Below are 144179 nucleotides of genomic sequence, written 5' to 3'. Positions count from 1 at the left end.
TGCCAACTCCCACCAACCATAGAGAATACAGTACAGAAAGTTATTCTAACCCTCTGCCTGCCCACACTGACCCATTTCATTCTCCCCACTTTCCCATCAATTGCCCTCATTCCCAGATTCTACCATTAATCTATACCTTGGGGCTGGGGGCAATTTACAGTGGTCCACATTTTAAAACTGGAGAGTTAAAACTGGAGCACAGTCACAGGGAGAACATTCAAATTCTACACAATGGAGGTCACATCAAGCTCCAAGTCCAGTTTATTGTTAAATGCACAAGTAAAAGTTTCAAAGGTATATTTAATGTCAGAGAAATGTATACAATATACATCCTGAAATTCTTCTCTTCGCAACCATCAACAAAAACAGAGGAGTGCACCCAAAGAATGAATGACAGTTAAATGTTAGAACTCCAAAGCCCCCTCAGCCCTCCCCTCCCACCTGCCTGTAAGTGGCCGTGAGCAATGACTCCCCCCCCCCCCACCAGCAACAAAAGCATCAGCACCCACCACCAAGCACTCAAACATGCAGCAACGCATCAGCAAAGCCACAGACTTGCAGTACCCCAAAGACTACTCGTTCACCCAGTAATTCGACATACAACAGGCTCTCGCTCTCCCTAATAAGGGAGAAAGAGATGTCTCCATTTCACAACGAGAGGGGAGACATAACAAACAACTTGCTGATTTATGATGTTAAAAGACCATTGCATCGCTTCTTCCGAGCTCTGTGCCCAAAGAACTCGAGTCTCTGGGCACACAGCCAGTAGCCAGCTCCCTGCTTTCGATCTTCTGTCTCCCACGACACACCAGATTCCTTCAGGACACCGACCTTCGGCCCACCCGTCTCCAGAACCACGAGATCTCGGACCCCCGAAGATGAGTGAAGCTCTTAGGCTGCATCCTTGGCGTGTCGAACGACGGCCAGTCGTGAAACCCCGAGAGCGGGTCCCATTCCCGCAAAGAACCACAGTCAGCCTGTAAATCCAGGGTCTTCAAAAGAACCCTGAAAGGGAAAAATAAAGATATTAAAGATGGAAATAGAGCTGTTTCTGAAGATGCAAGCAAGAGAGTTTCCGTTAGATGCCATTATCTCCTCCTAAACTCCTCCTCAAGTATGTACATGTTAATGAAAAGGTTAGCTGCAGCAACAATGTGGTATTGTTCACCAGAAAGACATAAATTAAGTATCAACTATACACATTTTTTACAAAAGAAATCACAGTTGAATCAGAGTCAGGTTTAAAAATCACCAGCATAGGTTGTTAAACTTGTTGTTATTCAACAGGGGTACATTGCAATACATAATGATAAAAACAGTGAATTACAGTATGAAGAGGAAATATTTTTTAAAGTTTAGCTTTAATAAGTAGTTCAAAAAAAAAGACATGAATTAGTGTTCATGGGTTCAACGTCCTTTCAGGAATCTGACAACAAAAACACAGTGTATTTTCATGTACAGTGATTAGAGTGGCCATAGTGTTCAGAACTGAACTGGAATTGTGAAGCTGTGAGGCAGTAATTCTACCAGCTCTGCCCCTATGGTGCAGAAAGAAAGTTGGGGTTCTAATCCATGGCCCAGAGATTAGAAGTCTCACGTTCTACCAGCTGAGCAAGCAGGGCTGTAACAATTTTGGCAAAAGCTGGAAAAGGGAAAGGAATTATGAACCAACTAATGTGCTGCTGCTCAGGGTAGCTGAAGTGAGGAACCTTTTGCTGTGTCATAACTCTCACTTTGAGGAATTCATTAAAGAAGATATTGAAATACCTTCAAAAAAAATCAAACCATCCTTGGAATTAAAATGGATGGTTACTGTGGGGAACGTGGGTTGATGTAGTTACACACCATTTAAAATGTTGTTTAGTTTCTCCAGTTTGCGCTCATGGTCTGGCTGCAGAAACTGGGCTCGTTGGCTATATGATTTGAAATTTAAAGCTCTGACCACTAGCGGTCTAAATCATAGTGATGTTTGGTAAAACTGCAAGGTTTTGAAAACATTTTGCAGACAAGTTAAAGTACAGGATTTACAACTACAGACAGCTGCCAAGTCAGCTGGAAACAATATGCTAATTCAATAAAAGATCTTTTTAATCAACTTCAAATGTAATGCTGATTAAGAATAAAAGCAGATAATTTAGGGAGTGAAAATTTATTAATTATTAATAAGATGCGACTGTTGCAAGTGAGACTCATGCGAGTATTCTGGATCCAATTCCCAGCACTAAGAATTGTAATAGGTGGCACTCTGTAGTTAAATAGTGAAAAGAGCTTATTTCATTCACAGGTCACCGCAAGATATCATCAGTTTTTTTTGGTTTTGAAAGAATACAACCTTTAACCATACACATATGAATATCCAAAGATGCAAGACTGGAGGAGCTTAATCTGAGTGCTACACTAGGCTGTGTCCTTGTCAGGAACGCGGCCAGATGGACCCAAACGCAGGACACAGACACTGAAGTACAAGGGGGAGGGCAGGATGGGGATGCCATGGCACTTAAGGGTAGAGCTGGGGTTCAGCTAGATAGAGTTCAGGCAGGCAGAGCGGAGCGGGCTCCCTGAGTTCGAGTTCAGGTAGACAGGCTCCCGGGGTTCAGGCAGACAGGTCCCCGGGTTCAGGCAGGCATGCAGGTCTAGGTGGCTAGATAGGCTGGTGGAGAGCCCTCCCGCCTCCCAAATGGAAACACCGGAGGCCTGGGCCCAACGTGAACCCCCAGGCGGGTGCGGGGCACGATCCCAGGGTTTGGGCAGAAGAGGAGGACGGGGCAGAAAAGAGCCCTCCCTGGGCGGGCCACATATGTCCCGGGTAGGGTCGCCTCCCAGGCAGAAACACTGGAGGCCTGGGCACGACGCGGACCCCTAGGCGGGTGCGGGGCACAATCCCAGGGTTCGGGCGGAAGAGGAGGAGGGGGCAGAACCCCCGCCAGGCCGCAGCGGTTCGGTCGGATCCGCCCGACGGAGGCAAGGGATAGGAGCGGACGGAACCACCACCGGGCAGCGGCAGGTCGACTGGACCCGATGGAGGTAAGGGGTAGGAACGGGCAGAACCACAGCCGGACCTGCCCGATGGAGACAAGGGGTAGGTACGGGCAGAACCACCGCTGGGACGCGGTGGGTCGGCCGGGCCTGCCTGACAGAGGCAAGGGGTAGGAACGGGCATAGGTCCAGGGTGACCAACACAACAGTCATGATAATGGGAAAATCGGGAACGGCCAGCAGACAGCGCAACCACGCGAACAAAACAAACGAGCGGAGAAGCGGGACCAGCGCATGGGAAGAAAGGTGGGGGAGCAGACCAACCTGGCAGTACTGGTACGGAGCAGAGAAGCATGATGAGGAGTCGATCTGAGCCCAGGCGGGATCACAGAATGCAGAGAAGATTTCGGAGCCGGTGGAGAAACAGAACAAAATGCCCACCCGCCTGGTCCCAGTCCCAAGGCCCCTTATAAACACCTGCAGTTCAATGAGTTACAGATGTGTCTCCTTGAACCAGGAGGGTCCTAACTATATCACGGGTGACGGGAGGGACAACTGCAGGACCCAGAGTCTGGAGCCTTCGGACTTGATCAAAACCCAGAACACGGATTCCAGACCAGACCCTGACAGTCCTCTGCTCCCGATACACCAGTCACGATGTGGCCAGACTCTCACTCCCATCTGCGGATTTGTAGATATTCCCACTATAATTTTTTTAATTCATTTACAGGATGTGGGCATCACCAGCTAAGCCAGTGTTTATTGCCCATCCCCAGTTGCCCTTGAGAAGCTGGTGATGAGCTGCCTTCTTGAACCGCTGCAGTCCCTGAGGTGTAGGTACACCCACAGTGCTGTTCGGGAGGGAATTGCGTGATTTTGACCCAGTGACAATGAAGGAATGGTGATTTGTTTCCAAGTCAGGATGGTGAGTGACTTGGAGGGGGATTTCCAAGTGCCGGTGTTCCCAGGTATCTGCTGTTCTCATCCTTCGAGATGGTAGTGATCATGGGTCTGGAAGGTGCTGCCTTAGGAACTTTGGTGTGGTGTTGCTGTGCATCTTGTAGATCGTACACACTGCTGCAACTGTTCGTCGATGGTGGAGGGAATGGATGCCTGTAGAAGAGGTACCAATTAATTGAGTGTTGATAGAGCCGTACTCGTCCAGGTGAGTGGTGAGTATTCCATTACACTCCTGACCTGAGCCTTGTGTACAGACTTCGGAGTCAGGAGGTCAGTTACACGCCATAGGATTCCTAGTCTTTGACCTGCTCTGGTAGCCACAGTGTTTATAATGGCTAGGCCAGTTCAGTTTCCCGTCAGTGGTAACCCCCCAGGATGTTGATAGTGGGGGATTCAGTGATTGTGATGCCACTGAATCAAGGGATGATGGTTAGAGCCTCTCTTGGTGGAAATGGTCATTGCCTGGCACTTGCGTGGCTCAAATGTTACTTGCCATTTGTCGGCCGAAGCCTGGATATTGTCCAAGTCCTGCTGCATTTGGGTATGAACTGCTTCACTATCTGAGGAGTCACGAATGGAGCAGAACATTGTGCAGACATCTGCAAATATCCCTACTTTTGGCCTTGTGACGGAAGGAAGGTCATTGATGAAGCAGAGGAAGATGGTTGTTCCTAGGACATTTCCCTGAGGAACTCCTGCAGTGATGTCCTGAGGATGAGATGATTGACCTCCAACCACCACAACCATCTTCCCTTGTGTCAGGTTTGAATCCAACTACCCCCTAATTCCCATTAGCTCCATTTTAGCTAGGGCACCTTGATGCCATACTCAGTCAGATGTTGCCTGGATGTCGACATTGGGCCATATTTCAGATGAGTCAGAGTACAGAAAGGAGACAGAGAGCCAAGTGTCATGGTGACATGACAACAACTGTTCCCTCAATGTCAGTGAAACTAAAGAGCTGATCATTGACTTCAGTAAGAGGGGAGTGGTGGGTACATGCTCCTGTTTACATCAATGGAGCTGAGTTTGAGAGGGTTGAGAGCTTTAATTTACGAGGAGTAAATATTACCAGTAGCCTGTCCTGGTCCAACTACGTAGACACAACAGCTAAGAAAGCTTAACAGTGCCTCAACTTTCTCAGGAGGTTAAAAATTTAGCATGTTACTATTGCCAGTGGAAGCAGATGGGTGAGGACCATGTACAGATCCTTGGCATAGAATGCATAGAACCTTTCAGATTAAGGCACTGTGTTTTGAAGGGAGCTTGTCACTGGACAATGAAGCCCACTTGAGCAAAGCAGAACGGTTAAACACTGGAAAATATGTTGGCCAAGGCATTGTAAATGTTGTGCATTAAGAAAAGGTGAGGTGATTCAGAGTCGCTGGTTATGGCGTAATTTGTGTGATCGTAGATTCAGAGTCGCCGGTTATGGTGTAATTTGTGGGATTGTAGATATGAGTAGATAGTGCAATATCACTTGCGGTTAAGGATCCGGCCTGAACACTGGGTCAAAGGGGCTCTGCTGATAGCTCTGGACCACGACAGCCCTTAAATTCTACCTTCTTTCACCTGGCCATGTGGGTTTTGAACCAGCCCCTTCCCTAATTGGACTCTCGCCAATTACCCACTTATCTCCTCAATAGCGCTCACCTGTTTCTGTTCTCACTCATTACCCGGTCCATTTAAACCCTGCCTCGACTCACACTCTCTGCCTGTTTGTCCCAGTCCTGAACTGAGTTGTTCCAGCCTGCGATAGTGACTACTGCCAATGGAAATTGTTCTTTCTTTTTCAATCTTTTTATTGAATTTCATATATTAAAAAAAATTGTTGAATTCTGTGTTTCTGGATTCTGCCTGTTTGGAACCTGATTCTTGCCTGAAGCACCCGTAATTGTCTGCCCTCGCCGGACAGCCTTTCCCGGTTAAGACCTCCACCTACCATTCTGGCTTCGTGCCTGCCTCCTGGTGTTGAAAGACTGTTGCCCCTGTGGCCGCTAATAAAATCCTGGTAAAAGAGCATTCATTGATCTGCACTTGAGTCCTACCGCAACTGGCCCCTCCTGACAATTGCACGAGGATCTCGGTGAGAGTGAATAATATTGACAAAGAATGTAAGTGTATTGACATAAAGAGAAAGTTAAATGCATTGTTCAAGAGCTGCATTAGTGGCTGCCCAGTTGTAAAATAATAGTATTTTCATCTCCCTAGTTGAATCTAAAGTAATGGCTTAAATTACAATGAGATTACTTTGAACTCTGAGATTTGACACCATGATTTATTCTATGTATTAGAACTCAATCAGATAGTTAGAATTAAAGAACTTTATAATACTGATTAATCAACAAAAGTGTACTGTCCATTTAAATCTGTGTGCTGCATATGCATACTTGGGCATTAAATATATATGTAATAACATAAAATAGATACAAAATTAATAAAAATGTTGTACATTTTGCATTGAATTTGTATAAACAACAATCACAGTCAGTGAATAACTGTAGAGGGATTAAATTTGGAATTAGCCTAAAGACCTGGACTTTTCAGTTAACAGCAAACCCATCATCAAACTTCATATTTCTTCATATTGCATTGGTTGTGAATGCACACAATTTTGTTGTAATACAACTCTAATGAAATAAACAAATGAGTCTCAATATTAATGCAGATATACAATAAACAGATTGGATATTTTTATTGGATGAATTATCTAGTTTTTACACTGCACTGTTTTCCAAGTATTGAATAGCATGCAGACTCTAAACAATATCAAAAATACTCTATGAAATAAGCTTAGTATTTTTTTGCTATACACTTTAAGTAAAACCATCTGGAACAGATGGTTCCCACAATGAAAAGTCCTGGATAATAAAATATGAGGAACTGGTGTGAAGATTTGCAAGAAAAAGTCAGCTTATACATTCAAGCACAAAAAAGGGAGAATATTAAGTACCTTCAGCTCCAGGTTTTCTCTCCCGTGTTTCAACTTTTGATTTTTACCCACTCCTGAGGATGAGGGGCATGTACAGTATATCTTTCAGAGTGTTCACAATGCAGCTGGCATTGAGAATTCAGGCATTAAGAAAATCTTGCCACACTGCCATGTTGTTTGGCTGCGTAGGCCTTAAGTATCTCCCTCTGAAAAACAACAGTGAAACACACTGTCATAGTTCCTCCTCTTGGCTTTTCCTTCATTCCCAACTTTCTTATTCCAGTCCTGATAGCTTGGCATTCCAAGAGTACATTGGAAATAAAATAGTTAAATTCCTCTTTTTTTTTTAAGATCCATGAAAGTTGGGTTATGCCTGTTCTGAAGAAGTGGTGGATGGAGAAATGCCTATGAATGCTATTTGCATAGGCTTCCAAAAGCCAACTGATAAAATACATCAAATGAAGCAAATAGCAAGAATTGAAGCAATTGGTAGAAGAACAGAGGAAAGAAACTAGAAATAAGGTCAAGTATTTATATTGACAGAATCTAAACAATCTCTGTTTCGGCATCTTTTATATAAGAAACTTAGTTGTAAAGAGTAATATCCAATTTTCCCAAAAACACAAAGGCGGGCTGCAACATAGACATTGCAGGGGGGAGCATAAAATTCCACAGGGATAATAAATTATGGGAATGGTTAATGTTCTGGCAGATAACTTATTAACAAAAACAAAAAGAAATTCTCCAATTTGATACTAAAAAAACGATAGAATAGATTGAAGCAGTGGAGGTCAAAGAAATCTAGGGCTTATCTAAATGGACCATTAAAAACATTGTCACGGGGTGAAAATATTCAGTATTTGCACTGACATGAAAGCCTTTAGCAGACTGGAGTACAAGGGGTGGAAATTAAACTTCTGCTATATGAAGGCCTGATGGAGTTCCATGAACAGTTCTGAGCATGGCATTGTAAAAAGCATATCTTGGCATTGGTGGAAATAATAGAATGATACCTCAATTCAGGAGAAGGTACATAAGTAATTTGTCCTGAAATATTGACGATTGAGGAGTGAGTTGCTAAAAGGTCCTGAATCTGAAATGATAAGTTTCTCTTTTCACAAATACTGAGGGGTTCTAACATTTTCCGTTTTGCTTCAGATCTCCAACATTTACCTGTTTTATTTTTCAGCAACTTAACTAAAGTTTCTGGATCTTAAGCATATTTGACATAGAGATGCTAATTGTTAATCTTAAATCTGGGGCTGATACATTTTTAATAACAAAAGATATTAAAGGATATGAAACATAAAAACATAGAAGACCTACAGCATAATACAGGCCCTTCAGCCAACAATGCTGTGCTAAACATGTAATTACTTTAGAAATTACCGAGAATAGAATGCCATAGCCTTCTATTTTTCTAAGCTCCATGTACCTATCCAGGAGTCTCTCAAAAGACCCTATCGTATTCACATATGAATAATTACAAATCAGTCATAATCTCAATGAAAGGTGGAAATGACACAAGCAGCAGAATGCCCTATTGCAAAACTAAATCTTATTTAATTTGGATTTTTTCCTACTTATTTCCAATATTCTAAATATTATGTGAACCTTTGACTTGTATCACGTCAGTCAGCATCTCCTCACTGTTTCCATTTGCCAGTTATCTTGCAGCCTGTGTTTCATTCCAATTGAAGTAAGCTTTTTTAAAGGCTGATTTTTTTCCATTAAAATAACTTCTATTTGCGCTTATTTCCTCTCTTTATTTAATATTTAACTCTTATTTATACTACTATGACGGTAAGTATTTGAAATAGCTGCCTCTATAGTGGTACTTGTAAAATTATTTCTCCTCTGATTTCCCAAGACAACTCTAAATGTGAGCCAAAAGTAGGTAAAGCATATGTGGAAAATCAAGGGTGTGACCAGATTTCCATTTTGCATTAAAATCAGAATCTAATTTGGAAACAATAATGTGTATCTAATTCCACTGCACTGATTAAAGTGTAGAAATGGAATAGAAAGTGCCACAAAATTAGCCTTGTCCTAATCACTAATACAGAATTTCTGGCAGATTCTGAACTTTGATGTCAGCAGTGCAAGTGTGATTGAATGTGGAAATTTCTAACTTGTGAACAGAACCTGCCAGCAAATGTGTTACTCCATTCAGCCGTTAGATTTCATAGCAGCCCCAGTAGTGAATACAAAAATGCCCTAGCTTCCCTTTGTTTAAATATTTAACATCAAGACCATTCAACAACATTGGGAAACCTCGTCAACTTTGACAGTTGTCAAAGCTGATTTGTAGCTTTAGCCACAGGGGCATAGTCTTACAGCTTAGAAACTGGCCCTTCAGCCAAATTCATCCATACTGACTCTGCTGGCCAGAGAGCTTGTCTCGTCTGCACACATGGCCCACAGCTCTTGAAACCTCTCCCATCGAGGTACTTAACAAGATGGATTTTAAATATTGCTAATGTGCCTGCTTCAACCACTGTATCTGGCAGCTTTGGATGACTTTGTAGTCTGTCAAAGGTTTTCACAGCAGTTCATGGGCTGGCCTTGTTCTGACTCATCCACCGAACCTGATTTATTATGCAAGGTCTTACCTACCACACAGGGCCTTGCTGATAGGGTCAAGGAGGTTACAGATACATGCAGGATAATTATAGTATCATTGGCAAGTGAAACTGGTATGACGGACTCAATCAAGTGCAAGCAATTAATTTAGACATGAACAATATTTGCATTGGAGAAGAATGGTTGAACTATAGGTTGAACTTCAAATCTTTTTTTTAATTTATTAACCCAAGCTGCAATAGAGCACTGAAACAAGTTCTATTAAAGACTCAGACTCTTAAAATGGTCAGAACATTAGGTCTACCCTACCTGTTGCTGACCCTCTGAAAGTACTACTAATTGTTCTCACGTTAATGCTCATTCCAACAGCTTTACCGCTGGTCTCCTTTCAAAAGTAATTTTAGCTTCCGATATCATTTATTGTGGACAATATATTTTATATAATTTCCTGCAATAAAATAAGTTCTCTTGACTTTCTTTTGTTTCCTTTTCCATTATGGAATTATCCTTATAACAAAGTGTAACTCATTGATGAAGCAGCTGAAGATGATTTCAGCACGGGAATATTTTTCTGTGGAGTTCCTGCAGTGATCCCATGATGCGGCAATAATCAGGCACCAGAAACCTCAGCCAATCAGACTGCAGTCCATATAAGACAAAGTGATCAAAACGATCATCAAACTATCTCTCAATAACTTGTTCACCAATGTGTAGTCAGGATTTCACCAGGTCTATTTTACTCCAAACCTCATCTCACCATCATTCCAAATATGGATCAAGGAACTGAAGTCCAGAAGTGAGATCAAAGTGCCATTGATATCTTGGAGATGTGAGATGTAACCAAAGACTCTAGAAAATTTCTGAAGAGGTACCGTGGAGAGCATTCTGACTGTTTGCATCACTGTCTGGTATGGGGGTGGCTGTGTACAGAATTGCAATGAGGCTGAGAGGTTTGTAGACTCTGCCAGCTCCATCACAGGCACAAGCCTCCCCATGGAGGCCATCTTCAAAAGGCATTGCCTCAGGTAGGCAGCATCCATCATTCAGAATCATCACCATCCAGGACATGTCCACTTCTCATTACCACCATCGGGGAGGAGGTGTAGGAGCCTGAAGACACCTGTTCTTCCTTACAGTCTCACTACTTACAATATATCTACTTATATGTATCAACTGCCCCATCCTCAGCCCTATCACTCTGGTTCCAATCTCCCTGCCAAATTAGTTTAAATCCTCCCCAATAACTGTAGCAAGCCTCCTCTCAAGGATATTGGTGCCCCTTGAAAGCAACCCACCCTTTTTTTTTATACAGGTTATACCTTCTCCAAAACAGATCCTATTAATCCAGAAATCTGAAACCCTGTCCCCTGCACCAAATCCTCAGCCACACATTCATCTGCCAAATCATCCTATTCTCACCCTCACTGAAACATGGCAGAAGCAGCAATCCAAGAATCCCTACCCTTGAGGTCCTGCTTTTCAGCTTTCTACCTAACTCCCTTTCATCTCTCTTCAGGACCTCCTCCTTTTTCCTACCTATGCTGTTTATAGCAATATGTGCCATGAGTTCTAGCTGTTCACCCTCCCCTTTTAGGGTGCTGTAGAGTTGATCCAAGACATCCCTGACCCTGGCACCTGAGAGGCAACACACCATCCAGGTGTCTCTTTCATACCCACAGAATCCCTTGACTATTTCTCTAACTATGGAATTCCCTATCATACTGCACTTCTCTCCTCCCTCCTTCTCCTCTGAGCCACAGAGCCTGATTCAGCGCCAGACAACCAATCATTGCAGTTTCACCTGTTAGGTCATTTCCTCCAACATTATACTTAATATTGAGGGGAACGGCCACAGGGGTACTCTGCACTGGCTGCCTATTCCCTTCTTTCTCCTGACAGTCTCCCACGTACTTTCCTCCTTACAGAGTGGTAACTACCTCCCTGTAGCTCCTCCTCATTCTCCTGAATGTGCCAAAGGTCATCCATCTGCAGTTCCATCTATTGTAATGTACATTGATTATTAATATCTGCACTGCACTGCTGCCATAAAACAACAAATTTCACAATTTATGTCTGTGAAAATAAACCTGACTCTGATTTTGATTCTATGTAGACAATGGACATTACAGCAAAAATGCTCTTGTGGTTAGCTTGCACTAAGTGTAGTATATGGCTGTGATGGTTTCTGTTCAGTCATCCCAGCATTAGGACGTCTTTACAGGAGTTCCTCAAGGACTCAAGGAAGTAAGAGCAGAAGTAGGCCATTTGGCCCATTGAGTCTGCTCCACAATTCAATCATGGGCTGATCCAATTCTTCCAGTCATCCCCACTCCCCTGCCTTCTCTCCATACCCTTTGATGCCCTGGCTAATCAAGAACCTATCTCTGCCTTAAATGCACCCAATGACTTGGCCTCCACAGCCACTTATGGCAACAAATTCCACAGATTTACCACCCTCTGTCTAAAGTAATTTCTCTGCACCTCTGTTCTAAATGGATGTCTTTCAATCCTGAAGACATGCTCTCTTGTCCTAGAGTCCCCTACAATGGGAAATAACTTTGCTATATCTAATCTGTTCAGGCCTTTTAACATTTGGAATGTTTCTATGAGATTCCCCCCTCATTCTCCTGAACTCCAGGGAATACAGCCCAAGAGCTGCCAGACGTTCCTCATACAATAACCCTTTCATTCCTGGAATCATTCTTGAGAATGCTCTATGAACCTTCTCCAATGTCAGTATATCCTTTCTAAAATAGGAGCCCAAAACTGCACACAATACTCCATGTGTTCTCATGAATGTTCTATAGAGCCTCAACATCACATCCCTGCTCTTATATTCTCTACCTCTAGAAATGATTGCCAACATTGTATTCACCTTCTTCACAACCAACTCATCCGGGAGGTTAACCTTTAGGGTATCCTGCACAAGGACTCCCAAGTCCCTTTGCATCTCTGCATTTTGAATTTGCTCACGATCTAAATAATAGTCTGCCTGTTTATTTTTCCCATCAAAGTGCATAACCATACACTTCCCAACATTGTATTTCATTTGCCACTTCATTGCCCATTCCCCTAAACTATCTAAGTCTCTCTGCAGGCTTTCTGTTTCCTCAACACTACCTGCTACTCCACCTATCTTTGTATCATCGGCAAATTTAGCCACAAATCCATTAATCCCATAGTTCAAGTCATTGACATACATCATAAAAAGCAGCAGTCCCAACACTGACCCCTGTGGAACTCTACTGGTAACTGGAATCAGGCCAGAATAGGATTCCTTTATTCCCACTCTCTGTTTACTGCCGATCAGCCAATGCTCCACCCATGCTAGTAATTCCCCTGTAATTCCATGGGCTCTTAGCTTGCTATGCAACCTCATTGCAGCACCTTGTCAAAGACCTTCTGAAAATCCAAGTACACTACATCTACCGTATTTCCTTTGTCTACCCTGCTTGTAATTTCCTCAAAAAATTGCAGTAGGTTAGTCAGGCAGGATTTTTCTTTCAGGAAACCATGCTGACTTTGGCCTACCTTGTCATGTGCCTCCAGGTACTCCATAATCACATTGCTAACAATCAATTCCACCAAATTCTCAACCACTGATGTCAGGCTAACAGGTCTACAGTTTCCTTTCTGCTGCCTCTCCTCCTCAAATAGCGGAGTAACATTTGCAATTTTCCAGTCATCTGGTACAGTGCCAGAATCTATCAATTTTTGAAAGATTATTCTTAATACCTCCGCAATCTCTCCAGCTACTTTCTTCAGAACCCAAGGGTGCATTCCATCAAGTCCAGGAGATTTATCTACCCTCAGACCATTAAGCTTCCTGAGCACCACCTCAGTCATAATTTTCACTGCACATACTCCACCTCTCTGACACTTTTGAATGTCTGGTATACTGTACTGCAGATGTCTTCCACTGCGAAGACTGATGCAGAATACACATTCAGTTCCTCTGCCATCTCTGCATCTCTCATTACAGTATCTCCAGCATCATTTTCTATTGGTCCTGTGTCTACCCTCAACTCTCTTTTACCCTTTACATACTTGAAAAAGCTTTCATTATCTTCTTTGATATTAGTCGCAAGTGTCCTAAGCCCAGCCATATTCAGCTGGTTCATCAAAGACCTGCCTTCTATCATGGCTGAAGATGAGAGTACATGTTGATGATTGCAGAATGTTTAATTATATTTGCAATTCACCAGCAGATGGAAAGTAACCAACACCTACAGAATTAACTGGCAACATTTAGGTGAGGGCTAATAATAAAGGCAAGTAATATTCACAATCAAAAGTGGCATGCAATAATCTTCAGCAAAAGTAGAACGCATAACCACAATACCTCTTGTATTTCTGCACCAAGCAATGACTCATTTCCTGCTCCATATTCCGCTTCTTATGAAGAAAGACAGATTTTAATTTTACGTCCCATTCGCACATCACAACACTAATACCACAGTCTGTGCAGCTGCAACCTCAAGGAAACCATAGCTAAAGCTAAATGCCTTCAACATTTGTTTGAAGCAGCATTCACACAATCATATCTGTTAAGTAAGAAACCATGACAAAAGTCATCAAATCAGTGAACGGTCATGCAGAACCTCAGTGTCATTCCATTAGTAAGAAAGTATGACTCCATGAAATGATTGCATGTAGAGCCTTTGTAGGTGTTAATGTATAATGATAACTCAAAAAATCTTATTATTCCATCAATCCTACTCCAAACTATTTTTCTCCCTTTGAAAAATAATAAGTCTATAATTTTCTTTTACTTTATGTAGGACCATTCATAGCAATATAGAATTCCAAAAATAGTTTCCACCCAATTAAGTGTTATGTTCTGGTAACATAAGAGACAAGTCAACTTTAGAACAGATCATTTTCCCTTAAATCTATAATGAGAAAATTATTTTATTCATGAAGTTATATGAGGCTAAATATTGGCTGGCAACAGATTTCCACTGCTGTTGCTGAAATGCCCGTCATGGATCCTTTACGCCCATCTACGAGGTCGACATCTCATTGGAAAAACAGCACTTCTAATATCGCAGAATTCCCTCAAAACTGTACTGGGGCATCAAATGAGATATCATGTAAAACACTTGAGGTGGACATTGAAAATATCCCCTTCTGTCTCAAAGGCCAGAGAGATGGCCCCTCTACCTTGGTAGAGGAAGGAGGATAATAACTAATCGAGTCAGAACCTGTGATGGACTGTCACAAAGTAAGTCCTTGATAATAACATTTTAGCCATTTAATTTAGTTCATGAGAAATTCTGCAGATGCTGGAAATCCGAAGCAGCGCTCACACAAAATGGTGGAGAGACCTGGCAGGTCAGGCAGCATCTATGGAAATGGCAAGTCGCCATTTCGGACCGAGGGCCTTCTTCAGAGTCCTGCCGGAGGGCTCGGCCCGAAACGTCCATTGTACTTTTTACCACAGAGGCTGCTGGCCTGCAGAGATCCTTCAGCATTTTGTGTGTCTTGCTCGGATTTCCAGCATTCGCCGATCTTCTCTTGTTTCAGAGTCCTCCAACATTTTGTGTATGTTGCACTTACTTTAGCATTGCTTCGCGGATAACCAGTTGAACACCAGTATTGGGAGAGACGTTCAAATATTGAAAAGCGGCGCCAAATGTCTCCAGATTCCGAATAGCATTCAAAAATTAAAATTAAATATTTTAAAAAATTAAAATAAAACTTAAGCGCTTTTACGCTTTGGAACCGCAAAAGGGATGTATGTCTCAGGTGTACAAAAGACCAGTTTCAGTTGTGGGGGAATTGCGTCAGAGGCTTCGCTTTGTTGATATTTACCATTGATTGTGGCCAGATGTTGTCCTCCGCAAAGAATCTGATGCAGCAAAATCCACTGTCTCTTTTATCTGTCGAACCTTGCACCGTTCTTCCTCCCACAGGCACTGGCGCATTGCGTGAGGCGAAGACACTGGTCAAGAAAACGCGATGGCCAAGTGCAATCGACAGACCCATGCCGGAGGCTGAAGTGGCGAGGTCGAGTGATAGAACAAGGCTTGGAAAACTGGATAAACTTTAGTCATGGTAACGGAAGATTTCCTCGTATAAGCAGTGAATTTCACAAAAGAGCTGTACGCATTAAAAGCAAAGCTGATGGATCTTTTTAACTATAATGTTCAATAAATGAAATTTTGTTCCTTCAGGAATGCATTAACTTCTGATTTCTGAGACTGCGGATAAATGTTAATGGAAATGCTAATGTTCTGTGTAGTCAATATTGAAAACAAAATCAGCTAAATACTGCATTTCGGTCGTCTAAAATAGTTTTTTTCAGAAAATTAAATATAAACTTGGTTCTATATGACTACCTCTGATGCATATCGCCATTATGAAAACAGTCTTAAATGGTAAAATCTTCTCTTGCAAAATTACTTTGTATTCTCCCCCAGATTTATTACCGAAGTAGAATTTAAGTATATATGCCGTTGATCTTTTTTTTAAAACGACACTGAAGTTTGTTTAGCGATTGTAAATATCTACTACGGTTCGTGTTCCTGGCTGGAATAATTTGTACTATATCTCCAGTGCCGCTCACTATCTAAATGTTTATCTAAGTATTGAGTGTTCTGTTATTTATGTTTATAGTGCTTTCTGCTTTGAAACGCTGGGACTAAAATCGATGCTACAATGGGGGACCGTTGTAACGACTTGCTCGAAGTTTACCAGACCTACTCCGACCAGCTGGATCTGAGAAATCTGCTTCAGTCTCAGAATCTGAGCTGCGAGGACTCTGACTACGATGTTTTACGGTCGGAGAAGCAGGACTTCACGGCAGACCAGACCTTCAGGGCGGCCAGGACAGTTGTCGGGGTCGCGTTAGTCTGCATCATGCTCATCTGCGGTGTTGGTAACTTCATCTTCATCGCCACCCTCGCTCGCTGTAAGAAGCTCCGAAACCTAACGAACTTGCTCATCGCCAACCTGGCCATCTCGGATTTCGTGGTTGCCATTGTGTGCTGCCCCTTTGAGATGGATTACTACGTAGTGAAGCAGCTGTCGTGGGAGCACGGCCACATTCTCTGTGCCTCCGTCAATTACCTCCGGACCGTTTCTCTGTATGTGTCCACAAATGCACTCCTGGCCATTGCCATAGATCGGTGAGTCTTCACACACAAAAAAACAGTTAAACAAAGAGAAGCCGCTTCATTCGGACTGTTGGGTGTGAGTAAACAGGGATGATTTTTGTGAATGAATCGATGTCATTCATTTTGATGCACGTGGCTTATTTTTGGTAGTGAAACAATTTTACAATTTCTTGCACACGGCACGGCAATTTCTTGCACCGGGTTAAGTAGAACCCAGTTTTAAGAGGAAAATGATTTCCATTTCACGCGTTTTCATCGATCACGCTAAATGCTGTCAGCACCAGATGGTACTTTCCTCTCTGAAATCTTCAACTTTCACAAAGATAATACAGAACATGAGGCGGTTCCGTCAACAACAAAGTATCTGGATGGCACAGAATTATTCCCTGTTTTACTCTTTCTTTCTGCCTATCCTCCCCGTAACCCCCCCCCCCCCCACCCCGCCACCTTCCGTTTGTGGAGGCTGTAGGATGAAGTCCGCATTTTCCACCTCCTCCTTAGCAAAACGTTGGGCTTGCCGTTTCATACCAAAAGAAGGAGTTTGTGCTTTTTTAAAACGGCCCCTTTCACTCCGCCGTGGTAAATGTCACGCACAGTGCTGGAATGTGCAGCAGGCCAGGCAGCGTCTGCAGAGAAAGACGCTTCGGGTGGATGGTTAATCTCGCTACACATGCTGCTGAGTTGCTCAGAACTTTCCGTTGTCTCCTTAGCCACAAAATTTTCAACATAATTTCTTTTAGGCGTTTGCAAACCCTGAGTCTTGGATCCCTTCGCTGGATACCCCTGTCTGTCGTTTCCACTTCAGTAAAAAAAATCATCACTTTGCGCTTTAATTTCTTTCGAGTGGATTCACATTCAATTCCTGTACATTTAATATATATATATAGTAAATCTCGCAAACTGTGATATGGCGATAAATAACTACTTACGGGAGGTGAGGTACACATCTTGGCGTGTAGCTGCGGATAACAGTATCACACGGGGAAAGGTTATGTTAGCGATGGACTGTCGCACATATTGTTAAATTACTGACTCAGAAGCCAAGATTGTTCAATGTCATTTCCAGTACGCCAGTGTAAAGGAGAACGAAATAATTATTACTCTGGTTCCGATGCCACGCAAAGTCACAATAAGATGAAGAACACAATAATTTAAAAAACACATAAGAAATGTAAATAATAAGATAACATATACCTAGATTGATTGTATGCCCATAAAGTGACGCCACATAAGGCGAAACTGACGGGAAATGATAAAGTAGTGGTGGTCGGGGTGTGGAGGGACGGGTTAGTGGGTTGAAGGTATTGATCCAACTTACTTTCTGATAGATTACGATATTAATACAGTAATTGATTTAGTGGTAGATCATCTAATAGTGAGTTGTCATGTCATAACAGTATTGTTAAATTTTTGAGTTTCCTGGAGTTTCAACACCAGTCTTATGGAGTTTGATTACTTTCTGATATAGCGGCAAACTGTGGATTATGTATTAATGGGTTTAGATGCTAAATGATTATAAAGTTGTGAAAATCTGTATTGTTTTGGACGAATTGCGGTGTCACATAGTGGCGCATTACCGTTCGATGGGGTGATTCGGCGGTTCTTCATTACAAAACTGTATTTTGATGGGTTCTCGTGTTCCTTCTCTTTACCCCAGGTATCTGGCGATCGTGCACCCACTGAAGCCTCGAATGAATTATCAGACTGCCTGGGTGCTGATCGGTGTGGTGTGGCTCGGCTCTCTGCTCATGGCCATCCCATCCGCCTACTTCGCCGCCGAGACCATCATTCCTCACACCCATGCTCAGGACAAGGTGTTCTGCGGCCAAATCTGGCCCACCGACCAGCAAATATCCTACAAGTCGTACTTCCTGTTCATTTTTATCTTGCAGTTCGTGGGACCCTCAGTCACCATGGGTCTCTGCTATGCTCAGATCTCCAAAGAGCTCTGGTTTAAGCGCGTGCCGGGCAACGAGACTGAACAGATTAGGAGAAGGCTGAGGTGCAGGAGGAAGACTGTGCTCATGCTCCTGGGCATTCTAACTGTTTTCATATTGTGTTGGGCGCCCTATTACGGATTTACAATTGTTCGGGATTTCTACCCGACCCTCGTTCTGAAAGAGAAACACTACATAGCGGTGTTTTACATGGTTGAGTGCATTGCCATGAGCAACAGTATGATTAATACGGTGTTTTTTGTGACGGTTAAAAACAACACCGTGAAGTACTTTAAGGAGGTGGTGTTGCTGAGGTGGAAGTCTACCCAGGGCGGGAGCAGCAAATCGACGCAGGAACTTGACGTGAGGACAACTGGTGGGCCACTATCATAAGTGGTTGACCAAGTTCAGCTGAAAAATGTTTTCAAAGATAAAGGGGCCTACTGACTTAACACTGGTGCATGCTGAGAGACTGGGCTCTGGGTCACCGACCACAGACGGCTGGATTGTGTTTTGTATGGTTTATTGTCAGGGTATGTGGAAGATGTCACTAGTCAATGGTCCTTGTTGTATTGTAAATGTGGGGGCGGGGTAGTTCATTACCCGTGGTCGCCATTTATTTGTACTTTGTCAAACTCAGAAAGATACGCCTATCCCAGGGTTAGGCATATTGTTTCGAAAACTGTTCTTCGGACTACCAACAAATACTCGGATTGTATAGACACATCAGATAGAATTAAACGTTTATAAAGCTTAAACCAAGTGCAATAAAAGTAATAACACGAAACAGATTCGAATCAGTTTTGTAATTGTATATGATACGCATTTGTTCATTAGCTCTATCTAGAGGGGGAAACGAATTAAGCCAAGTGACTACTTAATATCTTGGAATATTCTTCGTTGAGGGAAAAGCAACTCGAGACATCATTCAAGAATAGTTGAGGCAAATATAATTGAAGTGGTTACCCTCGCTGTCTCAATACTCGGTTGCACGTTCTGAATCTGTAAATTGCACCAGTATGGAAGTCCTTTGGATGATTTCTGACCGATTTAAATCAACGTAAGCAAAATTAAAAATCGGTAGCTTTTATTTTAGCTCAGCGCTATTTTGCAGTTAGCCAGTCCGTAGTGCCGATTATAATTTAAATACAGTAATTGTATTTTTAGGAAAATAGATAAGCTAATACCAAAAGATGCTTCTTAGGCAAGAAGCTCTCATTGTGTCGTAAGTCGCTGGGGGCAGAGAAGTGGTATTTGAAAAGCAATTTCTTGAATTCGGAGCAAGGAAACATAGACGTTTTTGCAGCAGGTTCCATATTTAATCTGTATATGTGAAAGGGGTTCTGGTTAAAATGCAATCCCCTTTTGTTGCCCATTTTCCTGAAGGTTGGTTCCGCGTTTTCTCGTCGTCTGCCTTTCACTGCTCATTCTCAATTAGAGCAAAGGGGTATGCTCTAGTAAAAAAAACTGACATTATTTTGATTAAGAACTATTTCAGAAGTCAAAGAGTTTATATGATCTAAAGCTATATTGTCTTTGAAAAGTGAACTTCTGTTTTTAGTAACATTGCCTATTGTAGCCTTTTATAGTTAAAATAAATTATTTAAACTCTTTGGTCTTAATATCTAGTTAAAAATGACCAAATAAATATTTAAGTGTTTACTAAATGCTGTTTTCATTTGTGTGCTTATTTCACGTATGATAATTCCATGAAAGGTCATCTGTCTGAAACGTTTACCCTATTTTTTTCCTTCATCTTAAGTGCTTCCTCGTCCAGCATCTTTGGATTTTATTTCAGATTTCTAGCTTTTACAGTTCTCTCCTTTATATCGTGTCTAGACAAGGGTGGTGCGCATTCATTAGGATATTTTGCACATCTCTCTGGGAGCCATGTTATATAATGTTTCAAGATACCTCAACTTAACTCTCATCTCATTGAGGCCAAAATGAAAAAAAGAATGGAGAATGTTTTCGGGAAAAATGTTTGCAACCAAAATAAGTCACAAGGCTTTCAGCACTGTCAAATAATACAGGTCTTACTCTGTCAATGCATTCTCAGTCACGTAGAAATAATTGAACAATTTTAGTGGTCTTACGTATTGTCTTTGAGCACTATAGCATGAATTCTGCACAGAATATTGACATAAGTAGTCAGGATGAGATGATTACATTAATCACTGGAGCTGTTTCCACAATGAAACCTCACAGATAAAATATTCACTGACAGGCTAGCAATGAACAGAATGAAAACTTAATGGAATTTTACATCAAGATTGCAGACTCTTATTTTTACACATAAGCATACTAATTTAGTAATTTCGAAAAATTATTAAATTGGTTATATTTGGTCTGGTCTCAAATCTACCATGCATATATTATAATGCTAATTATGAGACTGACTGAGAAACTAATCCACCATCATTTATTTCATTTCAGTTTCAAAGATAAAACCAATTATTCTCATTCTCATCCAGATAATGATTTAATATTCCACATTAGACACCGTGCAATATTGATTAATATTTTAGCTGCAGTTTTAATCAAAAGCAAACAAAGGAAAATATTGACAAAAGAACATAAGAAATATTATTGATTTAAAAAATAGAATAGAGTCGTTCAAACAAGTAATAAAAATAATATTAAGACTATTACTGAGAAGGTACAGTTATAACAAAAAATAAATGCTTTGGATACATAATACCTTGGCAAAACAAAATATATGGCAAGGAAGTGAAAGGCTGAGACTGAAATATATGCTGGAAATAGGTTTATGGACTATCTGAGTTTACATGTTTTTGGGGATTAATAAACTTCTCCCTTCTCATGGAAACTTGTCTTCCCACAATAATAGACACATATCCACAGCAAAAAAAAACTATGTTGGTAATAACTGAACTTAAACAATAGTTCTGAGAAGTATTTTATATGCATTTGATGCCCTGTTTTAACATTTTAATTCAATGAAACACAGCAAATCAAATGAAATTAAAGATTATGCAGCAATCATAACATATGCAAATACTAATCTTCCCATCATTTTGTATGGAACACCCATTTTCACAGTCCTCAAACATATTCACACTTTGCTAACAACGTGGATTCAATGTCTTAGGCCCCTTAAGTCTGTTCTGCTGTTCAATGGCTGACCACAGCTCCACTTTTCCATGACATCCTGTATTTATTCATTATGATTACACCATTCTTGCTATTTAATTTGCTGCATGAAATAGTTATATAAGTTAATAAAACATTCTGAACCCAACCTAAAGGCTTCATTTTGGTCAGCAGTTATTATGTGAAGTCTAATTGAAAAACACTATCAACTAATAGGTCACCTCTGTGTCATCACTTTTGGTGACTCCACAGTAAAAATGAAATCTGTACATATTGCATTAAGGTTGGTTAGCATTACTGAATTTAAATCAGATATTTTTGGCATAAGCAATACTTTATCAAAGTTACCTATACACTAGTCAGGTTGGTTTATTGCATACAGTATTCAGTGTGGAAAAAAACATTAAATATTAGTATTTATTAAATAAATAGTAGTTATTAAATTAGTAGTAATTAAATATTAGTAGTTATAACTATATGCAATAACTTTTACTATTTTTCTGCTTTTCTTGTTTAAATCTCTGCAATGTCCTCCTTTCTTGGAGTCATGATCCAATTTTTAAAATCTAAAAAGATTGGTAAGGCAATGAATTACCAAAATAAAATGAAAGGGATTTTGACATTGTGCCTAAAATCTATTATCTTAAGTTTTTCATCTGCTACATGAACATAGTAAATGCCAATGACATTGCTTTCATGGAAGTAAAGTCACATGACCTATTTCCTTCCTATTTGTAATAGGGTAAAATAAGATACCTTTTTTTGCCTCTTGACTTTGTCAGAATGAAATATATATATATACTTCTACAAATTATATCTTTAAAATTTAAATTAGATCTGGTATAGATGCATTATTATTCTTCAAATAAAGCCCCCACTGTCTGTCAAAGTCCATATTGAAATATTTGAGAGAGAGCAAGTACTTGAAAGTTAATGATGATGGTAAGTTTTCAAACAATCCCCTACACGTTAGACAGCTGCAGTTTTGCCATCTAGACCCTACCTTCTTCCCTTCTGGGACCCTCTTACTTCTGCACTTCCATGAAGAATTTATTAAAATGTGCCTTATTTTCCAAATTCCTGGTTGACCCTCTTGATCCATCCTCTTTCTCAATATTAGTACTTTCTTCTGTATCTCTGAAATATGACAGAACATCTAAAACCCTACCTAATCAGAAATTGTTTTTATTGTTAATGTCATTACTGTACAGAGAAATCAGAATCTTTTGTTTTAGATTTTTGGTCCATGTTCTGAATATGCATCATAGATAATTTTTAACAAGTGAACATAAATATCCCTTCACATTTCACATTTTATGCCTTTATGTTGTCTATTGATCCTCTTCATAGTAATAGACTGGATTCAACTGCCGTAAGATATTTGTGAAAGAATTGAATTAGGTTCTCCACAAAGCATTTTTTATAGTCATCTCTCTAAATATGATGGAGAATGTAGTTTTGCATGTATAACAAATCTTCATTTACAAATCATCTCCCATACCTGATATCGGGACATTCATCAGTATTGTATCCAAGTGTTGTGAGTAGTCGTCATTTGAAGATAGTACAAGACTTGATTGTGATTTATGTCCTGACATTATTGCTGAAAAGTAAGTTCACACTTACTATGAGGTGTCAAAAAAGGTCATGGCCAAATGATGGCATTGTCAATATCTGGTGAACTGCAAAGGGGAGATATAAATGTGAAATGGCAGGTAGTATGTACCAGAAATGAGGTCCATACACAGTCAAAGGAACCCAAGTTGGGTATTTCACATCCAACTTGGAAGGAATGAACAAATAAAACACAGCTCTAATCTTGTCATGATAGCAAGAGGACACAGAACAACAAGCTAAATAGAAAGATTAAAAAAAACAAATTTTAGAAAAGTCAGCAGTACACAGAATATATATACGTTTATCCATAGTTGGTTAATCTGAAACCAAATGAGACGTTCACTGTCTGGAACAGAATCTGAATGCAACTATTTATGTGCTATTTAGATTCCTAAAACTTGAAGTATCATCATTATGGCTATTCTGTTAGTGAAGCCACCAGTATGTGTATGGCAAGCTCCAACAAACAACACACTGATGACGAGGTTTTAGTAATGTTGTCTGAGGGACAACATTTGGCCAGGGCACTGCTTTTCTTCACACGAATGAGATGTAGTTATATTCAATTGAAGCTCATCTGAAAGATAGGATCTCCAAAGCATCAGACACTCTCCCTATTTTATTGGAGCATCAACTTACATTCAACTTCTTGGAATGGGGCCTGAACAAATCCATTATATCCTTCCATAAAGATTACCAACTGGTTCATAAGAACAAATAACATGGAAGTCTTGTTGTGATGTGTAAAAGAAACCCCTGTCCATGGCAGGGATTAGTACCAAGTCACATAGTGAACCAAGCCCTCATGTGCTGTGGTTCAATTCCAGCATGGTGTCAAAGTGAAAAACTAGAAAGGGAAATGTGCTTCAGGTAAAGAAGGGCTAATGCTAAACACGTGTAAAGGAAAAGGGAAAAAAAATAAGAGTAAAGCACAAATAATTTGAAGAAAATGAGGAAAACTGTCACACTAATGAAATGTTGCATATACTGGAGAACATTCAGATTGTCCTGCTGGCTGTTTTTCACACTTAGAATGGTTCTTGAATCATTTGTTTCTAACGTGCCTTGCTTACACGCCTCTTTGAGTCAGGACATAATACAGTACAACACAGGAACAGGCCCTTCAGCCCACAATTTTGTATCAAACTAATTAAATTAATCATCAAATGCCCAGCTAAACTAATCCTTTCCTCCTACACAATGTCCATATCCTTCTTTTTCCTGCACATTCGTGTACCCAGCTAAAAGCCTCTTGAACATTCCCACCATGTCTGCCTCCATCACCATGCCAGGCAGTGTATTCCCACCAATGTCCATGTAAAAGGTTTGCCCCTTACATTTCACCCAAACTCAACTCTTCTCACTTGAAATACATGCCACCTGGTATTAAACATTTCAACCTTGGGAGAAAGATACTTACTCTCAACTCTGTCAATGCCTCTCATAATCTTATAAGCCTCTATGAGATCTCTCCTCAGCCTTCACCACTCCTGAGAAAACAACCCAAGCCTGTTCAACCTCTCTTAGCACGTGACCTCTAAGCCAGCAGGATCCTTTTAAAACTCTTCTGCACCTTCTAAAAGCTTTGACATCCTTCTTATAATCAGAAATGAATGCAATTCTCCAGATGCAGCTTATCAAGAGTTTTATAAAGCTGCAAATTAACTTGCTGCCTCTTGAACTAATAAAGGCATCTTACATGCTTTCTTCACAACCCCGTCAACCTGGGCAGCCACATTCAGGGCAGTATGAACTTGGACCCCATGATCCCCCGGTACATCAACACTGCTAAGGGTCTCTTTGCATTTGATCTCCCAAAGTACAACATTTTACATTTGACTGGGTTAAACTCCATTTGCCATTTCTCCACTCATATCTACAACTGATCTATTGCCTGCTGTATCCTTTGCCAGCCTTGTATGCTATCCACAACACCAGCAAACTTTGGCAAAACCTTATAAACCACCAATCTATATTCTCATCCAGGTCATTTATATACACACACCACAAACCACAGAGGTCCTTGTATGGTTATCTGTAGAGCACATTAGTCACAGACTTCCAGTCAGAATAAGTCCCATCGACCACTATCCTCTGTCTTAGTTTCATTGGGCAATTGATTGCAAATACCCTACTAAAATCCATATAGAGAACATCCACAGATCTACCATTCGCCATTCCATTTTAGGGATTCTTTGGCTATTTGTCATTTCTGATATTCATGCAAAATCTACCATTCTACTATGTAATTGTATTGTTTCTACTCCATAAATCCCTTATGCCATAACTGTTCCTTATCTCCCCCCACTCCACCGCAGCATACATACTCCCCCTCACCTTCTCTATCCTCACACTGTACTACTTTCAGAAATTTGGACAGTAATTCCAATTAGGGACTCATATCATTTGCCTTGACTTGGGTGGCATAATGTCATAACAGTCAGTCTAGCTGCCTTACTCCTCCAGTGATGCAGGTTCAGTTCTGACTATAGGTGCTATCCATGTGGAGTCCTTGTGACCATGTGAACGGTTTTTCCAGGTGCTCTGGTTTCCTCCCACATCGAAATGACACACTAATTTTGGCAAATTCTTTGGTGATGGTAATAGTGCGCAGTGTGTGAATGTATGCGTCTGTGTGTGGGTGGGGGGGTCGTGATAGGAAAATGAGGGTAGAGTTGAGGGGCATGTGAGAGACCATAGGTTAAAGGGGAATAAGCAAGGCAATGGGATTCTCAGACAGTTGGCGCAGAACCGCCTCATTCTACACTTTGAGCGACATAGACAAGCTTTATGTTCACTGACTTATTCTCAGGCTGAGCAAGTTTTAAGGTGAGAAAGCAAATATTCAAAATGGACCTGTGACCAATATTTTCACTCTGAGGGTGATGGATATATATGGAATGCACTACCAGAAGAAGTTGTAGAGAAGGGCACAATTATAATGTTTAAAAGACACTTAGACAGGTATATAGATAGATAAGGTTTAGATTGGTATGGGCCAAATAGGAATAGTTGGTTTAGACATCTTAGTCAGCATGGATGGGTTTGTCTGAAGAGCCTACTTCCATGTTGTATAGCTCTGTGATTCTATATACTCTATTTCCATTGAGTGGACACCCTTGCTTATTTTTTCCATATGATGAATCATTCCAGAACCAAATCATCTCAGAGAATGCTGTTTGTGGGTTTAAGAAAGTTCCTGAATTGTGTTTCATAGCATGGATAGCCTTTCACCATTTTTGCCATTTGTGCTTGTTCCAATCAAGTGATAATGATGGTGTTTATAATTCCGTTTAACTCAAAATATGCATGGGTAATAGTAAAAAAATCCATAAAAAAGGTAAGATTTTCAAGTATGCCATCAGGAGAAGTTTTAAATGTAATTAAGTGCAAGCTCTTTCCATATGAAAATAAAGATGTTTAGTGCTGCAGATTTACAGAAGATGTTTCTTCTGTACATCTACACAAGCTGCAAAGGGTTGTAGATTTAGTTGGCTCCATCATGGGTGTTAGCCAGCCCACCATCAAGGACATCTTCAAAAGGCCATGCCTCAAGAAGGTGACATCCATCATTAAGAACGACCTTCACCCAAGACATGCCCTCTTCCCATTACTACCAATAGGGGGCGACTACAAGAGCCTGAAGACATACTCAACATTTTAGGAACAGCTTCTTTCACGCCGCCATCAGATTTCTGCCACGAATCCCTGAACACTACCTCACTAATTTTCTCTCCTTTTATTTATGTATCTACTTATTTTACTCATTATAACAGTTTTTACTGTATTGCACCGCACTGCTGTCGCAAATGACAAGTTTCATGACATACGTCAGTATTAATAAACCTGATTCTGATTCTTTTTTCTTTCTGAGCTGCAGTCCTGAATCATGGACCATTAATATAAAACATGGCAAAAGGTATCGACAAACATAATAAAAATTTCTGCTAAATTCCAGGGAGTAATGAAATGCCATAGGGGATATTTTACATAAATATCATAGATGTCTTTCAGAAAAAGGTTGATAAATCTGTAACAGAAAGAAAGACATGTTGTTAAATTAAGGTGAGAAAAACTGAAGTAATTCTCATTTTGACCAGTTGGGTGAAGTAATAATTCAGATGATTCTTTGCAATCCCATATCCATCAGACAGGCAAATTAGGAGAAATATTCAGTGGTTCTAAAATAAATCCATGTATTGCAAACTTTAATTTCTGTCAAATCCAAGATTTGGTCTGAAAATGTGTTGACTTAATTTAGAGACAGATGAAAAATGGAATATGATAGAAATCAATTGACCTTTGGATCTTAAGGAAATAGTGGGAAATGTACCGGTAGTTACAGCAGGAAAGCGGTGTTGAAGTGAAAAGTGGGGCTGTGATCTTATCACACTGAGAGAAGGCAGTAAACAATGAATGACTTACTCCTGCCTTTAGTCCTCATGACCTAATAGTTTTGTAACATGTGAGTCATTCTGTATAGGTTAGTATATTACAAGGCTGCATCCATGTTTCAGGCAACAGTGAAAACTTGCACCATTGAGATTCCTCCAGTCGCAAAAGCAAAATTACCCAAGGGACCAAAGATTTTTTGGCAGCAGTGTCCGCAGATGGTTCTTTTTGTCAGCCTTTCAGATCATTCACCTCCTTGACATTGTTCTGTACTACATGTACATGGTGAATTTTCTCTGTAACATTAAACCTTGGGCTGCTAATTTTAAGTTAACTTTCTGAATTAATGGAAATTTTATGTATTTCAAATAGAACTAATAGTTATGTGTAAAACTACAGATTTAATCTTATTTATGAGTTTTGGTGCTCCTATTTTGCTTCCTTGTCACATTCCTAACTTCCTGTATAAGCAATTATGTAGGTGCAAAATAAAACACTGCAGATGGCGATGACAGATTAGACCTACTTTGTAGTCAGCAGAGGTCAAGATAGTTTCCCTCTTGCTTCAGCTGGTGACTCTTTGACCTCCCTCATCAAAATGGGGTTAATGACATTTTTGGACTTGGTCTGGATCAAGAGCATGGGAGCATTTCTGTGCTGTCCAATGCTGAGACTCAATAGCTCTATGACAACAAGGGCTGTTGTTAAGCGCAATGCTAAATTCTTCAGTTAATGCCTCTATTAGTTACATAAATCAGGGGTGTTACCCACAGGGTGATTTGGGTTTTCTGCTGCATCCTGCGCCTTTGCTGTGCAATGCTGTCAACAAGTGGGAGCTTCCATCACCTCATGAGAAAGAAGCTGATGATGCACAAGGAAAAAGCAGTAGAATGATAGTACACTTTGGCAATAGGTAATTGGTGAAGCAATCAGGGCTACACCCAGGGGGTGTTTTTAATCCCATAATTTAAATGAAAAAGTGCCAGAGGCAGGACCACCAATACACTTCTAAAGCAAATTTTCAAACAGTTGAAGAGAACATTTGCAGGGCTAGAGATAGATGAATAGGAGTCATTGAAGCACTTTCATAGTGCTGATGTAGGTGTGAATAGCTTTCTGTTGTGTTCTAAATTTTCTTTTATTCTAAAACCATTCCTTGTACCAAAGCTCTTAAGTAAAAATGCTTCATCTGGCACCGCCCCTCCATTAAAATTCTTTCATTGACCCAGACATCGACACTGAGATAGAACACCACAATCTCTGATGGTGGAACTGCTGTAGTTTGCAAGGACAGAGGGGTTAGAGGTAGGTGTGGAAAGAAGGGATGAGACTGAGAGAAAGGGAGTTAGATAAGATGGGTTCTCAGAGGCAGGAATAGAGATAACAGAACCTGGAGAGTGTTGAAACTGGAGCTGGGTTTAGGGGCAGCAATAAAATTTGGCGTGATAGTACAACCGAAGAAAGGGAAGCAGTAGAAGCAGCTAAGCAATGGTCTTAATCACGCTGGCAAAATATAATATGAGATCCTTGCAACTGTTTTTGGAGGAGTCAGAAGTGACAGTTCTACACAATTAGTTAACACTGGGAAAAGAAACCAGGCAGCTGGGTGGGAAGGGGATAGGTAGTTATCAAAGTTCAAGGAAAGACTGACCAAAGCTCTGAGGTAATGAGGGGGTAGATTTTGATGTTCCAGTTAGGGTTGTCAAAGAAATTATATGCATGCCAGGGGGAAGACAATGGGAGATCAATAGCACTTCTAGGAAATTTTTGGTTACTGCTCATAATTCATACCCTTCAGAACTAACATATATTGTCCTGTTAGCTACGGCTTCATTCTTCAGTTGAACCCTCCATCCATGCTGGTATTGAGGGGACTACATCACAGGAAAGCCCTCCTCACCACTGAGCACATCTACAAGGAGTGCTGTCACAAGAAAGCAGCATCCGTCACCACCCAGGCTATGCCCTCTTCTTGCTGCTGCCATCGGGAAGAACGTCCAGGAGCCTTAGGTCCAACACCACCAGTTTCAGGTACAGTTATTACCCTTCAACCATCAGGCTCCTGAACCAGGATGGACAACTTCACTCCCCTCAACAATGAACTGATTCCACAAAGGACTCTGCTACTCATGTTCTCAGTATTATTTATTTATTGATTATCATTTTTTAGTGTGTGTGCATTTGCACAGTTTAGTCTTCTTTTGCACATTGGTTGTTTGTCACTCGTGTGAAGTTTTCCCAGTCGTTCTACTGTATTTCTTTGTTCTATGATGAACGCCTCCAAGAAAATGGATCTCAGGATAGTATGTGGTGATGTATACGGCACATATTTTGAGAATAAGTTTATTTTGAACAGAAGGGGATAGTTACATTGAACTTGGGTGTCAGCTGTGACTCTTGATAGGATTCCTGTGTTTGAGTCAGAAAGTTGTAGCATCAGAAAATACATGATCATCAACAAAATGAGACTGGCACTGTTGTGAGGGAGTCAGACACTCCATTTTGCCATAGGGAATTAACTCTCCATTTTGCTGTAGGGAGCTAGACACTCCATTTTGTCATATAACCATATAACAATTACAGCATGGAAACAGGCCATCTCGGCCATTCTAGTCCGTGCCGAATGCTTACTCTCACAGGGAGTTAACACTCCATTTTGCTGTAGGGAATTGGACACGCCATGTTGCATTCTGCTGTGCTGAGTGGACATAAAAGAACTCATGAAAATGGGTCAATGTTGGTGACTTGATCAATATTTATCCCTTAAATATCATTACAAAGAGATAATATGGTATTTATTAAATTTCTATTTGTAGAACTTGCTGTTCAGAAATATCCATCGCTTTTCATATATTTTAGTGCTGACTGCACCTGAAATATCCAAGTATATTTATAGCTTTAATACTCCTCAAAAGAAATACTGACTATGAATACTGACTATAAATCCACGGCACTTATTTTTTCTAATACTTTAAATCATGAAGTGTCACCTACTCTTGTCTTTGATATATTTTAGCTGTCTCTGTTAATCCTCCCTCTCCCTTGTTTGAGATATCTGAAAGAGCAAAGCATATGTCTGTCTTTAGAAAGCTAATAAGTTCAATCCCAAAAGAAATACAGATCAGATGCCTACTGCCAAAAAATGTCAAGGCTTCTGGAAATTTCAGTACCATGAGTTTCTTCTATATATTTACAATCTTTCATGGGCAACTGCCTAACTGCGAGTAAAGGTCAAAGCTAACCCTTTAACAGAGTATTGAATTGTGTCCTCTTTGGAAGGCTGCCTGCTTGGCTGGTTATTGAACTCAGACCGTGATTTCTTCAAAGCTAAATGAAAATATGATTTCTGATTCAAGCTAAACAAAGTGACTTCAGGAAACTTGTGATGTTTCAGAAAAGCTGCTGGACGGGCTGACTGAATTTGTTGCTTGCTGACAAGTTACATGATATGGTGAAACTGAGGGGAATGGTCTGTAAATATACAAAGCTATACAATGTGCAAATAAACATTGTTAGAGGAAGTGAAAAATTAACATTTGGGATGCCAAAATCTTAAAATTTGCCTTAACAATACTGAGTGCACAATGTTTTTATATTGGACAGATTTTGTTGTCATTGTTTAAGCCCATCACCTGCACTGGGGTATAGGCCGCCAACAGCACCTTGCCAGAGTCCCTGTCCTGGGCCAGTCTTTCAAGCTGTCCCCAGGTGTAGCTGCCCTTCAAAGGCCCTTCCTCTCCCAGAGTTGGAGCTTCTGTTGGCATTTCTATAGCTCTGGATTTTTATGGGGTGGGGTTGCTGGCCCCATGCCTAGGCCTCTGCATTTTGCAGCCAGGCTTGGGACCGTCCATGGTGGAATATGCTTCAGTTCTATTTTAAATCAGTAATGTAATCCAGGTTACAGCTAGGAGTTACAACTCTCTGTGAATCATTGCAGTCAGGCTGAAACACATTAATATTACCGCATTCTGATCAAGTGACCTGCAGTTCAGTCAGGTTGGAGGAAGTCAATGGCTCAGTGAGTCAAATGTCATCTAGTGGGAAGTGAGGGGAGGAAGTGTCCATATTTCAGATTGTGACAAATAGGCTTAGAGGAGGGAGATTGAAACACCAATACCCAGGAACAGAAAAGGCTACAGAAAGTGAAGGATACAACCCAGTCCATCACAGGCAAAGCCCTCCTCACCATTGAGCATATTTACATGAACTGCTGCCACAAGAAAGCATTCATCATTAAGGAATGCGCCCCCACCTCACAATCCACGTCATGCCCTCTTCGCAATACTAACATCAGGCAAAAGGTACAAAAGCCTTAGGACCTACACCACCGGATTCAGGAACAGTTATTACCCTATAACCGTCAGGCTCCTGAACTGGCATGGATAACTTCAATCGTCACGACTCTAAACTGATTTCTGTCACCTACAGATTTGCTTTCAAGAACTCTTTACAACTCATCTCCCCAGTGTTAGTTTTTATTTGCACAGCTTGTCTTCCTTTGCACATCGATTTCTTGTCAGTCTCTGTCTGTTTTGTATAGTTTTCCATAAATTCTGTTGTATTTCTCTTTTCTTCCTGTAAACGTCTGAATAAAAATGGATCTCAGGATAGGATATGGTAATATTTATCGACTTTGATAATAAATTTACTTTGAATGTTTGAGTTTTCCTCTTTTTATTCCTTCCCCCCCTAGAGGATCTTCTTAGTTTATTTGGTTCAGAGTCCATCATTGTCACTGTCTTGTATTTCCAGTCCAATCAGGTTTTAATACTGCAAGTGCCATGTTCAGGCTGTTATTCAAAGTCTAAAGGATTGAACTGGGACTTGCTGTTCTGAGAGCTGCATTTTTGTAAACCAAATCTTCCTGTAGTTACGAGCAAGTCTGGCTTTCAAACCAATATAAATCAATAAAAAACACCATTGCCTAGAAATCAGACTATATGGTGCCACATTATCTGGTTTCTCTGAAAAATGAGCTGTGAAAAACTAATGGAGGTATGCCACAATTCGCAGAAGTTGCTATTTTTGTTTCAGTTTTAACCTTGCAAATCTTGTCAAGGGTATTTTCCTGCACTGATCCCAGCACTGAGAACCACAGTCCAGCAGGCCCCTTTAAGTAACTTATTTCCTGGCTGTCTTTTTGGCCCCTATCCCTTCCACATGGTACCAACTCCCATTGACCCCACCCTCAACAAACACGACTTCCACTGGTTTGACCAGCTCCCCTAGTGGTCACCTGACTCCCCCAGCTAATCAGTTCTACCAGAACTTCACCAACCTAGCAGCAGCATTGGAGGGAAAAATTAATTGAAGTTTATGATATTATGAATGCTTAGGTAGAGTAAAAAGGAAGGATTATTTTATTTGAATGGGAACTTCCTAGCAGGAGGTTAAGCAAAAAAGGAAAGTTTTTTTCACTTATTTGTAGCTATATTTTACCTAAGTCATACATACTTCATATCACTTTATTTCAAAGGTTTTGACCATTTCTTGATATTTTATTGTTAGTAATTTGATTTTTAATAGTTGGAATGGCTTTTACATTTTTATTTATGCCAATGTTTTAGTTTGAGAATATCACTTGATTTTTGGAATTAAAACTTCATGCAATGCCTCAAAGACCACTTCTGTTCTGAAATCTCATCTTTTGTTTTGTCATTTACCGCTCTTAGTCAATGTACTTTATGAGCTTGCTCTAACTTATATCAGTGTGATCTGGGCAGGCGTGCATTGGCAGTAATTCTTACTGCAGTACCATGGTTATTGATTCTTGTTAATAATTTTGGATGCAATTTACTTTTGCTTGTCACTTGTAGTAAAATATGCTTTAAAGGATTACGCTTACACTTCAAAAGAATTCTTCCCAAGAATATATTTTACAGAAAATCTCAGCCTTCTGCATTAACAAATCTCGGCTAGGTTTGCAAGCTATTCAATCAAGTCTGAGTAGTCTCACTGGTGCAACAGCAGGTTGACCATATCTTCTGTTGCTTTTTAGGTTTGACATTTAGATTTTGGCCAGCCAAATGCAACAAATAGTTTGGCAATTAATTGGAATAATTTATTAACTTCCAAGAAGTTTTTTTTTCAATTTGTAGTATCCATGCTATCAAATTCACTGAAGGGAATAATCTAGCAGAATGGAGACAATTAAAATGGGTTGGCTGATGAATCATACCACTTGTATTCCTAAAATTCACTTTATTTTCATCATGAACAATATAAAGTGGTTTTTAAAGAAAAGTAGATGCTAAATAAGATTAACAACTAATAAATTAATTAATTTGCAAAGACTGCTTCTTAGCAATGAAGTAACAAATGATCATCTCCCTCTTTTAAACACCTCACAAGGAATTCACTTGTAAGTGTTTCAACTCCAAGTTGTGGAAAATAGTGTATGAAGCCTACCTCATATTGTTAGCTTTTTTAAAAGAAAATTGTGTGCATTTTGGGCCAAGGCTGTTCCCAGTCTTAATGTAGGGTTTTGGCCCAACATGTTGACTTTTTATTCCTTTCCATAGATGCTGTCTAGCCTGCTGAGTTCTGCCAGCATTTTGTGTTTTTTATGTTGACTTTTTATTCCTTTTCATAGATGCTGTCTGAGCTGCTGAGATCCCCCAGTGTTTTGTGTTTGTTACTGTGATTCAAAATAAACAAGGTACCAGAGTCGCAAAGGAACCAAAGGATGTCTGAATTGCTCAAACAAAAGGAAACTGAGAAGTTCAATGAACTTATGTTTTATGATTCCAGAATTCAAAGTCACTGAAATGTCCACATAATACAAAATCTATCTCTACACTGAATCTCAAAGGCTGAGGCCGAAACACATTGTTTCTGGAGTGGAGGCAAGGAAGTTTGAACTGTTTTTCATTAGTCCTGCAAATTAGCTTAATTCCCAAGGGAAGCTCACTACAGGTAAGATACAGTGTTATAGTGAGAAAAAATGACAATTGTGAGGCAATAACAGCATTGCTTGATAAGTCTACACTAAGACTGAGTTTATTGTGGATCCTTTGGTTAGAATCATAATTCGCTTGCTATTATGAAGCGGATATGAGATGGACTTGTGCTGGCAGCTAAGTTTAATAAGGATGCTCCACAATCTCCCTCAGTTAATTGAGTTACTAGCATTTTTGAGGTTAAAGAAGAACATGTATATTAGTTGATGATCCTCCTTGCACTTCTCTTGGAGTTAAGGCAAAATGACAGCCCTGTCATTATATCTTTTGATAGATGGATCAAATCATCACTACAATTTGGGGAGGACCTGCTTAATCAATGGTAAAAGTTAATTGAGGAGGAACCTGGCTGTGACTGGATTTGTCCTCTATCTTAAAGGTTTTCAGTACTAATCATAGACAGGTGCTTAAAAACACTAATCAACAATAATTGATATCCTTTTTAGCTTTTGTGACAGGAATAAATTGAAATAACGATATAATGTGTCCAAATTGGGAAATCCTAAGTATTCCTGGTCATCTAGTTGTGCTGATGATTTTGTAGAATGGTATTCCTTGATGCACATCTTAACTAATATGGAATAACTTTGCTGAAATTCTAATATTTTCTGTCAAATAATCAAAACAAATCTAGTAGGTCTGAGTGTAAGAAAGGAAGAGTGAGGCCATTAAATGGGATACCAATAAACTACACATATGCAAAGATGGAGAGCAGCAACTTGAAGAATTTTCAAAATAAATGCCTTGATGATGTATGAAATGGTTGACTTCTTTGGTTGCTGCTTCTGGCAGTGAATTCAAGGTCAATCAAGAGTAACCGGTAATAACTATGCACAATTATAGACTGCTCAACAATGCATGCACTTAACTCCAGTTTAAAGTTGGTAATATCCCCTGTAGCACAGCCAAGAAACAGTTCATAAATCTACATTATCCGGTAGAAAAATAGCTCTGGTGAAGATAAGTAAACAGCAACTTCTATAAAAATTAAACAAACCATAAGGTATGAAAATTTGGGAAAATGATTTTTGGATTGTGGATAGTTTTATTTTTAGTGTTAGCCAATTTAAATATCATTTAGTATTACTATGCCTTGGCCTTTTCCAAGATTGTATTGCTGACTTGATTATAGCAGAAACCCTTGGGCAGAGGACAAATCTGCAAGGTTTTAAGAACTTTCAAACATTCTGCAATTATTAAGGTAGGATGTACAATACCCTGGAACTTTGGCATCATAACTGGAATTATTTTTACTGCAAAATAATTGACAACATTCACACCAATTTTGTGTTCAATGAATTCTGGCGAAGTTTTATGATATTCCATTTAGTGTGTGCTGGAACGGTACATCCACATTTGCTGATGTTATAAAACTGAATTGGCGAGTGGGCTGTGAAGAGGACAAAGAATCCATCCAACGATATAGGCAGACAAAGCAAGTACTCAAAAATTTAGAGCAAAATGTAATTGTTTGTTCAGAAGAAGTGAAAATATAAACTGTAATTGATGTAAAACTATAAAATATTGGAACAGCTATAAAATACAAAGAGTGTGAATTCCTCAAGCAATTAGGATAGTAAATGTCATGTTGTTCTTTATTAAAATGGCTATAAAACAAGAAAAGGAAATGCTACCATTGTATATCTCTAAGATACGCAACTAGGCTACAGTGTATAGTTTAAATCTCATTCCAAAAGAAGATGTACTCTCCTTGGGCTCCTTTAGAAGCTGCAACAAGAGTTCATTAGATTTGTTCCTCCGTTGGGACAATAACCCTGATAGGAGGGATCAAGTGCCCAGTAGCATTGAGAGGAGTAAGAGGTCTCCATGAAATGCATAAGGTTCTGAAAACTGCTCACATAATGCATGCTGAAAGGTTGCCCCTCTGGCAGGAGATATTAAGACAAAGGGCCATCACTCTAAGATATGGAATCAAGCAGATGAAGAGAAACTCCTTCATTTGGGATTGTGATGTTTCGTAACATTTGCCTTGACATCACTGAATAATTAAGCTTTGGGCATATATTGGAGATATTGAGCAAATGTTACCTCCTAAATAAATTAAGAAATATGAAAATTAGGTGGAAAAGTGATGGAGGATTAATATTATTAAACGTTATTTATTTGTTCATTTTGGAGATACAGCACAGAATAGGCTCTTTTGGTTCCAGGAGCCACATTACCCAGCAACCCCTCATTTAACCCTTGCTGAATTACAGAAGAATTTACAATGACCAATTAACTTACTAACTGGTACACCTTTGGATTGTGGGAGGAAAGCAGTGCTCGCGAAGAAAACCCATGCATCCCACAATGGCAGTACAAACCCCTTACAACAAGGTGATAGGTGAATCCTGAAGAGGGAGGGATCAAGTAAAGAGCTAAGAAGTTGATTGGTGAAAGAGACACAGGGCTGCAGAAAGGAGAATCTGATAGAAGAGGACAGAAAGCCATGGAAGAAAGAAAAGGAGGAGGAGCACCAGAGGGAGGCAATGGGTGGGCAAGGAGATAAGATGACAGAGGGTAAAGGGGATGGGGAATGGTGAAGGTGGGGAAGAAGGGCATTACTAAAAGCTTGAGAAAGCGATGTTCATACCATCAGGCGGAAACTACCCAAAAGGAATATAAGGTGTTGTTCATCCAAACTAAGTGTAGCCTCATCATGACATGGAGGAGGCCATGGATAGACATATCGGAATGGGAATGGGAAGAGGAATTAAAATGGGTGGCCTCTGGGTGATCCTGCTTCTGGTAGACAAAGCCGCCTCCGTGGCAGCGGGATCCCACCTGCAAGCACGTAGTTCCTTCCCCTTGCCTTCCCACTTCCTGCTTTTCGCAAGGATTGCTCCCTACGTGACTTCCTTGTCCATTCGTCCCTCCCCATTGATCTCCCTCTGGGTAGCCTCCAACCTGATGGCATGAACATTGATTTCTTGAACTTCTGACAATGCTCCCCCCACCCCCCCCCCGCCCATCCTTACCACCTTCACCATTCCTCATTCCCCATCTCCTTTTCCTTCTCTCATTTTATCTCCTTGCTCACCCATCACCTCCATCTGGTGCTTCCCCCCACCCCCCCGTTCTTTCTTCCATGGTCTTCTGTCCTCCTCTGAGATTCTCTCTTCCCTTATCCAGTCCTGTATCTCTTTCAACAATCAACTTCCAAGATCTTTACTTCATCCCTCCCCCTACTGGTTTCACCTATCACCTTGTGTTGCTCTCCCTTCCCTCCGCCTTTTAAATCTACTCCTCAGCATTTTTTTCTCCAGTTCTGCTGAAGGGTCTCAGCTCGTAACATCGATTATAGTCTTTTCCGTAGATGCTGCCTGGCCTGCTGAGTTCCTTTAGCATTTATTTGGATTTCCAGCATCTGCAGATTTTCTCTTGTTTGTCTCTGCTGCGCTGACCTTTTCATTGAGTATGACATCCCATTTCAATGCAATAAGTCAGATATGCTGGTACGTGATCTCCGGCTAGCCTGACTTCCACGTTTCAATGCTCATGTCATAGAGGAGCTGAAGAGCGAGTCGCAGATGGACAGTTATTGTTCATGGAACCACTAGCTCAACTTCATTGCAATCCAACCTAACAAAATGCAACATATTTCCCAAGCTTGCTTTAGCTTGAATTGCAGTTTCTATATGTGATGCAGCCAGTTTGCCTCTCAAGTGTTTCGTCCCAAGAGGAAATTCAATACCTTGCATATTGCTATGTAATTAGGAGGAGGTGGCTAGAGCTGCTCTTTTCCTTGGACTACTGTGCACACTATGTGTTTTTGAACTATGGGGTTTCCATCAGCCGAAGGTGGTTTTAGGATCAACTTTCATATAGCTCTTAAAGAAGCAAGTAATTAGGCTAAAGAGAACAGATGGGATGCAGACACTGGATCATATTTGTGCTAAAGTGCTTTGGGGAAGTGCTAATCTCAATGAGGCGAAGCTTTCCTAATGATGTTTAAAGCATATTGTAAGAATTGATCTACCTATTCTTAATATAATTTGTGTGGATAAGGGACAACTGAATTGGGTAACCCTGATGCTATTTGCAGATGCAGATTTTTGTTTTTTAACACATGTGCAACACAATCTTTTAAAGTATTATTGCTATTTATCCCAACCTGTAATATGCCAGTCTTGCAGGTTCTTTAGGGGAAAGTAACCTAGTGGAAGTTTCTCACGTATTGGTCAGCTGCTTTCCATTCAGTTTGGTGAGGGAAAGCTGAGGGGGAAGAGGTTAGGATACCTCAGTCAGTCTCAGTTACCCAATGATGTTTGGTGCCAAGTTTAAGCATATCTGAATTGGCCAATTTCTTCCCAAAATAATGCTTTTCAGTTATATATAACTTGAAGCTCTTGAAGGATGTGAGTTATAAAGATGGAGCATCCATTACACAGAACTTGTTCCTTTGTACATGTTGTGCTGCACTCAGCTGACCACATAAACATAGCAGGTGTTGACATTTTCTACAATATCTGCCACAGTATTTAAGGAGGTACTGGAGTCATACAAAATGTAGTCAGCTGAATCCATTGCAACAATAAGGGCCCAGTTTATTCTAATCCTACAATGGTCCCACTTCATTTTCCCATCATTTAGCTGCTCCTGTTTACAGAGCCAGTTTCCCCAGGAAATGACAGATGGATGGGAAGCTCATGTATGTTAACTTAGCCGCTGAAAATTGTTAATGATTTTCACATGAGGGCCAGACCTCTTGTTTAGAGGGGGGAGTGGTAGGTGGGACATAAAGATTCATGAGTTTTAAGCAGTCTGTCTCTCCTGCCCTTCCTGCTGTTTAACCAGTTTGCAGTTGAACTGATAATTTGACTCCATTCCCCACCCATTTCTTTATTCCTTTTTTTTCATATAAAGGTAATTTCTGAATATATTTGTTGACATCCATGGCCTCGTGTGAATCAAGATTTTCAATAATTTGGGCCATCCTTAACTACCCTAAGTTAAATAACTAAGTATCAACTGGAATATTCATTCATGGGCATAGCATTGATGATGCTCCTTAAATTATTTATATTTCCAAAATTCAGGAGGAAAGAAGAATGTGCATCCACTGTCTAATGACCATAAGACATAGGAGAAGAATTAGGCCATTTGGCCCATCGAGTCTACTCCACCATTTAATCATGGCTGAGCCTTTTTTATCTCCTCCTCAACCCCAGTTCATGGCCTTTGCCGTAACCTTTGATGCCATGTCCAATCAAAAACATATCAATCTCTGTCTTAAATACACCCAATGACCTGGCCTACAAAGCTGCATGTGGCAACTTATTCCACAAATTCACCACCCTCTTGCTAAAGAAATTTCTCCACATCGTTGTTTTGAATGGACGCCCCTATATCCTAAGGCTGTCCCCTCTTTTTGGACTCTCCCACCATGGGAAACATCCGTTCCACATCTACGCTGTCTAGGCATTTCAACAATTGAAAGGTTTCAACAAGGTCACCCCCCCCCCCATCCTTCTAAATTCCAGCAAGTACAGACCCAGAGCCATTAAATGTTCCTTGTATGATAAACCTTTCATTCCTGGAATCATCCTTGTGAACCTCAGCTGGACCCACTCCAATGCCAGCACATCTCTTCCAAGATGAGGAGCCCCAAAACTATACACAATTCTCAAGGTGAGGCCTCACCAGTGTCTTATAAAACCTCAGCATCATACACCTGCTCTTGTATTCTAGACCTCTTAAAATGAATGCTAACATTGCATTTGCCTTCCTCACCACCATCTCAGCCTGAAAGCTAACCTTTGGGGCGTTCTACACGAGGGCTCCAAAGTTTGTTTGCAACTCAGATTGTTGGTGGATTTGAATTTGCACGTGGGCTAGACCATATTGGGATGATAGATTTCCTCCCATAGGGGATATCAGTGATCAGATGGTACATTTTTATGATAACCCAGTAGTTCTGTTGCTGCCATTACTGACACTAATTTTTAGTCAATTTAAATTACAAAGTTATCTTGCAATTTCTAATTTCCAAAGAGTCAATTGACCTCAATAATTCCAAAATATGGTCCAGTGATTATTTTTAACCCTCTAATACAATAAATGAAATATGTAAACAATAGACTCACAAAACAAGAACTAATGATGGTTTTGAGTAACTACTGCTATCCACCATTACTATACTAAGGCCACGCACAATTTAAGCTAAAGGATGCCCCTGTTCTTCCAAGACTACACATGCCTCATTACTACTCACTCTTTAGTTTTACAGACTGGAAGTTAAAGTTTAGCATTGCCCAATTACTACAAAATCAGTTGTCTTTTTTGTGTTCAATGATATCCTAAACTTTGACTCTACCCACATTTAAGAAAACAAAGGGCAATTCCATCAGTTGGATGTTACTTGGTGCTTGAAAAGTCTTATCACAGCCTCAACATCTGCCTTTGGCAATGAATTCCACAGATTCACCACTCTCTGGCTAAAGAACTTCCTCTTCATCTCCATTCTAAAAGGATTATGAGGTTGTATCTTAGGAAACATCTTCGTCACCTCCAATCCATCAAACAGTTTCAACATTTGATAGGTTTCAATGAGGTCACCACTCATTTTACTGAATTCCAGTGAGAAGAAGCCCAGAGCCATCAGATGTCATCAATCCCAGAATTATTTTCGTGAGCCTCCTATGAAGCCTTTCCAATGTTAGCGCATCCTTTCTTAGAAAAGTGGCGCAAAACTGCTCACGATGGCCCGAAGTGAGGCCTCCTCAGTGCTTTATAAAGCTTCAACATTACTTTGCTTTCGTATTCTAGTCCTCTTCAAGTGAACGCTAACATCACATTTGTCTTCCTCACCTCTTACTCAATCTACAAATTAACCTTTAAAGAATCCTGCACAGGGACTCCCAAGTCCCTTTGCACTTCATATTCTTGAAGGTTCTCTACATTAAGAAAATAGCCTTTGCTTTTATTTCTTCTACCAAGGTGCGTGACCATACACTTTCCGACATTGTATTCCATCTGCCATTTCTTTGCCATTTCTCCAAAGCTACTTCTGTAATCTATCTACTTCCTCAAAACTACCTGCCCTTCCACCTATCTTCATATCATCCATAAACAGAGCCATGAAGCCATCAATTCTGTCATCTAAATCATTGACATATAATGTTAAAAAAGCAGCCCCAACACAAATCCCTGTGGAACACCACTAGTCACTGGCAGCCAGCCAGAAAAGTCTTCTTGTATTCCCACTGTTTGCCTCCTGCCAATCAGCCACTGCTTTATCCATGCTAGAATCTTTCCTGTAATACCATGGATTCTTACCTTGTTAAGAAACCTCATGTGTGGCACCTTGACAAAGGCCTTCTGAAATTCCAAGTGCACAAAATCAAACAATTCTGCTTTGTCTATCCTGTTTGTTATTTCTTCAAAGACTTTTAACAGATCTGTCAGACAGGATTTTCCCTTGAGGAAACCATGCAGACTCCAGCCTGTTTTATCATGTGCCTCCAAATACCCTGAAACCACATCCTTAATTGACTCATACATTTTCCCAACTACTGGGGTCAGACTAACTGGCCCATAGTTTCCTTTCTTCTGTCTCTCTCCCTCCTTGAAGAGTGGAGTGACATTTGCAGTTTTCCTGTATTCTGGAACCATTCCAGGATCTAGGGATTGTTGAAAGATCATTGCTAATGCCTCCACAATCTCTTCAAACATTTCTTTCAGAATCCTGGGGTCCCAGTGAGTGATCTACCTTCAGATCTCACAGTTTTCTAAGAACTTTCTCCCTAGTAATAGCAACTTCATGCACTTCTGACCACTGACACCTGGAACTTCCACCATACGGCTAGTGTCTTCCACAGTGAAGACTGAAGCAAAATACTTATTCAGTTCATCCCCCATTTCCTTCTCCCCCATTACTACCTCTCCAGCATCATTTTCCAGTGGTCCGATATCCACTCCCACTTCTCTTTTAGTATCCTCTTTGAAATGATTGGCTGGCTTATCTTTGTATCCCATAATTTCCTTCTTTATGACTTTCTAGTTGCTTTCTGTTGGTTTTTAAAAGTCGTCCAATCCTTTAACTTCCCATTAATTTCTCTTCAATTATATGCCCTCCCTTTGGCTTTTATGGTGGCTTTAACCTGTTGTGTCATCTTGCCATTAGTACACATCTTCCTCTTTGGGAAGTATATATCCTGAGCCTTCTTAATTTCTCCCAGAAATTCCAGCCATTGCTGCTCTGCTGTCATCCCTGCCAGTGTTCTTTTCAAATCAATTTTGGCCAGCTCCTCTCTCAAGCCTCTGTAATTCGTTATTACACTGTAAAACTGAAACTTCTGACTTTAATCTCTTATCAAATTGCGGTGAGAATTCTCCCATATTCTGATAAAGGGTTCCTTTACCTTAAGCTTTCTAATCAATTCTGGTTCGTTGCACAACTCTCAATCAAGAATAGCTGATCGCCCCAGTGAGCTCAACCGTGAGCTGCTCTAAAAAGCTATCTCGTAGGCATTCTAGAAATTCCCCCTCTTGGGATTCAGCGCAAACCTGATTTTCCCAATCTACCTGCGTATTGAAATTCTCCATGTCTATCATAACATTGCCCTTTTGACATGAACTTTCTATCTCTTCCCCCTTCCCCCCACCCCCGGTCATTTGTAGACTATGTCTTTACTATCGCTCGGGAGTCTGTATGTAATTGCCATCAGGTCTTTTTTACCCACAATAAATCAATGAATCAACAGCTTCCAATCCTATGTCCCCTCTTTCTATGTCACCATTTTTTTTTTCCAACAGAGCCACGCCACTCCCTTTGCCTACTTGCCTGTCCTTTTGACACACCATGTATCCTTGGACATTAAGCTCCTAGCTATAACCTTCTTTCAGCCATGATTCAGTGATACCCACAATGTCATCAATGCCAATCTGTGACTGTGCTACAAGCTGATCGACTGCATGCATTCAAATATAACACCTTTTACTTCGCAACTCATTGCATTGAGTGAAATTTTGCCCTATCCTCAGCCTGTCCTTGCTGGGATTCTCACTGCACACCTCTGTTTGTAAACCGCACTCTCACTCCAGTACCCATCCCCTTGCCAAATTAGTTTAAACCTTCCCAAACAGCTCTAGAAAACCTGCCCACAAGGGTAGTGGGCCCCCTCCGGTTCAGGTGTAACCCATCCCTTTTGTACAGTTCATAACTTTACCAGAAGAGATCCCTGACCCCGGCACCAGTTCCTCAGCCACTTATTCACCTGCCAAATCATCCTATTCTTACCCTCACTGGTGTGTGACGACATGCAGCAATCCAGAGATTACCATGCAGGAAGTCCTGTTTTTCAGCTTTCTCCCTAACTCCCTAAAATATCTTTCAGGATCTCAATATATGTACCTAGACTTCTGGTTGCTGACCCTCCATCTTGAGAATACTGCGTACTCGATCTGAGACATCCCTGTCCCTGGCAGCTCAGAGGCAACATATCCGGGTGTCTCTATCACACCCGCAGAATCTTGAGTATCTATAGTATCTCTTATCACCATTGCAGTCCTCTTCAATTCTCTTGCCACAGCATCAGACTCGGAGCCAGAGATCCAGTCACTGTGACTCCCCCCCCCCCCCCCCCCCCCCGTGGGTTGCCCCGTCAATAGTTTACAAAGTGATATATTTATTGTTGAGGGGAATAGCCACTGGGCTACTCTGCACTGGTTGTCCATTTCTCCTCTCCTGACGCTCACCCTGTTTCCTGCCTCCTGCAACCCAGGGGTGACTACCACCCTGTAGCTCCTACCTATCACCTCCTCATTCACCCGTATTAGCCGAAGGTCATCCAGCTGCAGCCCCAGTTCCTTTATACACTCTCTGCGGAGCTGCACATGGTGCAAGTGTGGTTAATCGGGAGGCTGGATGTCTCCCTGAATTTCCACATCTCACACACAGGGAAAAAAAAACACTGCCCCTGGAGCCATTCCCACTGCACTAACTGTGCACCAACAGACAGGAAATGAAGAATAACGAACGTCTGATGAGCCCAAGCCACTCCAACACTGGACCACTCACAACAATGGCCACTCCGCTTGCATCTGCCTTATTTTTATTTGCCCTTCCCAATGAATCCCGTTCAGTGATTGGTCGCAGTCCAGCTCTGAGGAAACTGCCACAAAGTAGTGCCTTTTTAATCTTAAATGCAAACCTATCTGAAAAGGTAGCTCTCTTCCAGTGCTCCTGCTCAGTGATTGGTTGTAGTCCAACTCTATGCAAAATGTACAAAAGCAAAATTATGTAGTTCCCATTGTTATTTATAAGGGATATCTGAGTTGCAGGATGGAGCAGCGTATCTACCACTAGTTGCTCTTCACTGTCTTCTGAGACATTTGTAGATGTCACAAAATTACCAAGAACTTAAGGAATGTATTTGTTTAAGATGTGTATTTAAAATGTTCACTAGTTCATTGCAAACTACTTGTAAGCACGACCAGAATTCCATCCTATCATTTGCTTGCAAGGCTCTGATGTAAGAAAAACTGAGACAAATGCTGAAGACTTGCAAAATCAAATTTCCAAATAACATCCTGCATTCTCCACACTTTCCTGGTTCTCCACACCTCCGCAGATGTTTCCTGACCTGGGTATTTAGGCTAGGAATATGGGCAAGCTACCACTAAATGCTAGGCTTTCATATCAAATCACCTGTTGAAGTTGTTAGTTCTCTGCAGAAATTACAGTATGTTGGTGCTAGTTGTAAAAATCCACTCTCCTCCCTTCATCTGTCTTCCCTCAGTATTCTTACTGGCTCTTTCTCATTGTCACTAGCTTTTTGTTGTAAATGTTTTAAGTTATTTACCCCAATCAATTTCTGTAGTGGTGAGCTACACTTGAGATAACTTCCATGTCTTCCCTTCCAACCTTCTCAGAAATCTGTGGTCTCTCCATCTTGCTTTATTTTATGCATGTCATTTTGTTTTCAGTATATCAAGTGCCTCCATTTTGTTTCAAATGGAGAAAAAGAGAAATGCACGCTGCTGATGGTGTAGTTAGACAAGAATCTGAAATAAGTTTAACTTTTAAATTCCATGTAAACCTTTTTCATCCATGTCCCTAAGTACCTTTGCTCTCTTACTTCAGTCTTGTTAACTCAATGCAGATGAAGCTGCAGTTTCCATATTAAATTTCCATTTATAATAATAACAGTTAGCAAATCTAAAAATTAAATACCAGCTTTGTTAGAAATTATTATAAGTAGTATACAAAATGTAATTATAGAAATGTAAAATCAACTAAATGTTAATGTGCCCACTCCCAATTTTCAACATAGCTTTTGTCTAGTAGTCATGTAATGTACTTGACAATGTAAACCTTCTGTATTCCGTATGATCAGCACTGAGGCGCTATGATTAGTTTTATTGCAGGTAATGGCAGGGATATGGTTCTAAGAACTTTTCATAACCCAAAAGTTCAAAGGTGGAGCCCCCTGCAATATAGCTAAATTTTGGCATTCCATGTAGTTAAACCAGGGTGTTTAACTCAATCATTCATATTTCTCTGTACTATGCACTATTTGTGTGTTCTCACATGGCAAATAATACCCACAGATTCGCTGGGGCTGACAAATTCATCCCAACAGTCTCCCAAACCTTCATTCGTATATATGAGCTGTGTGTTAGTCAGGCATTTATAACCTTGAGACCTGTACTAGTTACAGTAACTTTTAGACAGACTAAAAATAACTTGGTTATTTCTATAACCTAGCATCAGCCAAATGCATAAGAATACAAAAGGTCACCAGAGAGAGAGATTCAGATTATGGATCTATTTTCAGAAATACAAAGTGCATGTTCAGTCACTTTATTACACAGTACAACAGGTGATTGATAAGTTCATGGCCTAAGGTAGAAGGAGTCAATTTCAGAAAACCTAGCACATTTATTTTTCAACATAGTCCCCTCCAGCACTTATACACTTAGTCCAGCGGTCGTGAAGCATACGGATCTTGGACCTCCAGAAAGTGTCCACAGCAGGGATGATTCTAAGGTAGAAGGAGATGTTATACAGCTCTCATTACATGCACATACAGTTCAACTCTTTGTGTGATTATGCAGAAAGTTTGAAGATAATAATTCATCAGTTAATAACACACCAGGGGTGATTAATAAGTTTGCGGGCTAAAGTAGAAGGAGATGAGTTATTAACTTCAAACTTTCTGCATAGTCACTCAGAGTTGAACTGCATGTGCATGTAACGAGAGCTGTATAACTCATCTCCTATGTTAGGAAACAAACTTATCAATCACCCTTCTATGGACACATTCTGGAGGTCCAAGATCTGTATGTTCAACGACCACTGGACTGTGTGTGTAAATGTAGGAAAACAACTATGTTGAAAACCAAATGAGCTAGTTTTTCTAAAACTGACTCCTTCTACCTTGGGCCACGAACTTATCAATCACCCCTCGTATTTGCCAATCCTAGTTGTCCTTTCTCAGATTAAAAACAGATGGAAGACCGTGATCACTCACATCACATGACATAAAAATATGATGATAATGATGTGTTATCTGTGAAGATGAAGACAAACTGCCAATCCCACACTAAGGGGCTCTGGGGTTCCATCACTTTGACCCAGTGAGAATGAAAGATTTTATTGACATATTTGTAAAAAGGGGGAAGATCTTGTAAGTGCTTTCAAGGACTTGTTTTCACTTTGTGTGGGTTTGAGGAACAGGAATTGTGGGAGTGACAGAGCAATGCCCAAAAGGAAAAATAAAATGTGTTATTGCAATACATCTTGTAGTTCATGCATATATTGTAATGGACTGCTGGGGCGGGGGGCAGGGAGGAGTGCTTGTAGTAGGTGTGGACGCCTCTGTCTTCCCTATCAGAGTTTCTACTGTACTAAGGCTCTGCATTTAGCAATAAGAACAAACTCTGTGGCTTTTCAATAAAATCTTGTTGTTTAATATTTTGATTTAATTTGAATCATTTAAATGGGTTTAAAGATGCTGTTAATAATTCCTGGAATCAATAGTAATTCAGTTCTCTGGAGTAATGAGACAATCAGTGCCTCAAAGTGCCATTGTGCAGGATACTTCCTGTCAGAGTAAACTTTTCAGCTGTATTCAATTAATGTCTTGTAAGATTTTGAAAATGAACTATATTGTTATCACTTACATTAAGTCGAATAACAAGAATATCTCATTACAAACATATTATCCACATAATATCTCTATGTTAAAGGCATTCAATTCATCAAAGTGTTGTCAGAAATTCAAAGCAGGATTTAACTTTCCAGTTTAGAATTTGCCGCCACTATGAAGTCATATTTAAGAGTGAGAAATTAATTTTTACATCTCCAAGCTTGTTTATCTTGAATACAGATAGTTTCAGGCCACTCAATGCCAAAAAAAAACTAGCTTAAAAGAAACATTCATAAAACATCTGAAAGTCAGGGTTATTTGTTTTGTTTGAGACTTCACAGCTAGAGTTGAGTAGTTCTGGTTGCCACACTATAGAAAGGATGTGATTGTACTGGAGAAGGTGCAAGGAAGATTGACATGGATGGAGGATTTCAGCTATGAAATACTGGCTAGGCTGAGATTTTCTTCTCTGGCGCAGAGAAGGGTGGGGGCAGGGAGCTGAAATGAGGTAGATAAAATTATGTATGCCATAGACAGGTACATCGTGAGAAACCAAAGGTGGCTAGAACCAGAGGGGTGAGATTTAGAGGAGTAGTTGAAATCAGGTGGCAGAGGCAAGCACTCAAAACATTCAAGTGTTTAAATAAGCACTTGAAATGCTGTGGCGCAGAGGCTAAGTGCAGGAAACTGAGATTGGTATAGATAGTGACTTAATGGCTAGCATAGAAGTGGTGAGTCAAGTGGCCTATTTTATGCAATGTGACTTGATTTTAAAAGGGACAGGAAGCAACTTCATCTCTACTTTTTTAACCTGGCAGTATTCCACCAGGCCATCAGACTGATGAACTCACGCTGATTTGAGTGTTCTCTATATTACATTGACTGTTCTATCTATTATAAATTATTATAAGCTACTATGATTGCATTTTTAGATGGAGATGTAACATAAAGATTTTTACTCGTGAAGAATGTAAGAAATAAAGTCAATTCAATATAGTTACCAATAAATCACAAAAAAATACGTAACGCATCGAAGGAGAAAAATTTCATCTTTGATTTAATGTCTGATTAACCAGTATTCTGAAGTAATTACAATAATCAGTTTGAAAGAAAAATGAAAACCTAACAAAAAATTAAAATAACCCATTGCATCTTGTCAAGGCATCCCAATTCTTAAAATTTAATAGCAGTGCTTACCGATTGATGATGCCAAATGGGTTAAAGTGGAAAAGAGCTTAGTGACCACAATGGAACCTTGAAAGTGGACAAAATGATAGCTGATAAAATTCAAGTTCAAGTCTAATGTTGGGTCTTAAAGAGAGCTTTTTGGTACATTGGCCTTCATAAATCAAAGCACTGTGTACAGGAGTTGGGATGTAATGTTGAATTTGTATCAGAGATTGGTGAGGTCTAACAGAGTACTGTGTACAGTTCTGGTTTTCTACCTACAGGAAAGATATCAAAAAGATTGAAAGAATACAGAAAATTTGCAAGGATGTTGCTGGGATTTGAGGACCTGAGTTATAGGGAAAGGTTGAATAGGGTAGGAATTTTTTCCCTGGACCATAGGAGAATGAGGGGAGATTTGATAGCGATGAACAAAATTTTGAGGGGTATAGATGAGGTAAATGCAAATAGAGTTTTCCTACTCTGGTTTGGGAAGACTAGAAGTAGAGGGCACGGGTTAAAGGTATAAGGTGAAATGATTAAGGATTACATGAAGGGAATGTTCTTCATTCAGAGGATGGGTGAGAGTGTTGAACGAACTGCCAGCGGAAGGGGTGATGTGTATTCCATTTGAACATTCATGAGAAATTTGGATAAATACATGGAATGAGAGGGATAGAGGGCTTATTTTAATGTGTGAGTCAATGGGATTAGGCAGGATCACAGACTGGGACAAAGGCCATGTTTCTGTGTTGTCATACTCTATGACTCGAATGGGATAAGGTATTTGCACCTAAAACTGCTTTCAACTAAACCAGTTGAAGCAACAACTCTGTAATCATTCAATATGCCTAGCTATTGTTATGGTGGTCAGTGTTCATGAAGAAATAGGGCTGATTGGCCTCCTCCATCTGTAGTTTTCTAGCGAAGAAATTCAGAGAGCAGATTGTCTCAGAATTTTTTTTCTCATTTAATTGCTCTAGCTCTGGTACAGGTGCTTCTCAAAATATTTTAGATCTGCTTCATTGGATGCCTTCCAAAAACTGCTTAAAACCCACAAGCAGAGTGTGTGGGTAATTCTGGAGAGCCAAACTACCTCTAAAATCTAATGCTACCCTGCAGCTGTCAAAGCAAGGACTATTGTCAGCTGCCATATGCAACATAAAAAGGCCAAGTAGTTCTTGGAAGGGATAAGAAATCTGATGAAGTTCATGATAGAACAGCTGTTAGTTTGTGATTTGCAAACTATTGTTGGCCTTAACACATCAGTCACTTGACCTTGACTCACCTAATCTGAGTTCTGATGAAGCTGTGGTTCTTCATTTTTCATGAGAACATAAAATAATAAAAAATTATCATTAGACTATTGTATCAGTATGCGTCCAGCATTATCTAAATGGGATTTAATTAAACTGCTGACATTTCCAGGAATCAATCATCGTTTCTGTTCTGCCTCTCAGAATGAGGCAATAGGTACTTCAAAGTGGCTTTATTATAGAGCACTTCTTAACAAAGTAAACATAGAAAACAATTAATGTCAGACCTGGTTTTTAAGAATGAGAATTTTAAAAATAAAATCATTGGTTCCATATCATTGTTTATGTATCCATCTTTTTCCCAAATCCTATGATCCAAAGAATTACACAGAATCTTCTCTGAGGATCATCATGTTATTGTGATGATGTGTTCCTGAGATCCCGAGAGCAAAGCTGTCTGGAGTTTAGCTCCTATTAAGACCACCCATTGCAGCAAGGTTAAGGGGAAGATCCAGACAAAGAAAGAGATCCAACTGAGACCTCAACGGTGGGGCTGGTGGAAGATGATTTCAGTGAATGTGGAGCGAGGGTTCAGCAATGAAGTGACCCAGTTGTTTTGCACTCCTTGCCACTGGTCCTGGCCCTGATCTGTTAAGGACTATATGGGTGGGTGCTTCTGCATTAGCCTCGCCACATTAAACAAAATCACCTACAGGCATTCTCCACTAAGGGCAACCCTTTAAGAGAAGACTGGAATGATTGCACTACTACTACAGAATTGTTGACTTCACATTGTAGTGCTATTTCCAACCCCACCCCACCCCCCAACCACCCAGTTACTTGCTTGACTTACCATTGATGAAGCAGGAGACTACACAGCCCAGTGTATGTAAGTGATTTTTAACCCAGATGGACCACCTAAGAAGAAAATTGGATGATGGGGGAGTGATGATAGTTGCTGTTGGTGAGGCCAGTCTATCTCAGTGAGTTGGGAGCCTCCCAAGCCTAGAAGCAATGCTTTAAAGACATTTAGGAATTCCATGAACTTGTTATTAACTCGATTATTTCAAGATCACGGAAACTCAAATAACACAGGGCAAAATATAGGAGAGCCAACCCCCCCAGACAATATCATTACAATGGGCAACCTGTGCGTAGGGAGCTGGCTGGCTTCTTGCTCCTGCTCCATATCTATTCAAACCAGAACTGAGCAAATCGAGGCAACTTTTGGGCCAGAGGTGTCAGGATCGAATCTGGCCAGCTCCATGTTGGGTTGAGCATCAAGCTAGCAATTCAGCCTCGTAAAACAGACATACACAAATAAACAGCAAAGTTACAGCCCAAAGTGCCAAATGAGATGCAGGAGGAAAAAAAAACATATAACCATATAACAATTACAGCATGGAAACAGGCCATCTCGGCCCTTCTAGTCTGTGCCAAATGCTTACTCTCACCTAGTCCCACCTACCTGCACTCAGCCTGTAACCCTCCATTCCTTTCCTGTTCATATACCTATCCAATTTTTTTTTTAAACGGCAAAATCGAACCTGCCTCTATCACTTCAACTTCTACATAGGAGCAGAATTGGGCCATTCAGCCCATCAAGACTGCTCCATCATTCCATCATGGTTGATTTATTATATCTCTCTACAGCATTGCCCTAACTAATTAAGAAACTTTCAACCTCCACTTTAAATATACACAATTACCTTGCCTTTACAGCTGTCTGTAGTAATAAATTCCACAGATTCACCACCCTTGGCTAAATAATTTCCTGCTCATCTCTGTTCTAAATGGACAACCCTCTATTCTAAGGCTGTCCTAGACTCCCCCACTTTATGAAACTTCTTCTCTTATCCAGGCCTTTCAAGATTCAATAGGTTTCAATGAGATTCCCCCCCCCCCACCCCCTTGTTCTTCTAAACTCCAGCGAGTACAAGTCTAGAACCATCAAACGCTCCTCATACATTAACCCTTTCATTCCTGGAATCAGTCACGTAGACCTCCTCTGGACCCTCTCCAATGCCAGCACGTCTTTTCTCGGATGTCTTTGAGGAGTTCTTTGAGAATTCTTCGAGGAAATAACAAGCAGGATAGACAAAGAAGAGTCATCAGATGTTGTGGAAGGCCTTTGTCAAGGTGCCACATTGTGTATAGTTAAAAAGGGGACACCCAGGATTCCCTAAATTAATAACCATCCATAACACTTGGAAAGGGAAACCCACACTACAGAAATGATTAGATTTTGGAGCAACTTTCTCCAAGGTCAGAGGCAAGGGATATTGCTTTGCAGCTGACTGCAAAAAGCTCAAGTAAATATAACTGCATCAAGTGCAACAACAGGTCACTTTCTATACACAATGTGGCACCTTGACAAAGCACATTATATTTCAAGGTTCTTTTATTATCAAAGTTTGTATGTAATATACAACTCTGAGATGCATCTTCTCATCATACTTAACACAATAGGAAGCTTCACATTTTGCATGAATTCTTATTCATATATGTTACTATTGGGATGCCCTTTCATCCTGACATTGCAGCTTTTACAAACTACTCTGAAATTAGATCAATTAGTGATTGTTCTACCGCAAAAGGCACTGTTCGTTTTGTATGCAGTTCACTTTGTATAGAAATCACTTCCTGTTCGTAAGCTGTGTTTATTTACATAATTTCCAGAGCAGGTTAATTCAGATTTCGACTTGGAGCAAACACAGTAGAAAGACATCCATTTCCAGCCACTCTTTATTTGCCCTTTATATGTTGAATCTCATATGTGTTTTACTTGGCTTTCCGCAGTTTCACAAAACTTTCTCATTAAGAACACTGAATAAAGCTTTCAGCTTGGGCAATTTTTGTGAGAAGGTATTTAACTTGCTGCCTAGTTTTTTACGCAATGTACTGTGAAGGCAGTAGAGTGATAATTATCCGAGTGTTTGCTGTAAATAAGGCAACTAAAACATTAATCTGATCTGATTAAATCCAGATATTTAGTTAGAGTGAACACCTCACTGGATATTTCACAAGTTGGGAACCACCTCAGAATGGTGCAATTTTGAAGGCTATTCTTGTTGTCAGCCAGATTTTTTTTGTAATTTATTTTTTATTGAAGTTCATCATCAAACATTTCCATAAGATGTATTTCAGATATCATACATATATATCATATAGTCATATTTGCCACAAATCTCCACGTAATATTTATCTTATAGAAAAGAGGAAAGAAAGAACAAGCGAAAGGAAAAAACTATGTACAAGTAGGGAGTAATTTTTTTTTACATATTCATTGACTTGTGAGAATAAAATCAGGCCTATGAGGTGTTATGTAGTTAAACCATTTTTCCCAGTATGAATCAAATTGTTCCAACTTATAATTAACAGATGCTGTTATCTTCTCCATTTTGTAAATGTCAGTTGTAATTTCCATTCATGCATTTAAGGTTGGGCTCTCCTGTTAAGTCTTTTTCCCAGCCACCAGCAGTATATTCATCAAATAATTTGCAACGCACACAAAACGTTGGTGGAACGCAGCAGGCCAGGCAGCATCTATAGTGAGAAGCACTGTCAATGTTTCGGGCCGAGATCCTTCGTAATTAAATATCATTAAACATTTATCTCTTTTCAACCATTCTTGAGGTACATACCCAAAATATATGGTCTTACTTTCTAAGGTTATTTCACATTTAAAGATGTCTTGTAGGGCATTATATCCCACTTCAATAGTCTTTGATAATGGGGCATTCCCAGAAAATATGATAATGGTTTGCATTTTGATTTCCACAATTTCTCCAGCAAACAGGGAGGTTACTAACATAATGGGATTTTTGAGAGGGTGTAATAAAATAACTGTTCAAGTTTTTCCATCCGAACTCCCTCCATTTCTGTGAACTGGTACACTTCCATTGATACCTGCATATTATTGACCATTCTTCCTCAAATATAATTGTCCCTCTTTCCTTCTCCCATTTTGTTTTAATGTATGTTTGATACTCTTTGCTGACAAGCTGGTAAAGGACGAATTTTTCTGGTCATAGACTGTGCCAGCCACCTGACTGGAGTGTTCAAGGAAATCTTCAATCTCTCACAGCTGTAGTCAATGGTTCTCACCTGCTTCAAATAGGTAGCAATCATACCAGGGCCCAAAAAGAGCAGGATGAGCTGCCTTAATGATTACCATCTAGCAGCACTCACATCTCCCACTTTGACAGGCTGTAACTAACTTCTGCCTGAGCAAGGACAGAGCCCACAGCAGTTCATCTACCACCGCAACAGGTCAACAGCAGATGCAATCTTACTGGTTCTCCACACTCCTTTGGAGAACATAGCCAATAGCAAGACATTCGTCAGGCTGCTGTTTATTAATTACAACTCAGAATTCAATACCATCATCCGCTCAGTATTAATCACCAAACTTTTAAACCTAGGCCTCTGTACTTCCTTCTGCAAATGTATCCTTAACATCCTTATTGGGAGAACACAATTGATTACAGATTGGTAGTTACATCTCCTCGCTGACAATCAACACAGGTGCACCTTAGCCCATTGCTCTGCTCTTTTGTACACTCGTGACTGTGTGGCTAAGCTCAGCTCAAAGGGCATTTATATGCACAGATGACACTACAGTCTTTGACAAAATCTCAATGAGCACTTGAACACCACCTGATTATTGATTTTGTCTTTACACTACTGCTGCTGAGAAACAACAAATTTCACACACTTCTGACAGTAATAATAAACCTGATTCTGTACAAAACTTGGTTTGCTTTGGCCCAATTAACCAGCAGGGGGCTACATCTGCCAGTACAACCTCAAGTATAGTTCAGTGAATTAATAACAGCTAAATAATACATCTATGCATTAAGATCCAAACAATTTTTCTCAAATTATTAGCATTTCAGTTACACTTTCCACAGAGTTTTGAAATCCTAACAATAATCAAATAATTCTTGTAATTTTCTAAATGCATAATGTTCACTGTTGATATTTACTCTGTTCATGTGGCATCATAGCAAGTGGGAGAAACTCAGGCAGAATGAATGAATGAATGACTAAGGTATGCATAGGAGTAATTGGAGGAATGAGCTGGTATTGACTAAAGCATGACCTAATTATCAGTAAACTGCTCAAGGAAGCTGTCTTCTCGGGTTGTCCTGACTTAACAATGTGCTCCTCATTGACTTGATGGCCAGTACTGAGCTGGTGTTGCCAGTTCCAACCCTACCAAAACAATTTCAAGTGTCATTTAAGAATTTATTCTTCTGCCCTGTTCTGCTGTCTGATGTGATAGCTTTCTATTAATTATTTCAGAGCTTTTGTCCACACTATTCTCTATATTGCTGCATTTGTTCATAGCAAAATTCTGTCACTTATTGTATAAGAGGGGAAAATCGAGCAGCCAGGCCACTGTGTCGTGTGATACATCTTGTTGGTGCGGTTTAACAGATTAGCTGAAAACTTCTCAGCCTTCATAGGATTGTCTACTCTCAAGATTAAGCTGATGTTGTTTGGAAGAACATTCAGTATGTATTCACTACAAGCTCTATTAGTAACAGGTTTCACAGGAACAGTACACTTGGAACTCAAAGTAAAGGACAGGCTTAAGTCCATCTGAGCTTTCTTGCCAGGGAAAAACCTTGGCCCTTTGTACATAAGTAATTCTGCCCACACATCCACATAATAGATTTGTTCAGCAACTTTTAAAGTTTCCATCAAGGCTTTCTATTCCCATTTACAGCAATCCCATTAGACAGAACTGCATGATGGAATCCTCATCATCACAACCAGAGTAAGTTACTTACTAACATTTCACAGCCACTGTATATCAGCAATTTGCAAAATGTTTTTTCCATTGCTGTATTTGGAATTAGAAATACTAGGCTACATGCCCGATATTATGATTACTGCTCTTTTTCAATAAAATTCAGCACTGTTAGTGAAGCCAATTGCCTAGAAGTTCAGTTGCAGACAAAATAATACTCATCACAAGAGGAAGAATTTATTTTTTTGAGCTGATAATCCCCATGTGTATTTATTTGGAGAACACATATAGCTACCCTGTAGATGAACTTAGTGGCTACTGAAGTCATCTGTTTTATAAATATTGATTGAATGGATAAAATATTTCACACTCCTAATAAGTATCAACACTTTACAATTTTACTTCGTGGCATTGTGATGATCCCCATAAACCGATCGTTTCTTTTTCATTTGCGCTGAAGATTGGAATAATGGAACAGAGGGATGATTTATTGGTTTTACAATGACATTGGTATGTGTGTTAAGGACCGTCACAGACTGAAATATCTAGATATCATTTGAATTGTCCAGTGCTGGAAAAAGGGATTAGTGCAGATATGTACTTGGTGGTTGCTACTGACATGGGTGTCCACGAGTCCTGTTCCTGTCCTGTATGACTTAAAGTTCAAGGTAAATTTATAATCAAAGTATATTTTAGCCACCATATACAACACAGATATTCATTTTCTTGCAGGCATACTCTGTAAATCTATGAGACTCTCTTCTGAAAGTGTATAATTTGGTACTATTAAGGTAAATAGAAAACTACTCCATCAAACAGCAGAATAAGGCAGAAGAATAAGTTCTCAAATGACTCTAGAAATTGTTTTGATGAGTTGGTGTTGCCAATTTATTTCAAGAGGACCAGAGTATTAAAGCAATGATGAAATGCTGAGGATTTATAAGATCACACTTGGAGAATATTGTAAGCAGTTTTGGGCCCCTTAAAAGGCATAATGTAGGAACATTATTAGGCCATTCAGCCCATCAAGTCTGCTCAGCCATTCCATCATGGTTGATTTATTACCCCTTCAACCCCATTCTCCTGTCTTCTGTCTGTAGCCTTTGACATCCTGACTAATGAAAAACCTTTCAAACTCTGCTTTAAATATACCCCCAATGACCTGGTCTCCACAGCCAGCAGTGAACATGAGTTGCAGTGTCCTTGAATGTTAGTCTATAGTTGTGGAATCAGTTCAGAGATTTTGAGGTGGGGGGGGGGGAGTGTCTGAAGCTTTGACAGTAACTTTAATTTAGTATGCTATTAAATGTCCAGTACACCTCATTCAGACTTTTCAGGTTTTTTAATGGCTACAATAGTTCATATGAAGTTCTCAACAATTTACTGAAAAGACCTTAAGACACACAAGCAGAATTGGGCCTTTCAGTCTATTGGGCCTGCTCTGTTATTTTGTGTGTGTTGCTTGAATTTCCAGCATCTGCAGATTTCCTTGTGATGACAGATTTATTGTCCCTTTCACCCCTTAAATCCTGCCTTCTCCCAGTAATCTTTAATCCCCTTACTAATCAAGAACCAATCAATCTCCTCTTTAAATATGATCCAATGACTTGGTCTCCGCAGTCATATGTGGCAATGAATTCCACAGACTCACCACCCTCTGTCTAAAGAAATTCCTCCTCACTTCTGTTCTAAAGGGATATCTTTGTATTCTGAGGTTGTGCCCTCTGGTCCTAGACTCTCCCACTACAGGAAACGTCCTCTCCACATCCACTCTGTTCAGGTCTTTCAATATTTGACAGGTGCCAATGAGATCCCCCCTCATTCTTCTATTGGCTAGCAAGTACAAGCCCAGCACCATCAAATGCTCTTCCGACCTTAACCCATTAATTCCCAGAATCATTCTCATGAACCTCCTCTGGACCCTCTCCAATGTCAGCACATCCTTTTTTAGATACCTTTGAGGAAAGCTTGCAGAATTCTTTGAGAAAATAAGCAAGACTGACAAAGGAGAGTCAGTGCATGTTGTACACTTGGATTTTCAGGCCTTTGATAGGGTACCACATTAGATATATGTAAAGCAAGGAAAGACAAGGGGCCAAAAACTATTCTCAGTATTTCAAGTGCAGTCAGACCAATGCCTTGTGAAGCTTCAGCATTATATCCTTGCTTTTATACTCTAGTCCTCTTAAAATGAATGTTAACATTGCACTTCCCTTCCTTATCGCCCTACAAGTTAACCTTCAGTGAATCCTTTACGAGGACTCCCAAGTCTCCTTGCACCTCTGACTTTTGAATTTTCTCCTGTTTAGAACATAGTCTATCCCTTTGAATAAAGGCAAATGCATGACCATACACTTTCCTACTTTAAATACCATCTGCAATGTGTTTGCCCATTCTCCCAGTCTGTCCAAATCCTTCCGCAAACTCCCTGCTTCCTCAACCCTTCCTCCCCCTCCACATATCTTCATATCATCTGCAAATGTAGCCACAAAGCTATCAATACTGATACCAAATCTTTGTAAAATGTGAAAAGAAATGGATCCAATGCAGACCCAAAGAATAACACTAGTCACTGGCAGCTAGCTAGCAAAGTCCTCCCTTTCTTCCCAGCATTTTCCTTCTCCTAGTCAGCCAATCTTCTATCCATGCCAGTATCTTTCCTGTAATACCAGGGGTTTGTTAAGCACCCTCATGCATGGTACCTTGCCAAAGGCCACCTAAAAATCCAAGAATACAACATCCACTGACTCTCCTTTGTCTATCCTGCTTTTTATTTCCTCAAAGAATTGAGACAGATTTGTCAGTCATGATTTCCCCTCAAGGAAACCATGCTGAATTTGGCTTATTTTATCACGTGCCTCCAGGTACCCTGAAATCTCAACCTTAATAACGGACTCCAACATTTTCCCACCCACTGAAGTCAGACAAACTGGCCTATCTTCTCTCTCTCTCCCTTCTTAAATGAGTGGAGTGATATTTACAGTTTTCCAGTCCTCCGGCACCGTTACAGAATCTAGTGATTCTTGAAAGATTATCACTAATGCCTCTGCCAATTTCTTCAGCCGCCTCTTTCAGAATCCCGGGGCATTGGCCACCTGGTCCAAGTGACAAATCTGTGACAAGTGACAAGTGACAAGGGACATTCAGACCCTTCAGCTTTCCAAGCACCACCTCCTTAGTAATAGCAATGACACTCACTTCTGCCCACTGACTCTGGCATACTGCTAGTGTCTTGCACTGTGAAGGCTAACATAAAATGCTTGTTAAGTTCATTCGCTATTTCTTTGTCCCTCATTACTACATTTCTAGTGTCACTTGCCGGCAGTTTGACATTCATGCTCTCCTCTCAGTTACTCTTTATATATCTGGAAAAAAACTTTTGGCATCCTCTTTCATGTTATTGCTAGCTTAGCTTCATATTTCATCTTTTCTCTCCTAACAATTTTTGTAGTTGTCTTTTTTTGGGTTTTAAAAGCTTCCCAATCCTCTAACTTCCCACTTTTTTTGTTGTATTATATACCCTCTCTTTTATTTTTATTTTGTTTCTGGCTTCCCTTGTCAACCACAGCTGTGTCATTCTCCCTTTAAAATACTTTTTCATATTTGGGATGTATTTGGGATGTGCCTTTGTATTGCTCCCAGAAACTCCAGCCATTGCTGTTCTGCTGTCATTCCTGCTAGTGTCCTCTTCCAATCAACTTTGGCCTTGTCCTCCTTCATGCCTCTTTAGTTTCCTTTCCTCCACTGTAAACGTGATACATCTGATCTTATCTTCTCCCTCTCAAAGTGCAGAGTAAGTAATATCAATTATGATCTTGACTCCTGTAGGTATTTTTACCTTAAGCTCCCTAATCAAATCTCATTCATTACACAACACTCAATCAAGAATTGCCTATGGGCTCAAACTCAAGCTGCTCTGAACAGCCATCTCTTGGGCAGACTACAAATTCCCTCTTAGGATCCAGCACCAACCTGATTTTTCCAATCTATCTGCATATTGAAGTTTCCCATTACTATTGTAACATTGCCCTCTTTACATGCCTTTTCCATCTCCCATTGTAATTTGAATGCCACTACCTGGCTACAGTTCAGAGACCTGTATATACCTCCCACCAGTGTCATCTTAACGTTGCAGTATCTTAACTCTACCCTTAAGTATCCTACATCTTCCAATCCTATGTCACCTCTTTCAAAGGATTTGATTTCATTTTTTTTATATTAACAGGGCCACCCCACCCAGTCTGCCTACCAGCCAGTCTTGTTGATACAATGTGCATCCTCAGTTGTTAAACTCCTGGATATGATCTTCTTTCAGCCATGACTCAGTGATGCCCACAACGTCACACCTGTCAGTCTCTAATTGTGTTACAAGATCATCTACCTTATCCGTATATTAGTCAGTCTTACATTCATTGCCCTTTTTGATTTTGCTTCCACATCATACTTCACTTCATCCCACTGACTGCAATTTTGCCCTATCATTTGCCTGTCCTTTCTCAGAGTCTCACAACACACTGCATCTAGTTGTTTAGCAACTGCCCCATCCTCAGTCTTATCACGCTGGTTCCCATCCTCCTGCCAAATTAGTTTACCCCGTACCCTATAGCTCTAACAAACTTGCCCACAAGGATATTGGTCCCCCTTGGATTCAGGTGTAACTTGACCCTTTTGCACAGGTCAGAAGAGATTCCAATGTTCCAGGAACCTGAAACCCTGCCTCCTGCACCAATTCATCAGCCACACTTTCATCTGCCGAGTCATCCTGTTCTTATCCTCACTGGCATTTGCCATAGATAACAATCCAGCGATTAGTATCCTAGAGGTCCTGCTTATATCCTCAGTTGAAGACTTCCTCCCTTTTCCTGCCTATGTCACTGTTTCCAATGCAATAACATTGGAGGGGACTTTAGCAACATTCCCTGTGAAAGAGATGAGTAAGCATCTGGATTTTTATAGAGCTGTACAAATGCATGCTCTGTCAGATTGTGGTTGCAATTCTGGATGGCTTCAGCATTATTCTCATCATAACTAACAGCTGTAAGACATGCTTTGCTTGCACTAACTGACCTCCAAAACACATAAGTCACAGACACTGTGATTAATCCCACAATAAACATGTTGAATTCACTGAAGCCAGCAGCCATAAATGCAAACACTTTCCTCAGCTTTAGCAAATTAATTAAGTTTACTTGGGTTAATTGCCAAATGTAGCTTGTGAACCGAAAGGAAAACACATATTACACAAAGTGCATTTAGGGTGAAATTTAAATAAACTTGAATTTCATTAAATGGAATAACATTAGAGGAAAATCAAAACATTCATATCCTATCAGCCTAACTATACATGGATTTGTAAAGTGGAAATCATGGGTAAGTAAGTTATTTTAAGGAAACAGTGTATAGGGCAAAGAAATGCACCAGTTTAAGATAGATTTTTCATTATTTGTGACAAGGTGCTGAATAAGGAAGTGATACAAAACTTTCTTTCAAAATACAAAGGAATAAAAAAATAAATAAATTAAAAGCTTTCAAGATTAGCAAAACCATGTCAGTCATCGACAACAGAAAAGTCATTTGTTTTCTACTTGTAAACTTTTATTTTTCAGAATCAGTCAGGTTTATTATCACTGGCATGTGTTGTGAAATTTGCTAGCTTAGCAGTAGACGTTCAATGCAATACTTGATAATATAGAAAAAAATAAGTAAATCAGTTACATTAAATATATTAGATTTAAAGTAGTCCAAGAACAGAAATATTATATATTTTTTAAATGAGTAGTGTTCATGGGTTCAATGGCCATTTCGAGATTGAATGGCTGAGGGGAAGAAGCTATTCCTGAATCACTGAGTGTGTACCTTCAGGCTTCTGTACCTCCTTCCTGATGGTAACAATGAGAATAAGGCATGCCCTAGGTGATGGGGGTCCTTAATGGATGTCACCTTACTGAGGCACTGCTCCTTGAATATGTCTTGAGTACTCTGGAGGCTAGTATCCATGATGGAGCTGACTAATTTTACAATTTTCTGTAGCTACTTTTGGTCCTGGGCAGTAGCTTACCCCCCACACCACACCAGACCCTGATGCAGTCTGTCAGAATGCTCTCCATGGTACATCTATAGAAGCTTTCTCTACTATCGCACATATGATCAAAATTTACAAGTGATGCCAAATAAGTGACACACAATAAGTTGCAGAAATTCAAGATGATAAGAACCGGGGGTTCGTGGCTAACTAGAAATGGGCTTGTTGGTCCACTGTGTTTCTATCAAACACCCATTTTCACTAATCCCATTTTATTCTTTCCAAGTTCCCATCAACTCCACCAGCTCCCCCGCCACCCATAGATGCCATCACTCAGCTCAGCAGTTAGGGCAACTCACACAGGTCACAGAACCTACCAACCAATACATCTTGAGGATGTGGGAGGAATCTGAGAAAACCCACACAGTTAATTAAATAGTAATGAAGTTTGTTATGTTAGCCCATATCTTGTACTGTTATTGCTTTATCTGCTACTGCAAAAAAAAAGCTAATTTTCATTATGCCTTTCCATTGTGTATGTATGCCTATGACAACAATAAATTTAGACTTGAACAATTGCAGACAGAGAATGCAAACTCACATAGATGATCCTGGAGCAACATGGGATTGACTTTGGGCTGGGAGGATGTTGGCCTACATGTTGCACCAAAAGTCCATGCGCACAGGTTTAGAGTAAGTAATACAGTCTGCAAACTTGCAGGCATTCTCACTTCAGTAACACAATGAAAAGGAACGTTCAGAATCCCTGGGGTTAGTTTTGGGTGTTAATCAACGTGTTACAGAAACTAGGTTGCATTGAATAGTTTGGATGATTCTTTTGTGACAGCATATTCTAATATATCATTGTCTCTTGGTACGGCTAGTAAACTGGCCATGAAAGGAAAAGGACAAAAGCTGGAGCACAAAATGAGAGGGGTTCCACATCTGAGGAGAACGTTACAGTTAATACTTTAGAGATGTGCACAAGTTTGAGGATGCAGAGTATATGATTTGATAGAGAGATTAAATGATCAAATAAGCAAGAGAACGATGGCAAGAACTCAGGGTGTGAAGATGCCACAGCTATGAATTGCAGAATATCTCCAGTCAGTTCACTGGCCTGACTTCAAACCTCTGGTTACCTACTCTGCTCTTTCCTTCGCCTCCAGTGTATCAGTGGTTTAATATGAGAGGAACAATAGTCTTCTGGACTTGATGTCCTGTTCAACAAACAATGCTGCTATTCCCATTCACATCTCTTTCATGACCGTATTTTGTTTCTTTACCTTGTCATAAACTTTCCTTGTTTTTGATTCCACTTCTCATTTTCTTTGTGCTGCTGGTTTATTTTGGACCTTCAGATGAAAGATTGCTTACCTGAAATGAAGGCACAAGAAACTACAGATGCTGGTATCTGGAGCAAAGAATAAACTGCTAGATGAACTACAACACATCAAGCAGCTTTGGTGGAGGCAACTGCCTATCATCCCTCAACCCTCCCAGTCCTGATGCAGAGTCCTGACCTGAGATGTTGATCATCAATTTGCCTCCACAGATGCTGCCCGATCCATTGGATTCTTCTATATGTTTACTGTCTGCTCTGCTTACTATTCCTGCCTGCAGGAATTTTCCCCAATTATTATGCTTTATTTTACGCCTGCATTACTTTGCCCAATGTAATGTGTTTCTACGATTTTCCATCGGAGTCATCAGTAATAGAAAACACTCAGTCCAAATTTTCTCCATTTATCCAGATGTCAGTCTTGGTGGCCTGATATTTTGATGACTCACCCAAACTCTATGTCAAACAAAAACTAAGGTAATTGCAAGTTAAATGTAATTGAAATTTAGTCAGTCTGTTTTGATTGTGCTGAAAGAGATTCAGTCTGAAAATGGCATATTTTGCATTCTCACATCTAAGCAGGATATACTAAGCTTTGTTTAAATACATTAAAAGGGATAAGAAACGGGAGCAGGTGTAGTCCAATTAGCTTGCTCCACCATTCAGTAGGATCATTGCTGATCTCTTGGCTTCAACACCACTTTTTCTCCCCCTGTTAACTCTCAGTTCCCCTGCAATTAACGTCTGTCAGTCTCTGTCCTGAGTATATCCAATGCCTTCACCTCTGCAGCTCAACAGGATGCAGAACTCCAAATAAATTATGGCCCTCTGAAATAGCTGAACTTTTATGTTTCATACACTAAGATATCACAGGGTGGAGGTTGTCCTAATATAGTAATCTATCAATAAGATAAATTACAGCATAGCAACTGATCATCTGGCCCAACTGACCCAAGTTATTTATATTTCAAATGGGCTCCTTGCCTGTTAATCATCTCCTTCTACTTTTTCCAATATTCTTTTGTTCTCTTGTAATCTTCAAACTTCCCCAGCCTAATAGCAATAATTTCAATATCAATAAGTATCTAATCAATAATTTGTGAATTCCACCTTCTTGTAACCTGCCAGGTATAAATAATGTTCTTGATCTGTTTTTAGTTACAGTATTTCCAACAGCTTTATTCTAACTTCATTCAAGTGCAGGTAATTTCATATCTGGATTCAGGTGGGTTGTTGAAGTGTTAGTAATTCCTTGCTCCAAAATGACCTTGACAGTTGTGATGAGCCACTGCTGCCGTCCTCGAGATGAAAATACTTCCACAATTGGAGAGTCGTTACCAGGATGTAAACCCAAAACAACGATGGTGAAGATTATAGAAGTCCAGAGGGTCCTTGATTTGCAGTGGATCAAGTTGGCTTTTGTAATGTCGGAGTATTGTGGAGAGATGTGACTGTGAATGCTTCAGTTTTGTCTTTAGCAGTTGCATGCAGGATCTTGTTGTCACTGAAAACGGGGATGTACTTTTGTGTCTTCTCCTGTCGGATGTTTAATCATACATCACCATTTACAATTTAATAATGAAGAATAACTTAACTCACCTCAATGATGAACTGACTCCTGAACCTATAAACTCATTTTCGAGGATGTGTTATTTATATTCTTTTCAAAAATTAATTGCATAATTTTTCTTTTACATATTAGATATTTATCAGTCTTTGTATAATTTTTCATAAATTCTATTGTATTTCTTTGTTTTCCTGTAAATGCCTGCAAAAATGAATCTCAAGGTTAGTGTAAGGTGTCGTATACTCAGATAATAAATTGACTTTGAACTTTGAATATGATAGTACTGTGGAGCTTTGATCAATTGATGTCAGTTTGCTCAGCACTGACCATCTACACTTAGTGTGGTTAACAGAAAAATCACAAGAATGTCAATCAAAGCAAAGAACTGCAGAATGCAAAACTAGGGCCATTAATGCTTTGTGATGTAGTTAGTGTAGGAATATTTATCACTATTTGTAAAATAAATTGTGGGTGCTATAATCTTTGTAAACTAATAAACATTTAATCGGCCATTTATCCTGCTGCTCCTATCTGACTCTTTAGTGTTATGAATCCCAGTCTTTAACCAGAGCCCTGCAACATTTATTCCTTTGCAAGACTTTACCCAATCCCCTTTGTTTCTTTGACTCAAGCTTTGTCAATCCATTTAGAATCTCCACCTTTCCACTCTCCAGTTCTTTCTGGATAATTCTGTAAATTATTTCTTTTCAAATATGCATCCAATTCTGTTTTAAATGAATCTGTTTTGAAGTGCTCTTCTGAGCTGTGCATTCCATATCAGAACAACTTGCTCTGTTAAGTGTTCTCTCAAATTGCCTGTGGTTCTTTTGGCAATTACCTTAAATCACTGTCCTTTAGTTACATCTGGAAACAGTTTCTCCTTTTACAATCTATCAAAATCTGCCAAAACATTGAACATTTTTTGACAAATTTCCTCCGAGTCTTGCGTACTCTAAACTATTGTAGCTTCAATAGCCTCTCCGCAAAACTCGGCCATAGAAACATGAACTTCCACAGCCCTTCTAAGGCCTTGACACTTTCTTCCTAAGTGTGGTGCTTGGGACTGAACAGTCAACTGAGGCATACATCAGAATCAGCTTTAATATCACTGGCATATGTCATTAAATTTATTGTTTTGCAGCAGCACCACAGTACAATACGTCAAAAATGAAATTACAATAATAAATATGTATAACTAAATAAGTGCAAAAGAAAGGCGAAAAGAAGTGAAGACTTCATTGTCCATTCAGAAGTCTGATTGCAGAGGGGAAGAGGATGCTTCTGATGTGTTATTATGTGTGTGCATAATAAAGAACTTCTGTTCTCAGTGGGCAATGTCTACTGGAAACAGAGGTGACATTGGTGAACTGGGAGTACGCGCTTAAGTGCGATGCTAGAAGCCATCATACCTAAGATGTCCAAATTAATGTGTTAGATTTTATCCATGCAAATTTTTCTTTTATCAAGAACAAACATAGCACCTGAAATGCTGAATAGGAGTCTTCATGCTCCTGTACTATCTCCTGGATGGTAGCAAAGGATGCCTCCTTTTGAGGCATTGCCTTTTGGAGATGCCCTTGATGCAGGGGAGGGTAGTGGCCAAGATGGGGCTGGCTGCTTGCAAATTTCTGCTGCTTTTTCCAATCCTGTGCGGTGATCCCCTTCATACCAGATGGTGATGCAACCAGTTAGAAAGATCTCCATGGGCACATCTATAGAAATTTACCTGAGGCTTTGGTGAAATACCAAATTTCTTCAAACCTCTAATGAAATATAGTCGCTATCGCGCCCTCTCTAACTGTAACAGTATGTTGGGTCCAGGATAGATCTTCAGAGAAGTTAACATTCAGTAATTTGAAACTGCTCACCTTTCCTACTGCTGATCTCTTGATGTGGACCATCAACTTCTCCTTCCTGAAGTCTGCAATCATGGTCTTACTGACAATGAGTGCAATGTTGTTGTTGCAACACCACTTAACCAGCTGATCCATCTTGCACCTGTATGATTCCTTGTCACCATCTGAGATACTGCCAAAAATAGTTGTGTCATTGGCAGATTTACAGATTGCACTTGAACTGTGCTTAGCCACACAGGCACAGGTGCAGAGAGAGCAGAGTTAATGGGCTAAGCATGCAACCTTGAGGTGTGCCAATGTAGATCATCAGCGAGGAGGAGATGTTATTTCCAATTTGCACTGACTGTGATCTCCCGATAAACAAGTCAAGGATTCAGTTTCAGAGGGAGGTACAGAAGCCAATGTTTTGGAGTTTATTGATTAATACTAAGGCTATGATGGTGTTGAATGTTGAGCTGTAATCAATAAACAGAAGCCTGATGTAGATATTGTTATTGTTCAGGTGATCTAAGGTCGAATGGAAAACCATTGAGATTTCATCTTCTGTAGACCTATTGTGGAGATAAGTGAATTACAGAAGGTCCAGTTCTTTTCTTAGGTAGAAAGAGATTCTGGCCATGCCAACCTCCAAAAGAATGAAAATAGGCAATAGTCATTGAGGCAGCTCACCCATTTTTGTTCCTGGATGCGAGTATAATTGTTGACAATTTTGAAGCATGGTCTTCACCAATGGTGCTGCAATTCTCAGTCTTTGCCTGTACACCAGAAGTAGAAGTACAGGCACGTGATCAGACTTTCCAGAGTGCTGATGTGGAAAGTGTTCTTGATAGTGGTATAACAGTGGTTAAGTGTTTTGGCTCCTCTGGTTCTGCCGGTGACATGGTGGTGGTTGGTCAGAGACTTCCTCAAGCTGGTCTGCTTGAAATCCTTCACAATGATCAAAAAGGCATCAGGGTGCACTGTTTTAAGACTGCTGATCACAGTGCTCAGCTCTTCCTATGCCTGCTAGACTTTGGCCAGGGGTGGAATGTACAACACTAGCAGGATGATGGTGGAAGACTACCTCAGTAGATAAAATAGACAACACTTGATGGCTAGATGTTTCAGGTCAGTTGAGCAGGACTGAGGCAGAGCCGTTTCATCTGTGCACCACTGAGTTTGTCATGAAACACACTCCACCTCCCTTATCTTTCAAAGATTCAGTTGTTCTGCCTTTGCAGTGGATGGTGAAGTGCTGTGTCCAAAATGGTGGGGGTGAGCCATGTCTAGGTGAAGCAAGGTACACAGCAGTCCCCAATGTTCCTCTTGTACTGCAAACTGGCTTGAACGTCTTCAATTTTATTTTCCAGAGACTACATCCACAAACAGGATAGTAGTGAGTGAAAGTCCAAGAGCTCTGTGTTTCAATCTTACCTGCAATTCAGTATGCTTTCCATGTTTCCCTTTTCTTAAAGGGAAACTACACTAGCAACCAGAGTCTGGACTCTGAAAATTTTTAAGATCAATAGATCTAAAAAAATGTCCATAATCCATAATGTCCATTGCTTACTGAAGTACCAATGGCTGTAACTGTGGATTTCAGCTGTAGTAGTCCTCAACGAGAATATTTGATGACTTCCTTTGGAGTTGCGTGCAAAGAATCAAGACTTTACGGTGCCATTTTAATTTATCATACTTCAATCCAATGTCCTTGCAAAAGCCAAAGATCTTGTGTGTGTTTTTCTGTCCTGTTGTGCCAAAGATTGTGTGCATCTGCCTTCTGACTTGTGTAACAAGTATGTCCAGTATCATTAGTTTTGGTTGGGTTACTGTTATTTATATCCTATCTATGTAATGTCTAGAGGAAAAAATTACACATAACATATTTTTTCCAATTTGCTTCCATCTAACTTTTTATTGCAGCTAAGCACTAAAAACAATTCTTGACTAAGTTTTCTGCCCATTATTCTGGTTTCTGTTTCTTTATAATCATTGTGTTTCTGTGAGTTCCTGCACTAATCCCAGCTGGTTTTTGCACCCTGCCTCTTCACTATTTTCATTTCTGATATTGCTCGTCCAATTTAGGCTTCCATTTTGTTTTCCTACACCGCCAAATGAAGATTCATTTCTTTTGAGCCTTTAGATTTTGCTAATCCAAAGATCCTTGAGTAACTTCTGGCAATCAGTTCAAGAAAGATAAATGTATGTTAGATTTCAGATATACGGTAAGTGTCTAAACCAGTGTCCAGATGGCTTTTGCACACACGGCAATTACCTCTACCAAGTGTTCTTGTGACTCTTGAATTGCACTGGTCAGGAGGCTGATCAATTTGGATTAAAATTTAATATTGACAAAGGATGAAAATTTTCAGTGAATAGTGGCTTACAAGGAAAGTGGTGCTTGGCCATGTGAAACCAGAAGTGGTTTCTTTCTACACAATGACTTTCTGCTTCAGTATTTCATTTGGAACCTTGACTGCTCCATCTCGAGAATGGTAGAGGTATTTTTACAAATGAACAATTGCAAATCTCTCTAGTGGAAGATTTTTCACTGAATAAAATTCAGCTACCTTTTCTCCAGACTAATCATTGTCACTATTTCATATTAGATGCATTCTATAATTTTCAGATTAGAAGAAACCGAGTTCCAAAGTATATTTGAACATACTGTTAAGGGAGTTTGTCTAGCTCTTTGTTCCTGATTCCAGCACTTGCAATCACTTATGGCTCTACAGAAAGTTAAAACATGTTATACCATTTAAAGACAAACAACATGTTAACTTTTTCAAGGTTTTCAGGTGATTGAACATGAAAGATTCCATGGTAACAACCGAACAATGTTATCCTTCTCTGATAATGTTCTAACTGACTGAAATACTACCTCTTCCTTCAATACATTAGTAAAAAAACAACCCTTAATTCAAACTTATCCTTCATCCTTCACTCCCTTTATCAATTTGGTCTTTGTCTTGGCATTTTCTTCAATAATCTTTTCCAAGAATAATACAGATATGTTGACCTTCAACACAAGCCTCAGAATTGTCCTAAACATAAAATAAGATTAGATGAACGACTCCTTGTTCAAAGTAATTCAAGGTCAATCTTTACAAGATAAGTTCCAAGCTTTAGAGGTCTAATTATGATTTTATATTTAAAATTGCACTCCAAAACGGGAGCTTACAAAAGCACTCAAAGCTCCCATATCTAAAACTCCCAGCAGAATATGGAGTTAAGGTAGATACAATTCACCATTGCCCATCGGTTTAGCAGTGCAGGTGTTTCTGGTGGTAAGAGGCAAGTCGCATCAACTCATTGCACTTGGTAGCACGGGGGGTTCCTGTCAACTAGGTACTTTCCTTCCGACCTCGTAGACATTGACAAGGGTCAGGGTGGTGAGAAACAGGGAACATGAGTGTGACCACAAAGGTAATAATCTTGAGATTTCTGCCTGTGCCGCATGACAGTGAGGATAGGAATAGAATGAGGTGGCAGAGAAATGTGTGGCTGAAGAGTTGGAGCGGGGGCAGGGATTCAGAATTCTGAATAATTGGGACCTGTTCTGGGGCAGGTATGACCTGTGCAAAAGGGAAAGGTTGCACTTGAATCCAAAGGGGACCAATATTCATGCAGGCAGGTTTACTAGAACCATTGGGAGTGGTTTAAACCAATATGGCAGGGGATGGGAAAGAGTATGATAGAACTGAGGATGAGTCAACAGCTTTGAATTGAATTTACTTTATTACTTACATCCTTCAAATACATGAATGAGGAGTAAAAATTTTTACGTTACATCTCCATTCAAATGTGCAATGTGCAATTATAGTAATTTATAATGAATATTATGTACAACAGAATTGTCAATATAACATAGAAATACAGTCGTATCAGCATGAATTAATCAGTCTGATGGCCTGGTGGAAGATGCTGTCCCGGAGCCTGTAGGTCCTGGCTTTTATGCTGCAGTACCATTTCCTGGATGATAATAGTTGGAACAGTTTGTGGTTGGGGTGACTCAGGGCTCCAATGATCCTTCAGGCCCTTTTAACACACCTGAACAGTGGTAAGTTCGCATCTATAGATGCGCTAGGCTGTCCGCACCACTCTCTGCAGAGACCTGCGATTGAGGGAAGTACAGTTCCCACACCATGCAGTGATGCATCCAGTCAGGATGCTCTCGATTGTGCCACTGTAGAAAGTCCTTATGATCTGGGGACCCATACCAAACTTCTTCAACTGTCTGAGGTGAAAGAGACTGTTGTGCCTTTTTCACCACACAGCCAATATGTATAGACCACATGAGGTCCTCGGTGATGTGTATGCTGAGGAACTTACAGGTGTTCACCCTCTCAACCCCACATCCATTGATGTCAATAAAGGCTAGCCTGTCTCTATTCTCTCTGTAGTCCATGACCAGCTCCTTTGTTTTTACAACTTTGAGGGAGAGGTTGTTTTCTTGACACCACTGTGTCAGGGTGATGACTTCTCTGTAGGCTCCCTTATTATTATTTGAGATTAGGCCAATCAGCATAGTGTTGTCAGCAAATTTAATGAACAGATTGGAGCTGTGGATGGTGACAGACATGGGTACACAGAGAGTAAAGGGCTGAAATCACTATCAATTCCAGCAAGAATGATATCCTTTGGATTTTCAAAGCCAGCAACAAAAGCCATGATGTTATTTTGGATCACATCCCAGGTGTCGCCACATTTGAACGAAGTGAACAGCTCAAGGACCGTTTACAATTCAACACTTTGAGTGGTGCGCTGATGATAAGCAGATTAAATGCCGGTGACCAAGGAGATTACACCTTCATTGTTGATGAGAAAGACTTGCTTGTCATTGATAAAGTTAAAGAAGAGGCTGGTCTCCTTGGCTCATCAGTTTTACTGGATCCTGAACTCAAAGTTGATCCTAGCAAGAGTGAAATAGTTTGGGCCTTCATCGGCAGGAGCATTTTGCAGGACACAGCCCTGAGGGGCACCTATGTTGAGGGGCAGAGGTAAGGGAGCCCACTTTTACCACCTGCCGGCAATCTGACAGGAAGTCCACAGGGCTGGGTGAAGGCCGACGTTTCTGAGCTTCTTGTCGAGCCAGAAGGGAATTACGGTGTTGAATGCTGAACTGTAGTCCAAGAACAGCATTTTCACATAAGCATCCCTCTTCTCCAGATAGGTAAGGTTTACAAGTAGATGATGGATGTAACATGAACGTAAGGAAGGACAAGCCAAATGATTGGGTACAAATACAGAGAGCAAAGAGTTAAATTGTACCACAGAGGCAAAATTCAAAAAGGCAAAGAGTGCAGGACTGCAGGAGCTGTATTTAAAGGCGCTTAGCATTTGGAATAAGGTGGACAAACTCATAGCACAATCAGAGACTAGTCAGTATGGTGCTTTGGGTGACACTGAGTAATGGTTGAATAAAAGGATCCTTTTCTGGTTGGCTGCCAGAGACTCATGGTGTTCCATGGGGGTCGGTGTTGGGACTGCCTTATATGATATGAATTAATATGATATATCAATGATTTGGATGATGGAATAGATGGCTTTGTTGCCACCTTTTCAGATGATACAAAGATTGGTAGAGGTGTAGGTAGTGTTGATGAAACAGGAAGGCTGCAGAAGAACACAGACAGATTAAGAGAATGGGCAAGAAATTGGAAAATGAAATACAATGTTGGAAAATGTATGGTCATGTAGAAGAAATAAATGTGCAGACTATTTTCTAAGTGGGGAGGAAATCCAAAAATCTGAGATGAGAAAGGACTTGGGAGTCCTTACGTAGAACACCCTAAAGGGTATCTCACAGGTTGAGTTGGTGGTGAAGAAGGCAAATGCAATGTTATCATTCATTTTAAGGGGTCTAGAATACAAGAGCAGGGATGTGATGCTGAGGCTTTATAAAGCACTGGTGAGGCTCACCTTGAGTACTGTGAACAGTTTTGGGCTCCTTATCTAAGAAAAGATGTGCTGGCATTGGAGAGGGTCCAGAGATGATTCACAAGGATGATTTCAGGAATGAAAGGGATATCATGTGAGGAATGTTTGATAGTTCTGGGCTTGTACTCACTGGAATTTAGAAAGACGAGAGGGGATCTCATTGAAACCTTTTGAATGTTGAAAGGCCTGGACAAAATAGACATGGAGGGCACAGCCTCAGGATAGAGAGCTATCCATTTAAAGCAGATGCAGAGAAATTTCTTTAGCCAGAGGGTGGTAAATGTGTGGAATTTGTTACCGCAGGTCGCTGTGGAGGCTGGGTCTCTGGGTGCATTTAAGGTGGAGATTGATGGGTTCTTCATTGGCCACAACATCAAAGGTTACGGAGTGGGGCTGAGGAAGGGAAAAAGGATCGGCCATGCTTGAATGGCAGAGCAGACACGATGGGTCAAATAGCCTAATTCTGCTCCTATTTCTTATGGTATATAGTTAGATGACAATAAACATAGTCAAAATGGCAATAAGTAGAAATTCAGGGAAAAAAATAAAAAAAAAACATAGAGATGCAAGGAATAAAGAAATGTTGAAACATGGCCACGTATCCTTAGAACAGGGTGAAGGACTTGGCTGGAGATCATGGTGGGGCAAGAGATGGCTAGGAACAGGGAGATCAAGGTGAACCTGCAGACAGAATATATCTTGTAATCTATACTGTTAAAGTGACAAGTGACGTGTGTGTGTGTGTGTTTAATGCACATAGACGCACAGACACCTTGCAGCCCTGTGGTTGTCTGGCAAGGCAGTGGTAAAATAGTAACAAATGATGAAACAATGATTTTTTTTCCCACCAAAGGCATCGTGCCTTTAGAGCAGGAATTCCAAGCTATTTTTAATGCTGTGTACTCCTACCATTAACCGAGGGATCTGTGGACCCCTGGTCGGTAACCCCAGCAGAGGTTGGAAGTGGTAAGAAGACTAGAAGATGTGTAAGAAGGCTGAATGATACTTAGCTGAAAATGCTAAAAGATTATCTGCTGAACATGAACTAGTAAAATGGAAAATAATATACGGTTGGGTTTAATATAGACATCTGGGGCACTCTGATTGCTGTATCTTTACTCCATTAACATTAATGAAAAAGAAATTTAAACAACACCCAGGTTATACTGCTAATACTGGTTTAGTGCTCAGTAGCTACCCCTTTAAGCAGCTCAGTCATTTCCGACTGATCCTCTTCATTTCTCTTCCTTTTGCAATCCTATGTTCAAGTCCTTCGGTTTTGTGATTTCTTGGCTGCACTCCCAATGATTTATTTTTCTGTATAAATTCACAAGAAACACATCTTCTTGTCTCTTCCTTTTCTAAACTCTGGAGAGCATGCTTCCTAGGTGGCCTTCCACATTTATCTTATTACCACAATACATAGACACCTGCTATTTTGTTTTTTTTTTAAACTGTGCCTTAACCAATTGTCACAAGCTTTCAAACTGAACTACATAAGTACCCAAGGATGCCACAATAAGAGCGGGAGACAAAATATCCAATAAAATTATTCAAATGATTGTGCCATTATAGTTCAGTTCTATGATATTGTTATTCCATAAGTTAAACCTATGTTTACTCAACATAGCTCATAAAGTCTAGTAAGTTGGTTTCTTTGTTTTAATTAATTATGTCAGTTTACATGTCAAAACAAATGATGGAAAACATTAATACAATTTGATCAAAATCACCACAATTTAAATCCTATTTCTTAGATAGAAAAGAGGACAGAGATATCTAAGATGTGTGCTTGCAGTGTCTGTCCATACGGAATGGATATTGAAAATGTTTTGATCAGGAGTGGAGTCAATAAAGCTGATGAGATGTAGAAGGAACAGAGTTCTTCTAGGAAGCTCTGCAGGAAGTACCATTGAGTTAGCTGTGAAAAACAATGTGCTTGAAATTATATAGTTGCAAGCTCAACTCTGAAAATAGAGAAAGAGAATATTCAAAGGTCTACCATACAAAGAGACAGATGGAAATTTAAACTATAATGAGAGAACTTCTTTTAAGATCAATGTACTGATTTAACCTATAGACATTGAGTACTTAACCAAAGATTAAAATAATTCAGAAACACAAGAGACTACAGATGCTGAAAATCTGGAGCAATTTTGTGTGAGGTTAAAACAATTTAACCTTTTTTTTTCCCGAGGTTTGTATCATTTAAGAAAATGAACATCACAAGGTCCATATACTGATCTGTGAACTGTTGAAATGAAAACTAATATCTATCAGATAGAAAATATTTTCCATTCTTACCAGAACAAGGTGTTCTTGGAGGGAATAGTTCACTTTGTCAACCAAAATGAATTAGACCTGTAGTGTACATTTAGTTCTATTTCTCTTCAATTTAATTGCCTCCATTAGTTTGCAAGAACATCACCGTGAGTTGGAAATGAGAAGATTAATGTCCTTCAATTAATGTCAATGGATTTCATTTGTAAAGCATTTCTTCTTCAAAGTTCAGTGAAAGCAAAATCTGTAAAGACAAAACTAACCATTGGTTAATTTAACTCTTATTAATTCCCAAAAGATGAACTGCTCAATTTTAGGCAGAGCATGGTATTGCTGTGCTGCAGTTTATCAGTACTGGGATATAATAATTATTTCTCTGCACTTCCTGTCTGATTTGCAACAGGATTGCCATAAACATCTGGATTTACATTTTTAAAGTGATATTGTTAACATGCAGGTCTGTGTCTAGTTAGCATTTAGGTATATGAATGAAAATTATTTCCTGAATCCCTAAATATACCATGAAAATAGTATCTGGCTAGTGAAGCTGGTGTCTTGGACAATGAGCTACCAGGGAGTTTTGGCTCAGATCTGTAAAAACCTGGATTCCGCCAGAGGACTGTTGAGCATAATTTCCAGCAGACTTTTCGGCATCTTGAATCATCTCACTAAAACGCATCTAAACATTCATTTAAATATTACAATGTGTTGAAATGAACATAATACAATTTTGTATTCCTGTGGGCTTCTGATTTCCCCCTTTCTTCATCTGGTCTGAATTGCACAACACTTCTTTCCTTCTTTCTTTTACGAATAAAAGTCAGGGTTGTATGGTGTCTTTAGTTTGGGATTCTAATATTAACTTGTGAATACAATTTTATAAGAAAAGATCTGTTTTTCTCCTAAATACAACGTATTATTTATGCAAAGCCCAAAATGGCCAAACTTTCTTTAATTCCCCAGAAAACTGGCTGCCTCTTACTGGGTGTGGAAGGCATTGCTTTAATAAGATCATTGACATAACAGTTTGATGGGAAGTGCAAACTTCATTTTCAAGTTAGGTTAATGCCATTTCCAGTACACAAATACAAAAAACAAAAAAAATAATAGTTACTCCAGATCTGATGCAGCACAGAGAAAAAACAATAATATAAAGAACACAATAATTAAAAATGCAATGAATATCAATACATAAGATAACTTGTATACATTGATTGTATGTCCGTAAAGTGATGCTAAGTGCTGAAGTGACAGTGAATGACACTCTCACCTGTGTTTCCTTCCTCCTCCTATGTTGTAAGACTCAGATAAAGAAATTTGTGGAGAATGATTAGTTCAGAAGATGGTACCAGAAATTCTATAAGGTAAAATTATTTAATAACTGTATATGTGTTGAGTTCTGTTTCACTTTATAGTCTTAAATATTTTAATTCACGCATTTTTCAATGGAGTACAAAAGTTGTTATTGACTCAGGGATGGTGGGGGCAGGGATAATAAGTGGCTTCTGTTTTAAAAGTCTCATTTATTCATCATTATTGGCTTTGCCATGAAATCTACTCATTTTAACAACAAAATTTCCATCAACTACAAAACAATGAGTTTTTAACCGAATGTATTTCTTAGTGCAAATGAGCATTTCAACCATTTAGAAATATAAGACTCTTATCAGTGAGCCACTAGCAGATTTTGCTGCCAGTTTACCAGCTACATGACTTTTTAAATGCAACCTTCTCACCGAGCTCGCGTGCATATTTGGGTCATTAGTTGGCTCTGCTCACAGCCACGGGACTCAGCGGTGAGAAGGCCACCTTTCTTAAACAATGTATGTCTAAGCTCAGTATGATTTGGGTTCAACCAAACCGGAAAGTTGGGATGTTTCAATTAATGGAACCCTGATTTGAGTGAATGCTGTGCGAACACTGTTCATATACAATTATCGGTTGGCAAGAAATAACAGATTGTACGCCACATACAATTATAAAGGAAGTGTATTTACTAATTTCAGCTTTATCAGTTATTAAGAGGGAGAAAAGGAAGAAAAAGATAAAAGGTCCTATTACAAATAAACCAGTCTAAATATGCACTTGCATTGCAGCTCATATTGTCCAAAAGATGGGCATGATTGTTACTCTTAGCACTGAATTTCCATCACCTATCACTGGTAGAACTTCCCATCTTGGAATCCACCATCTTGCGAAGAACTCCTTGCAATCACGTCTTCCATTTGGATCAAATCCTACGGCAGTCTCTCCCGATCTTCTCTTCTCCGCATCTCGCGCCAAAGACGATGAACACTACCAGTGTCTATCACAAATCTCTCTCCGCCCAGCTCTATCTGGAACCTTCTCCCAATTCCACCATCTTGATTGGCTGACACAACATTCCAAAGTTGAACATTATCAGCCCCTATCTTTAGGGGAAACCTAAACGTTTTACTAGCACTGCTTTTACAAAGAGCTGCTAAATGAAGTACCTTTCAACATTAGCAGTAAAAATCTTAACCAGGGCATTACAGTCTCCCCCACTAAAAGTCCTCTTGACTTTGAAATTTATCAAGCCATTATCAATAACATATTATTCAAATGAATGTTATGATTTCTGGAACCCCAATTCATTTGTAAATGACAGTAACATAATCTCACTCTGGGAATAGACGCAACACTCTGCTTCCCCAGTGTGTCATATGCCAGCCTATCTGGGGGTTTCCTGACTCTGACACCTCCTTATCTCATCTTCAGCCTCAGGCACTCCTTGAGACCTTTCCTGTCTACTTGGGGGTGCCAGCCCCTGTCCATTACTCATGCCTTCTGGCAACTTAGATCCCCCCCTGCCACCTGACTGAGTTCAGCTTCATCCCCAGGTTACATTAGAGTCCAGCCTCCCTTCACCGTCTAGCATCGTATCTGCCTGCCCACTGCTTGCTCCCCTCCCCCTCCCCACTACCTCTGAGTCAAGGTTGGGAGGTTCAGGAATCTTTTCATCAATTATTGGGGAGTTTCATAAGGTAATGTATACCACACCCCCATCTCCTCATCCTGTGAGTCTGTGCAGCATTCAGTGGTTGGGTCCTACTCAGGTCTTTCTGTTGACTGCCTTTCTGTTCTCCTCCTCCTATGGAGAGTTCTCCTACTAGGTGTAGGTTCCCTGTCGGGCTCTGGGTCAACACATACCTCCTGACTTAGGGGTGAAAGGTAGTTCCGATGAAGAATATTGACAGGGCCATACCCATCTTCTGGGTTCACCCGGAAGACTGACACATTTGGCATCTGGCTCTCCACCATAAAAGGCATAGACATTCAACAGTCAGTCAATGTATGCTTCCCTGGTAGCCCTAAATTTCCTTAATAGCCCCAGGCATCCGTTGAGAGAACCTAATCTTTTGATCATATTCCCTCATGCTTTCTTGATGTTGCTTGGTGCAGAGACTGCTGCTACAGAAGCTCCTAAGCCTTCTTTCTTCATGTCAGAGACATGCTTAAGATGCATCTTCTGTAGCAAATCTTCACTGCTGGCTCTGAAACAGAGATCTGCAGACAATCTTGCATTGCGCCAGAATGTCACATCGAATGGTGAGTATCTGGTAGCTTATTCTGTGTACAATTGTAGCAGTGTATCAAATGCCCAATAAGCTGACTCAGTTTGTTCTTTTTGCTGATATCCAGGGTTCCAAGCATGACCAGTTGAACCATTCAGGCTGGGGATCAACCTAAGGATGACAGAACGCGGTCCTCGACTTCTCGACTCCATGCACGCTCAGTAAATCATGTATGAGCTGACTCTCAAAATCCCTTCCTTAATTACTTAATTACTTCTTGGGAGACCATAATGAACAAAATACTTCTCCCATAACACTTTGGCAAATGTGGATGCCCTCGAACTTGGCAACACATGGATAGTCACTTATCTTGTCCATCACAGTCCATTTTAATGCCAGAAGCTCCAGTTTGTACATAGAGTAGTTTTGTTCAGAGGATGGCAGACTCCAGCTGATGAAAGCAACAGGTCTCAACCCCTTACCCTGGTTCTGAAATAGAACACCTCTTAGACCTTCACGGCTGGTATTGGTATGCAGTACATATGGCAACTGGGGTTTGCAAAGGCCAACACAGGTGCTTTAGTCAGAAACTCCTTCTGCAGCTGAAAGGCCCCTTCACATTTTGCATCATATCTTTCCCCAAGAGGCTTTGAAGAGCTAAGATAAATTTTACCTTCTCCTTATGTCCTCTTCCTTTTCTTCCCCAAGGGAGGGTAACCGCACAGAAGCTGATTCAAAGGGTAACTTACTTTGGAGTAGTCCTTCACAAATCTCTGGTAGTACCCACAGAATCCAAGGAATGAGCATAAAGCACTCACATTCTTGGACCTTGGCCATGTGGTCACAGCCTCAATCTTGGACAGATCCGTAGCTATTCCATCTTGCAAGACTATCTGCCCAACATAGTTGACTAACATCATGTCCAGTGACAGCTTTAACCTTTCAGCTATCAGGTGGTCTAACACCTTCAGTATCCTTGTCTCGTACTCCTCTAGTGTAGACCTAAACATTATGAGATCATCCAAGTACACCAGTACCTCAAGCAATTTCATGTCTCCAGAAGTGTTCTCCATGACATGTTGGAAAGTAGCCAGTTCCCCTGATATGCCCTGGGCCATTCTTTCGATTTGAAAGCATCCACGTGGATATATAAATGCTGCCTTCTCTTTATCAGCTTCACTCATGGGTATCTGATAATATCCACTCCTTAAGTCCAACATATTGAACCATTTTACTCCACTCAGGCAGGCCAGAGCATCCTCCATCAGTGGAATAGTATATTGTTCAGGGACTGAACATCTTGAACATCTTCCCAGCAGCGGTGCTGGTGCTAAACATCAAGACCTTTCTCTGAAAGAGGTGTCCTCTGTCACTCAGATAGTGTGGCGAGTATTCTTGGAACAATCCACATCAAACATGTAGAAAAGACATCTTCAAACTTTAGCTTCTTCCCCATTAGTCTCCTTTTCCATCCCTCGGGTACTGGGGAGTTACCAAAGTTGAATGTTTTTGCTTTTAACTTTCCGGGTCCAGGAGATTGGCTCTCTTCTTGGTTTTCTGACTGAGGAAACTAGATACTATGGTCACCGGGAAAAGGTGTGTCATCTGCATTCCACATCTGAATGTGACCCCTCTTTTCATGGTGTTCCTGAAAATCATTGTCATCCTGTTTACATGTATAGCTGAAGGTTTCTGCAGTTCAGGTCTTACCAGAACCCCAGCAGGTAAGCGTGACTTTTCTTTGTGATCCTCCGGAGCATCCACCAGGAGGGCCTCAGCATCAGGCATTCCCAGGAATTTGGGGCTTCCTGTTCCTTTCACTTTAGCTACTTCCCCAGGACATAACACAACTGGTCCAGGCTGTACTACACAGTTCCTTGTTAGGGAGATGACAGCCATTCATCCATTATGTTTGTCTCACCCATTTACAAGAAAAATCCAAAACCTATCCCAGTAAATCACTTCATTGCTTTTAACCTATTTTTTTTCTAAAAATGTTTAGAGAATTTTTCCTGAAAATTGCAATTGTTTCTAAATTGAAGTCAAAGTAGGGAATAATTAATATAACTTGTCAAAACTTCTCAGTGTTATCATGACAAGCCCCTCATTACTAAATGATTTTGTAGCAACTATCACAACTCTCCCAGCCAGCTAAGTACAGATGAATACATCTTGGTCCTTAGTGAATAGTGGGAGCATGTTCTATTTTACTTTTTACTTGCAGTATCTGCAGTATTTTTCATTGATATGTCTTTAAAGGTTTTTATATAATTGTTATTTCTAAATCAAATTGGCTGCTATTCCTGTCATTCACCCCTGCTGTCCGTCCTTTTAGTGGATGGTGCCAGTTGAAAAATAAACAGCTACTCTCAGCATGAAGACGTGAGCCAAATCTAGCCTGTGACATTTAGTGTAACTGCATAATATTTCTGAGAGCATGAAAGAGTCAGCATGACAGGCAGCTGTGCCATGCCCTCTTGCCAAGGTCAGGACGTCATGAGAAAATGACGGCAATACTGATTATTCAAACTGAGCTGCAGTCCTCTCCTTTATGCTTGTAGTCCAATTAGTTGACTCGGCTACCAGAGCACAAGTGTTCTTTGCCTTCCTCTGAAATAACTGAACAGAATTATGCTGATTGCATTAATCCCCAAATCATTTAACTTATAATTTTATAATTTTTTTTTATCCCCACTGGCTCTAGCTTCACTGTTATGTTTAAAGGTACCTTTCTTCAGACCTCAGTGATTGAGCCTCCCACTCACAAATTCACACAACTGCTTGCAGTTTGCTCAGATGGAGTTTTTTTTTCTTTCAGCTGTCATTTTTAAAACATGGAACATAGAAAAGTACAGCATGGGAACAAGCCCTTTGCCCACAATGTCTGTGCAGACCACGATGCCAAGCTAAGCTAATCCTATCAGCCTGCATAGTCTGTATACCCCTTTGACTGTCATGTGCCTGCCTAAATGCCTCTTAAGCTACACTGATATATGTGCACTAATTCCCTTAGCAGCATGTTACAGGCACTTGCTACTCTCTGTCTATAAAAATAAACTTGCGTAGTAAATCTCCTTTAAACTTTTCCCTCTATCTGGAAAAACACTATCTATCCAATCTATGCCTCTCATACTTTTTTAATATACTGCAATCAGGTTATTCGTTGGCCTCTGATGCTCTGAAGAAAACAATCCAAGTCTGCCCAACCTCGCCCTATAGTTAATGTTCTCTATTCACAAACAACATCCTGACAAAACCTCTTCCAGTCTCCAAGCTTCCACATTCTTCCAGTAATGTGGGGCCTTGGACTGTTCACATTACTCCAAAATATGACCTAACCAAAGGTTTAGACAGCAGCAACATGACTTGCCAACTTGTGCTCAATGTTCCAATGAAGGCAAGGTTGAATGCCATCTTCACCATCCTATCCACTTTATTACCAAGGAAACATCTGCATCTTTATCTCCACCATTCTACTAGGAAGTCTGTTCCACATATTACTTGCTGAGCAAAAAATGCAGACCTTTCTCCTTTTGAATGTGTGCCACTTTGTTGATATTGTTGGCTTGCTTTTGAAATAATGTTCTGGGTTAAGCTTCTGTCTGTTTTAATGCTTCAAGTGGCTCAGAAGTGACTTGGAAAGATACACCATTTCAATGCAGTAAAATGTCCTAAAACTGAGTTTTAAGAAATGTAATTATTTATACATAGCATTAGCCATTAAAGGATAAGCACATGACTATGTATTTGGTCAGAGAGGCAGAAGGATGGATGATTTGGTAGGTTCACACCTTGCAAATACTATTGTTCAAAAATAATATTTATTCATTTCATACTTTAAAAAGTCAGGAAGGGATTTTCTCTAATCCAGCTTTAAGGCAAAGGTTTCTCCAGTCTTTCTGCTTTCAGTTCGACTGTTTATTCATTTCCTGACTGGTTGAGCTCCACCAGCATTTTGTGTGTGTTGATTTGGAATACTGTGTTCAATTGCCGTGGTGTTGGAAAGAGTGCAGAAGGTACAAGAATGTTGCCAGGCCTCCAGGGTGAGTTAGGGAGAAAAGCTGAGCAGGTCGGGACTTTTTTTTTATTGGAGTGTAGGTTAATGAGGTAAATATCTTATAGAGATATGTAAAATTAAGTGGCATTGATAGGGTCAATGTCTTTTTTTTTCCATGATTTGGGGAATCAAGAGCTAGAGGGTCCAGGTTTAAGTAAAAGGGGGAAAGATTTAATAGGAACCTGACAGACAACTTTTACACCCAAAGGGCAAATAGCAAATGGAATGAGCTGCCAGAGGAAGTAGATTAACAACATTTTAAAGGGCCAAATGTGGAGAAATGGGAACCTTGGCTGACATGTTTCAGTTGGGCTAAAGGGCCTGTGGTTATGCTGCAAGGCTTTGAAACATTATCATGCCAGAGAATTAAAGTGACCAGCCCTTTGCCTCCTAAGTGAAAGGAAATCAGTCTTTAAATTGTAATGGAAGCTTGATTTCAGCTCAAGTATATACAGTATAGTAACTACACTTAGTTGAGTCTACATTTAAACATTTAAAATCTTTTTAGTCATGGTTTCAGCAGATAAATTGTTTGTGAAATGTTAAATGATTAGGCTAAAGGTTTGCCGTTTCCTGTGTCAGTTGATAATATTTGAGAGCAAATCACCTGTTCTACAGTTTAAAAAGTACTAAAGGAATATTACTTAAATCAGGTTCTACCTGCAACCAACAAGTTTGTAAAATGAGCCTGTCTTAATATGGAACTGGAAGAAGTCAAAAAATCACATTCAAATCTGATCTGTTTCTCTGGCCCAATTCCTTCCTCCTTCATCCCTAGACCACTTTTAGCAATTGTCCTTGAAAATCTTGTGCTTTTATCTTAATTCTGAAGACTGTTGCTCATAATACCGTTTATCTTTAGTGATTTTCTGTATTTTCTGTTTTATGGATATCTGTAAAATGGAATCTATTTGCATCCTGGGGACAGCCTGTGGGAACATTTAAAAGTGCTATGCATTTGAGGGCAGTTAGGTACTCAAAGGAGCACAGCACTCTGTTTGCAACACATCTTGCTATAAAGGGATCCAACAAGAATGGCTAAATTACTCAAGTTCAATGTAGCTTACCTACACTAGATCCAAAGAAAATCACTGCTTTCTTAATGATGAAGGATTAAGACTCTTGAAGGAGTTAAAAAATCAATCTGAAGTTGCATATATGCAGGTTGCTAAAAGTTCAAGGATAGTTTGGGTCAGTTGTAAGGAAGAGAAATGCAATGTTAGTATTCATTTTGAGAGGACTAGATTATAAAAGTAATGATGTAATGCTGAGACTTTAGAAGCCATTGGCCAGACTGCACCTGAGAGTATTGTGAGCAGTTTTGGGCCCTTTATAGAAGGAAAGATGTGCTAGCATTAGGACTTGATCAGGTGTGCCATCGTGTTGCTTCCCATGGGTTCACTCTCCTAAACTATGCTCGGACCTCAGCCTCAAAGTCTGAAATCAGAGGATCGTCAAAGCTCTGGGAGTTTCCTCTATGTTTTGATGGTCAAAGTGAATATAGAAGCCATTGACCTCATCTGGAAGCAAAGCCTGGTTGTTGCCTGTCACTCTATTTTATTTTATAAGACGTGATTGCATTCAAGCCCTGCCACAACTGTCAAGCATCCTTCATTGATTCAAGTTTAGTCTGGAATTGCCACTTCACCCATGAGATGGCGTTCCAGAGATCATACCTGGACCGCTTGTAACTTTCTTGGTCACCAAACTTGAATACCCCTGATCTGGCCATCAGCAGATTGTGGATCTCATGGTTCATCCAGGACTTCTGGTTGGGGAAGACTATAAATTATTTTGTGGGGACACACTAATCTACAAATGACACTATTAAGTCCGTGACAACTGTGGTGTACTTGTTCAGGTTGTCTGAGTCCTTGAACTGCCCAGTCCACTAACTCAAATGCAGTCCCATTGCTGCTCCTCTGCCACCCATGACCACCTCTTTATTGTCCTAATCTCTGGAACCTTGTTCTTTAGCCTCAGCCTCTACACAGGTTGAAGGATGAACAAGTGCTCAAGAGTTCCCGAAATGCGGTCTGGGTACGGAATGGTAGGCATTCCTTATCTTAGTACAACAGTGCTCTATTGTTTTGGGAGCTCTGGTGCTACAGGTTATATACTGATGGTAATTGGGCAAGAATTTCTTCAAACAAGCCTGATTGAAATCCCTGACTACAATTACAGTTGGCTGCTGGTGGTATGTAAACTGTGGTCAGGATTATGGAGAATTTCCTGGGTAAATAGAATGGATGGTATTTAATAATTGGGTATTCAAGTTCAGAGAACACAATTTCAAAAAACCTGTCACATTGGAGTACCACAGACAGTTTATCATGAAACACCCAACTCCACTTTTTTTCTTTTTCAGAATCAACAGTTCGGTCCATCCTGCATATCAAAAAGCCATTGGGTCTGATTGCATATGGTGTGCTGGGAGTATGCCACGTCTTGGTAAAACATAGAACTCAACAATTTCTCATTTCCCTTTGAGACCATAATCTTGCCCTAAGGTCCTCAATTTTGTTCTCCAGTATATCTTCAATGTAATCAGAATTAGACAATATACTCTAGATATCTGACAAAATGCCTGTAAATGAAGATTCAGATCCTAATTTTTGTGTTTATAAGACATAAGAATTAGGGAATTTGGCCCATCAAATCCTCTCTGCCATTCCATCATAGCTGATTTATCATCCTCTCAACTATATTCTCATGCCTTCTCCCCATAATCTTTGATGCCCTAACTAATCAGGAACCTATCAACCTATATTAAATATACTGTGACTTCCCCTCCACAATCATCTGTGGCAAAGAATTCCAAAGAAAAGCAGGGCCTAAGAATGTGGTAACGTGCCTCAATGACTTGCATCTACAGTAATGAAATATTTTGAGAGGTTGGTGGTGATACATCTCAACTCTTGCGTGAGAAGTGACGTGGATCCACTCCACTTTGCCTATTGGCACAACAGGTCCATCAATAGATGCCATCTCATTGACTCTTCATGCAACCCTAAAGCATCTGGACAGAAAAGATGCATACAACAGGATGTTCTGTATTGACTACAGCTTGGCATTCAATACTACCATTCCCTCAAAACCAAATAAAGCTTCAAGACCTTGGCCTCAAGAACTCCTTGAGCAACTGGATCCTCGATTTCCTAATTTAAAAGTCCCAATCTGTTCAGATTGGCAACATATCCTGACAATCTCCATCAGCAAAGTTATACCACAGTCTCTGAGCTTAGTCCCCTGCTCTATTTGATTTACACTTATGGCTGTGTGGCTAAGCACAACTCCATAGGCTGTAGGCCAAACCAACATGATGGAGATTTGAAATCTGTTTGTTATTCAGTCGTTAAGTCAAGTCCGATTCTTTGTGCCCCCATGGACAATAGGGTTTTCATGGCAAAATATGGAAGTAAATTGTCAAGCCTTTCTTCTGTGCAGATACTGTTGCTGCTCAGATTGAGACCCAGCTGAGTTTGAACTCAAGACCATCTGCCTTGAAGTCAGGTGCAGATGCCACTACACCACCAGCCAGACCACTACACCACAACCAGTTACTCAATGTTTGCAAGACCAAGGAGCTGATTATTAACTTCAGGAGGAGGAAACCAGAGGTCCATAAGCCAATCCCCATTGGTGGATCAGAGATAGAGAAGGCAGCATATTTAAATTCCTCAGCATTAACATTTCAGAGGGCCCAGCACATTAAGTACAATTGCAAAGAAAGTATGACAACACTTCTATTTCTTTAGGAGTCTGTGAAGATCTGGTATGATATCTAAAACTTTGACAAGCTTCTATAGATGCATGGAGGAAAGCATATTGATTGACTGTATCATTGCTTGGTATGGAAACACCAATGGCATTGAATGTAATATCCTACAAAAGTAGTGGATACAGCCCAATTCATCCTGGATAAAGTTCTCCTCACCATTAACCATATCCACATGGAGCATTGTCACAAGAAAGCAGTAGCCATCATCAGAGACCACCACCATCAAGGCCATGCTCTCTTCTTGCTGCTGCAATCAGGAAGAAGTTACAAAATCCTCAGGACTCACACCAACAGGTTCAGGAACAGTTATTACCCCTCAGACATCAGGCTCTTGAACCAATGGGAATAACTTCATTCAGTCTATCAATGAAATGTTCCCACTACTCATGGTCTCACTTTCAAAGACTCATCATCTCTTGTTCTCAATATTAATTGCTTAGTTATTTATTATTTCTTTTTTTTGTATTTGCACCGTTTGTTATCTTTTGCACAATTGTATGCCCTGTTGGTGCAGTCTTACATTGATTCTATTATGGTTATTTGATTTATTGAGTATGCCCATTAAAAAAAATGAATCACCAGGTTGTATTTGGTGACATATGTACTTCGATATTAAATTTACTCTGCACTTTGAATAAAATAATCATTTAAGAGGCTTCATTTTAGAGTGCTTTGTTATATTAAGGTGTTATTTAAATGTAAGTTGTTATGTCAGTTAATTGGAACTTGATGAAGTCCAATTTGTCACTTACACATGATTAACTACAGGCATAGATGAATCTCCAATGAAACAAAGCATCACAATAAAAAATAAATACAGCAAGATTAAAAAAAAGCAAAATTATCAAGAGCAAAAAGTGTTTATATTGTGAGATTTGCATACTAATTATATCCCAAACCCATTTTGTATAAAAGTGAATTGCTTAGATTTACATTCAGTTAGCAAGTCAAGATGAAAGTGTTAAAACTAAAAGCCGGTTAATTATAGTGTTAATCCACATTGTGCATTGTAGGATGAAGCAATTTTACAAAATCAATGATTACAAAGAAATAGAATTCAGTTTTCTTTACATAAAGAAACCAGACTTTGTTATACATTCACCTGTTTCCAAAACCATGGACTGGAGACTACAGCAGCAACTCATCGGCTGCTAGTAGGATCAATAAACATTGATCAGAAATAAATGCTTCATTCCTTCTAGTGCAAAGACAAACAGTTGCAATATACAGAAACTTTTCACATGTTCGAACAATATCGCAAACTTTAAGGTCTTGTACTCCTAATTTTTCGTAGTGGATAACAAGCTTGTTATTCAATTTACAAGCTTATTCTGTTTCTGAACTAATAATCATTTCAAATTGGTAAGTGAATTCCATAAAGATAAAATATCAAGTAGCTAAAAGTACTGAACTGTCACAGAAACTCCAGCTATCAAATGTTATTTTCAGTGCAACAGAAAGAATCCAAAAATAATTAAAATTTTCCAATTTTTAACGCCTATTTACAAATCTATTAGCTTCTTTTCTTAATGTATCAATATCTTCATTTGTATCTGAACTTGGTTCCCAATCAGAATCTTCATCAGTAGGATCCAATTCATCTTCTTCATCATCAATAAAACTATCATCCAGATCATATTGGTTGGGCTCACCATCGTCATCACTCTCATGATCCAGTGGACTATTACCTGGGTAAAGGAAAATATTTCCAAACCAGTATTTACTGACAACCATATATCAACATTACAATATTTGCCTTATTGCAGGCAAATCTAAGTGCATTTATTTGTGTCTAATTTTCATGTAGATATGTACAATTCAGGATTTAAAACCTATATTACAAATGGATGTGGGGGTGAGAAATGGAAAGACAGATGACAACTGCGCACTGTCAATGGAAGCAAACTTAAAATAGACTTTTATTAAAGCTAATAAGTATTTTCAGTTGATTACAACACTTGTATAGCTTTCCCATTATGAATGCCTGCACTGTAATGCTCTATAAATCAATGTTCAATAAACCTGCCTAGAGAAAAAACACTATAAACAAGGTTTTGGCCCAACACGTCAACTGTACTTGTTTCCATAGATGCTGCCTGGTCTGCTGAGTTCCTCCAGCATTTTGTGTGTTACTTAGAAAAAAAAGCCATCAATTTTAGACCCAAATTCTAATTGTTTGAACATTCTCAATTTTATGAGAAAATTAATTCTTGTTTGTGAATTTACTCCTGCACGGTCTATAATTTAGAGGTTGTTTCCCTTGTTCCAAATTTCTCCCACCTCAAAGAGCTTCTTGGCATCCACAGTGAGAATCCTTTTATTATTTTATAGGTCCCAATTAAATCAAATAAATACACTGAAACTTCAAATGCAAAAGAGATCAAATTTACTTACACTGGTATCTTAATAATTCAATCCTTTATGATACAGCATAAGTTTTAAGAATTAAAAAGTAACACAATCCAAGAACAACACATCTTTCTTACGATTCTATATTTAAATCTGATTATAGTAGTCCAAATGCATGACTGCATAAAGCCCAGTACGATTCATGTTACATTTCCTCTGTGCCAAATCCCTGAAGATAAAAGACAGCATTCTTTTTACCATTTCTATTACATTTTGTATATCCGTGTATTTGTTTTTATTGATGAAGAAGTAATGTCAAATATCTCTACCTATTACATTTAAAAAGTATTTTGATTTGTCATTCTGGGATCCAAAGTAGACAATCCACATAGAACACATTTTTTACCCAATCTATTTATTCTCCTCTGAACTCGTTCTCATCTCTACAACTCCATATTATATTCCATATTATAGTTCAGCGTCAGCTGCAAACCAGGGCATTTAACTCTTCATTCCTTAATCAATCATTAATAAGAAAGAGAAAAAAAATTCAAGGTTTCAAAACAGATCCCCCGAATCCCTGTTGCCACACTCAAATAGAGTGTACTATTTCCTCTGTCAATCATTGCTAATGTTAGTTTTGAAAATGTTCAGCTTCATTGCTTTTTCAATACCTCTACTATTGCCAAATTGGACTATCATTTGTTTTGATATACAGTTTTATGTAAAGAAAAAAACAGAAATAAGGGCCCCTAGTATTCAATATTCTTGCCCAAAGGCATTACATGTCTTAGGAATATCCTGATTTTTTTTGACAGTTATTGTCCAACATATAAACCTAATATTAAAGATTACAATTCATTCCTCTTGGAGGTTTGAGCTAATTAAAGTGTACAGCTGAACTAGCATCTCATTTGAAATTTTTTTTATAAATATATATATATAGCACTGGATGCAGTTTTCCACAATTTGCAATTTCAGAAAAAAATAACAAAGAAAGTGAACATATAATTTTCTCTTACACTTACTTGAAAATAGACATAATAGGTTCTTTGCAAATTTGGTAAATTATTAAGCAGGTATTTTGCACTCTGTTGGAAAGTACCGAAGCATATCTATATGACTTGTACATCACAAAGAGGTAAAAGCAAGGATAACCAAAAAAGTTGTGTTTGCATGCTTTTTTTAAAAAAAACATGCTCAGGATGTTACAAAGTGCTTCAAATCCAACAAAGTACTTGTGAAATGGAGTAATATAATAGACAAAATATGGCAGCCAAATTGTACACAGCAAGATTCCAGATGCTTGCAATAAGTTGTGTTGGTGAGAGAAGCAAATTACAGAGGGGCATTAATAAGTTAAGTAAATGAGAGAGAGAGATGAGCAGCTAGTTTTTTGGTGCTGAAAATTTAAGAAAATCAATCTTGGAATACTGAAAAATGATTCATTACCTTTCTGAGCAACTTTCCTTCTTGATCTTCTTACTTTGCTTTCTAAAATTAAAATATTACCACATAAGCCTAAACAAGTCTATTGAGTACAAGAATTATGGCTATCAGAATCACAAAATACCATGAAACAATACTACTGTAGTCTACAAATAGCTACTTAAACAATACAGTGGGTTAAGACCAATGATACTCATCTTTGTTTATTTTAATCTTTCATTGTCTATGTTTGAATCTGTCATTAATGATAATAATCTTCCCTTTGCTGGCTTAAAGTATCTATATCAAGTAGGCTTAAGCAGCCTCAGCTCAATTCCTGTTGGCCCTGGGCATAAAGAACAAAACTGGCCCTAATTTAGCTGTTATTGGCAGTCTCCCTAAGGGAAGCTGCAAGGATGGAAAACATCAAGAAATGGAAAAATATTCTGCCTGATGCAGCACAGACTACTTGTCTGAAGATGGGTTAAATTACCTTGTTGGAGAATTATTTTACATCTGGCTGTAATATACTTTTCCTGGAAGTGCATTATTCTGAGATCAAGTACTCAAATCCTACTCCTCCATTCTGTCATTCCTTTCTCTTTTCATCATTATCCAATAAACCTTTACAGCATCCCGGGTTACAAAATGTATTTATTTAGCAGTTATTTCAAGTTTACACTATTATTTTCCACCTTTTGCTCTCAATAATTTTAATTTGCATGCTAAAAACCTAAATGTTAGTTATTTTCCTTTAAAATAGAGTACACTGCACATGACATAATTATAAAATATGCAGATCTACATACTGTTGCAATAATTGAAGCAAATGAAATTTCAGATGCTACGCTATTCATAAAAATAGCAAATCATTTGCAAATTGATAAAAATAGCTGCAAATTTTGAAAATTTTAACATTCATATTTTACCAGTTTCTATCAAATTTATAATTTTATTTCTTTAAAGAAAATCAACTGGGATTTAATTTCAAGAAAAATCCGTTTCTTGACTTCCAGTACAATATTGCTTGCAGTAGCAATCAATCAAAAATGTTACATTTGAGTAGAGAAACTTCTGGTAGATGTTCACTAACATTTTACCTGCTACTAGAAATCTAAAATTTCCAGCACAAGTCTATAAAATATAACGTAAAATGAGAAAGTTCCAATACCTAACATAATTAATAGTGAACAGTCTAATGCAGCATGCTGAGTATCAGGGTGTTTCTTTATCTGGTAGGTTTTCTGAACTATTGGACATGGTTTCTATTAATACATCAAAATTCTGAATTCACACTTTTAAGGAGCTACACTCAATTATGATCTTCCAGTGAACCAGGTGAGTAGAAAGGGAGCTTGGGCCCTGGGGCAGGTGAGCTAAATGCAGGATATCCAGATAGTTAATACATCAGTTTTACCGACTTTTGAAATATTAGCACTGTTAAGATTATGTGAAAAAGTTATGAAAGGAAAGCAGTTTTGCAGTCTATGTGTTATGTGATAATGTACACAATATATACTGACTACTGCAGTGTAAAGAACTTAACATCAAAGTCAAGATGTCTATAAACTGTGTAAATAAATTAGATCAATTCAGTTTATATGATACAATACGTAAGTCAATATTACCTGGAGGCTGAGTGTGCTTGTATTCTTTCTTGTGCTGTGGGTTTTTCCTTCAAAATGACAAAACATATTTTAATCTGCCATTTATTCCTGGATAATACATGTCATAAAATGGTGATGTGCTTTTCAGAATGACAGTGGTTTAAAAATTTCATGAATACATTTACTTTTACTTTATAATATAAACCTTCATAATTTTCTCCCTTCTTCTACTCTGAAGGGATTTTACTTTGAGTTATAATCCTACCCAAAAGGGATTTAACTCCAGCAACCAGTGTTCATGCGATGTGTACTTGAGTTTGCACAACTCCCACCGACTGCTTCCATTTCCCCAAGAATACCTGTTTCATCTCACACTCCAAAGTCATGTGGCTGATAAATTATTCAATCACTGTAAATTAACCGGTGTGTCGATAAGTACTAGAAATGTACTTGAGAGGAATGCGTGAAATAAAAAATGAATTAGTGTAAGTGGGTGCTTGATGGTTATAATGTGAATGCCGTGAGCCAGTAGCTCTACTTGAGTGCTGCATGACTCTTACAAGTCCGGTCCAGAGATTGCAGTGATAAGCTAGGTGAAATCAGTGGATCACAGCAAAGATATTTTCTATTTCTAGGTTAAAATTGCGGTGCAGAACAATGAATAAAATGGTGTAGGTCACCAAGTAATAAATGAACTATCAATATTTCTTTGCAAAGGTAGACATTAAGTAGTAATAGATTTATAATAGTTTCACATTTCTTTGTCTGTACTTGTTTTGCTCCTTCAACTAAATTTGGAAATTCAGCAGCTGCAATATTTAGCTTTTGATTGAACTCATGATTTCAGCAATCATGAGAGAGTATTGGAGGTACTAAATTTAAGCAAAATGATTGAAATGAAAAGAGCTTTAAATTGGAGCAGATAACTAAGGACAGGCATTGTTGTACAAAGAACCAACCTGTAACAAGCAGTTCCAAAAGGACACTCTGGTTTGTTATCATCATCTTCTTCTCTTAATGGGTCCTCATAATCTGGATCTCCAGGATGACTAAACTCTTGAAAGTGAAGTGGATTCTTCCTATACAGGAATTTAGAGATACTAAATAATTTTTAAAGAAGTTGCATTTAATGCAAACACTTAAAACATGCACAAAATGTTGGAGGTACTCAGCAAGTCAAGCAGGCTCCTGATGAAGGGTCTCAGCATGGCTGACAGCATCTATGGAAGGAAATAAAACAGTCGATATTTTGAGATGTCAGTATTCCAGTATTTTGTATGTGTTTTTGAAGACTTCCAGCATCTGCAGAATCTCTTGTGTAACAGAACATTAGTGTTGTACTTTGAAAATGCTTGAATATCTTGAAATGTGTTCACAATGGTGTTTAAAGTCTAGTTGAATACACATAAGATGATGAGATCTAATGCAAGTTAGCAAGCAGTTAGATCAATAAGAATATTTGGAAAGGCACATGGAAATTTTTTTTCACTAGATTTACTAACTTTTGATATTTCAGTTATTCTCACCATCTAATAGAATACATCTATTTATGGTTCATTATAAAACCTTGATCAAATCCATAATGAGGCTTCAAAACCGTTCTTCTATTTAAGGATTATCTCACCTTTATTTCTGTACCTTGCTTCCTCTAGATTCTATACATTTTATTTATTTTCTCTCATCTTCACACCTGGGCCCATCATTCTGACCAAACCACTTCACATCTCAGCTATTTTATTTTGAGTCCGAACTAATACTACATTTTTAGTATTGCTCTTTAGATGCTCCCCTTCCTGGTATAGTTTGCTACTCATTGGCCAATTTAGAAAATGTTATCTCTCTCTTTATAATTCTTCATTTACAAACAGCACAGTTTTAAAAGATTGCATTCACACATTGAGTGACTTCTGCCATAAACTTGCCTTTAATTTTTGAGGGAGTGTTCATTTGATTTAGTATATTTGGTTCTCACCAAATCCTGATGTATATAACTTTGCAGTCTTATTTTTATTGTTGTAATTACTTAGGGATAAATGTCTTAAAGAAAACAAGCTGCAAATATAATTTAAATACTCTCATATGCAAAAATCAAAAGAAGTACATTCTGTGCAGGTAGAGTTGCAAGAAAAGGTTTGTGAACCTTTTGCAATTACTGGTTTTCTACATTAATTACTCATAAAATGTGCTCTGATCTTCATAATAATAGACAAACACAATTTGCCTAAACCAGTAACACACAAACAATTGTAATTGTCATGTCTTTATTGAACACTTTGTGTAATCATTCACAGTCCAGGCTGGAAAAAGTATGTGAACCCTTGTATTTAATAACTGGTAGAACCTCCTTTAGCAGTAATTACCTCCACCAAATGTTTCCTGTAGCTGCTGATTAGACTTGCATAAAGGTGAGGAGGAATTTTAGCCTATTGCTCCATTCAAAACTGTTTTAGTTTATTAATATTTCTGGGTTACCTTGCATGAACAGCCCACTTTACATCATGTCCCAACATTTCAATTGGGTTAAGGTCAGGACTCTGACTTGGCCATTCCAAAACACAAAGTTTTCTTCTTTTTAAACTATTCTGTTGATTCACCCTTGTCTTTCGGGTCATTGTCTTGTTGCATTATCCAACTTCTATAAAGTCTCCCTGACATTCTCCTGCAAAATGTCTTGATACAATTTTGAATTAATTGTTCCCACAATGATTGCAAGCTGTCCAGGCCCTGAGGCAGAAAAGCAGCTGCAACCATGATCTTCCCTCCATCATGCTTCACAGTTGGGATGAGATTTTGGTGGTAGTGTACAGTATCCATTTCCCTCCAAACATAGCGGTGTGCATTTCTGCCAAAAAGCTCAACTTTTGCCTCATCTGTCCACAGACGTTGTCTGAGAGGCATTGTGGAACATCCAAGTGATCTTTTGCAAACTTGAGACGTGCAGCAATGGTTTTTTTTGGGAGAGCAGTGGTTTCCTCCGTGGTGTCATTCCATGAACACCATTCTTGTTCAGTGCTTTTCTTATAGTGGGCACATGAACAGAGACTTTAGCAAGTTCTAGAGAGTTTTGCAGGTCTTTTGCTGTTACCAGTTCATTCTTTTTCACCTCCTTCAGCCTTGCACATTGTGCTTTTGGTGTGATCTTTGCAGGACACCCACTCTCAGGGACAGTAGCAACAGTATTGAATATTTGTAGACAATTTCTCTTACCGTGGACTGATGAACACTCAGGTCCTTTAGAAATGCTTTTGTAGCCTTTTCCAGTTTCATGCATCTCTACAATTCTTCCTCCAAGGTCCTCTGAAAGTTGCTTTGCTCAAGGCATGGTGCACATAAATAGATCTTTCTTGAAAAGAGCAGGAGCTGTCAGTAACCTGACTTTGTGTCTTTTTTATAGGACAGGGCACCTCTACAACCCACTCCTCCAATCTCATCTCATGATTGGAACACCAGACTCCAAATTATTATCCCAAAGGCTCACATACTTTTAAAAATCTAGACTGTGTTTAAATGGTGTACTCAGTAATGATGAAAAGTACAATTGCTTGTATGTTACTAATTTAGGCAGATTGCGTTTGTCTATTATTGTGACTTAGATGAAGATCAGACCACATTTTATGAGTAATTTATGCAGAAAACTAGGTCCAATGGGTTCATAAACTTTTTTTTGCATCTGTACTAACCACAGTGAATAGTCTGTTAATTGTACAAATAACTAAAGCTGCTTGAAGATTAACTTCTCAATAAAGAGCAGTTTGGAAGCACGATACCAAATCCTGTTATTACTACTTTCATGAGATCCAACTGGGCATTTCTTTATTCCATTAATGAAGGTGGATGTTGAAACTATTAATAATTAAATTTAGTGTTTTAAACATTTAAATGAACCTTCTGCAAATGTGAATTGGTTAAAAGGCTAATGTAGTATAGTACTAATTCCAAAATTGTTCGATTATTTCATAGCAGTGGACAAATTCTTGTCATTAAATTTTGACATGTAATAGAAATTTCTTTTTAGTAGTTTCTTAGGCTACATGAGGTTGGCAATTATTGCTCATCTCCAGACTTTTCAGCAATTAAAAATTAATCTTTTTTCTTCTCTTCCTATTTGCCATCCGGATCAATCAATTTCCTGTTGCAATTACAAACTTTTTTCACCTTTGCATACTATTGTCCTCAATTCATTTTATGATATTCCTTCTTATTTGAGTCATGTATAATTTGTTCCATGCTCTATTACGTTCCATGGTTCAAGAACAATCTCAGATTGTTTGCTGAATATATATTTTAGCACTTTTACCTGCCAACCTTGCCACATGCCCCATCCTGTCACTGCAAACAAAAATGAAAACTCACCTACCAGTCACCTACTCCATCCAGGTTGCCCATTTTTTAATTGGAAACTAACAATCTAGTTTTAATCTACTACAGACAATTGCCAGCTCTAAATGAAAATCTTGATGCCACTTTTATTAATTCTAGAAACGGGATGCACATGTGTAGTATGGAAGCTATAACTCACCAGCTTAAGGCCCTTCTACAAACACTTTCGGATCTGGAAGGCTGCTTGGACTACAAACTCTTTTGTCTCTTAGAAATGAATCTTCATTCCTTAAGGCACTTCCTTACCAAGCTTAATGATTTTCTTATGAACAGTGGGATTTTGTCATCATGTTACAGATTGGATTTCCAATAAATATACAATACAGAGAAGCCAGCTAAATTTTCAAAAAAAAAAATGGATCTGCTTCTCAAGTTCTTTCTAATTGTAAATGTTGCCATCTGCTCATATTTGTTTGCACGTCTCAGCAGATTTTAGAAGGCTGGTGTATTTTATACGTGAAAAAAATAAAATATAAAACTACTCATGTGCATATACTATACATTTCTATGTAGATGATAAGATACCTGTAGCAATTACTTCCATATACACATGCTCTCTTCTTTTGATCTTTAGCTTGAGAACAACTTGTGCCTCCAGCTGACTCCATTTCTTCAAGTCCTGGGCTTCTATTTTTACAATGGGGATCTTGCATATGTGTGTGCCGCAGCTGTTCCTGCACTTCCTCCTCCTTCTCCTCCTCCCTATCACTCACTGCCCAGTTGCTTACTTCATCTGATTTCTGTGGGCCACAATGTTCTTGGCTGCTCCCTTCAACATCATCAAGCTTCCAGTTCCCCTTAGTCTGAGAAAGCATACTGAATTGGTTCCTTATTTCTTCTTTCCTTTTCTCGTAAGTGGAATTTGTTCCAAAATTATTCTCCTTCGTATTGCTCTGGGAAACAAAAAAATTGCAACCATCTGTTAGAGAGGCTATTTACTCATTTTACATGAAACAGCAACATAGAAATTTTCTCATAAGAAAACATTACAAAACATTATCCAAGATTGGCATTAAATTTTGTATGGCAATTCTTGGTATGTTAAACTGGTTTCAAGATGTCTTTAAAGAAGAAATGAAGTAACGAAACAAGGATATAAGAAGAAAATCTGCAAACTTGCCAAAAGGTACAATTACAAGAAGGCCACAGCAGGAGGACATCTCACAGGTGTAAAGGGCTGGAGGAGATGACAGAGAGGAATGGAAGTAAAAAGTCCAAAAAGTAATTTGTATGTAACAATGAGAATGTTAAAATTACACAGTGATCAGAAAGGTTGGGGACAACGAATGAACATTACGTGGAACTATTAATTTCTTCAGTCATGTTTGCCTTCATTGAGAGAAGCAGTCCTATTTGCAGTATATTTACAGAAGTGATCCAGGGCAATCAAATCCAAGGGGAGTAATCCAAAAAGATCCACAATACGAAACACAGGTCAGAACACAAAGACTACAAATTTGTTAATATGGAAACTAGCACGATTCTTTAAAGGTAGATTCTTCCCTGTGGCTCTCTCTCTTGCCCCCTCCCCCCAACCCAGATGCCAGCTTTATTAAATTGCACCCTCCAAATCTTGAGTGGAGCAGTCCTGACAAGGGGTCAGGTCTAGCAGAGCTCTATATTAAAATTGACAGCGCCTCAGCGCCTGGAACATGGAAAGGTGAATGGAGAGAGGACAGATACAAAAGCACGGATGCACACAGGAGTGGTTACCTAACATATCTCCATTTTACAGTATTGCATCCTAGACCTTAGTTGTTAAAGCATGTAGTTGTTCCTTTGGTGTGGATTACTGCAGGACTCTAGTTTTGAAAATGGTAAGTCAAAGTTATATTCTTTCAAAAACTTTGCGACAACAATGACTTTGAGCTCAGACTTTGAACATGCATGCAAATACCACCTGCCTACTACAGTCAATGACTAAAGTTGAGATTACCTCAATTCTGGAGTGGAGGAGATGTAGGATGAACAGTGTTCCATTTGAGCTGGAAGTTAAGATCATGGCTTGTATGCAAAGACAAGACTTTCTGTAGGAAACCAACTTTAGAAAAGCATTTCTGTCTTTTGAAAGGTTATAAAAGTCTTATATAATAATTAATGCTTCTCCATGTGATTAATTTGAAGTAGATATCCAGTGAAGATCATGTCTTAGAATAGATTCCATAATTGGGTTTGTCTCTTTTCTTGAAGGTTATCACTGTGAAATGTCTTCCTCCTTCCAGATGTGGAATATGAGGGTGTGAATTTGTGGTTTTAACTGAGAAAAACTTCTTTTTTATCATTTCAATAGGGATACAATCTACCCAAGATCTTCCAGTTTCTAATTTCGCATACGGACTATTTGATAACTAAAGAATCAGAAGGTTGCAAGGTGGATGGGTGCAGAAAGGTCACTATGGAATGGAGTTAATACATTCAAATCAAGGACAGACATGTCCTGACTAAGGGTCTCGGCCAGAAACGTCGACAGTGCTTCTTCCTATACATGCTGCCTGGCCTGCTGTGTTCCACCAGCACTGTGTGTGTGATGTTTGAGACATTCTTTGAGCAGATGTTAAGTGCTGTTTTCTCCTAGATGAACTCACCTCTTGGCACATACTGAAACTTTGGGTTACACTTGGCCTTGTAGTACTGAAGAATTCATGTATGTCACAGATATCAGCAAATTACTGGACTTCCTGTACAATCTCCACTCACTATTTGTTCTTTCAGTTACAGGCTTTCCATTGTATCTCAGCCTTCAGGTGCCTGAAGAACAGTTTCTGAATGGAAAAATACCCTGTATTTGCAATTAATTAAATCCCAGATTTCCTGATCATTCTCATCAAATTAGTACTGGGATTTTCTCATTGAGAAGACAAGAGATATTAATTATCATGGACCTCAGGGCAGTCCAAACCTGTGGTTGTGCAATGTCCATTTATCTAATGTCCCAATATTAATTTGCTTGTGCTAATATTTCTGTGGCTGCCTTTATTTTGGAAGTAACAAAGGATAAAGAAATGGTCAATTTAAAACTCCTCTGCATTGAAATGACAGGGGTGATATAATCTAACATGGGTGATGTAATCTTCCTGGATTCATGTATTGCCACGAAATCTTGCACTTGCCTCATTGCTATTTTTTTTTAAACTGCCCATTACTCTGTTGGTGCTTAGGGCAGCAACCTCTAACTCTGATGTGTTCAGGGGTTCCTTCAGCATGTCAGTAACTTCCTCTTGGTTGTCACTACTGTTAAGCAAGCAAGTCCTGTGTGGAGGCTTAGGGATACCAGATGTAGAAAATTTTTTCACTGCTGTTTCTATATCAACTTTGTTTTACCAATCAGGGTTGTTAGCCCTGAGCTGAACCCCTAAATCTGGTGGGCCGGCAAACCACTCTTAATATGGTCTCCACCCTTTGACATTTTAGGCATGGGTGACCTGACCAAGAGCCAAAGCATAAAGCCCTGACTCCAGCCAACATAGCTCTCCAAATCATTAAGGCACACAAGCTTCCAAACCCTGACAAGGCTTTGGCCCTCTTGGAGGTCATAGCCAACAGTGTGCAGGTTATGGCAAGATTTCCTCCAAACATTTTATGAGGCAGGGAGCTTTCCTTGCTGCTTTCTTGCCAAATTCACCTTGCCAGAGGACTGTATCTCTCCCTGGATTTGAAGCCAAATGTGTTTTAACATGTCTACGGAAGTTATTGGACACTAGTCATCTTAGACTTACTTGTCGTTGAAGCCTGTGTGTTAATTAGGATGAAAGACCATCCCACATTGTAAAAAATAAACTAAACGAAAACAACCACTTCTCCTTAAAAGCTCAGGATCTAGAATGGTAGAACCCTCATGGATCTTGTTGTTGAAGAGATAAAACTGTACATCTGGGAAAAAAGTCCTAAAATTGGATTTGAAATCAGTGTTTGTTTGCTGATACTGATATTAATGATCAGAAAGTAAGACAGCAGATTAGTACTAATAATGAACAATCCACAAATTATTTCTTACCTTGCTGAGAGTAGGCTTCTCACTTTCACTTGCCTCAGTGATTTTCCTTCTGCCCTTTTTCTCTAGTGGTTGATCTGAAGCTTCATTTTCTTTGATATTCTCAAATGATTCATTTCTTTTTCTTCCTGGTTGATTTACCTCAGTTTTGGTTTCCTCTGCATCACTTCTTCCTCTTCCTCGTCCCCTTCCTTTACCTGAAGCAAATAAAATGAACAAAAAAAACTGATAAGCACAAAAAATAATAAGTTTTTTTTAAACAAAAGTGATCATCTTAACAAGTTTACCACCAATTTCTCAGTAGATGGACAAGCGGATTAAAAATAAAAATAGATTATTGAAATGATGATAGAAATAGACTTGCTTGTTAGATGGGTATAATGACTGCCAGAATGACCTGTAGCTTGGTAGAAATGATTAATTCTACAAACACTCATTTGGTCAGATAGGAATTTATGGACAGAAAGTTTATTTTTCACGACAACGATCCTCCATCAGAAAGGCCTGAAATGTTAACATAAATGCTGTTTCTCTTTACACCCGCTGCATATTTCCAGCACTTCCTATTTTTATTTGCTTTCCAGTGTTCACTATCATCACTGTGTTCAGCTGGTAGCAATGACTGGATTTCCTGGCATTTAAGGTTTATAACTGAACAAAATTATCAATGGTGCAATTGCTCAAATGCTGCTAATCTTGGTGATTATAAATTCTTTGTATACATGTAACAGTAACAGCTTAGAATATTATGCTGCCTAATAATCTCGTGAAGATAAAAATAGAAATTGTATTTCAATACTTTTTACAAGCTGAGGTATACTTTAGAGCCCTTAAAGGGAGAAATATATAAAGATTGCTGATTTCTCCCTTCCGTGGATCTTTAGCAACCGTAATACTTACTTATCTTCTTACAGCAAAGATCATTTTCTGCAGATCCATTGGCAGCAATCCAGGATCCAAAAAGTACATCACTATTGCTCTAGATGTTGAAAATAAGTTTGTCTCAGTAGCATAACTGAACAAATGCTGAACAGTGCCAAGGAAAACATATTCATGAAGGAAAAAAAATTCTCCTTGTTTTTATATTTCACTAATCTGCATACCAGAGCATTCATAACATAAACAATTTGTACGGTTCAAATCAAAATGTAAGAAATACTCGAATAAAATAGTCAGTGTAATCTAGATTCAAAACAAGACTTTAAAAATGGTAGTTGTTATATCTACTCTGCAGCTGATAATTTAGTATACTGTATGCTGTTTAATTATTAGTAAGTATTGTAGTTCTTTTCCAGGCAACTGATTCATTTTACACGAAAAGGCTTATTTTACATAAGCCATATATCCCAACATACAACTCTGCTGCTGTTTACATCCAGTTAAAATCTCTTGTAATTTTATGTGCCTCATTATTTCATTTCTTTTTATCTAGTTTCTTCTGAAATTGTTAGGTAATAGTTTAACTCACTCTATTGGTTTGATAAAAGCATAAAGCAATTAATAGATAGCTGAAACCAGGTGAGGGTAAAGGGAAGTGGGGGTGGGAATGAAGTAAGAAGCTAGACTGTGATAGTGGAAAATATTAAAGGCTGAAGAAAAGCAATCTGACAGGAGAGGCGAGTGGACAGTGGAAGGAAAGGAAGGAATAAAGGTACCAGAGGGAGATGGGGCAGGCATGTAGGAGAGGAAAGAGGGGAGCCAGAATGGGGAATGAAAAAAGGGAGAAAGGTTGGAGGACAAATTACAGGGAATCAGAAAAATCAATGTTCATGCCATCAGGTTGGAGTTACGGGTGTAAGCTGGGGAAGAACCCTGAGGGGAGATTGGTGGAGTCAATACAGAAAGAAAGAAGACAAGAGCAAGCTGAAATAATAGACCTGCCCAGACAGACCACCTTCTGGATATTCCCAGGAAAGCGCTTTGGGGCTATGGTAATACAAGGTTAGGAACGGGAGTCCTTAGTTTCAAATTTTCTCCTTATAATCATTAAAGAGTGCTGCTATGGTATTGTTTGGTAGATACCTGCAGCCCCCTAGTGGTACATTGCTGTTTTCAGGTATGTATTTCAAAAAGCTGCTCTGCTGGTGATTCAGACAGTCCACAAACAGTATCATTTCAATAAAATTTATAACTTCTGTACAAATTGATCACTTTCTACTAACTCATAAAAGGCATTTTATTATCAGGAACTACTGGACTGTTGTAAAATGCCATATGGTGTACCAATGTCAATAGACAATAGGTGCAGGAGTAGACCATTCGGCCCTTCGAGCCTGCACCGCCATTTTGAGATCATGGCTGATCAACTACTATCAATACCCGGTTCCTGCCTTGTCCCCATATCCCTTGATTCCCCTATCCATAATGCCTATCTAGCTCCTTCTTGAAAGTATCCAGAGAATTGGCCTCCACTACCTTCCAAGGCAGTGCATTCCTGACCCCCACAACTCTCTGGGAGAAGAAGTTTTTCCTTAACTCTCTCCTAAATGACCTACCCCTTATTCTCAAACCATGCCCTCTGGTACTGGACTCTCCCAGCATCTGGAACATATTTCCTGCCTCTATCTTATCCAATCCCTTAATAATCTTATATGCTTCAATCAGATCCCCTCTCAATCTCCTTAATTCCTGCGTGTACAAGCCCAGTCTCTCTAATCTCTCTGCGTAAGACAGTCCAGACATCCCAGGAATTAACCTCGTGAATCTACGCTGCACTTCCTCTACAGCCAGGATGTCCTTCCTTAACCCTGGAGACCAAAACTGTACACAATACTCCAGGTGTGGTCTCACCAGGGCCCTGTACAAATGCAAAAGGATTTCCTTGCTCTTGTACTCAATTCCCTTTGTAATAAAGGCCAACATTCCATTAGCCTTCTTCACTGCCCGCTGCACTTGCTCATTCACCTTCAGTGACTGATGAACAAGGACTCCTAGATCTCTTTGTATTTCTCCCTTACCTAACTCTACACCATTCAGATAATAATCTGCCTTCCTGTTCTTACTCCCAAAGTGGATAACCTCACACTTACTCACATTAAACGTCATCTGCCAAATATCTGCCCACTCACTCAGCCTATCCAAGTCACCCTGAATTCTCCTAACATCCTCATCACATGTCACACTGCCACCCAGCTTAGTATCATCAGCAAATTTGCTGATGTTATTTTCAATGCCTTCATCCAAATCATTGACGTAAATTGTAAACAGCTGTGGTCCCAATACCGAGCCCTGTGGCACCCCATTAGTCACCACCTGCCATTCCGAGAAACACCCATTCACCGCTACCCTTTGCTTTCTATCTGCCAACCAGTTTTCTATCCACGTCAATTTCTTCCCCCCGATGCCCTGAGCTTTGATTTTACTCACCAATCTCCTATGTGGGACCTTATCAAATGCCTTCTGAAAATCGAGGTACACTACATCCACTGGATCTCCCCCATCTAACTTCCTGGTTACATCCTCGAAAAACTCCAACAGATTAGTCAAGCATGATTTACCCTTGGTAAATCCATGCTTTTCTTTCTAAATCTTTTTATTAATATTAGTAATATGGACAGAATACAAATGATATATTGATAAAGAAATTACCAACATATAAATTCCATTACATATGAAAAAAAACATACATAATAGTTACAATATAAATGAGTTTACCAAAACATAAGCCATAAAATATATGTATGAACATAGTAAGTCTAAATATTTCATAATATATGATATAAAGAAAACAGAAAAAAGAAAGAAAAAAAACAAAAAACATATAATGCCAAACTAGCTAATCTAATCTAATAACTAATAACTAAAAGAAAAAAGAAGCAAAAAAGAGAGGAAAAAAAAGGGGCGGTTTATAATATCTCACAAAAATAAGTATTCATCAATGCCGTCACTTCCGGTCCTCTCAAAATCCATAAGCTAAAAGCTGGGAAATCAAATGAACTTGGCACAGGGTCATATTACATCATATGAAAATGTTGAATAAATGGTCTCCATAACTTTTCAAATTTAATAGAAGTCTCAAAGGTACCACTTCTAATTTTTTCTAAATTTAAACATAACATAGTTTGAGAGAACCAATTAAATACAGTGGGAGGATTAATTTCTTTCCAATTCAACAATATAGATTTTCTAGCCATCAGAGTTAGAAATGCAATCATTCGACGGGCAGAAGAAGATAAATGCAGTGAGTCTAACATTGGTAAACCAAAAATTGCGGTAATAGGATGAGGTTGTAAATCGATATTCAAAACCACAGAAATAATATCAAAAATATCTTTCCAATATTTCTCCAAAAATGAACAAGACCAAAATATATGAGTTAAAGACGCAATTTCAGAATGACATCTATCACAAATAGGACTAATATGAGAGTAAAAATGAGCTAATTTATCCTTGGACATATGGGCCCTCTGTACGACCTTAAATTGTATTAGTGAATGTTTGGCACATAACGATGATGTATTAACTAATTGAAGAACTCTATCCCAATTCTCACTAGAAATACTAAGACTAAGCTCTCTTTCCCAATCGTTTTTAGTCTTATAAAGAGGCTCTGAACATATCTTCATAATTATATTATAAAGTTTTGAAATAAGCCCTTTTTGAAAAGGGTCTAATTCAAATAAACTCTCCAAAATATCTGAAGGCACAAAATTTGGAAACGTAGAGAGTACAGAACTTAAAAAATGTCTAATCTGTAAAGATCTAAAAAAAATGAAATCTAGGCAAGTTATATTTGTTGGATAATTGCTCAAAAGACATGAAACAATTATCTAAATAAATCAGAAAATCTTAGTAATCCCTTAGTTTTCCAAGCCGAATAAGCTTGATCTATAATGGAAGGGTGAAAAAAACAATTAAATACAATAGGACTATTTAAAATGAATTGCGTCAACCCAAAAAATCTCCGAAATTGAAACCATATACGCAAAGTATGTTTAACTATCGGGTTGTCAATTCGTTTCAACAATTTAGAAAGAGCAAAAGGGAGAGGAGTCCCTAAAATAGAACCCAGAGCATAAGCTGATACCGATTTAGTTTCTAAACTCACCCAACAAGGGCCAAAAGATCCACCCCCATCTTTCAACCAACATAACAAGTATCTAATATTAACTGCCCAATAGTAAAATCTGAAATTAGGTAATGCTAACCCGCCTTCCTTTTTTGTCTTCTGTAAACATGTTTTACCTAACCTGGGATTTTTATTCTGCCATATATATGAAGAAATTTTAGAGTCAACATTAGTAAAAAAAGATTTCGGGATAAAAATTGGTATCGCTTGAAAAATATATAAAAACTTAGGTAAAATAACCATCTTAATAGCATTAATCCTACCTATTAGGGATAAAGATAAAGGTGACCACTTAGTAAACAAATCTTTAATCTGATCAATTAAGAGTAAAAAATTAAATCTAAATAAATCTTTATGGTTTTTTGTGATTTTGATCCCTAAATAAGTAAAAGAGTCATTAACTAATTTAAAAGGTAAATTTCCATAAATTGGGACCCGTTTATTCAAAGGAAACAATTCACTTTTATTAAGATTTAACTTATACCCAGAAAACTCACTAAATTGAGCCAATAATGATAAAACTGCTGGAATGGATTTCTCCGGGTTAGAAATGAATAGTAATAAATCATCTGTATACAAAGATAACTTATGAATATCTGTCCCACGATTAATTCCCAAAATATCCTGTGATTGTCTGATGGCAATTGCCAAAGGTTCTAAGGCAATGTTAAATAGTAATGGACTAAGAGGACATCCTTGTCTAGTGCCCCGAAATAAGCGAAAAAAAAGGAGATCTCTGATTATTGGTAAACACTGAGGCTACTGGAGTATGATAAATCAATTTAATCCATGATATAAATATCGGACTAAAATTAAACTTCTCCAACACATTAAATAAGTAAGGCCATTCAACTCTATCAAATGCTTTCTCTGCATCTAATGAAATCACGCATTCTGAAGTGTCATGTGAGGGAGTATAAACAATATTCAACAATCTCCTAATGTTAAAAAAAGAATAACGATTTTTAATAAAACCAGTTTGATCATCTGAAATAATTTTGGGTAATACCTTCTCCAATCTAGATGCCAGTAACTTGGAAAAAATCTTGGAGTCTACATTCAATAAAGATATAGGTCTATAGGAAGCACAGTTAGTAGGGTCTTTATCTTTCTTCAATATTAGAGAAATGGAAGCTCTATAAAAAGATTGTGGCAAATTCCCCAATCTAATGGCTTCCTCAAAAACCTTACCTAACCAAGGAGAAAGAGTAGCGGGAAAAAATTTTAAAAATTCAACTGTATAACCATCTGGACCCGGTGCTTTCCCAGAATTCATTGAGGAAATAGCCCCCTTAATTTCTACATCCGTAATAGGAGTATCCAATATCAAAAGATCATCAGATGATAATCTTGGAAAATTTAATTTCCCAAGAAAATCAGACATGGTATTATGATCTTGAGGAAATTCAGATTGATACAGGGAGGTATAGAAGTCTTGAAATGCCTTATTTATCTCATCATGATTAACTGTCAGATTCCCATTCTGCTGACCAATCTTAGTGATTTGACGTTTAACCAAAGCATTCTTCAATTGACTAGCTAACAGTTTACCAGATTTATCACTATGTATGTAAAAATCAGATTTAGATTTCATTAATTGATTTTCAATCGAGGATGTAAGTAATAAACTATGTTCCATTTGAAGTTCAAGCCTTTGTTTGTAAAGCTCCTTACTAGGAGCAATCGAATATTTCTTATCAATCTCTTTAATTTTATCAACCAATAAGAGAGTTTCCATCTTAGTACGTTTCCTCAAACCAACAGAATAAGAAATAATCTGTCCATGTATATACGCTTTAAAAGTGTCCCAAAATGTTCCGCAGGAAATATTATCTGTAGAATTAGTTGAAAAGAAGAAGTCGATCTGCTCCTCCATAAATTTTATAAAGTCAGAGTCTTGCAACAAGGTAGAGTCAAATCACCATTGTCTGGCATTAGAAGCTGTATCCGTAAATTTCATAGAAAGTAATAATGGAGCATGATCAGAGATAGCTATAATATCATACTTACAACCGATTACCAATGGAATAAAACAAGAGTCTACAAAAAAATAATCAATTCTCGAATAAGAGTGATAAACATGTGAGAAAAAAGAAAACTCTTTGTCATTAGGATGCCGGAATCTCCAAATATCAAAAACTCCATTGTCAGTCAAAAAAGAGTTAATACAAGTGGCCGACTTATTAGGTAAAGTCTGAATAGATAAAGATTTATCCATCAGAGGATTTAAACAACAATTAAAGTCACCACCCATTATTAACTTATATTCGTTTAGATTGGGTAAAGAGGTAAATAAAGACTTATAAAAGTCAGGACAATCCACATTTGGAGCGTAAACATTAACCAAAGCAATCCATGCTGGCTCGGCCCAATCCTACCACTGCTATCTAGATATGCCACTATTTCATCCTTAATAATGGACTCTAGCATCTTCCCCACCACTGATGTCAGGCTGACAGGTCGATAGTTCTCTGTTTTCTCCCTCCCTCCTTTCTTAAAAAGTGAGATAACATTAGCCATTCTCCAATCCTCAGGAACTGATTCTGAATCTAAGGAACATTGGAAAATGATTACCAATGCATCCGCAATTTCCAGGGCCACCTCCTTTAGTACCCTAGGATGCAGACCATCTGGACCTGGGGATTTGTCAGCCTTCAGTCCCATCAGTCTTCTCATCACCGTTTCCTTCCTAATGTCAATCTGTTTCATTTCCTCTGTTACCCTATGTCCTTGGCCCATCCATACATCTGGGTGATTGCTTGTGTCTTCCTTAGTGAAAACAGATCTAAAGTACTCATTAAATTCTTCTGCTATTTCTCTGTTTCCCATAACAATTTCTTTGTCCTTTCACAAAGACAATTTATGATATCTGTTGGCCTATGTCTGACACAAAATTTATGTAAGAGGGCAGGCAGTGATGGATAATAAATGCTAGATTGCAGGGGACATCCAGATCCAGAAACAATTAAGCTAAAAAGCTACTGTCAGGAACAATATAATGTTTTTTGTTATTTACAGCCTTGTACTTCTCCTGCATCTTCTGCCAGGATCAGGATTCAGTGGATCCATTTTTCCCTCAAGTTCACAACATATCCAAAGTGGAATACAATACACACAAAGTGCTGGTGGAACACAGCAGGCCAGGCAGCATCTATAAGGAGAAGCACTGCCGACGTTTCAGGCTGAGACCCTTCGTCAGGACTAACTGAAAGGAAAGATAATCTCTTACTATCTCTTACTATCCTTCCTTTCAGTTAGTCCTGATGAAGGGTCTCGGCCCGAAATGTCGACAGTGCTTCTCCTTATAGATGCTGCTGTGTTCCACCAGCATTTTGTGTGTATTGTTTGAAATTCCAGCATCTGCAGATTTCCTCGTGTTTGATATCCAAAGAGGCATTGTTGCTCGAACTGTGCTATTTACAGATCCATATTCTCCATTTCCTTTGCATTAATTCACTGTCCTGTTACACCCTTACTTTCACAAACCAAACCAAGCGCCAGTGCAGTCTCTACAGTAACTACTGCGTTTCTTCTTGTGTCAGTATCAGTTATTCTGGAGACATTGAATCCAGTCCAGCCATGCAGTCATCCTGACCCACACTAATCTTTTGTGGACAGACAGTTCCCAATGACAAGGCCTGACTATCCATGAAACTGAATGGCTGCAAGCCATAACTAGACCATTAAACTTTAAAAAAAACACAAATTTATGAAATTATTAACAAATGCAATTAATTTAAAAATAACAGGTAATTTCATTAAAGTTACAACATCAATTAAAATAAGCTAAAAAAAAACACTAAGGTGGATACTTTCTCAAGTGAATGAGGCTATTTGAGACATTTCAGTTATGGCTGCCATAAGTTGAGGGCCCAAACAAAAAGTGTATCCAGTCTCTCATCTTGTGCAGTTATTCAAAATCAATAGTGAGTCCAGTGACAGATTGAGAGATAAGATGCACTGTCTCTACTGCTTTCCATATTCCCGTAATGCTTAAGGCAATTAGCTTCAAATATTAATAATGATATGACAAAGAAGGTTAATACCCTTTGTGAGAATCAGTAACTTCAGAACTCAAGGCAGGTCTTGAGTTCCAGGGAAGTACACAACTAATGACTCAAAATAATTTACTCTCCTTCGTCTATACATTCTGGTTCGAATAAACGTCTCATTTCTATATACATTATATAGCTATATATGTCATACATATGTTTATGTATACTGAGGAGGTGCTTGGGAAACTGAATAACAATAAATAACAATAAACCTGACTTGAATATCCTGCCTTTTATTTCCTCAAAGCATTCCAACAGATTTGTCAGCAAGATTTCCCCTTCCAGAAACCATGCTGACTCTGGCCTACTTCATCATGTGCCTCCAAGTATATCAAAACCTCATTTTAAGAATAGACTCTAACATCTTTCCAACCACTGAAGTCAGGCTAACTTTGCCTGTGCTTTGCCTCCCTCCCTTCTTAAATAGTGGAGTGACATTTAAGATGTTCCAGTCCTCTGGAATGATTCCAGAATCTAGTGATTCTTGAAAGATCATTTCTAACGCTTCCACAATCTCTTTAGCTACCTCTTTCAAAAACCCTAGGGTGTAGTCTACCTGGTGCAGGTGAGTTATTTACTTTCAGACCTTTCAGATTCACAAGCACCTTCTCCTCAGTAACAGCAACTACACTTACTTCTGCCCTTTGACTCTCTCAAATTTCTGGTATGTTGCTGGTTCTTCAACAGTGAAGACTAATGGAAAATACTTTGTCAGTTTATTCACTATCTCTTTGTTGCCCATTATTTCCTCTCCAGCTTCACTTCCTAGACATCCAATGTTCACTCTTGGCTCTCTTTTACTCTTTATATTCACGTTTATATTATTGGCTAGCTTACCTTCATATTTCATATTATGTCTCCGTATTACATTTCTTTCTTTCTCTCCTTACTAATGACCTTGACCAATACGAAAATATATAACCATTACAGCACGGAAACAGGCCATCTCGGCCCTTCTAGTTCTATATCAGAAGTGAAATTTCTATCCACCCTCCCTGCATGTCTCTCTTTAGCTCATCAACACTTCTGTGCTGTTAGATAGCATATCTGATATCTGGTCCTGAATCATCAAGCATCCTGTGGATAACAAAATTGAATCTTACTTCTGATTTCTGATATCATTTAATGTTCATTCACTTTCCAGAAGAACTAAGCAACCTGTAATAATACTTTCACCAGCTAACTATTCCAAAAGTTAAATCTACATGAGAACTGCTCATTGCCACTTCAAAATGCTTTTTTTTTAAAAAAACAGGTTATTCAAAAGCAAGATAACATTTCAGCAAGAAAATGACATCCTCAGCTGTTCATGTGTTGATAAAAATAATGTTTATCAGTTTGGAGAAATAAGGGAGTAGAAGCATTTTTTTCAAAATTCATATCAATGCATAGTCATTTTTATTTACTGCTATCTTCCGTTCCAATAATTACATGAGCAGGCAAAATAAACTCCATATTTGCATTTATGACAATAAAAATATACTAAAATATAGACAATAAAAGTAGCGCTTCCAAGTTCTATGTTAAGAGAATTTAGAAGCACCATTCTTGTCCAGAGTGAATATCTTCCAATGACAAGATTTATGGTCTCACATTTGTTAACTTAATTACAACTATATCTTTACTCCTAATAGATTGAGAAAAATAATGTTCCAAATCTTCTTCAATTACCTTCACTTTGAAATTTGCAATTTCACATTAGTTGATCAAGAGATGTTACCCAATTGGCCTTTCCAAAGTTCTGTAAAGACTTTCACACATTTTCCAATTAGGAAATCAGCCTTAATAAGTATTTGAAACTTGTGTAATGCCCTGGTTAAGAGTTCTACCATTAATCCTGTAGGGCATTTCATTTAGTAGCTTTCTGTAAAAGCAGTGTGTCCTGTTGATGGAAATGTTGAGTTTCAGCTAAAGATAAGGGGCTATGATGTTCAACTTAGAATGTTGTGTTAGCCAATCAGGATGGCAGAATTGGGAGAAGATTCTAGAGAGAGCTGGTGGACACTGGTGGGGTTCATGGTCTTTTTGGTAGGAGCTGCTGGGAGGACAGGAGGGAAGGTGGCTGAGAATGCCATGGGAAGGAACATTCCTGTTGAACAAAGTGCTTTGTGCAAATGAATGGCTCCAAGGAGGAAGGGCCAATACACCCGAGAGAGAGCTCATTGGTTTGAGATGGATTTCAAGCAAAGTTTGGAATGTGCAGTACGTCTTCCAGCTACATTGAACTCTTTCCAGTTTGCCTACAACTCAAACCGGTCTACTGATGATGCCATTGCCTCAGCCCTCCGCTCTGTCCTGTCCCACCTAGAAAATGATGCCTCATACACCAAGATGTTGTTCATCAACTTCAGCTTGGTGTTTAACACAATCTTCCCTCAGAGGATGATGGGCAATTTGCCCTCATTAGGACTCAAAGTCCCTCTCTGTATCTGATCCTGGACTTTTTGGCAGAAAAACCTCAGTCAGTCCAAGTTGGTAGCAACATATCAAGCTCCAAAACGGTGAGCTCTGGTGCCACCCGCCACCACCACCCCCCCCCCCCCCCCACGCCGGGCTGTGTGCTCAGCCCACTGCTACTCACGCTGCTGATTTATGACTGCACTTCCAGATTCAGCTCAAACTGCATGAAGCTCTCTGATGATACTACAGTGGCTGGCCTCATCAGCAACAATGATAAGTCAGCATACAGAGAAGAGGTAGTGGCTAATCAACTAGAGCAAGAACAACAACCTGAGTCTCAACCTGGGACAAGACAAAACAGATGATTGTGGATTTCAGGAAGACACAAGTCGACCACTCTCCATTGTATATCAATGGTTCTGCTGTGGAGAGCACGAAGTTCCTTGGTGTACACATGACAGACGACCTAACCTGGGACCCACAATACCTCACTAGTCAAGAGGGTACAGTAGCATCTACATTTTCTGTGGGTGCACCATGGTCTGGAGGAACATTGTTTTGTTTGGTTGTATACATGTACAGCAGGACAGTAAAATAGCAATAAAGTTGGACTTGAATCTGTATAGCAAATGAAAACCAGCAATAATAGGGAAAAGCAGCCTTCGATCAATCTCTGTTTTACACCAAAGCTCAGTTTTCTGTTATTGAAAGCAATTTGATAATCAAATTCATCAGGACTTGAAAGGAATAGATAAGATAGAAGTAGGAAAGTTGTTTCCATAGGTAGGTGAAACTAGGGGATATTCCCTCAAGATTCAGGGGAGAAGATTTAGGACGGAGATGAGAAGAAACTGTTTTTCCCAGAGAATGGTGAATATGTGGAATTCTCTGGCCAGGGAAGCAGTTGAGGCTTCTTCACTAAATATATTTAAGAACAACCTGGTACTCCAGCTGCAGTGCTGCCGACAAAAAAGCCTTGCAGAGGGTGGTTAGGGGAGCAGACAAAGTTATTGGGGTCTCCCTACCTTCTGTCCAAGACCTCTTTCAGAGTCGATTCCTGCAGAAGACACGGTACATCATAAAAGACCCCTCACACCCTCTCCATGAACTGCTTGTTCTTCTGCCATTAGGTAAACGTTACAGGAGCATCAAAACTAAAACCACAAGGCTACAAAACAGCTTCCTCCCACAGGCAGTCAGACTGCTAAATAGCTGCTCTACCTGACTCTGCTTTGGATACCTTCAACTTGCACTGGACACTTAGAACTTGTTTTTAACTGACATGTGGTTGTTGTGTTTTACTATTTATTGTTATGTTTATTATTTAGTGTTGCGTTTGTTATGTTATGATTGCACTGCTCCTGGGAAACACTGTCTCATTCTGCCCTGCAGAGCTGATGTACGGTTAGAATGACAATAAAGTTTTTGAATCTTGAAATAGTTAGATAGGTTTTTACATAGTAAGGGAATTAAGGGTTATGGAGAAAAGCCAGATAGATGGAGCTGAGTTTACGGACAGATCAGCCAAGATCTTATTGAATGGCGGGGCAGGCTCAATGGGCCAGATGGCCTCCTCCTGATCCTATTTCTTATACCAGTGTCAACAACTGCTGTCAATTAGAATGACAAGCTAATGACATACACAATACATTGAAATTACTTAGTTCTGAAAACCATAATATCCATACAGAAGTTACTGGTGCTTAGATAAGTTAAAGATACAGATGTATACATTAGAAAACACAGGAAATGTGTAAAGACTAAAAGGCATTCTGGCAAACTTGACCAAATGTCATAATTAAGACAGGTTTTAATATCAGTTTAATATCAGTTTTAACCAGAATCCACAAAATATCCTGGGAAAATACATTCAAAAGGTATCTGGCAATGTTGCAACTTGGCAAAAACACAAAGGGCCACACGCCTCAAATTTAAGTAAATGGTGATGGGAGACTCTGGATAGTTCCCTATTCAACAGCCACATCAAAAATGTTTGGTTATATCTGATAGGCTAGCAATCAAATATTATTATTATTATTATTTCACAAATATATAAAATCGCTTTGCACAGATAATCACTTGAATTGCTTAGTGTCTAGAATAGAATGCCACAGACGAGACCTGCAGGGTATAAAATTTCAATCTTGGAATCTTCACGACAGATATGAAATCTATTTCTCAATGAAGATGGTTTAAAAGTTAGAACCTGACCGTTTGTAAAAGAAAATGAAGAAACACATTCCTAAAATCCACCACATCCACATATAGATGCTATCATATGCTCATTTTTACTCCTCTAATTAATAGTTAATAGTTCTAATTAATAGTAATAATTTTTACTCTTCTAATTACCCAAACATATTAGAGAAACACAACAAAGCTGTGTATATGGAGTTATGATCATAATAAACTATATTTTACTTGAATGATGTCACAGGCTCAAGAACCAGTAGGACTCAATTTTGTGCGATGTCCCTAATAAGAATGCCAAAGCAGCTAATGAGTAAAGTATTCTGGCTTAAGCACTATAAACTTAAAATCAATTCCAAACATAATAGCTGTAAAAATCTTCAGGTTTTTGGGTTAATGCAATATTTTTATTGGCTCCATTTAATGCACTTAAAAGTAACTGCAATGTTTTCAGCAGATCATTTAATGTTACGATGTGGATCCTGCTATGAGCATCAACCGTGGATAAGGTTACACCAAAACTATGTAAAATTGATAAGAAATATTTGAATCACTTGCATACACTGGTTAAGCCTTTTTACTGGGATGCTTTCAGAAATCTAGTTGAAGAGATTAAAAAACTAAAATTAAAATAAAGCACATAAGCCAGCCAAAATTGGAATAAGACAAAATGAAAACAGATTACAATCGGAATATTGCTATATATAATGAAATACAGATTTTTCACATCAGGACATTAAATCTATGATCCCAAGTACTCAAAATGCATCTAACTAGTCTAAATCCAGAATGTATATACATTAAAATATTGAAAGGCCTGGATGTAGAGAAAGCTTCCTATAGTGAGTGAGTCGAGTCCAGGGCCAGAGGGCATAGCCTCAGAATATAGGGACGTCCATTTAGAATGGAGATGAGGAGGAATTTCTTTAGCCAGAGGGTGGTGAATCTGTGGAATCCATTGTCACCACCAGCTGTGGAGGCCAAGTCATTAGGTATATTTAATGCAGAGGTTTATAGAGTCTTGTTTGCAAAAGCATTAGAAGTCACGGAGAGAAAGCAGGAATATGGGATTGAGATGAAAAAATAAATCAGTCATGAGTGGAAGGCAGCAAAGACAGGATGGGCCTAATTCTACATTTATGTCTAATTGTCTGAATACTTCCATAGACAAATGATATTATTGTCAGTCTAAATGATTGAGACTCATACATTTTACTCAAAGCACACAATCACAGAACGTGACTAATGCCAATGAGAAACATGGGTGCTTATGAAATGATTCATGGGTTAGATTTAACTACCAAACAACTCTCACAAGATGCTGGAAGAACTCAGCATCAGTGGAAGGGAATAAACTGCTGACGTTTGGAGCCAAGGTCTTTCATCAGGACACAGCTTGACTCATCCATTGGGATGTCATTGGAGCTATCAACTCAGCCCTTTAAAACTGTTAGACTCCAATGGACAGAAGCAGGAAAGATACAGGAAAAATATGCTATTTTGAGAATAATGGGTGCTGCAATGGAAAACTTTACATAATATAAAGTCAGCTATTCAGTTTTCCTTTGGTCCATAATCATTGATAATCCGACCGGTCTAACAAGAAGGAAATTGAGATCACATATAGATTTAAAAGTTCAAAGTAGTCATTATGAACATGTTAAATGTGCTGTACTATTCTATGTTCTAAATATGGTTAAGGACATCCTACAAAATGAAAAATGAATGTGATAGCTGATTAAACATACACAGGTAACTGTGTCCTATTGGCTTCATTTCCACAATGATTAATTAACAGTTCTGTTTGTGATAAATAGGTATTATGTGGTGATACAAACATTAAATAAGTTGTAGCTAGAGATTCAAAATCATATAATTGCAACCAGTTCAATTATGATAAACGTGTGAGCCTTGTTTCTCTTCTCACATATGCTGAATGGTCAACAATTTCTGTTAGTTTTTAAAAGAATTTTCTTGGATAAGAAATCAGCTAAAAAATATAGTAAAACAAATAAAGTCTTGCACTAAAAGAGAAAAGTTAACTGAAATTTTGCATTCAGTACCAGGAAGCACTGGAACAGGTTTGATGAGAAAGATCTAAGAGCTAATTAATCATAAGAAGCAACATGTTCCTGGACTGCAAGCTCCAGTGTACCCTAAAGGAAATAAAGCTCTAGTTGCCTGAAGGCAAGGTTCAGTGATCCCTAAAAAAAGCTGGATGAGAAAAGGGGGAATCAACATCTCATCGTTAATCATGACACGCATGAAATCTGTTGCACCATCAAGGTCCATCGTCCAGACACCCAAAGAGAGCACCACTGCTAGAGTTCTAAACTTTACAGGAATTTCAGTCACAAATTTCCCCCCTCATTACCAAATCTGGGAACCATACCTCGGATCTTCAAGTTATTACCATCTCCAAGAAAGGAGGTAAATTTAATTGATGCAACTACATATGGGTCTACTTGCCATTTGCCATGAGGAATTACATCCTCCTCAATTATCTTCTTTCTATGTACTGAGAACCACATTCCATTGGCAGGGGCACAAGATGCCCAGTGTAGATATTGGAAGTAACAAAATATCTTCCAAAGTATCTGCCCTATCAAGCAACTCCTCCTGCCTCATGAGTGCCAGAGTCAGCAGGTTCCATATTGGCCTCATCATCAATTCAGAGCCCACAACAGTGATCGCAAGAACTGCCTAGAAGAAGAGGAGTAAGATTACCTGCCCAACTCAGAGAGCAGCACTAATAAAACATGGTTGTCGTGAGTGTTGTCAATGGCAGGAGCACTTCAGAAAAGTGACATCCAAATTCTAACAGAGAGAACTTCATGAGAGATTCGGTCATTCCACACGTGCCAAGCTATTAATGCATGCATTTCATAACTAAAAATCACCAGATAAACTTCAAGAAATGGTGCAATTCGAGCTGGAAATGGCCAGAATTGTATTCTGTTCAGGAAACAAACAATTCTCATACATATAGAGCTGAGAAAAACAACATCAAGCAGTCTGAGTTTCTATGGTAGTAACACGTAACTCCTTTTCACATTGTTAAGAAAAGCCAAATTTGCAGGGAGAAGCACACCATTCCTTCCTGCCATTATGGAACCCAAAACCAGAGAGTGAACAAGGTCTTCATATTGGTAAATTATTTTGTAGGAAATTTTCATCTGCCAAAAGAAAGACACTATTCAAATATGATAAAAAATGTTTTTTATTTACCACAATCCTCACCTTACTCATTGGCAATCAAACTTACAAGTTCTCCTCTGATTCTTGCATTTGGAACCACTGCTGCTGTTTTCTATCTTGCTGATTTGTGGGCAGCCAAAACATCTGAATGATAACTACCACTCCTGAAGTGGACTTCCTGATTTTATTTTGACATAACTAATCTTTTTCTGTTGAGCCACTTCCATTGTTAAATTTGCAAACCTAATTTCAAATTTGTTAGTGAGCAATTTTGAATGATCGCAGCATTAGTCAACAGCTAACAGGAATATAGAAATGGCCAATATTCTATCTGGCAGCTCCAGTTTTTATTTTCACTATTTAATCCAGCAGATTAAATCTGCAAATTGTTAAAAATAACAAAGACAACGTGACATGTAGCAGCTAAATTGAAGCAAATACTAGACCCTGATTGGGGCCTATTAATGACAGAGAAGCAAGTAAACAGTTGACAGAAACATGCTCCATACCCTCCTGCCTGTGACCCTTTCAGCCCCACGCCAAACATCCACACTGATTTGAAGTCCTACAGAGTATCTTTGGTAGGAGCTAGAGTCCAAACCAATATGCAGAAACCTCTGCTATTAAAGAACAATGTCAAAGCATAAAGCACTACTTTTAAATCCAGGATTAACAACTTCACAGGACAGCTAAGGATATACAGTAAATATAGACCCAATAGTACTTAGGTCACCTAATTCATAAATGTAGGGCATACAGTAGAGTCTATGATTCTAGATCTCATCCTACACCTGTTATAGACATTCTGAATGGAAGAAGTTCCAAGTAGATAAAATCAGTGCATTGACCTACTTTTAACCTAAACACAGCTATGCTTTTTGCAGAATTTGAAATAAATTACATGACCATTTAAAAACAAATCACCTCTCATGTACTCTGGATGTCCCAAAATGATTCAATTAAATGCATAGAAGTATTACGCATTTTAATAATGAAGGAAATGCTGTAGCTAATTTTCATACAAATCCTTCACAGAACAATAAAGTTGGTTAATGAGATAGATCAGAAGTCAATTATTAGCATAAAAATAAACAATTTGGTAGTGCTTCTTTGCTTTTTATGGACTAGAGCAAGGAGATGTTTCACACCTATCTGAGAATGACAGAGGAGAGCATTAAATGTCAGTAGGCTTGTTAAACTGTGACCTTTAAAAGTAACTATCAAAATGTTTGAACAAAATGCTATTGCAGAAACTACACTAAGTCCATCACCTGTTGCTTTTCTTCATGCCTGCCATAATGCACTCAGTGGCCATTTTATTAGGTACAAGAGTGGAAGCCAGTGTGGTCTTCTGCTCTGCAGCCCATCTACTTCAAGGTTCAGTGTATTGTGCATTCAGAGATACTCTTCTGCAGATTACTGTTGTAACGTGAATTTGTTTGAGTTACTCTGGCCTTCCTGTCAGCTTGAACCAATCTGATCATTCTCCTATGAATTCACTCATTAACAAGGCATTTTCACCCATAGGACTGCTGCTCACTGGATTTTTCTTTCTTGTTTATCACATCATCCTCTGTAATCTCTGGAAACTACTGTGTGTGAAAATCCCAGGATATCAGCAGTTTCTGACATACTCAAACCACCCTGTCTGACACCAACAATCATTCCATGGTCAAAGCCACTTATATCACTTTTTTCCCCATTCTGATGTTTGGTATGAACAATTGAACCTCTTAATCATGTCTGCTTGCTTTTATGCACTGAGTTGCTGCCACATGATTGGCTGAGCAGGTGTACAAGTGTACCTAATAAGTGGCCACTGGGTGCATGTACAAATCTAGATCAGAGAAGGCTCTCTGTTGCACAGAAACACTGGACAATTCCAGTGAGAAATCTATTAAGTAAAAAGAAAAATCATTAGAAACTGTTAGCCTATAGTCCTACCTTGTTTAGTGACAGAAGGTGAAGTTGGAACTTGCAGCATCCAAGCTGGCAAGATCCTTTTCCTCTGCACAGGATTCAGTGATGCATTACCATTCTTCTGTTGCTCATTCTTTGACTGAAAGATAATTTGACCATCTTACAATGCATGTAATATTTTGCCATGTGGACAATATGTGGACATTAAAACTGCCCAATCCCATCCTCGCCAGATGTTTACCATAGACAAAAAAGTACATAGCAAACATGAGCTGAAGTTGTGACAGACTTCTTGCCTACCTCAAAGGACTGATATTAAAGCTACTTCAGAGTAGTTTCCACCAGCTAATTTTTCAAAGGGACTGGTAACAAATGTTCCCTCATCAGATACAGCCTTTTCGTTGCTGCTTAGTGTATAATTTTCTCATTTCTGATGATTCATCAACAGAACCAGGAATGCTTCAATTTCGAAATCCATTAGAAAGGATGATTTGGATATATGACAATAAAATTTTTGAAGTAAAGGTGGAGGGAGTGTTGGATCATTTAAAGAGCATCAAGGTGGACAAGTTCTCAGGGCCTAATGGGATATACCCCAGGTTATTGAGACCCACAAATGAAGAGATTGCTGGGGCCTTGACCAATATCTTTGTGTCCTCTCTAGGCATGGGTGTGGTCCTGGAGTATAGGTTCCCCCCACTATCCAAAGATAGAGCATTCCTATGAAACTGTTTGTAAGCAAAATGTCATAAAGCGAAGAAGCAATCACCATTAATTTATGTGAAAAAAATTTTTGAGCATTCCCAGACCCAAAAAATAATCTACCAATTCATACCAAATAACACATAAAACTTTAAATAACAAGAACATATAGTAAAAGCAGGAATGATATTTTAAATATACAGTCTATATAAAGTAGAAATATTGTATGTACAGTGTAGTTTCACTTATCAGAATCGGGAAGACAGTGAGCCAAAATTGATTTGGAGGAAAAATAAATCGGCACGTACACGCATATGCACACAACTGCCTGCATGAGGCTTCACAGTTATGGTAGTCTTTCTCAGGGTAAACACATGTATAAAGTGGGCATCTTTTTCTTGTAAAAGCAAAAATCCTCTTTGGTTAGTGAAAACAGGTACTAATGTAGGTCATTCGTAACAGCAAGCTATGGTAAAGCGAATGTTCAGAAAACCGGGGCCACCTGTACTAGCGAGTAGCTAATGTTGCTCCATTGTTCAAGAAATGAACCAGGGACAATTCTGGAAACTATAGACCATTGAGTCTCACCTTAATGGTCGGGAAGTTACTGGAGAGAAATCTTAGTGATAGGATTTATCATCACTTGGGAAACCATGGTCTAATTAGGGAGAGCCAGCATGGATTTATACAGGGCAAGGCATGTCTCACTAACTTGACAAGGGTGATTCATGAAAGTAGAGTTGTAGATGTTGTCTACATGAATTTTGGTAAGGCATTCCTCATGGGAGATTCATCCAGATTAAGATGCATGCAACTGATGGTGAATTGGCTGTTTGGATTCATAACGTATATGGAAGGTAGTGGTTGAAGGGACTTAGACCAGAGGACCATAAGACGTAGGAGCAGAGTTAGGCCATCTGGCCCTTCCAGTCAGCTCCACCATTCCATCACGGCTGATCCTTTTTTTTTCTCCTCCTCAACCCCAGTTCCCAGCCTTCTCCCCGTAACCTTTTATGTTATGTCCAATCAATATCAATCTCTGCCTTAAGTACACCCAACAACCTGGCCTCCACAGTTGCACATTGCAACAAATTCCACAAATTCACCACCCTTTGGCTAAAGAAATGACTTCGCATCTCTGTTTTGAAAGGGCGCCCCTCTATCCTGAGGCTGTGCCCTTTTGTCCTAGACTGTTCCAACATGGGAAACATTCTTTCCGCATCTATTCTGTGTAGGCCTTTCAACATTCAAAAGGTTTCAATTAGATCCCCCCTCATCCTATGCTATCTGGAGGTCTATGATTAGTGGTGTCCTGCAAGGATCTGTACTGGGACCTCTGCTGTTTGTGATATATATTTAAATGACCTCGATGAAAATGTAGATGGGTGAGTTAGTTTGTTTGGAGATGATGTAAAGACCGAAGGTGCAGTGGATCTTATAAATGACAGGCAAAGAATACAGTGGAATACAGAACAGTTGCAGATATGGGCGGAAACAGTTGCAGACTGAATTTAACCCTGCTAAATGTGAAGTGTTGCACCTTGGTAGGTCAAATATAAAGCAACAGGTCACTGTTATAGGCAAGATCTTTAACAGCATTGATGAGCAGAGGGATCTTGGGGTCCAAGTTTATAACTCCCTAAAAGTGGCTACACAGGTTAATAGGGTGGTTAAGAGGGCATATGATATGCTTGCCTTTATTAGTTGAGGTAATGAGTTCAAAAGTTCGATATAAAACTCTAGTTTTACAACTACAGTATTGCATACAGTTCTGGTCACCCCATTTTAGGAAGGACGATGAGGCTTTGGAAAGGGTGCAAAAGAGGTTTACCAGGATGCTGCCTGGATTAGACGGCATGTGATATAATGACTGGTTGGACAAACTTATGTTGTTTTCTCGAGTTGTGGAGGTTGAGAGGAGATATGATAGAGGTTTGTAAGTTTATGAGAAACAGAGAGAGAATAAACAGATGAACAGATGGCATCTTTTTTTACCCCCAGAGCTGAAATGTCTGATACCAGAGGGCATATACTTCAGGTAAGATGGGATAATTCAAAAGGGGATGTGAGGGGCAGGTTTATTTTTTTTTAAAACACAAGAGAGTGGTGGCCTGGAATGTGTTGCCTGGGGTGGTGGTAGAGGCAGAAACATTAGGAATTTTAAGGGACATTTAGATAGCCACAGGAATGTGAGAAAAATGGAGGACTATCGATATTGAGTAAGCAGAAGAGATTAGTTCAATTAGCCATTTGATTGCTAATCTAATTGTTTCGGCACAACATTGTGGGCCAAAGGCCTGTTCCTTCCTATGTTGTACTGTTCCATGTTCTATGTAAAATGAAAGTTAAGACTACAATCAAAAGGAGAAGAATAAAATTTGACTTTGTTCTACAAGCACTTCCTTCAATTTCAAGGTTATTAAATCTAAATTCACAAAGAAAACTTAAATACTTTCAGCAAGTACACTTGAAATTGGAAACAGCAGCCAATCTGTATATAATTTCACAGTATGTTACACCTTTTATCCAAATCAACAAATTTGATTTCAGGAATAACACAAATCTCCATTTTGGTGACACTATAGTACAGGATTATCTGTGGTTCTGAAGTAGCAAAAAAGCTGACCAAAGCAAAGAATGGCTTCAATTCATAGGGCAATCAGCATAAAAGATAATGTAGAATGCTTCCAGATTTTTGCTAAGCATCCTTAAGAATAATAGACAAAAAATATTTTAAAAAAGCAGCAAGATTTTCAAACTCGGGAGACATAAGAGCCTACAGATGCTGGAATGTGGAGCATCAAAGAAAGTGCTGGAGGAACTCAAGAGGGTTAAGCATCATCTGTGAGAGGATCTAAACTGTTGATGTTCTGGGTTGAAATCCTGCAAGACTGAGAGCAGAGAGACAAGATTGCCAGTATAAAGAGGACAAAGGAAGTGGTAAGAATCCAAGGTGCCATACCATTACCTTACTGAGATTTTCCAACTCCTCATAGCACGGTTCAATATGGTGGCATCCGTTAGTCTTGTGAGACCATGGATCTGTGCCTGGAAATTCTACTGGAGTGTCCTCTCCAGGGCGCAGGCCTAGGCCAAGGTTGTGTGGAAGACCGGCAGTTGCCCATGCTGCAAGTCTCCCCTCTCCAATAAGATCATGGTTAACCTTTTACCTCAGCAGTACTAACCACATATCCCTCAATTCCCTTAACATGTAAAAATCTACAAATCTGCAAACCTACTCAGTAGCTGAGCATCCACAGGTCCCTTGGGTATAGAAATCTACAGATACACAAGCCTCAGTGAAAAGTTTTACTCACCCATGGTTAACCTCTTGCTATGTGATTCCGATTCCTGATAGGGAAACAATTTTTCTCTCTATTTCCACCAATCCCATGTACTCTAATTTTGTTTAATCATCTGTACCTTATCCTTATCCAAAGATACCTTACCTTATCCAAAGCCTGAATGTTTTGAATCATCCAAATGCTCAAATGCACTACATCCACCCATTTACTCATCAATTCTACTGAATCCAGTCTCAAAATTCTCCATACACAAGTTAATTATGATTTTCCTATAATTAATCCACCTAATCCTAGTTTTATTTCAAAATACTGATCTACTCAATTAATAATCAGGTACAATTGATGTCAGATGAAAAGTTCTCCATGTTTTATCTCCCTTCTTTTTTTAATTAGTGGGATTATGTTTGCTACCTACCAATCTACTGAAATCTTTTTAGAATCATGAGAATTTTGCTAGATGACATCCAGTGCACTTAAAATTTCAGATTAAAATACTGAACAACTGGAAGGGATTAAGAATATCAACAAACCACAGGATTGACTTAAAACTAATTATAAGATTATAAACAAGTATTGTAGTGCTACTACATCCAGCAATCAACTACACATTGGTTTACCATTTATTTAATGGTCTTTGTTAATATGCGTAACTTGCATCAAAACAAATCAAAATATTTTGATCATTTAATGTGAGCTGTTAGAGGCAGAGAAATTAATTAATAAAGATCACAAATGAACTGACGATAGCTGCCAAGATTTGTTGGGGCTCTGCAGATTAAAATAAATTACATAATAATGGGATACTTTAGAAACAATACATGCTGCTTTTGCTGTCTGACAGTCTGAGGAATTATTAGAGTATGAGGAAATACTCATGTCTAAAACTCTGAATGACAGCTTCCAACTCTGCAGGATCTGTTATTGCTTTGGCTCAGTTAACTTTATCACTTCAAAACCAGCTACTCCAGTCCTGATGAAGGGTCTCAGCCCAAAAAGTCGACTACTTACTCTTTTCCATAGATAGTGCCTGGCCTGTTGAGTTCCTCCAGCATTTTGCCTGTGTTGCTTGGATTTCCAGCAAGTGCAGATTTTCCTGTGTTTGTAATCTAGTAAATTACTTTACTGACCTCTTGTTCTCAACTTCTGTGAATTTCAGATTATCCAGAACTGTGCTGGCAATATGTTACCAAATACTTAAGTCTCTTCACTTACTACATTGGATCGTATTATGTAATGTTAGCTCCCAATCTCTCAATGAAATATTGTATTTTCATCCTCATGGCTCAAAACAAACAAGGCCTTGACATTTTCTCTCTGCAACTAGTCTCAACTCTCATCCCCCACCCAGAGTTTCTTAGCGCTTTCTTCCTTCTCCTCATTTGTGCTTTCAGTTGACAAAGTTAAACACATTATATACTGTACAGTATAATTATATATAAAAACCTTTGTATTTTCTTCTTTATAATTGCAATTTTCTTCAGCATGCTGTTTTGATATTAAAACCCTGATGAGCCATGGGATATTTTGTTCAAGGTGCTAATTAAATGCAAACAGCTGGCTCTGCAAAACTTCAGTATATTGATTGAAGGTACACAATTTTATCATCTTAAAACAAATTTGGAAAGTTGTTGTGTGGTTATTTCACAGGACTATTAGGATAATTTAAATTCAAGGAATTAAATAAACCTGGTATTCAAATCCAGAAGGAGTGATGATGCTGTCAGACTGTCATGGAAACCCAACTGCTTCATGGATGTTTTTACTGACACTTAATTGTCTTTAAAGAACAATTCTGGATTCACAATAAATCCTGGGCTTGCAAACATGGCACACATGCTCGGAAATAATAGATAATTCAAGATTTCAGAGTTCCAAACCTGCCTTCTCTCAGCTGGCATAGTATTAGAATGATTAAAATGTATGAATTGGTTTCTAATTAACAAAACATTTGCTAATTATGTAAGTATTACCGTGTTCTCCAAAATGTTCTTTGGTTCAAACGTGCTGGATTTGGCTTTTGGATCTCTTGTCTTTGGCTTGAAAGATTCAGTAGGTTTTTCTGTGCAATCCTCTGATTTCTCAGAGCCATTTGTAAACTTCTTTTGACCTGTTTGCAAACTTTCTGAGTTAGATTGATCATCTTCAAAACTGGACAGGTCACTGTTTCTGCAATTATAGAAATGACAAAAATATGTTATTGCCTTATCACTACAGGCCCAATTTACATACAAGACAAAACCTGAAATTATCTTTCATTTCATAATTTTCTAATTAGCATGCCAATTTAAATATCTCAGCAAAATGGTCCCATCACAAAATATTGCACTCATAAAACATTTGAAAATATCCATAAAAAATCCACATTTAACAAATGCACTAATTCATCATTTGAGGCAAACTGAGGTATTTTAATCAACAACTTAATTATGACTGCTATTCTGCAAAACCATAGCTGTTCTTAACACTTCAGACATTTCCGTGCTTCAATTTTTAAGTTTCTTTCAAATTTGTTATTTTATACATACCATAATGTTTACATTTAAAGTACCCTTATGATAGTGTATTTTATATATTTTATCAATTCATAGAACCATTAGCCTAGAAATTATAATGCACCAAAACCGGTACAATAAATTTTGGATATGGGTAAACGTTATATGATTTCAACCTGAGCATAAGGCAATCTGAAATTTTCAGGAGCAACAATGTGTGTCTGGGATTTGGGTTACAAACTAAATACATAGTGAGGAGGTAGGATGAGGTAAATATTACTAGTGGCCACTTACCTGACACAGCTGAGTTGAGGGTCAAAGAGATGGAAGTAATGAGGGGAGAGAATGGAGCTTAAGACTTTGATCATGGTTAGGGAACAAACAGCAATTGGAGTCCATGCTTTGGATTAGGAAAGAAATGGACCAGAGGTATTATAATTGATGAGACAGAGGTAACATTGAGGCAGGTTATGGACGTGAGTGTAGTTGGAGACTAAAGCAGTCCGTGAAACTCTTGGGCAATCATGGAATGAGTGATTGAAGTACTTGCATTAAGTTCAAGTCTCCAGTCACCATACATGAATATAGCCAAATGAAACAGCATTCGTCAAGGGCCAAAGTGCAAAAAGGCATTACCAACAGCACACACCACAAACACTAATAGCACAAATGGTTATGATTTCAGAAAAACATATAACCATAAAGAAATAAAATAATGTAGGCAAGTCCCTGAGTCACATGACTGTAGAATGATGACAAGTTGTTCTGCTCCAGCTTATTCCTTCACTGAGCAAACACCAGAGGGCAGCACTGACAGGAGGGGCAGCCACCAATGCAGTATAGTTCCCAGCAAGCCCACAGAGTGCTCTGCTCTCTCCTACATCTCCTCTCGTGGGCAACTACAACAGGCGACCCCACGGCAAGGACCTCGTCTTCGCCACAACTGAGGCAACATAGCCACCCCACCATCAAACTCACCAATGAACTAGTGAACCAGACTGTTACCAATATCCAACAGGGTCTTACAATCACGATAAAAGCATCCAAGACAATCAATTGCACTGTGCACAACAACAGTACACATCAAGTCCAGGTCCATCTCTATCAAGTAAACACTGATGGGATAGCCCTGCAGTACTTGATAACCTTAGCATCCAGCAGTTACTTGCGATCATTAAAAAAAAAGGATAAAAATAAAAATATCATCAGGATATTGGAAAAAAAAATAGGGCATAATGGTGGATAATGCCAGGAAAAGGAAAGCTCATTAAAAGACTTCCCTGTGAGGGATTTCAATACAAGATTACTTTAAGAAAACTAATTATCTCAGGATCTCCCAAATTAACTTAACCAATTTTCCCCACAAGGCACCAAAATGAATGTTTCAGAGGGAACAAATTTCAACTCATGCACCACTTGGTATAATTGATTATTTCATTCCTGGAAAGTATAGAGACAAAAGTAAAGCAGTGTTATTTTCTAGGCAACTAGTTATTAATTGAGCAAAGATGGAGAAAGAAAGAAGTGGAAGGCAAGGAAATGATTGTAGAGAGAATTTTAAAAATGTAGTTACCTTTTTTGAATTGCATTTTACATTCACTTTTAGAAAACAGTAATTATCTTACTGCATTGTGCTAATGCACAACACAAAAGAATATAATTAACATAGAATGAGAAATCATCTTCATTTTTATTGGCTGCATATCTTCCATTTGCCACACAGCTTGTTGCAAATGTAGAGTAATTCTCCACATATTAATGAAGAATCAATGCCACTTAGCAAGTTCCAGAAATAAAATTTGAAAATGCAAGGCAAATGGGGTCAACCATATCTAATGTAAGTACAGTTTAAGATATATATAATTCAAGACAATTAAAAACTTAACCCCATTGAAGTTAGATGTGTATATCTTAAAAACTGTCTCAAAACCCATCAAACAAAGGAGATCTTTCAGACCAGTGTGTACATAAGAGCTGTAACGACTTGTCTGCTGAAAGTCCTATGACAGCACCTTTATCAAAGTGTTATAATATCTTGTATGAACAGTCAAAAGTAAAAAAAAAGTGGCCAGGTCAAATAATCTATTAAAAATATCACCTAAATCTGCCACACATTGATGAAATGAAAGGTTATTGGCTTGAAATGTTAACTTTGTTTCTGTGTTTTATTGCACAACACGTTTGTTTGTTGTTTATTTGGTTCTAAATTAAACAGTCACCTTAATGTCTGGTCAGAACTGGAAGAAATAACTTTATATATGTATTTGTCTGGCAGCAAAGAAAAGCAGTCTCCTAGGTACAGCCAGTGCCATTTATCTTTCTCCAAGGGCAGAAGCTGCTCTCCACTTGAGGACTGATGGAAGCATGGATTAACATGTATCTGGAATGTACAAAGGAAATGATCAACAAATTAGAATGCTTATTCATTTTACTTTATATGCAAAATAATATCATAGTAGAAACTGGCTAAATATGACAAGCAGTGTGGATTACATCAACTAAATTTCATGACACTTAAATCACTACGCTTCATAACAGAATATTGGATTTTTGACAGATAAGTAATTAAAAGACAAGCAGAACATGAATTAGAGTAACACACACAAAGTGTTGGAGGAACTCAGCATGAACTCAGGCAAAATCAATGGAGAGGAGTTGACATTTCTGGCTGAGATCCTTCATCAGGACTGGAGAGGAAGGAGCAGAAGTCAGAATAAGAGGTGACGGCGGGGGAAGTACAAACTGCCAGGTAATAGGTGAGATCAGGTAAGGGGGAAGGAGGGATGAAGCAAGAGCTTGGAAGGTGTTATGTGGAAGAGGTAAAGGACTGAATAAAAAGGAGAGAGGAATCAGAGGGAGGTGATGGGCAGGTGAGGAGAAAAGAATGAATAAAAGTACAACAGACCGGGGAATGGAAGAAAAGGTGGGGGGGGGGGGGGGGGAGGGTGTAATTAGTGGAAGTTAGAGAAATTGAAGTTTATGCCCAGGCAAAATATAAAGTGTTGCTCCTCCAATTACTTCATCATGGAAGTAGAGGAGGCTACTGACAGACATGTCAGAATGGAAACGGAAAGTCAAACTGAAATGGGTAGCCACCAGGGTTGCTTTGCAGCAGATAAAGCAAAGGTGCTTGTTGAAGCTATCCCCCATCACTTGACTTGGGTCTCACTTGACAAAGCAGTTCTTTGCTCAGTCCACCACAAAAGGCAGGATCTCCCAGGTGGAAAGCTATTTCCCAGCAGTTCTAATGCAGGGTCCCAAACCTGAAACATTAAATGTTTCTTCTTTCCAGAGACATTGCCTGACCTGCTGAGAGCTTCCAGCATGTTTGATTTATGTTTTAGATTTACAGCATTTGGAGGGTCGCTTCTCTCAACATAAACTGTCTGCAATTTAGGACGAAGATGAGAAGAAAGTTGTAATTATTTGACATTGACTACCAGGTGACTGTAGATGCACAGAAAATTCAAGATTGAAATTTATGGGTATTTCAGTGATGCTGGCAGCGAAGATTAGTAACAATATCATGAGAAAGCCTTCTGATTACTACTAAAGTTCTTCTTTTCTGAAAGCTGTACAGATTCAACTTTAAAGAACATGAAGAATTGAAAATCTCACCTGGTATTTTAATTAGTTCTATCACAAGATCACATCTACAGACTTCCTTTTTACAGACCAACCAGAATAATAGTGAGTTATCTCAATGTCAATAATTTGGAAAAAAGCTCAGCTAAGGCCTCCTTGGATAGATTATTTTTTTGAAATCAACTGGATAATGTATAGTTACTTACTCATTGTAGCCCATAAAACACTTATTGGCCCTAGAATTCCCATGTAGATTCCCATCCATGTATCAGCTCTGTATCTGGGTAGGTTTTAAACCAATTTGCTTCCAGAGATTAATGTCTGAGATTATTCATATTTTGTCCTTTGAACCATCATCAAAATATGACATTGGTAGAATATCAAAATTATTATTGAGCCATAAATTTTCTCACCGGTTTAATGCGCAGTTTCTCATCTAATACTTCCAGCAGGCCATGGTTTCGGGACACTCGTTTATCAGAAACCTAAAGGATTCATCCAAATAATATATAGTTAAACCACTGGCAATAATTTTTCGATTAGAAAAATCCAAAATAGATAAATATCCCAAATTCAAATTGTTGGGAACTGGAATGGAACCAAGAGAAAAAGAAGTTAGTCACAGCAAGGATGTAATGTTGAGACTTTATAAAGCAGCAGTGAGGCCTACCTCACTTGGAGGACTGAGGGCAGTTCTGGGCCCCTTATCTTAGAAAGGATGTGCCAAAACTGGAGTGGGGTTCAAAGGAGGTTCACAAAAATGATTCCAGGTTTGAACATCTTGTCATATGAAGAGCATATGATGGTTTTGGCCTGTACTCGCTGGAATTCAGAAGAATGAGGAGTGACCTCATTAAAATCTATCAAATGGTGAAAGGCCTTGATGGAGTGGATGTGAAGAGGGTATGTCCTCTGGTGGGAGAGTCCAAGACCAAAGGATACAGCCTCAGAATAGAGGGACATCCTTTTAGAACAGAGATGAGGAGGAATTACTTTAGACAGGAAGTGGTGAATCTGTGGAAGTCTTTGCCACAAACAGGTGTATAGGCCAAGTCTGTATGTATATTTAAGGCACAGGTTGATAGATTCTTGATTGGTCAGGGCATGAAGGCAGGAGACTGGAGCTGACAGGAAAGTAGATTAGTCATGATGAAAAGGTGGAACAGAGTCAATGGGCCAAATGGCCTAATTCTGCTCCTATTTCTTATGATATTATATAAAGACATTAGATTAATGCAGGATAAGTGTAAACAGGTGCTTTATGATTAGTACAACCAGAATGAACCAAGAGGTCTGTTTTCATGTTGTATGACATTATAAATCTGAAGATATCAGAAGGGATCAGTAGTGGAGAGAGCGAGCAGCTTCAAGTTCCTGGGTGTCAAGATCTCTGAGGATCTAACCTGGTGTCAACATATTGATGCAGTTATAAAGAAAGCAAGACAGTGGCTATAGTTCATTAGGAGTTTGAAGAGATTTGGTATGTCAACAAAAACTTCTATAGATGTACTGTGGAGAGCATTCTGACAGGCTACATCACTATTTGGTATGTGGAGGGTGGCTACTGCACAGGACCTAAAAAAGCTGCAGAGGGTCATAAATTTAGTCAGCTCCATCTTGGGTACAAGCCTACAGAGTACCCAGGACATCTTCAAGAAGTGGTGTCTCAGAAAGGCAGCGTCCATTATTAAGGACCTCCAGCACCCAGAGCATGCCCTTTCTTTACTATTACCATCAGGTAGGAGGTACAGAAGCCTGAAGGCACACACTCAGTGATTCAGGAACAGCTTTTTCCCCTCTGCCATCTGATTCCTAAATGGACATTGAACCCTTGGACACTACCTCCCTTTTTGAAATATATATTATTTCTGTTTTTTGCACAATTTTTAATTTATTCGATATACATATACTGTAATTGATTTACTTATTATTCTTATTTTATTTTGTTTTGATTTCTTCTATATTGCATTGAACTGCAGCTGCTAAGTTAACAAATTTCATGTCACATGCCAGTGATAATAAACCTGATTCTGATTCTGAAAATTCAGCAATGGCATGAATAAAGAGAAACTTGAGAGATAATGCTGTGTTAACAACGGATTTAACAGGATGTGCTGGACAAGACTACAATGCAGAGAGAACTAAACAGAGGATCTTAATTTGGTGTACAGAGGTTTGTGAACTTCCTCATACATGTTATTGCAGACAGCTTGATAGGGTTGATATGGGTTAAAGATAGTAGTTTAAGGTGTCTGGGTCATGAATAAAACAACCAAGTTATATTAATTTTCCTACTGCAGTGAATGAACTTACCAAAGAACACGAAGAACAAGAAATCTTAATGTTGCCTGGACAGATCTGGTTATTAGATATGCATAGACCAAGGGTAAAATATTAAAACTTCATCAGGAATGATCACAATAATAAAAAAAGAGTTTAATGCATCAATTACTAGAGATTAAAACGACTATGCAACTCAATAACAGAAGTGGCATTCTGATTGCAGTTGGAAGATAGTACTGCTGAAAGCTCAAATGTGTACGGCAAGAATTCAGCAAAGACAGGCAAATACGGAGATAGAAATAAGCAGTACTTGTGATTGGTAGCTGGCTCCAATCTGAAATGTTGTTATATTTCTCCCTTCCAGTTCTACAGCGTATTTTCAGCATTTAGGATATTTTTAATACTGCTATATGTGGCTCATTCGTTTTGTCAATCACAGAAATATTTGTTTGTTACATTAAAGGGCACTACACTTTGAAGTTCTTGGGGGCCAACTGTTTAAATTGAAGAGATTCCAGGGAAAGGCTGTTTAAGTGATTAAAAGATAAAAACAGATTTAACAGAAGATCATTGACCTACAAACTTAACTCGTTTTTCTTTCCACTAATGCCTCCTTACTTCTGAGCATTTCCAGCATTTTTTACACAAAAAACAAACGCAGATCAGCAAATTAGTGAGCAATAAAGTTAGGAGAAGCTTTATTTTAAAGCGAAAAGATGTTAAATTTGCAGGACTTCCTGTTACAGAGATCCGTCCAGTCAAATATATTCTGTGTTTCGATGAGAACTGTATAGGAATATAAAAAGAGCAAGGATCACGTTGATAGGACGCGAACATTTGAAAGTAAATCATAAACATCGGCCTGGATCACATGGAAGTGGAATGACCTGCTTCAGGACGGACTGCTCATATGTACAGTAATGGGAAAACTGCTTGGTGAATCCTGCGGTAACTTCTTTCGCCTCCACCGCTTAAATACACAATTATACTTTAAGCATCCGGAGACTTTACCAACAGGAACCATGGCACTTACCCCGAGGAGGGGCCCTCGGCCGATGGTGCTGAGGCCGGGAGGCAAGTCGATGGTCCCTGACCCATCCACACACTCCAACATCATCTTGGAATATATCCTTTGGGCATTAAACACAAACCAGACTACAACCAAAACACAGCTGATTCCCAAAACCACTGCCTTTGAGAGAGGAATAAAATAACAGGCAAACCAATGAAAACTTGTCACGAAGCGTACACATAAACTACAGCTCCCGGCATGCTCAGCGTCAACGTACGCCCCCCCCCCGGTCTGCGCATGCGTAGTTCCATGCAAACAAACGTTAGCTGTCCGACATTGAGGAGCGTCAGTGCAGGTGACGGGGTTGTTTACTGAATGATCTATTTCTGCCTTCTGTGCGTCGGGCAATAAACGTTGCGATACTGCGCGTCTGTTGGTCTCGAATAAAAGGGTGAATGTGGTTGAAGGGAGTATGGGAGGAGTTAGAGTTTAAAGGGATGTAGGGGAAGGAGGCAGGAACTGAGGAGGGGTTAAATCAGCAGGAAACAGGTTGAGGGATGGAGCTGGTGACTGAGGTAGGGAAAGTCCCAAGCAAAGTTTGGGTTAGGTTGTCAGTTTACGGCCACTGGAATAATTATTTTTCTTCTGTTTGCTATTACAGTAAACTCTTTCCGCCTGGCTCCACTGTACTCTGGTCCACGCCTTCCTTATCCCCGTCCAGTTCAATTCGCGTTAATTTGGGGTCCGGGCTTTATATTATTTTTATTAGGGGGACCTAAGCATTGCGTTGTGTGTAGGGAACATTATTCAGTCAGAGAGAGGTTTTACCATCATTGGAGTGAGTGCACCGTCTATTTTTTTTTGTAGGTGATCTGTGGACATTACCCCACAGATAATGTTTTGATTGTGGGCATTGGTTTAATATTATGGGTTAGGGTTACGATTAGGTTTGGTGCTAATCTGGTCATACGCACAAACAATGAAGTTCTTGCTTGAACTCCTAGAATTTCAGTGGACAACTTAAAATGTATATATTTGCGTATGTTTGTACAAGCTCTGAGCCATTGTCAGTTTGTTCACTAAAGCATTTGAAAGAGTTGCTCTTGCACTGGACACCCTTAAGGCGAAAGTACAATAACAACCCCCGTTTGATGGGCCTCGCTGCCCGTTAACAATAAAAGTTAATGATGAGAACTTGGAATCAAAAATGGCTTTATATTTCGGATTCAAATCTGCATTAAAATTTTTGAATGAACAGATGATTTGCTTTTTTTGTGGCACTGACTGAGGGATATTGATACTGTTTAAAAGTCTTAATATAGGAAAAGTGCTATGAGATCAATTAAAGACAAGCATGTTATGGAACTGAATTTGTGTGTCTTGTATAGCTAAAGGCCACATTCTGGAAATGTGAAAGAATAAACCTTCTGGAAACACTGTGTAGTGCTATTAGCATCAAATGGTAAGGGTTTAACAGTATAGAGTTAACTGAGAAATATCAGAAGTAAACAGATAAGATAAACCATACAGTTTCAATAAATAAGGTCACAGTATAACATGCAAGATGCACCAGTGGTGATGTTTGTCCTGGAAGAGTAGCTTGGGCTAAATTTACAAGCTTCAGTGGGTTTGGAAACATTATAGTTAACTTACTGAAATAATAATTTGTTGTGTTTTTTTTATCCAGAGGCAGAATTTGTGGAATTTTAATTCATTTACATCAAACCTAGTTATAGCAGTGATGATAGTTGCAACAACTCATATGTTCTAATTTCACAGAAGGGGATCTTGTATCTTTACCCATTTTAGCTTCTGTTTGATCTCAAACTCACAGCAACATAATTGACTGTTATTTACCCTGAAAAAATGATTTCCTAAACTGGTCTATAGGGAGTCGAGGGCAGATACAGATGATCAAGAGTAGTAGTACCAATGTCCCATAATCTTTTTTAAAAATTACATTTGCAAATTGGGGCACAATTTGGAGTTAAACACGACAAAGGATTTTATGCTATGAGGCAGTTATGCTAAAATTTTGCTTTATGCCTATATTTTTACAAAAAGGAATAGTAAATAAAATGAAAGAAAACAATGGAACCTCTCAAAGTCGGGAAGTTCAGGGGAGGGAGAAAAACAGAGTTAACTGTTTTCTGTGATGATCGTTCAACAGATCCTTTTCAGAGGCTTGTAAAGTAGAATGTAGAGTACACTGAGAAATTAGAAATTGGTGTAAGTAAAACATTCTCACTCCCCCCCCCCAAAAAAAAATGGCAGCTGAGAGTACATGAGTAGTGCAGAAAGAAATGGTGGAAGATGAATGAAAACAGCAACACTAACATTTAGGTGGGGCCATGTACTTTAATCTACAAGACAAAAATGGTGGAAAAACAATAAGATAGTAAAATTCTGTTTCATAGGTTTTCAAAATACCTGTGCAATTGTGGAGCAACCAACAATGGAAAGACTTTGCAAAAGAAACAAACATATTACTGTTGTTAAAGGTGAAATAAATTTCCCAACCAAGCTGAAAGAATTACAGAACTCTCCTAATTTTGCTCAGTTTTTACCTCAAGAGCTAACTCTGAAAATTTTCAGTGAATTGGACATTCAAAGCCTGTCAAGTGCAGCAATGACATGTAAAGCTTGGAATTATTTGATCGAAAACAGTGACTTTCTGTGGCGTAATCACTGCTTGACAACATTGGCTGTCTGCAAAAGAGAACTACTATGCGATAGAGCAAGCGGATTTTCGTGGAAGGTAAATAATCTGTGACAGTTTGAAGAATTTAAAAAATAAAGCACTTTTTGCACTAACTTTCAATCCATCTTTCCTTCCCTTTGTATCGCAGTTTCAATTATTCCTATATTTCTTTTGCTTTTCTTTCCTCCCCATGATTCTTTGACCTGACACTGAAGCCTTCTCTAAATAATTGTCTCATTTGAGTTTGCTTTCAAGATTCTATTCCGTTAATTACCTTTCAGTGATTAGTAAATAATAATTATTGGATTTTAATTTATTTTAAACGAATGGCCTAGATTTTAGGGCATTGTCGGTCACCTGTCACCAATCCAGCCCAGCCCAGATAAAACATCTTGTTGGGTGGAAAGTCATGCATGGAGTTATAGAGTAATACCCCGTGGAAACAGGTTCCATGTCAACTAAGATCACCATCTAAACTGGTCACATTTACCCAGATTCCTCTAAACTTTACCCATACATATTCCTAAGTGCTCTTTAAACGTTGATCATGAAAGAAGGTTGTACAATTTCAATCCAGTTCTTAGACAATTCAGATTTATTAAATACACAGCTGTGCCACTGGTAATGGAGGCTTACCTCTGTAATCCATCTGCTTGTGAAACACACCTGAAAATTCCACCCATGGAGGTGGTTGTAACATTGCCACTAAAACAAAGATGATATCATAGATATTTTTTTTTTAGTTTAAGATGGTAATCACACCACTCTGAGAAAATCTTATTGAGATGTAACAGTACACAAAAATTTGTTTTCAATTACTATAGTACATGCTGTAAAAAGATCCTCATTCCCTGAGTTGTGTAGGTTCTGTTGTTCAAGAGATCCCAAAACTACATAATTGGTACCAAGTTCACAGTTGGTCCTCACTACTGTAAACGAGTGGATCTGTAACATTAATTATCTTCTTTGATAATCTATTTTAAAAAATAAAATAATTTGTCACATATATTAGAGAGCATTTATGCCATTTAATATTATGCAGTAAAAGTTATAGCTTCCAAATTATGAGCGGTTACAATCAATGCATGCCATCCAATGTAAGAGGAATATTAAAAATGTTTTTGCATTGTTAATTCATAGGTTACCCTGGTGAGAAATTACAAGAAAAGCAACATAAAACAAGCATGGTTGAATGGTCATTATAGTTACATTCGTTCTGCAAATGAACTTCTGCATAAAAATATGTGCGAAATGGATGCCGATGCATGGGGAGAGATATTAGAGGCTGAATTGGAAAGATGAAAGCCTGGGAATTTAGTTGTGTGGAGCAGCATTCTTGTACTCTGCAATCCAGATTTAAAGTGTAAAAAAAAATCATGAAGGAAATTTTGGGGCTTGCTGTGAGTTTCACTTTAGATTCTCCATGCTTCTGACACACTAACGCGCAGAGGCGGTCAAATGTGTGGTGTGATATCCAGTGGCATGTAACATATTCCTGGACAAAATATCTGTTAATTTACACCACAAATGAATAACTTATGGATGACGCAGGGCACTTCTAACAGCTTGAATAGCTTATTTTACCATTAATTAAATATGTGAAGTCCACTGCTGGAAGCTCATCTCCAATTGTTCCTCTTCAGACAAAAACTTGTCTGTTTTTTGCTGTTCTGAGCACTCCCCCCTGCCCTTACTCCAGTGCCCTTCACCCTGCTCCATTGGCCAGTGAAGATCATGAACACAACTCCCACCTCAGCCATATTAGCCCTCAACACTGATTTCCAGTAAGATACCCACTCCCACCCCTCTCACTCTTCACTCACCACCATTTCCCAGCCTCAGTCAACCCTTGCCCCCAGTCTCCAGCTTAGCAGGAGTCCCCTTGAACCTACTACACCCTTCAATATAATGTCTTGTCCAATTGTAACTGCAATATATCCACAGTAACCTTTCACCCCTTGCTTCTCAATAGCCTCTGCTGTAAAAATATTCAGGTTTAGTTTCTGCTGTCCTTTAAGGAAAGAAAGTTTCAAAAGACTCAAGTGCCTCTGAGAGAAGAAACCTAGCCTCATTTCCTTCTTAAAAGAGTGGCGCTTTACTTTTAAATAGTGACCCAAAGTTCCGGCTTCGCTTGTGAGTAAACTTCTGCTCAACATTCCCTCAGGGGCTTGTATATTTCAGTCAAGTCTAAACTCCAGCAGATAGGTGCCTAGCTTCTGTAATGTTTTCTCACAAGGCAACTATCCTAAACCAAATAAAATTTTCATGAATTGCTTTCACCATTCTTTAAGTTAAGAGATCAATATTGTGTACAACACTGAGATGTGGTCTCACCAATACTCTATGTAAGTGAAGCATACACTCCCAATATGCTTATTAATTTGCCATTGCAATAAACAGGAATATTACATTAAATTCCTTACTCTCTTGCTGTATCTATAAACTGGCCTATTATGAATCATCCACATTATCTTTGGAACTCTTCAAATTCTCCCTATTAATTAATATGTTGCCTTGTTTATTTTTCCTGCCAAAATGGACGATTTCATATTTGCCCCGTATTATTGATCAGATATTTGTCTCCTACTTAACATATTTATATTATTTTCGTAGGTTTATTATGTCATCTTCACAACTCCTTTACCTACCTTTGTGACCTATACTTTCTCCATGTGTGACACCCACCCTCCTCAACCAACCTGACATATTTTCCACTTCGTTGTGCTACCACCATCTCCCAACACCTTCTAACAATCTTCCATTTACCCTTTTACTGGTATCTTCTGACTACCATCAATGTCCAATCATTCCTGCTTTCTCCCCTCAGTTGCTTTGACCCTCGAATCATTCAGCTTCTCCCCTCCACACTCCATGACTCATATTTGGAATTATGACTTACATATTTTCCATGTGTATTCATAATGGCCGACTTCAGAAATGAAAGGCCTTTGAGTGTGCAAGTGTTCTATAGCAAGGAACAACCTGGCCCTTGTACACTATAGAATTTTATGGCCATTTGCCCTCATTGGTTCAATTGGCAGCACCTATTCAATGCACTTTTCCAGACTTACAAACTTCTAAGTTAAAAAAAGGATTAAGTTTAGTTATTTTTGTGGCATTGTGCACTTAAAAAGATGTAATTGTTTTTATTTGTTGTGTTTAGATGTTAAAAATTATATTGAATTTGAAAACCGTCTTTCTATTGTTAGGCTACAAATATTTAATACAGTGATATTGAAAGGTACTTATAGTTAAGTATCTTTAAAAATGTTTTACACACTCTTTTAAGCACCTTTGTTTTACTTTTGAAGAGGCATTATCATGAAAATCTAATAGTATTGTAGTTTTTGAATTCTTTGTCTTTTACCCTTTAAAAATAAACGTTGAACTTGGAATGCACTCACAATTGCTTTGTTTAATTAATCTTTATGTAGCATTTCCAATTTAACTGATTTTATAATGCAGCAGAAATCAGCAATAGTCTTACATTTAAATTAGTTTATGAAGGTGAAAGGTGAATTAATGAAATGGTGTATTATTTTCACAGGTAGCGAAGTGCAGTGGAAAACATGGTGTTCATGCAAATCAATTTGTTGTATCAGTGCTTTGAGGAAGTACAAGGGAACATAATAATGGGTTTCAGAAGAATGTTACAGAGAATGTGCAGTGCAGTTTGACAGTAGTGCGGAAGGTATTAATAGGGTAGATTGTGAAGTTAAGAGTCCATTTTATTATACCAGGGAACTGTTCAATAGTTTTGTAACAGTGGGGTTAGAAGCTCTCCATGAGCCTGGTGATACCTAATTTCAGGCTTTTGTATCTTCTGCTCAATGAGAGGAGGGGGAAGAGAGAATCTATTGAATAAATGTATGACTAGTGTTGATAAGCTTTAATAATTGTTTTAGTTCTACAAATAGGCTATGATTTGTTAATTTTCAGATACTGGAAACCAAATTGTATGTAAGGGGGTGGAATATAAAAGTTGCTTCAATCGTACAGGGCTTTAGTAAAACTGTATTTAGAGTAGTGCCAAATATAGTCTTAATGTTGATGTCCATGAAATGATATATTTGCTTGGGAATCGACATTGACAGTTCACCAAATAGATTCCTGGGATGAGAATGTTTTCCCAAAAGGAAAGATCAAGTGGAGTGATTTGATTTTCAATATGTTTTAAAGGATAACGGATGATTTAGTTGAAGCATATAACACTCAGGACAGATACAACAAAGCTTTTTTTCATGGCTGTATACTATCAGAATCAGGTTTAATACACTGGCGTATGTCATGAAGTTTTTTGTTTTGTGACATCAATGCAGTGCAATACATAATAAAAAAGGACTATAAATTACAATAAAAGAATATATACTTTTAAAATACATTAAATAAGTAGTGCAAAAAGAAATCAAAAACTGAGGTAGCGTACATGGGTACTTTGTCCATTCAGAAATCTGATGACGAAAGGGAAGAAGCTGTTCCTAAAGCAGTGTTTCTGCGGGTTCCTGTATCTCCTCCTTAATGATAGCAATGAAAAAAAGGAACATCCAGGGTGCTGGGAGTCCTGAATGATGGATGTACTGTTTTTGAGGCATTGCCTTTTGAAGATGTCCTCAATGCTAGGGAGGCATGATGGAGGCCCATGATGGAGTTGGGTGAGTTCAGAATTTTCTGTAGCTTTTTCAGATCCTGTGCAGTGGCCCCTCTATACCAGATGATGATGCAACCAGTTTGCAATACCACGGTACATCTATAGAAAATTTGCTGGAGTCTTTGGTGGCATACCAAATTTCTTCAAACTGCTCATGGAATATAACCACGGGTGTGCATTTTTAAAACTGCATCACTATGTTGGGCCCCAGATAGATCTTTGGAAATGATGACACCCAGGAACTTCAATCTTCTCACCTTCTCCACTGCTGATCCTTTGATGAGGACTGGTGTGTATTCCCTCAACTCCCCCATCTGGAAGTCCACAAGCAATTACTTGGTCTTAATGACATTGAGTGCAAGGTTGTTGCTGCAAAACCACTCAACCAACTGACCTATGACCCTCCTGTATGCCTCCTCATCACCATCTGAAATTCTGTTAATAATAGCGTGCCCATCCGCAAATTCATATGTGGCATTTGAGCTGTGCCTAGCCACACAGTCATGGGTGTAGAACGAGTAGAGTAGGGTTGATTGTCAACAAGGAGGAGATTTTATTTCTGATCCACAATGACTGGTTTCCCGGTGAGGAAGACAAGGATTCTGTTGCAGAGGAAGGTACAGAAACTCATGTTTTGAAGCTTGTTGATTAGTACTTAGGGTATCAAGGTGTTGAATGCTGAGCTGTAATCAATAAACAGCAGCCAGACGTAGGTATTGCTATTGTCCGGGTGATCCAAGACCAGTGAGAAGGCATCCACTGTAGACCCATTGTGGCGATAGGTAAAATGCAGCAGGTCCAGATCCTTGCTTAGGCAGAATGTGATTCTAGCCTTGACCAACCTCTCAAATCACTTCTTCACAGTAGATGTGAGTGCAACTGGGTGATAGTCATTGAGGCAGCTCACACTGCTCCTCTTGGCTACTGGTATGACTGCAGCATTGAGAGACTGATGATGTCCATGAAAACTCCTAGCAAATGACACAGGTTTTCTGTGTCCTACCTGGCACACAATTATGAGGGTTCACCTTTTTGAAAGATGTCCTGACGTCTGACAGGGTCATTTGATGCTGCAGGGATTCGCATATGTATAGTTCTATTCTCCCTTTCAAAGTGTGCATGAAAACCACCGAGCTCATCTGGGAGTTAAGTTATACAGCCATTCATGAGGTTTCACCTTGTAGGAAGTAATGACCTGCAAACCCTGCCAGAACTGAAATGCATCCAATTCTGTCTCTAACCTCAATCAGCATTGATTTTTCTCCCTTACTAGCGCCTTCCATAGGTTGTACCTGGACTTCTTGTATCATTCTGGATCACCGGCCTTGAATGGCACAGATATGACCTCAGTAGACTACAGATATCCTAGTTCATCCACAGCTTTTGGTTTGGGTTTGTCCATTATGTTTTCAAAGCCACACACTCATCCATACAATTCTCAATGAAGTTGATGGCAACTGTGGTGTTTACATTCAGATTCAAAGGTGAATCACTGAATACTGTCCAGTTGACCAAATCATAGCAGTCCTATCAGTACTCCTCCACCTCCCTTGACAATACCATTTTGGTCCTCACCACTGGTGCTGCGGTCTTTAGTCTCCGTAGAAGTACAGCCAGGTGATTGGACTTTCCAAAGTGTGGGCATGGGATGGTGAGTGTTCTTGGTGGTGGTGTAATAGTGGTCAAGAATATTAGATCCTCTGGTTCTACAGGTGATAAGATGGTGGTAGAAGCCCAGAGACTCCTTCATGTTGGCCTGGTTCAAATCCCCTGCAAAGATAAGGAAGGCTGTTTTATGACTACTGATCATGGTGCTCAGCTCCTCCAGTGCTTGTTTGACATTGACCAGAGATGGAATGTACACCATAACCAAGATGATGGTGGAAAACTCCCTCGGCAAGCAACTTATGCTTGAGCCTCCTCAGGGAAAGCGATCTTAGATTGGGTGATGTGTAATAACCAAATCATATTACATAATCAAGGGCACTTAATGTAAAGGAACCCTTTGGAGGCAGTGATCATAATATAATTGAATTCATACTGCAATTTGAGAGGGAAGAGCATGTCACATGTATCAGTAACGCAAGGGAATAAAGGGAATTACAGAGGCATGAGAGAGGACCTTCCCAGTGGATTGAAAGAGGATACTGGCAAGGATGACGACAGAGCAGAGGTGGCTGAAGTTTCTGGGAATAGTTCACAAGGTGCAGGATAGATATGTCCCTTAGAAAAAATTGTTCTCAAATGGCAGGGATAGGCAACCTTGGCTGACAAGAGAAGTTAAGGACTGCATAATAGCCAAGGAAGGGGCATATAAGGTAGCAAAAGTGAGTGGGAAGTTGGACGATTGGGAAGCTTTTAAAATCCAATGAAGGGAAAAAATGAAATATAAGGGGAAACTAGCCAACAATATCAAGCACGACACTAAATGTCTTTTCAGTTATATAAAGCATAAAAGGGAGGTGAGAGTTGATATTGGACCACTGGAAAATATGCTGGTAAGCTAGTAATGGGGGACAAAGAAATAGCAGATTAACAACGGGTATTTTGCATCAGTCTTCTCTGTGGAAAACACTAGCTGTGTGCCAGAGGTCCATGACTGTCAAGGAGCAGGAGTGAGTGTCATTGCTATTACAAAGGAAAAATTGCTAGGCAAGCTCAAAGGTCTTAAAGTGGATAAGTCACCTGGACCAAATTGGCTACATCCCAGAGTCCTGAGAGAGGTTGCTGAAGCGATAACGGATGTATTGGTCATGATCTTTCATGAGTTATTTGATCCTGGCATGGTTCTGGAAGACTGAAAGATTGCAAATGTCACTTCACACTTTAAGAGAGAAGGAAGGCAAAGGAAATTATAGGCCAGTTAGCCAAACCTGAATGATTGGGCAAGTGTTGGAGTCTATTATTAAAGATGAGGTTTTGGGGTACTTAAGACTAATGATAAATTAAGTCAAAGTCAGTATGGATTCTGTGAAAGGAAATCTTGCCTGAGAAATCTGTAAGAGTTCTTTGAGGAAGTGACAAGCAGGGTGGACAAAGAAGAGGCAATGGATGTCATTTACATGGATTTTCAGAAGGCATTTGATAAGGTGTCACACATGAGACTGATTAACAAGATAAAATCCTATTCCATTACAGGAAAAAAACTGGCATGGATAGAGGAGTGGCTGACAGGCATGTGGGAATGAAAGGGGCCTTTTCAGGTAGGCTGTCAGTGACTAGTGGTGTTTTTCATGGATCATTATTAGCATTGCTACTTTTCACACTGTCAATTATTTGAATAATGAAATTGATGGCTTTGTGGCAAAGTTTGCAGATGATATGAAGATAACTTAGTTTGTTCTGTTGTTCAAGAAAGGCTATAAGAATAAGCTGGGAACTTATAGGCCAGTGAGCCTGAAGTAAGTAGTGGATAAGTTATTGGAAGGTATTCTGCAGGACAGGGTATATAAGTATTTGGATAGCTAAGGCCTGATTAGGGATAGTCAACCTGGCTTTGTTCAAGGTAGGTTTTGTCTAACCAATCTTACAGAGCTTTTCAGGAAAGCTGATGAAGGAAAGGCGGTGGATGTCATCCGCATAACTTTAGGAAGGCCTTTGATGAAGTCATGCATGGGAGGCTGGTCAGGAAGGTTCAGACACTTTGGTAGGACATACACAGTAAACAATAGTGCACTGAGAAGTGCAGTAGAACAAAGGGATCTGGGAATACCAATCCCTAATTCCTTCAAGGTAGCATTACAGGTAGATAAGGTCATAAAAGGGTCTTTTGGCACATTGGCCTTCATTAATCTAAGTACTGAGAGAACAAAGGGATCAGGGAATACAGTCCATAATTCTTTCAAGGTAGCTTCACAGGTAGATAAGATCATAAACTGAGCTTTTGGTGCAATGGCCTTCTTTAATTTAAGTACTAAGTACAGGAGTTGGGATAATATGTTGTAGTTGTATAAGATATTGGTGAGGCTCTGATGTGTTGCAAGCAGTTCTGGTCACCTATCTACAGGAAATATATCAATAAGATTATAAGAGTGCTCTATTATTCTATTTTGATTGTGAGTCTTTGTAATTTCCTTCCTCAGGGGCAGTAGGTACCCAGCCAATGAGAATTTTCATGGACAAGATAGGTCTTTGAATTCTAGAGAAATCAACATGAGGAATGGTAATTGAAATAGATTATTAATACAAGCTCACAGAGCGTTCAGAATTAATCCACATTCATGTTACCTTCTAACGATTGAGCCAAAACTCCCTCAGTTCGATAATGTCATCTCATTGGGAGAAGTAAGTTACAACAAATTAAATTGCTTGATGAAAGCTGTACTTGCTTAGCTTCAGAAACTTATCATGTTCTCTCAATGAAATTGCTTTCAGCAAAACATTAATTTGTAACATATATCTTGCTGATGATGCTACAAATATATTGAGGTGTGATCATGAACATGGGATAAAATAAAATGCATCTGCTGAGAGCAGTTTCTGGAATGGAGTAGAATTGAGCACCAGGTTTGTATCGTCCAAAAATTACACTAGAGGGGGCACTTGTAATGCAACACAAAACAATAGCCTTATCTCAGCTTAAGTCTATTTTATGCAAGGTTACTTATGACAAAAAGGTTTTATTATGATTTATAACTTA

At 39.0% G+C, this 144179-nt stretch overlaps 3 protein-coding genes across 6 annotated transcripts; 2 read left to right on the top strand and 1 right to left on the bottom strand.

Moving 5' to 3' along the window:
* Positions 1-16111: 16111 nt before the first annotated feature.
* prokr1b (prokineticin receptor 1b) lies at positions 16112-18899 on the top strand. Its single transcript, XM_059985359.1, has 2 exons — positions 16112-16581; positions 18227-18899. Exons 1-2 carry the CDS (start codon positions 16112-16114, stop codon positions 18897-18899), a joined length of 1143 nt encoding a protein of 380 aa, XP_059841342.1.
* Positions 18900-85282: 66383 nt separating this feature from the next.
* Positions 85283-132344, bottom strand: aplf (aprataxin and PNKP like factor). The gene is made up of 11 exons (XM_059986180.1): positions 132213-132344; positions 129310-129381; positions 127531-127691; positions 124790-124985; positions 118837-118951; positions 99985-100178; positions 96516-96883; positions 92570-92689; positions 91632-91678; positions 90028-90069; positions 85283-87914 (listed from the first exon to the last, which is right to left on the bottom strand). Exons 1-11 carry the CDS (start codon positions 132294-132296, stop codon positions 87718-87720), a joined length of 1596 nt encoding a protein of 531 aa, XP_059842163.1. The 5' UTR covers positions 132297-132344; the 3' UTR covers positions 85283-87717.
* Positions 132345-132449: 105 nt separating this feature from the next.
* On the top strand, positions 132450-138290 carry LOC132402994 (F-box only protein 48). Of its 4 annotated transcripts, XM_059986184.1 has the most exons (4): positions 132554-132766; positions 133580-133653; positions 134609-134949; positions 136033-138290. In XM_059986184.1, exons 3-4 carry the CDS (start codon positions 134647-134649, stop codon positions 136192-136194), a joined length of 465 nt encoding a protein of 154 aa, XP_059842167.1. In that variant the 5' UTR covers positions 132554-132766; positions 133580-133653; positions 134609-134646; the 3' UTR covers positions 136195-138290. The 4 variants fall into 4 exon arrangements, with proteins under 4 accessions (XP_059842164.1, XP_059842167.1, XP_059842166.1 ...); XM_059986181.1 differs by lacking the exons at positions 132554-132766; positions 133580-133653 and adding an exon at positions 132450-132546; XM_059986183.1 differs by lacking the exon at positions 133580-133653.
* Positions 138291-144179: the final 5889 nt, after the last annotated feature.

The sequence above is a fragment of the Hypanus sabinus genome, chromosome 12 (genome assembly GCF_030144855.1).
Source record: "Hypanus sabinus isolate sHypSab1 chromosome 12, sHypSab1.hap1, whole genome shotgun sequence".
In the NCBI taxonomy this organism is placed as follows: Eukaryota; Metazoa; Chordata; class Chondrichthyes; order Myliobatiformes; family Dasyatidae; genus Hypanus; species Hypanus sabinus.
The sequence above is the reverse complement of the archived record's forward strand: the minus strand, read 5'-3'. Positions and strand labels throughout refer to the sequence as shown.

Coding starts and splice junctions, on each gene's coding strand:
- prokr1b (XM_059985359.1), top strand. CDS start 16,112: ATGGGGGACCGTTGTAACGACTTGCTCGAAGTTTACCAGACCTACTCC. Junction 16,582..18,226: donor CTGGCCATTGCCATAGATCG/GTGAGTCTTCAC, acceptor TCTTTACCCCAG/GTATCTGGCGATCGTGCACC.
- aplf (XM_059986180.1), bottom strand. CDS start 132,296: ATGATGTTGGAGTGTGTGGATGGGTCAGGGACCATCGACTTGCCTCCC. Junction 96,884..99,984: donor AGAAGCCTACTCTCAGCAAG/GTAAGAAATAAT, acceptor TTTGTTTCCCAG/AGCAATACGAAGGAGAATAA. Junction 92,690..96,515: donor TATGGAAGTAATTGCTACAG/GTATCTTATCAT, acceptor ATTCCTGTATAG/GAAGAATCCACTTCACTTTC.
- LOC132402994 (XM_059986181.1), top strand. CDS start 132,450: ATGCTCAGCGTCAACGTACGCCCCCCCCCCGGTCTGCGCATGCGTAGT. Junction 132,547..134,608: donor ATTGAGGAGCGTCAGTGCAG/GTGACGGGGTTG, acceptor TCTGTTTCATAG/GTTTTCAAAATACCTGTGCA. Junction 134,950..136,032: donor CAAGCGGATTTTCGTGGAAG/GTAAATAATCTG, acceptor GTTAATTCATAG/GTTACCCTGGTGAGAAATTA.